At 47.5% G+C, this 119,768-nt stretch overlaps 5 protein-coding genes, 3 long non-coding RNA genes and 7 other non-coding genes across 25 annotated transcripts in view; 5 read left to right on the top strand and 10 right to left on the bottom strand.

The window, feature by feature from the left end:
* Positions 1–14,407: 14,407 nt before the first annotated feature.
* Positions 14,408–14,489, bottom strand: trnas-gcu (transfer RNA serine (anticodon GCU)). The gene has a single exon. It is a non-coding gene; the product is annotated as a tRNA-Ser (tRNA).
* Positions 14,490–15,389: 900 nt separating this feature from the next.
* Positions 15,390–19,208, top strand: b4gat1 (beta-1,4-glucuronyltransferase 1). The gene is made up of 2 exons (XM_068021495.1): positions 15,390–16,613; positions 18,205–19,208. Exons 1-2 carry the CDS (start codon positions 15,420–15,422, stop codon positions 18,394–18,396), a joined length of 1,386 nt encoding a protein of 461 aa, XP_067877596.1. The 5' UTR covers positions 15,390–15,419; the 3' UTR covers positions 18,397–19,208.
* Positions 19,209–19,472: 264 nt separating this feature from the next.
* On the bottom strand, positions 19,473–25,856 carry LOC137355880 (uncharacterized). Of its 2 annotated transcripts, none has more exons than XR_010970973.1 (11): positions 25,786–25,856; positions 24,936–24,970; positions 24,353–24,408; positions 23,647–23,693; positions 23,086–23,121; positions 22,354–22,390; positions 21,710–21,741; positions 20,917–20,950; positions 20,481–20,587; positions 20,057–20,086; positions 19,473–19,616 (listed from the first exon to the last, which is right to left on the bottom strand). It is a non-coding gene; the product is annotated as an uncharacterized lncRNA (long non-coding RNA). The 2 variants fall into 2 exon arrangements; XR_010970974.1 differs by having other exon boundaries at positions 19,473–19,606.
* LOC137356103 (small nucleolar RNA SNORD31) lies at positions 19,871–19,940 on the bottom strand. Its single transcript, XR_010971003.1, has one exon. It is a non-coding gene; the product is annotated as a small nucleolar RNA SNORD31 (small nucleolar RNA).
* LOC137356097 (small nucleolar RNA SNORD22) lies at positions 20,163–20,284 on the bottom strand. The gene has a single exon (XR_010970999.1). It is a non-coding gene; the product is annotated as a small nucleolar RNA SNORD22 (small nucleolar RNA).
* Positions 22,463–22,584, bottom strand: LOC137356095 (small nucleolar RNA SNORD22). The gene has a single exon (XR_010970997.1). It is a non-coding gene; the product is annotated as a small nucleolar RNA SNORD22 (small nucleolar RNA).
* LOC137356102 (small nucleolar RNA SNORD26) lies at positions 25,197–25,270 on the bottom strand. The gene has a single exon (XR_010971002.1). It is a non-coding gene; the product is annotated as a small nucleolar RNA SNORD26 (small nucleolar RNA).
* An 836-nt stretch (positions 25,857–26,692) lies between the features above and the next one.
* On the top strand, positions 26,693–73,343 carry LOC137355881 (uncharacterized). Of its 2 annotated transcripts, none has more exons than XR_010970975.1 (5): positions 26,693–26,712; positions 27,688–27,817; positions 28,316–28,430; positions 71,998–72,164; positions 72,304–73,343. It is a non-coding gene; the product is annotated as an uncharacterized lncRNA (long non-coding RNA). The 2 variants fall into 2 exon arrangements; XR_010970976.1 differs by lacking the exon at positions 26,693–26,712 and adding an exon at positions 26,720–26,848.
* LOC137355879 (mRNA decay activator protein ZFP36L3-like) lies at positions 42,148–71,517 on the bottom strand. 4 transcript variants are annotated; one of them, XM_068021494.1, is made up of 6 exons: positions 70,313–71,517; positions 58,403–58,569; positions 57,724–57,816; positions 53,884–53,989; positions 52,830–53,098; positions 42,148–43,312 (listed from the first exon to the last, which is right to left on the bottom strand). In XM_068021494.1, the coding sequence occupies exons 3-6, from the start codon at positions 57,730–57,732 to the stop codon at positions 42,269–42,271; spliced, it is 1,428 nt and encodes a 475-aa protein (XP_067877595.1). In that variant the 5' UTR covers positions 57,733–57,816; positions 58,403–58,569; positions 70,313–71,517; the 3' UTR covers positions 42,148–42,268. The 4 variants fall into 4 exon arrangements, with proteins under 4 accessions (XP_067877595.1, XP_067877594.1, XP_067877593.1 ...); XM_068021493.1 differs by lacking the exons at positions 58,403–58,569; positions 70,313–71,517 and adding an exon at positions 58,023–58,233; XM_068021492.1 differs by lacking the exons at positions 58,403–58,569; positions 70,313–71,517 and adding an exon at positions 58,027–58,233.
* On the bottom strand, positions 71,667–78,826 carry LOC137355882 (uncharacterized). The gene is made up of 4 exons (XR_010970977.1): positions 78,667–78,826; positions 77,930–77,976; positions 76,823–76,859; positions 71,667–72,906 (listed from the first exon to the last, which is right to left on the bottom strand). It is a non-coding gene; the product is annotated as an uncharacterized lncRNA (long non-coding RNA).
* LOC137356096 (small nucleolar RNA SNORD22) lies at positions 76,932–77,049 on the bottom strand. The gene has a single exon (XR_010970998.1). It is a non-coding gene; the product is annotated as a small nucleolar RNA SNORD22 (small nucleolar RNA).
* Positions 78,827–80,148: 1,322 nt separating the features above from the next.
* On the top strand, positions 80,149–86,950 carry LOC137355876 (cofilin-2-like). Its single transcript, XM_068021486.1, has 4 exons — positions 80,149–80,379; positions 83,204–83,514; positions 85,136–85,212; positions 85,530–86,950. Exons 1-4 carry the CDS (start codon positions 80,164–80,166, stop codon positions 85,637–85,639), a joined length of 714 nt encoding a protein of 237 aa, XP_067877587.1. The 5' UTR covers positions 80,149–80,163; the 3' UTR covers positions 85,640–86,950.
* Positions 86,951–87,039: 89 nt separating this feature from the next.
* Positions 87,040–93,907, top strand: LOC137355875 (uncharacterized). The gene is made up of 2 exons (XM_068021485.1): positions 87,040–92,991; positions 93,481–93,907. Exon 1 carries the CDS (start codon positions 90,223–90,225, stop codon positions 92,713–92,715), a length of 2,493 nt encoding a protein of 830 aa, XP_067877586.1. The 5' UTR covers positions 87,040–90,222; the 3' UTR covers positions 92,716–92,991; positions 93,481–93,907.
* A 2,406-nt stretch (positions 93,908–96,313) lies between these two features.
* On the bottom strand, positions 96,314–96,435 carry LOC137356104 (small nucleolar RNA SNORD22). Its single transcript, XR_010971004.1, has one exon. It is a non-coding gene; the product is annotated as a small nucleolar RNA SNORD22 (small nucleolar RNA).
* Positions 96,436–116,432: 19,997 nt separating this feature from the next.
* Positions 116,433–119,768, top strand: part of LOC137355873 (cofilin-2-like) — an 8,051-nt gene continuing 4,715 nt past the window's right edge. For 2 of the 6 annotated variants that reach the window (XM_068021480.1, XM_068021479.1), the window contains exons 1-2: positions 116,433–116,615; positions 117,907–118,021. In XM_068021480.1, the coding sequence (XP_067877581.1) occupies positions 117,917–118,021 (105 nt within the window). In that variant the 5' untranslated portion in view covers positions 116,433–116,615; positions 117,907–117,916. Of the gene's footprint in view, positions 116,616–117,906; positions 118,022–118,450; positions 118,580–119,768 lie in introns of all 6 variants that reach the window. The other 4 variants (XM_068021482.1, XM_068021484.1, XM_068021481.1 and 1 more) reach the window with 4 other exon arrangements.

Raw genomic sequence — 119,768 nt, 5'->3', positions numbered from 1 at the left:
TTTATATACAGAATAACAGATACCCGGGAGTGAGTTGCAGACTGGAATCGAATCGAGGTGTTCGGTGGGTTTTATATATAGAATAACAGATACCCGGGAGTGAGTTACAGACTGGAATCTAATCGAGGGGTTCGGGTGGTTTATATATAGAATAACAGATACCCGGGAGTGAGTTACAGGCTGGAATCTAATCGAGGGGTTCGGGGTGGTTTATATATCGAATAACAGATACCCGGGAGTGAGTTACAGACTGGAATCTAATCGAGGGGTTCGGGTGGTTTATATATAGAATAACAGATACCCGGGAGTGAGTTACAGACTGGAATCTAATTGAGGTGTTCGGTGGGTTTTATATATAGAATAACAGATACCCGGGAGTGAGTTACAGACTGGAATCTAATCGAGGGGTTCGGGTGGTTTATATATAGAATAACAGATACCTGGGAGTGAGTTACAGACTGGAATCTAATTGAGGTGTTCGGGGGGTTTTATATATAGAATAACAGATACCCGGGAGTGAGTTACAGACTGGAATCTAATCGAGGGCTTCGGGTGGTTTATATATAGAATAACAGATACCCGGGAGTGAGTTACAGACTGGAATCTAATTGAGGTGTTCGGGGGGTTTTATATATAGAATAACAGATACCCGGGAGTGAGTTACAGACTGGAATCTAATCGAGGGGTTCGGGTGGTTTATATATAGAATAACAGATACCCGGGAGTGAGTTACAGACTGGAATCTAATTGAGGTGTTCGGGGGGTTTATATAGAGAATAACAGATACCCGGGAGTGAGTTACAGACTGGAATCTAATTGAGGGGTTCGGGGGGGTTTATATATAGAATAACAGATACCGGGGAGGGAGTTACAGACTGGAATCTAATTGAGGGGTTCGGGGTGGTTTATATATAGAATAACAGATACCCGGGAGTGAGTTACAGACTGGAATCTAATCGAGGGGTTCGGTGGGTTTTATATATAGAATAACAGATACCCGGGAGTGAGTTACAGACTGGAATCTAATCGAGGGGTTCGGTGGGTTTTATATATAGAATAACAGACACCCGGGAGTTACAGACTGGAATCTAATCGAGGTGTTCGGGTGGTTTATATATAGAATAACAGATACCCGGGAGTGAGTTACAGACTGGAATCTTAATTGAGGGGTTCGGAGTGGTTTATATATAGAATAACAGATACCGGGGAGGGAGTTACAGACTGGAATCTGTTTGAAGGGGTTATATATGGAATAACAGATACCCAGGAGTGAGTTACAGAATGGAATCTAATTGAGGGGTTCGGGGTGGTTTATATATAGAATAACAGATACCCAGGAGTGAGTTACAGACTGGAATCTAATCGAGGGGTTCGGGTGGTTTATATATAGAATAACAGATACCCGGGAGTGAGTTACAGGCTGGAATCTAATTGAGGGGTTCGGGTGGTTTATATATAGAATAACAGATACCCGGGAGTGAGTTACAGGCTGGAATCTAATTGAGGGGTTCGGGGTGGTTTATATATAGAATAACAGATACCCGGGAGTGAGTTACAGGCTGGAATCTAATTGAGGGGTTTGGGTGGTTTATATAGAGAATAACAGATACCCGGGAGTGAGTTACAGACTGGAATCTAATCGGGGTGTTTATATATAGAATAACAGATACCCGGGAGTGAATTACAGAGTGGAATCTAATCAAGGGGTTCTTGGCGGTTTATATATAGAATAACAGTTACCCAGGAGTGAGCTACAGACTGGAATCTAATCGAAGGGTTCTTGGGGGTTTATATATAGAATAACAGATACCCGGGAGTGAGTTACAGACTGGAATCTAATCGAGGGGTTCGGGAGGTTTATATACAGAACAACAGATACCCGGGAGTGAGTTACAGACTGGAATCTAATCGAGGGGTTCGGGTGGTTTATATGCAGAATAACATACCCGGGAGTGAGTTACAGATTGGAATCTAACCGAGGGGTTCGGGTGGTTTATATAGAGAATAACAGATACCCGGGAGTGAGTTACAGACTGGAATCTAATCGAGGGGTTCGGGTGGTTTATATAGAGAATAACAGATACCCGGGGGTGAGTTACAGACTGGAATCTAATCGAGGGGTTCGGGGGGGTTTATATATCGAATAACAGATACCCGGGAGTGAGATACAGACTGGAATCTAATCGAGGAGTTCAGTGTGCTTTATATATAGAATAAATGATACCCGGGAGTGAGTTACAGACTGGAATCTAATCGGGGGGGTTTATATATCGAATAACAGATACCCGGGAGTGAGTTACAGACTGGAATCTAATCGAGGGGTTTGGGGTGGTTTATATATAGAATAACAGATACCCGGGAGTGAGTTACAGACTGGAATCTAATCGAGGGGTTTGGGGTGGTTTATATATAGAATAACAGATACCCGGGAGTGAGCTACAGACTGGAATCTAATTGAGGGGTTCGGGGTGGTTTATATACAGAATAACAGATACCCGGGAGTGAGTTACAGACTGGAATCTAATTGAGCAGTTCGGGGTGGTTTATATATAGAATAACAGATACCCGGGTGTGAGTTACAGGCTGGAATCTAATTGAGGGGTTCGGGTGGTTTATATATAGAATAACATACCCGGGAGTGAGTTACAGACTGGAATCTAATCTGGGTGTTTATATATAGAATAACAGATACCCGGGAGTGAATTACAGAGTGGAATCTAATCAAGGGGTTCTTGGCAGTTTATATATAGAATAACAGATACCCAGGAGTGAGCTACAGACTGGAATCTAATCGAAGGGTTCTTGGGGGTTTATATATAGAATAACAGATACCCGGGAGTGAGTTACAGACTGGAATCTAATCGAGAAGTTGTTGGGGGTTTATATATAGAATAACAGATACCCGGGAGTGAGTTACAGACTGGAATCTAATCGAAGGGTTCTTGGGGGTTTATATATAGAATAACAGATACCCGGGAGTGAGTTACAGACTGGAATCTAATCGAGGGGTTCGGGTGGTTTAAATATAGAATAACAGATACCCGGGAGTGAGTTACAGACTGGAATCTAATCGAGAGGTTCGGGGGGTTTATATACAGAATAACAGATACCCGGGAGTGAGTTGCAGACTGGAATTGAATCGAGGGGTTCGGGTGGTTTATATATAGAATAACAGATACCCGGGAGTGAGTTACAGACTGGAATCTAATCGAGGTGTTCGGGGGGTTTATATAGAGAATAACAGATACCCGGGAGTGAGTTACAGACTGGAATCTAATTGAGGGGTTCGGGGGGGTTTATATATAGAATAACAGATACCGGGGAGGGAGTTACAGACTGGAATCTAATTGAGGGGTTCGGGGTGGTTTATATATAGAATAACAGATACCCGGGAGTGAGTTACAGACTGGAATCTAATCGAGGGGTTCGGTGGGTTTTATATATAGAATAACAGATACCCGGGAGTGAGTTACAGACTGGAATCTAATCGAGGGGTTCGGTGGGTTTTATATATCGAATAACAGATACCCGGGAGTGAGTTACAGACTGGAATCTAATCGAGGTGTTCGGGTGGTTTATATATAGAATAACAGATACCCGGGAGTGAGTTACAGACTGGAATCTAATTGAGGGGTTCGGGGTGGTTTATATATAGAATAGCAGATACCGGGGAGGGAGTTACAGACTGGAATCTGTTTGAAGGGGTTATATATAGAATAACAGATACCCAGGAGTGAGTTACAGAATGGAATCTAATTGAGGGGTTCGGGGTGGTTTATATATAGAATAACAGATACCCAGGAGTGAGTTACAGACTGGAATCTAATCGAGGGGTTCGGGTGGTTTATATATAGAATAACAGATACCCGGGAGTGAGTTACAGGCTGGAATCTAATTGAGGGGTTTGGGGTGGTTTATATACAGAATAACAGATACCCGGGAGTGAGTTACAGACTGGAATCTAATTGAGCAGTTCGGGGTGGTTTATATATAGAATAACAGATACCGGGGAGTGAGTTACAGACTGGAATCTAATCGGGGTGTTTATAGAAAGAATAACAGATACCCGGGAGTGAATTACAGAGTGGAATCTAATCAAGGGGTTCTTGGCGGTTTATATATAGAATAACAGATACACGGGGAGTGAGTTACAGACTGGAATCTATTCGAGGGGTTCAGGTGATTAAAATATAGAATAACAGATACCCGGGAGTGAGTTACTGACTGGAATCTAATCGAGAAGTTGTTGGGGGTTTATATATAGAATAACAGATACCTGGGAGTGAGTTACAGACTGGAATCTAATCGAAGGGTTCTTGGGGGTTTATATATAGAATAACAGATACCCGGGAGTGAGTTACAGACTGGAATCTAATCGAAGGGTTCTTGGGGGTTTATATATAGAATAACAGATACCCGGGAGTGAGTTACAGACTGGAATCTAATTGAGGGGTTCGGGAGGTTTAGAGACAGAACAACAGATACCCGGGAGTGAGTTACAGACTGGAATCTAATCGAGGGGTTCGGGTGGTTTATATGCAGAATAACAGATACCCGGGAGTGAGTTACAGATTGGAATCTAACCGAGGGGTTCGGGTGGTTTATATAGAGAATAACAGATACCCGGGAGTGAGTTACAGACTGGAATCTAATCGAGGGGTTCGGGTGGTTTATATAGAGAATAACAGATACCCGGGGGTGAGTTACAGACTGGAATCTAATCGAGGGGTTCGGGGGGTTTATATATCGAATAACAGATACCCGGGAGTGAGATACAGACTGGAATCTAATCGAGGGGTTCAGTGTGGTTTATATATAGAATAAATGATACCCGGGAGTGAGTTACAGACTGGAATCTAATCGGGGGGGTTTATATATCGAATAACAGATACCCGGGAGTGAGTTACAGACTGGAATCTAATCGAGGGGTTTGGGGTGGTTTATATATAGAATAACAGATACCCGGGAGTGAGTTGCAGACTGGAATCTAATCGAGGGGTTCGGGTGGTTTATATATAGAACAACAGATACCCGAGAGTGAGTTACAGACTGGAATCTAATCGAGGCGTTTGGGGTGGTTTATATATAGAATAACAGATACCCGGGAGTGAGTTACAGACTGGAATCTAATCGAGGGGTTCGGGTGGTTTATATATAGAATAACAGATACCCGGGAGTGAGTTACAGACTGGAATCTAATTGAGGGGTTCGGGTGGTTTATATATAGAATAACATACCCGGGAGTGAGTTACAGACTGGAATCTAATTGGGGTGTTTATATCTAGAATAACAGATACCCGGGAGTGAATTACAGAGTGGAATCTAATCAAGGGGTTCTTGGCGGTTTATATATAGAATAACAGATACCCAGGAGTGAGCTACAGACTGGAATCTAATCGAAGGGTTCTTGGGGGTTTATATATAGAATAACAGATACCCAGGAGTGAGTTACAGAGTGGAATCTAATCGAGAGGTTCTGGGGGTTTATATATAGAATAACAGATACCCGGGGAGTGAGTTACAGACTGGAATCTATTCGAGGGGTTCAGGTGATTAAAATATAGAATAACAGATACCCGGGAGTGAGTTACTGACTGGAATCTAATCGAGAAGTTGTTGGGGGTTTATATATAGAATAACAGATACCTGGGAGTGAGTTACAGACTGGAATCTAATCGAAGGGTTCTTGGGGGTTTATTTTTAGAATAACAGATACCCGGGAGTGAGTTACAGACTGGAATCTAATCGAGGGGTTCGGGAGGTTTATATACAGAACAACAGATACCCGGGAGTGAGTTACAGACTGGAATCTAATCGAGGGGTTCGGGTGGTTTATATGCAGAATAACAGATACCCGGGAGTGAGTTACAGATTGGAATCTAACCGAGGGGTTCGGGTGGTTTATATAGAGAATAACAGATACCCGGGAGTGAGTTGCAGACTGGAATCGAATCGAGGGGTTCGGGTGGTTTATATATAGAATAACAGATACCCGGGAGTGAGTTACAGACTGGAATCTAATCGAGGTGTTCGGGGGGTTTATATAGAGAATAACAGATACCCGGGAGTGAGTTACAGACTGGAATCTAATTGAGGGGTTCGGGGGGGTTTATATATAGAATAACAGATACCGGGGAGGGAGTTACAGACTGGAATCTAATTGAGGGGTTCGGGGTGGTTTATATATAGAATAACAGATACCCGGGAGTGAGTTACAGACTGGAATCTAATCGAGGGGTTCGGTGGGTTTTATTTATAGAATAACAGATACCCGGGAGTGAGTTACAGACTGGAATCTAATCGAGGGGTTCGGTGGGTTTTATATATCGAATAACAGATACCCGGGAGTGAGTTACAGACTGGAATCTAATTGAGCAGTTCGGGGTGGTTTATATATAGAATAACAGATACCGGGGAGTGAGTTACAGACTGGAATCTAATCGGGGTGTTTATATATAGAATAACAGATACCCGGGAGTGAATTACAGAGTGGAATCTAATCAAGGGGTTCTTGGCGGTTTATATATAGAATAACAGATACCCAGGAGTGAGCTACAGACTGGAATCTAATCGAAGGGTTCTTGGGGGTTTATATATAGAATAACAGATACCCGGGGAGTGAGTTACAGACTGGAATCTATTCGAGGTGTTCAGGTGATTAAAATATAGAATAACAGATACCCGGGAGTGAGTTACTGACTGGAATCTAATCGAGAAGTTGTTGGGGGTTTATATATAGAATAACAGATACCCGGGAGTGAGTTACAGACTGGAATCGAATCGAAGGGTTCTTGGGGGTTTATATATAGAATAACAGATACCCGGGAGTGAGTTACAGACTGGAATCTAATCGAGGGGTTCGGGAGGTTTATATACAGAACAACAGATACCCGGGAGTGAGTTACAGACTGGAATCTAATCGAGGGGTTCGGGTGGTTTATATGCAGAATAACAGATACCCGGGAGTGAGTTACAGATTGGAATCTAACCGAGGGGTTCGGGTGGTTTATATAGAGAATAACAGATACCCGGGAGTGAGTTACAGACTGGAATCTAATCGAGGGGTTCGGGTGGTTTATATAGAGAATAACAGATACCCGGGGGTGAGTTACAGACTGGAATCTAATCGAGGGGTTCGGGGGGTTTATATATCGAATAACAGATACCCGGGAGTGAGATACAGACTGGAATCTAATCGAGGGGTTCAGTGTGGTTTATATATAGAATAAATGATACCCGGGAGTGAGTTACAGACTGGAATCTAATCGGGGGGGTTTATATATCGAATAACAGATACCCGGGAGTGAGTTACAGACTGGAATCTAATCGAGGGGTTTGGGGTGGTTTATATATAGAATAACAGATACCCGGGAGTGAGTTGCAGACTGGAATCTAATCGAGGGGTTCGGGTGGTTTATATATAGAACAACAGATACCCGAGAGTGAGTTACAGACTGGAATCTAATCGAGGCGTTTGGGGTGGTTTATATATAGAATAACAGATACCCGGGAGTGAGTTACAGACTGGAATCTAATCGAGGGGTTCGGGTGGTTTATATATAGAATAACAGATACCCGGGAGTGAGTTACAGACTGGAATCTAATTGAGGGGTTCGGGTGGTTTATATATAGAATAACATACCCGGGAGTGAGTTACAGACTGGAATCTAATTGGGGTGTTTATATATAGAATAACAGATACCCGGGAGTGAATTACAGAGTGGAATCTAATCAAGGGGTTCTTGGCAGTTTCTATATAGAATAACAGATACCCAGGAGTGAGCTACAGACTGGAATCTAATCGAAGGGTTCCTGGGGGTTTATATATAGAATAACAGATACCCAGGAGTGAGTTACAGAGTGGAATCTAATCGAGAGGTTCTGGGGGTTTATATATAGAATAACAGATACCCGGGGAGTGAGTTACAGACTGGAATCTATTCGAGGGGTTTAGGTGATTAAAATATGGAATAACAGATACCCGGGAGTGAGTTACAGACTGGAATCTAATCGAGGGGTTCGGGGGGTTTATATACAGAACAACAGATACCCGGGAGTGAGTTACAGACTGGAATCTAATCGAGGGGTTCGGGTGGTTTATATGCAGAATAACAGATACCCGGGATTGAGTTACAGACTGGAATCTAATCGAGGGGTTCGGGTGGTTTATATAGAGAATAACAGATACCCGGGGGTGAGTTACAGACTGGAATCTAATCGAGGGGTTCGGTGTGGTTTATATATAGAATAAATGATACCCGGGAGTGAGTTACAGACTGGAATCTAATTGGGGGGGTTTATATATCGAATAACAGATACCCGGGAGTGAGTTACAGACTGGAATCTAATCGAGGGGTTTGGGGTGGTTTATATATAGAATAACAGATACCCGGGAGTGAGTTACAGACTGGAATCTAATCGAGGGGTTCGGTGGGTTTTATATATAGAATAACAGATACCCGGGAGTGAGTTACAGACTGGAATCTAATCGAGGGGTTCGGTGGGTTTTATATATAGAATAACAGATACCCGGGAGTGAGTTACAGACTGGAATCTAATCGAGGTGTTCGGGTGGTTTATATATAGAATAACAGATACCCGGGAGTGAGTTACAGACTGGAATCTAATTGAGGGGTTCGGGGTGGTTTATATATAGAATAACAGATACCGGGGAGGGAGTTACAGACTGGAATCTGTTTGAAGGGGTTATATATAGAATAACAGATACCCAGGAGTGAGTTACAGAATGGAATCTAATTGAGGGGTTCGGGGTGGTTTATATATAGAATAACAGATACCCGGGAGTGAGTTACAGACTGGAATCTAATCGAGGGGTTCGGGGCGTTTATATGTGGAATAACAGATACCTGGGAGTGAGTTACAGACTGGAATCTAATCGAGGGGTTCGGGGGGTTTATATGTGGAATAACAGATACCTGGGAGTGAGTTTCAGACTGGAATCTAATCGAGGGGTTCGGGGGGTTTATATATAGAATAACAGGTACCCGGGAGTGAGTTACAGACTGGAATCTAATCGAGGGGTTCGGGGGGTTTATATGTGGAATAACAGATACCCGGGAGTGAGTTACAGACTGGAATCTAATTGAGGGGTTCGGGGGGTTTATATATGGAATAACAGATACCCGGGAGTGAGTTACAGACTGGAATCTAATCGAGGGGTTCAGGTGGATTATATATAGAATAACAGATACCCGGGAGTGAGTTACAGGCTGGAATCTAATCGGGGGTTCGGGGGGTTTATATATAGAATAACAGATACCCGGGAGTGAGTTACAGGCTGGAATCTAATCGAGGGATTTGGGGGGTTTATATATAGAATAACAGATACCCGGGAGTGAGTTACAGACTGGAATCTAATCGAGGGGTTCGGGGGGGTTTATATATAGAATAACAGATACCCGGGAGTGAGTTACAGAATGGAATCTAATCGAGGGGTTTGGGTGGTTTATATACAGAATAACAGACACCCGGGAGTGAGTTACAGAATGGAATCTAATCGAGGGGTTCGGGGGGTTTATATACAGAATAACAGATACCCGGGAGTGAGTTACAGACTGGAATCTAATCGAGGGGTTCGGAGGGTTTATATATAGAATAACAGATACCCGGGAGTGAGTTACAGACTGGAATCTAATCGAGGGCTTCGGGGGGGTTTTCTATCGAATAACAGATACCCGGGAGTAAGTTACAGACTGGAATCTAATCGAGGGGTTCAGGGGGTTCATATATAGAATAACAGATACCCGGGAGTGAGTTACAGACTGGAATCTAATCGAGGGGTTCGGGGGGTTTATATATAGAATAACAGATACCCGGGAATGAGTTACAGACTGGAATCTAATCGAGGGGTTCGGGTGGTTTATATATAGAATAACAGATGCCCGGGAGTGAGTTACAGACTGGAATCTAATCGAGGGGTTTGGGTGGTTTATATATAGAATAACAGATACCCGGGAGTGAGTTACAGACTGGAATCTAATCGAGGGGTTCGGGGGGTTTATATATTGAATAACAGATACCCGGGAGTGAGTTACAGACTGGAATCTAATCGAGGGGTTCGGGGGGTTTATATATGGAATAACAGATACCCGGGAGTGAGTTACAGACTGGAATCTAATCGAGTGGTTCGGGGGGTTTATATATAGAATAACAGATACCCGGGAGTGAGCTACAGACTGGAATCTAATCGAGGGTTTCGCTGGGTTTATATATAGAATAACAGATACCCGGGAGTGAGTTACAGACTGGAATCTAATCGAGGGGTTCGGGGGGTTTATCTATGGAATAACAGATACCCGGGAGTGAGTTACAGACTGGAATCTAATCGGGGGGTTCGGGTGGTTTATATATAGAATGACAGATACCCGGGAGTGAGTTACAGACTGGAATCTAATCGAGGGGTTCGGGGGGTTTATATATAGAATAACAGATACCCGGGAGTGAGTTGCAGACTGGAATCTAATCGAGGGGTTCGGGAGGTTTATATATAGAATAACAGATACCTGGGAGTGAGTTACAGACTGGAATCTAATCGAGGGGTTCGGGGGGTTTATATGTGGAATAACAGATACCTGGGAGTGAGTTTCAGACTGGAATCTAATCGAGGGGTTCGGGGGGTTTATATATAGAATAACAGGTACCCGGGAGTGAGTTACAGACTGGAATCTAATCGAGGGGTTCGGGGGGTTTATATGTGGAATAACAGATACCCGGGAGTGAGTTACAGACTGGAATCTAATTGAGGGGTTCGGGGGGTTTATATATGGAATAACAGATACCCGGGAGTGAGTTACAGACTGGAATCTAATCGAGGGGTTCAGGTGGATTATATATAGAATAACAGATACCCGGGAGTGAGTTACAGGCTGGAATCTAATCGGGGGTTCGGGGGGGTTTATATATAGAATAACAGATACCCGGGAGTGAGTTACAGGCTGGAATCTAATCGAGGGATTTGGGGGGTTTATATATAGAATAACAGATACCCGGGAGTGAGTTACAGACTGGAATCTAATCGAGGGGTTCGGGGGGGTTTATATATAGAATAACAGATACCCGGGAGTGAGTTACAGACTGGAATCTAATCGAGGGGTTCGGTGGGTTTATATATAGAATAACAGATACCCGGGAGTGAGTTACAGACTGGAATCTAATCGAGGGGTTCGGGGGGTTTATATATAGAATAACAGATACCCGGGAGTGAGTTACAGACTGGAATCTAATCGAGGGGTTCGGTGGGTTTATATATAGAATAACAGATACCCGGGAGTGAGTTACAGACTGGAATCTAATCGAGGGGTTCGGGGGGTTTATATATGGAATAACAGATACCCGGGAGTGAGTTACAGACTGGAATCTAATCGAGGGGTTCGGGGGGTTTATATACAGAATAACAGATACCCGGGAGTGAGTTACAGACTGGAATCTAATCGAGGGGTTCGGGGGGTTTATATACAGAATAACAGATACCCGGGAGTGAGTTACAGACTGGAATCTAATTGAGGGGTTCGGGGGGTTTATATATAGAATAACAGATACCCGGCAGTGAGTTACAGACTGGAATCTAATCGGGGGGTTCGGGGGGTTTATATATAGAATAACAGATACCCGAGAGTGAGTTACAGACTGGAATCTAATCGGGGGGTTCGGGGGGTTTCTATATGGAATAACAGATACCCGGGAGTGAGTTACAGACTGGAATCTAATCGAGGGGTTCGGGGGGTTTATATATGGAATAACAGATACCCGGGAGTGAGTTACAGACTGGAATCTAATCGAGGGGTTCGGGGGTTTTATATCCAGAATAACAGATACCCGGGAGTGAGTTACAGACTGGAATCTAATCGAGGGGTTCGGGGGGTTTATATACGGAATAACAGATACCCGGGAGTGAGTTACAGACTGGAATCTAATCGAGGGGTTCGGGGGGTTTATATACAGAATAACAGATACCCGGGAGTGAGTTACAGACTGGAATCTAATTGAGGGGTTCGGGGGGGTTATATATAGAATAACAGATACCCGGGAGTGAGTTACAGACTGGAATCTAATCGGGGGGTTCGGGGGGTTTATATATAGAATAACAGATACCCGGGAGTGAGTTACAGACTGGAATCTAATCGGGGGGTTCGGGGGGTTTATATATGGAATAACAGATACCCGGGAGTGAGTTACAGACTGGAATCTAATCGAGGGGTTCGGGGGGTTTATATATGGAATAACAGATACCCGGGAGTGAGTTACAGACTGGAATCTAATCGGGGGGTTCGGGGGGTTTATATATGGAATAACAGATACCCGGGAGTGAGTTACAGACTGGAATCTAATCGAGGGGTTCGGGGGGTTTATATATGGAATAACAGATACCCGGGAGTGAGTTACAGACTGGAATCTAATCGAGGGGTTCGGGGGGTTTATATATGGAATAACAGATACCCGGGAGTGAGTTACAGACTGGAATCTAATCGGGGGGTTCGGGGGGTTTATATATGGAATAACAGATACCTGGGAGTGAGTTACAGTGCCCACCAGTGGTGAAATGAAGCAATTTGGACGTGCCCAGAATTGGAATCTAATCGAGGTATCAGAGGTTGTTGGATAGGGAGGGGGTAAGGAAGCTGTGGAGGGATTTTGAATTTGATGAGGATTTTAAAATCAGGGTGTTGCGGGACCGGGAGACAGTGTCGGTCAGTGAGCACAGGGGGTGATGACTGAACTGGACTTGTTGCAGGTTCGGACACAGGAGGCAGAGTTTTGGATTGGCTGCAGTATACGGAGCGTAGAGTTGGGATTCTGGCCAGGAGAGCATTGGAATAGTCAAGTCTGGAGGTACCTGAGGCATGGGTGAGGATTTCAGCAGCGAGTGGGCAGAGCTGGGAGATGTTAACGAGGGGGCAAGTAGACGGTTTTTGGTGGTGCAGTGTATGCGTTTTGTTCGATTATGTGGAATTAGGACGTCTTCCTTCATTAAAGGTGTAATATAAATCCCAGAATGATACAGCACAGGAGGAGGCTATTCAGCCCATTGTGACCCTGCCAGCCCTTTGAACTATCTATCCAATTAGTCCCACTCTCCCTTGCTCTTTCCCCATCAAATCTTTATCCAATTCTCTTTTGAGAGTTTAGTTGAATTTTTTGGGGGGGCAGTCTGTTCCAGTTCATCAAAACTGACTGTGAATATTAAAAAATTCTCATCCCTGGCTTTTTTTTTTAACCAATTATCTTAAAGCTGTGTCTCTCTGGTTACTGACCCTCGTCGATCAAACCCTGAAATTTGTTCAGTGCAGGTTGTGGCATGGTGTAGTTAGCCACACTGCTCACTAGGCGATGACGTCAGGCTCTACAGTCTGGTGATGGGATCTTGCTTACTCCAGCCAGGACTTTGCCACGTGGCTGAGAGGGACGCACAATTTACGCCCTTAACGCGGGGGAGATGGAACGTCATAGTTATTTACAGAGGAGGGCATTCGGCCCATTGAGTCAACGCTAGTAAAGAGGCTTCACACAAAGCAGGGGAAGAGATCAGGCAGAGAGCGCAAAACTGTTTCTGCTGCTTGGGGGAATCTGGCACTGAGGGGCAGAGTCTTTCAAACTAAAGCCAGACTTTTCAGGAGTGAAACTGGGAAACACTCCGACACACACTGGGTGGGAGAAATTTGGAACTCCCTTCCGCAAACAGCAACTGATGCTGGATCAATTGTTCATTTTATGTCTGGGATTGCTGGTTTTTTTGTTGACCGAAGATATTAAGGGATTATGGGGCAAAGGCTGGTAAATGGAGTTAGATCACAGATCAGCTATGATCTCATTTAAGTGTGGGGCAGGCTTCGAGAGGGGCTGAATGGCCCTGAAATGTTTTTACACAGCCTTTATGCTCCCAAGTCCTGACTGCAGTTCGAAAACTTCCTGTGTTTTCAATACGGATTTTAATACTGCCTAGCAGAGACAATGCAAACCTGAACAAAATTTAAAAATAAATTGAACTAAAGCAACATTCACTGAACCTTTTTCCCATGCCAGTTGGGCTGTTTCTATGCTGTAACTTCTATGACATTTAAGCATCCCCGCCCCCCAAACCAACCATTTAACATTAAATTTATTTCCCGAGCCCCTTTCATTTAAATTATCCCGTGTAAAATGTCCCAGACTGGGCACAAAAATTCACTGTGGAAAAACCCCCCTGTCCTTTTGCACATTTTTTTTTCCCCCCTCCAGCTTCATTGCAAAACATCCCCCATCTGTCTCCCAAAATGCCTCTGGGGTGCTTTAACCGGAGGACCGTGCCGCAGTTTTTAATTTTAAAATTGCGTCATTTTAAAATAAAAAAACTAACAACAACAAAGAAAAGGAGAGACTTTAATAATTAATAAAACGGAAGAACAAAATTCGACGAGGATGGGATTCGAACCCACGCGTGCAGAGCACAATGGATTAGCAGTCCATCGCCTTAACCACTCGGCCACCTCGTCCTACAAGAGCAACCGCGCCTCGGCATTCCATGAGCTCGGTGTCTGGCTACATTGTTGCCATCAGCTTGAGAACGGATACAATTGTTGCCACGTTCCATTCATTGTTGCAACGTTCGATTCTTTGTTGCAACGTTCCATCCCTTTGATACCTCCGACAGCGGGCGAGACAGACTTGCTCAGCCCTCCATGAAATAAGACAGCCGGAGTTTTGCTTTTCATCAGAACTTAGGTTTATTTGGAATAAAGTTACTGGAATGTCTCCTCTGCTGGGGGGGGGGGGAGGGGGGGATTATAAAAGAGAAACTATTCCGCTTTTGGAATCCAGGCTTCGAATTAAAATCGTGGCTGGCGAACGGGAGCTGGCCACTCAGCCCTTCGTGTCTGTTCTCTCATCCGCAATCTAAATCCCCCATTTGGTGAACAAAAATCTCTCAATCACCTTGATAAAGCATCAGTTGCCGTTTGCGGGAGGTCTGCCAACCCCCTTGTGTGTCGAAGTGTTTCCTAATTGCAGCCCTGAAATGGATGGTAACGGGAGGGTGGGGGGGATTGGCTTTGTAACGGGAGGTTGGGGGGGATTGAGTTTGTTGTGGGAGGGTGGGGTGGAATTGGGTTTGTAACGGGAGGGTGGGGGAGGATTGGGTTTGTAGTGGGAGGGTGGGGGAGGATTGGGTTTGTAACGGGAGGGTGGGGGGAGGATTGGGTTTGTAACGGGAGGGTGGGGGGAGGATTGGGTTTGTAACTGGAGGGTGGGGGGGGGGGATTGAGTTTGTAGTGGGAGGGTGGGGAGGATTGGGTTTGTAACTGGAGGGTGGGATTGAGTTTGTTGAGGGAGGGTGGGGGAGGATTGGGTTTGTAACGGGAGGGTGGGGGATTGGGTTTGTAACTGGAGGGTGGGGGAGGCTGTAACTGCAGCTCCATCTCCCGGGGATGGGGAGAAACATGCCGCTGTTGCCGGTCAAGTGCTCGCTCTTTAAGGCGGTCCTGAGCGCCCTGTTGCTGGTGGCCGCCCTACAGCTGGTCTACCTGGCACTGCTCTCGGGGCTCCACGGGCGGCAGCAGCGGCGCCGCTACTCGCAGCTGTTCGAGGGCCCGGAGCCCCGGGGTCGGGCTGGAGAAGCGGAGGGAGATGGGGAGGTGGAGGAGGAGGAGGAGGAGGCCGGCAGCAGGAGCAGGAGGCAGAGCCTGGTGCGGGCACTGCAGGCCGGGGGGAGCCTGGATGCCAGCGGCCAGTACCGGCTGTACCGGGATGTGACCCGGAGCCCGGTGGCGGCCCGGGGCAGCCCCGGCCTCGATTTCTCCCTGGCCACACACTCCTCGGTGCACAACCTGCACCACCTGCCGGGCCTGGTGCGGCGTTGGCAGGCCCCCGTGTCCGTGGCCCTGTTCGCCCCGGCCGGGGACGCGGCCGAGGCGCTGCTGACCCTGCACCGCCTGGGGCTGCACTGCCCCGGGGTCCAGGAGCTGGTCACCTTCACCCTGGTCACCTTCAGCCGGGACCCGGTCACTTTCCCGGAGGCGGGCCCGGCCCAGGCCCAGGCCGCCTGGGACCCCGGGCTCGATTTGGACGCCGAGCCGGAGCCGCACGCCCCTTGCCGGCGGGCCCTGGGGCCCTTGCACCGCCTGCGGCGCCGCCACCGCAACTACGCCCTGGCCAACGCCTCGTACCCCAACAACCTGCTGCGCAACGCGGCCCGCCGCGGCCTCCCGTCCCGCTACGTGGCCGTCATCGACATGGACATGCTGCCCAGCGGGGGGCTGCACCGCCTCTTCCTGGAGCTGGTGTCCGGCCCCGGCCCCAGGCCCGGGCCAGACCCCGGCCGCACCGTCTTCGTCCTGCCCGCCCTGGAGATGCGCCACAGCCGCCGCCTCCCGGCCGACAAGCCCGAGCTGCAGCGCCTGTACCAGGTGGGCGAGGTGCGGCCCTTCTACGACGAGCTGTGCCCCCGCTGCCAGGCCCCCACCAACTACACCCGCTGGATCAACCTGCCCACCGGGCCCGGCCTGGGGGTCGCCTACACCCTGGACTGGACCGACCCCTGGGAGCCCTTCTACGTGGGCCTGGCCTCGGTGCCCCCTTACGACGAGAGGTTCAAGCAGTACGGCTTCAACCGCATCAGCCAGGTGAGCTGTTGGGCCATGGGGGGCATCACAGCCCAGCTCCTCACGTTCAGGGGCCGGTGGGTGGGGGAGGGTGGATGGTGGGCTGTTCGGCCACGTAAGGGCATTACAGGATGATAACTGGGGCCAGCGGAGGTGGGTGGGGGGTAATGTGGGATTCTTAGTTCAGGTGAGCTGTTGGACCAGGATAGGCATCACAATCTAGCCCCCCCCCCCATTCCCGTGTGGGTGTGGGGCGGTGTGTGTTCTCTGTCATGGTGTGGGTGAGTTGTTCATCCATGTGCCTCCATGGATAACCATCGGGAGATTGCGGGTTCGAACCCCACTCCAGGAAAATGAGCACCAAATCCAGAGCGGCGCTCCTACCCCGAGGGGCTGGGACTGAGGGAGTGCTGCACTGCCGGAGGAGCTGTCTTTCCAAATGAGATGTCGAACAAAAGCCCCATCTGCCCTCACAGGGGTGGATAATAAACAGGAAGAAGAGCAGGGGGGTTCTCTTCAGACAGGCACAACCTCACATTGATTGACAGCTGGCAAAACATTTCACAGACCCCGTTCAGAAGAATAGGAACAAATGGGTCAAAATCCCGGAACTCCCTCCCTAACAGCACTGTGGGTCTACCTACCCCACATGGACTGCAGCGGTTCAGGAAGGCAGCTCACCACCACCTTCTCAAGGGTAATTAGGGATGGGCAATAAATGCTGGCCTGGCCAGCGATGCCCACATCCCCAGAATAAGACTTGCTTTCAAAAAATCCACCTTGTGTGGGACCCCACACTGTTGGTTTTCTCTGGAATGCTATCAATTTGTCATCTTTTGGGGTCTCGCACCTTGCGAGCTGAGGTTAGCCCTTTTGGTTCATGACCGCCCAGGCCAGTTTCCCACCACTTCCCCTCTAACCCGGGCCCATCACAAACAGGGTTGGTTGCTGCTGGTGCCCGAAGACGCCACTCCTGGTTTGGACGGGCCTCTGGTGCTCCTTCTCTTGTCTGCGCTTTTCGCCAGCAACCTCGCCTGTGTTTGTTTCGGAACGCGTAGGCTGCTTTCCTGGTTGCTGTGCGGCAGCCTCCTGCTCCCACACACCGGATGGCCAATGTCCGCCAAGAGGGAGCTGGTCTTTGCAGCGTTTGCAAGGTGTACCTCGGATCTCACTTAACCGGAGCCTAGCTCAGCATAAAGCAGTGCTTTGGGCGGTCTGGAATCCTCCGTGCCTGACACACGATTAGTGTTGTAGGTGAATGCTTTCAATGGACAAGTTGGCTGTGTTGAGGACTTCATTATTTGTGATGCTGTCCTGCCCCTCTGATGTTCTTATAGTGAGAACTTTGAATTTACAATCAATCATTGCATTTGTTATTAATTTGCAAAACCCAAAGTAGGAATTACCCTCTTACACAAGGTACTTAACGGGAGTGTTACTGAGAGTGTTCAGTGAGACACTGAAGCTTAACCAGAGGGGAGTGGGACTTGATGCAAGTTGGATTTGAACGAGAGTTTTAGTTTTCCCTGATAGTTCAGTGATGTTCTGACCAGGTGCTCCCTGACCCTGAGTCCTCCCCTGCTCTTACGTTTATTTTCATTTCTGCTGCCAGGCCTGTGAACTCCACGTCGCTGGCTACACTTTTGCAGTGCTGGACAATGCCTTCCTCATCCACAAGGGCTTCAAACTGGCCAGCGAGTTCCACCCGCAGAAAGACGAGGAGAACAGGCGGAACAGGATGCTCTTCCGGCAGTTCAAGCAGGAGCTGAAGGTGAAATACTCAGAGTCGCCACATCACTGTTAAACCACCTCGCACAAAAAAAAAAGTCAGCTTTCTTCACCCATCCTCATCATCCTCCAGACGATGCTGCCTTCCGCTGGTGGGTGGGAAGTTCCCAGAGGCACTGGCTACCCTCCCCATCCTCGCCCCCAAGACTTCCTGGCGGGGTGGGTTAGCAACCAGGGAGAGGGGGAAATGGAGGGCTTAATTCTGTCTTTGAACAATATCTTCCCCAGTGCTTTCAAATGGGAGGTGGTGGGCCTGGGAAGAGCCTTGGCTGATTTTTGCCCCACCTCAATCCTGCAGGGCTGAAGGCAGGTTATAGCCCATTCCCCACGGCTGACCCACTTTGATGGTGAAAAATGACAGATGTACCAGCCCCTTCCAAAACTGGGCTGAGAATTAGAGCTGTATAATAGGGAGTACTAGAGGAGATAGGTCACCAACACTGGGGTACAGTACTGTTGCTGTACAACATGAGTACAGTACTGGTGGGATACATCTGTCACTATCACTGGGGTACAGTACTGGTGGGGACCAGGTCTGTTGCTGTACAACACTGGGGTACAGGTCTTTACCACTTGTAGCTATCATCTCATCATGTGGAGAAATCTTCAGGAGCTGATGCTCCTCACTCAGACCCTGTGAATGTTGATTCAATTGACTCCTGCTCGGGTAGTGTTTTGCTGTAATTTCCATTGTATTTGCCAGTATTGTCTTATGTCCAAGGGCACTGTTTTTATGGGTTGAAGAATCACTAAAATGTATTATGTATGTGGTTGTGTATTTTGTAGCTTGAACTTTCTAATGGAATAAATTAATTTAATTTATGGAAATATCATGGCTTTAAACAGAAATGTTAATTCCTCACCATTCCTTTCCCTTTCTAGAGGTATTGCTTTACAGTTGAGGCCCATTGATATCAACTGGCTTATCTCCTCTGACTCAAAGCCATAACTGTCAATGGACAATTTAACAGCAGATGTTTGTAGTTATCTGACTGCTAAGGTATCAGCTACTCTACTGAAGAGTAGATGGTGAGTAATGCTTGAGTGGCACTAGTGTTTTGAACAGATTTCAATGATTCCAGTGTATCAGGGTTAAGAATAGAGAAATGATTTATTACACAATGTTTTACATATTCCAGTGGAATAGGTCACTAATAAACTTGTAACTTTGTACAGGTAGGTTCCACTCCAAAGACTTCATCCAGTGTTGTAAACTCACCCAATTCCTGTTAATACCTGGGAATAGAACCAGACGGATAAATACCAAGCCTGTTTTTGCACTGTCAAAAACTCAGTTTTATTAAGATGCACCTTTCAGGACTAGCTGTCTGCTCCACTATTGCAATTAAATCAACTATCTTAACTCCAGCACCCCCTTGTTCCTAGATTCTCCCTAGAGAATAATCAGGATGACAATTTAAATGTCATTGACTGTAGCTGGTTCTCTACTCCATTTCTTTCATTCACCAGCAGGTGAAAAACAATGATCGCAAATCAGAACAATTACCAGTCAGTCACCAGATAATCAGACTGGGGCGGTAAATGAATCATCATATTCAAACTCAAAACTGCTGCCACACTACTGGATATTGATACTGAACCCAAGAGATGGGTAGGTAGTGATCATTGGCAGCACTTATTAACCAAAGACATAGCACCATAGATAAACAGCTCACCTGTCAGTTTGATTTGACTCCAGCCAACACCTGTAAAGTATAAACAGACACATTAGTACTTTTTAGAGAAAATAGCCATTGGAACACGAGCTGCCTTATACAGTAGTCCCATCAGACAGTTCCAGATGAACCAACTCTCCTCTTCCTGTGCTGCAAGAACCAGTGGGTTCACCTTTGCAGGTTCTGGCTCTTTACAGCACATAGGATGCAACATGGTCATCCTCAGGACTGAAGAGCTCAGCTCATGAAATTGGGTAAAATTGATTAAGCCATGTCAGCTGTACATAGTGATTAGCCCACTGCAGACAGTAAACAGACAAGTCTGACTCCAGGAGGACTCACAGCCTGGTGTCATGTGCACTCCTCAGTGCAGACTGAGGAGAGGAATCAGAGCTCAGTCAAATGATAGTCTTTAAGGCCTCACCTGCCAGAGGATCCTGGCCACTTCCCCACAATGGCTCAGGAAGGTGTAGCGATGTCTTCCTGTGGTCTTAAGAGTAGCTGCTTTATATAGTGTTCATTCATCATAACCTGAGAAAGAATGTTCATATATTCAAGTTTGAGTGATAAAAACTGACTCCAAGATACATGCAGCCTATCTTGACTTGCAGGGGATACCTGCCATCTGAGCATTCAACACTAGAACCCTGGTTTCTAAAAACCCTCTCCTCTACAAGTCTCCCTTCAGATTGAAAATACACCACTCAGTCATTTCAAAATCAGACTGGGACGGTAACGCAGTCATCACAGGAGCCAACATAGCATTAGTGAATTCACTAGATTACAATGAACCTACCACACCTCCACCCTGCATCCCACCCATCTATGCACAATAGATGTTCCAAACTGTGGAGACCCACCTGATTTTAATGCAGGATCCAACATCCACTACACCTGTTGTGAAAGACAGGGAAGAATCAATATACAGTTTCCCCAGATGGTTCAGCACAGAACGGTCTGTGCTGCATCAGATCTTTGTTACATCACAAATGTCTCAGCCGAACAAGATTCCATTAAATAAAAATCATCATGTTGCTGCAGCAGCCTATTCCTTATATTCCTACAAACAGCCTCCACTTGAGCAACCAATTCCCAGTGTTGTTCACCACCTGCCAAAAGTCCCAAAGGGACTGTCAGTAAGTCATTTAGAAATGAGGAATTGTGCTAATCAAACAGCAATGTGATAACAAGCTGATAGAGCATTTTCTGATGAGGGATAAATGACACCAGGGAAACTCTTCAATAGCAGCTGTAGGATCTTCTCCATCCACCAAGGAGAGACAGGGTCTCCATCACATCTGGAAAGACAGCACCTGACTGGAGTGCTCCCTTGCACAGTGGCCACAGAACATGTTCCCTACACCTCCAAGATAAATTCAACTGGAACATTGCCTCTGGAGTTTGCAAGTTCTCCCTGTGACCATGTGGGTTTCCTCCAGGTGCTCCAGTTTCCTCCCACATGCCAAGGGCTTGTAGGTTGGTAAATTGGCCCTAGTGTAGGTAGGAGAATTGAGGGGTAAGGACATGAGGAAAATGGGATTAATGCAAGGTTAATATAAATGAGTGGCTGATGGTCAGACTTGGCAGGCTGAAGGGCCTGTTTCAGTGCTCTGACTATGTCTAATGAAATGTCACAGGTCAGCAAACACTTACCAAGTCAGCAGAAGCCATCCTCAGCATTCAGGCTGAAAGGGAACAAAAAAAAAAAAGGATCACCAACTGAAACCAGCAGAGTCTGACTTCCAAAGCAGAGTCTCCAGTCACTCAGGCTGTTCGATCTTTTCACACAGGGTCAAAGTGAGCTAAGATTGATCATCACTGGACTTGTTTAAAGAACAGCATCACCTGCAGTAACAAACACCACCCACCAGCTGGGGTAACAGATCATCCCCATTATTCAGGAACTGACTGCTCAATAGTAAACTAGAAAAGTCCTTCATCCCAATTCCTCAGCCAGAGAAACACAGTTAGGAAATTACAACTGGCCTGAAGAGTAGGGGGAAGCCACAACTGGCAACAGCAGCAGGAACACAAGGCTGCACTGTGACACCCATCAAGTTAAATAAGCTGCTGATGCTGTGCCAGTTAACAGGCCTGAGCAAGATGGGCAGAGTTTTGCAGGAGGAGTGGAATTGGAATAAAGTATTCACTGGCTGGAACTACACAAAATAACCATCAACTTTTGCCAGTGTCTGAAGTGCACTGGGGGCTGTAAGCCCCTAAACAGACTAAACGAGACCAAACTTAGCTCAACCAGTACAGATGATGCTGCAGATTCCATTAAAAATGTCACTCACCTCATTAGAGTTGATAACATTGGTCATCTTCAGTCACCTTAAAAAAAAAAGCAGTATTGAAATGAGCCCTCTCCTCCCCGGCCACCTCCACCCAGCAGTGACTGCTTCGTCCCATCAGACTGTTCAGAGAACAGGCTGTCCTCATTTCATGCTGCAAGAGCCAGTGGGTTCACCTTTGCAGGTTCTGGCTCTTTACAGCAAGTAAGACATGGACTAACTTCATCCCAAGGACAAATCCCATTAACCAGGGAGCCAGAAATAAATTCAGCCCTGTGGTGCTGAGTTATGATCTGCAATGCACTGTCAGAAAGGGTGTTGGAAACAGATTCAATAGTAACTTTCACAGGGGATACAGGTACTTAAATGTGCAGGCCTTTGAGGAAATGGCAGGGCTGTGGGACTGATTGATTTCAGACAGTCAGCACAGACTCAGACTGAACAGTTTCCTCCAAATCCATGATTAGCCAACCTTCAGGATCAGTTTTGAACTGCACTGATTGGAGTGTGATTAGCCAGCCCCAGTGAGGTAAGGCACAGACAAGGCTCAGATGAAATTCCCTCCACATAGAGCTTACTGCCATGTGGAAAAACTACCCCTTTGGGCAAGGGAGCAGGGTGCAAACAGCACCCCAGAAACTGCCAACTGGGGGCAAGGGTCTTCAACCAGACAGCTTGTCAAACCACAAACGATCACTGTCCTGATCAGATTTTTAAAAAGACAGCATTACTTACCCTGCATTGCTGTTTTCTTGCACTTCAAAGCCAGACCTGAAACACAAGAGTTGTTGAATAGGAGTAGGAAAGTGGTATTAAGAACAGAACACAAAGGCAATTAGGTTTGATCAGGGCTTTGGTGACTTCAGTGCATCATTCGACAGACTTGCCGTCCACTCACAGGCCAATGCCCATTATCATCCTTTCAAACCATTTACCAGCACAACACCTTTAAATTTAAACTAGCCCCAAAATTATAGGACCCAGGACATCTCAGGAGTTGTGACTAAATTACTGCAGCTGTGGTCAAGCCATCCCCCATGATGGAATTGCATTAATTTCTAAGCTATTCAACCACAACAGTCACCAAACTAGGTGGAATGGCCAGGTGATGCTGATCTTCCACTCCCTACCCCAGAGAGAAGGTTAATTGCAGCATCCCTACTGAAGATAACACTGGTAGCAAGAGCAATACTGGAAGATTCAGAGCTTGGCATCACTCCACCCCAAACAGAATTACAAAGCTGCAGGATTGAGAAGGACTGGTCCCATATTTCCAGGTGAGAAGTCTTCACTTACCCATCGCACGTTGCTTGCAACATCACCCCAGTTCATTTTCAGGAGGCCTATCAATGAGGGGAGAGAGACACAAACATTCAGTAACTAGGCACCAGCCCCCTACAGTTTGCTGTCTTATTGGCTGCACCATCAGAACTCCACCATGCTGTTGTTCAGCATCAGTTATCAGACGAACGAGACTACATTTTTCAAGTCATCATTTGGAGCAAGCAAACCTCTAAACTGCCTCCTTGGTCATCCAGTACTGTCACTAAGGCTACTTCAGCATGGCTGGCTGTTGGTGTCTTGAATTAATTAAATTACAATCAGGCCTAGTAGGTTTTGAAATCTCTACATTGAACTGATCCCAGCCATTAATGGAACACTACCAGTGTGGTTGAGGCAAATAGATTTATGCATTAAGGATCATTCTGGATAAGTACACAAGGAAGGAAGAGATGAGTGGACTTGGAGCATAAACCAGGGTTCTGGTGCTGTAATTTCACAGCTCAATAGTTCTCCAGGGCAGCTAAAATTTTGAAGCATAGAACCTGGGTGGTCTCTTCCCACCCACCCCCCACACAGACAATGAGTTGATACTTCTGTATTACTGAAATGCTGGTGACCATCAAGCTGACAGCAGCTCCAGGAAGGCAACCCCAGTTAGACTGCCCTCAATACAGACAGCAAAATTGCATTCCTATTTTTCCCAAAGCACAATTCCTACCTGCACAAGACAGAGATCCTCAACACTTGCTGACAATGTCACATGTCATCAAGAAACTGGCAGGGGAGAGAAATAAAAATAATTACCATCATTCTGTACCTGACAATCACCTGCAAGAGTTGAGTGTTGGCTGTTCTCAGAACAAGTTGGGCATCAACTTCTATTCAGATATATGCTTGTCTGTTATTGCTCATCATTGGAACAGCAGGTTCAATGTCACATCTCACTACACCGAACCCCATTAACTTTCACCAGACAGAGCATAACCCTATCTGTTGGGTTCACTGAGAATAATGAATTACAAGCAGCACTTCTGTACAAACCCACCTTCCCCTGTTATTGATACAAGATCTCTTGGCACTGTGGATTCAATTGATAATGGCTCACTTCATTCAAATCCAACTAGAATTGCTGCTGCTGGAGCGCTAGTGAAAGCCACTTTTCCACTTAACATTACTTGTTTTAAAGTTTGGCTCATGTTACTCAGCCCCTTCTTGCAGTAGCAAGCTCCATATTCTAAGCACTTTGTACTCATGGCCCCCCCAAGTTTGGATGGAGCTTGTCATGACAAAATGAGACTCACCTCAAGAATGCAAGCAGACCTGATCCACAAGGAACCTGCAAGAAATGAAACAAAAACCTGTAAGAAATGAACGCAGTTGAACTCCGACTTCCAGTTAGGATTCCCACACTAGCAGTGATTAATGATCGTAAAAACTGAAATCCAGCAACAGGTGAAGATCTCGGAGAAACTTTGCCTCAAACTTTACTAATGCCCCTTTCTAGAAAAAGGTGGTTGCTGTCCGGCCCCCTTTAATTGTTATTGATTAAGGGACAGCTCAGTGCCACTCAGTTCCAGAAAAATTTTCTACATGGTATATGCAGAAAGAGAGAGTTCATAATAAATCATCTTTGTAGCACATGACTGCACTGCCCCAGATCCAATTCTGGAGCAACTTTCATTACCAGGTGATACATAACCCTTACCATTCAGATTTCTAGTATTAGTGGGTCAAGAGATTTCATATTAAAAGATGGGCACCCACCCTGACTTGCACATTATTTAAAGTTCATAGCAGAATCATTCTAATCTAAGGCAGTATAATAAGTCAGCTACGATGAAGGGTCACTGACCCGAAACGTTAACTCTGCTTCTCTTTCCACAGATGCTGCCAGACCTGCTGAGTGGTTCCAGCATTTCTTGTTTTTATTTCAGATTTCCAGCATCCACAGTATTTTGCTTTTATAGTAATAAGTCAGCTGTCTTTCAGCCAAACCAGGCTATGCTGGTACTCGTTCCCCATGTGAGCCTCCTCCTGGCCCTTTTACATCTCACCCCATCAGCACCTCAACTCCTTCCCCCTGATGCATTATCCACATTTTCCTTAAATGCAAACATATTGTGTACTATAAAAGGCTCAAAAAAAGGTTACCTGTTCTGACAAGACACCATCACCCTGCCTGCATCTGAAATACAAAGTTTTTTTTAGAAAACTCAGCTCTTAATACAAAACCAGAGCTCTTAAACTTTAGATAATACAACAAATCATTGCACATTAAGGTTAGGAAATGGCATTAGGAAACAGATGCTGATTGCATTAAAGACTCAGGCATCGCCAGATGGAATTATGCAAACTCCAAAACGGGGACTTTAACTTCAAACCTCGCCATGAGTATTTGGAAAGTTTCTAATGCAAATATAAAGACTGAACCACTTTAGAGTTTTAGAACTTTATAGTGGGGCATTAGCAGGAGGAGAGAATTCGGAAGTTAATACGGGAAGACCTTTTTTTCAGTAATGAAAACTAATTCAATACGCAAACCCTCGACACCAAGGTTTATAAAAAGCTCCGGCTCTCATCTCAGAGCATCATAAAAAGATCATTGGGTCACCTCATTTCAGGTCTGTGAAAAGTGCTCATCATCGAGAGAGAACGCCATCAACAAGAAAATAAAGCCACGGGGCAAAAGCTCAGAAGCAGCATATGCTGCCAAGCTCGGAATTGATCGGGAAAAACAGGTCGGGGTGGTCGGATGGCAGTGGATTGTCCACCTCCTTCTCCTCGCAGCTCAGATACTCACCTTCAGACATCACGACAAAATGGCCGAGCAACAGCCGCTCATGTGTTTTATAGGCGCGCCCGGAGCATACTGGGTAAATGGCCTCTCAGCCAAGATAAACATTGCTTATAATTATTATTTTTTGAAATTAAAATCTATATTACCCCCATTATGTGGCCGGGAAAGCGGCAGTAATAATGAAGACTCTGTTTTTTTTCTATGTCGAAATCAAAGGGTTGAACTTTTGAAGCGACTTCCGGCTCAACCGTTTCTTTTTGGCGCGCGATCTCTGGAGTCCGGTGAGGATAAGGGCGCGAGCGGTCGTGGCTCCATTTACTTCACAACATTTAAAAAGAAATAATGGGTTTTTGTAAAGTTAGAAAATGATATAACACTGAAGGAGTGAAAACAAGAAGTGCTGGAAATACTCAGCAGGTACACTGGAGGCGGCCGTTCGGCCCATCCTGCCTGTGCTAGTTCTTCGAAAGAGGTCATGGAGAGATACAACACTGAAACAGGCCCTTCGGCCCACTGAGTCTGTGCCAGCCATCAACCACCCATTGAGACTAATCCTACATTAATCCCATATTCCCTACCACCTACCTACCTACACTAGGGGCAATTTACAATGGCCAATTTACCTATCAACCTGCCAGTCTTTGGGTGTGGGAGGAAACCGGAGTATCCGGTGAAAACCCACACGGTCACAGAAAGAACTTGCAAACTCCACACAGGCAGTACCCAGGTCGCTGGACCTGTGAGGCTGCTATGCTAGCCACTGCACCACTCTAAAGTGGACAATTTCATACTTTCAATTAGTATGGTGCTCAATTAGTCCCACTCCCTATTGCCCTGCAAATTTCACCCCCTGCCCCCTCTCCTCCCCTCCCCCACACCACCTTTTCAAGTCTTTAATCCAATTCTCTTTGAAAGTTGGAAGTAATGGTGTTTCCATGTGCCACACACTGCCCTCGTCCTAGGTTTTGGAGATTGCAATTTGGGTAGGTGGTGTGAAGAAATCAGACATGAGCCCAAGCCACAACGGCACAAGCATGATGGGCCAAATGGCCTCCTTAGGTACCATTTTCTGATTTAATGACACACACCCCATGATTTTTCAATTAATGGTTTATAAACAATGAGTTAACAATGGAAGTCAGTAATTATATAAGACTTCATCAATTTGTGAACGTGCCCACTACCTTGTGAATTCCAAGGGGATGAATGAAGTTCCATGACTAATATATGATTCATGTATCTCCATCCGTTTACAGTTGAAGTGAGAACCAGAGATGACTACACCATCAGGAGTGACAAAGTAAAGAAAATCCCAAAATATTTCGAAAACGTTACTGTGGCTTTTGGCAAGAGATGAAAATACTTTTTCCAGAGACCTAAACCTAGGTTTGTCACACGCATGAAAATGACCTCAGACCATCATTGCATAAATTGACACGTTAGTAAAACCATTTTATAAAAAGCAAACCAAGGAGAGGAATGGAATTGAAAAACAGAAGTGTTATGTTAAGTTTGTATTCTTTCTTTTGGGCCTCCTTATCTCGAGAGACAATGGATACGCGCCTGGAGGTGGTCAGTGGTTTGTGAAGCAGTTTGTATAGAACACTACAAATGTGTGTGTGTTCGTACGTCTGTTCATATGGGCATCCTTCAGCATTTTAAAGTCCTCTATCAGGTCACCACCTCAGCCTTCTCTTTTCTAGAGAAAAGAGCCCCAGCCTGTTCAGTCTTTCCTGATAGTGATAACCTCTCTGATCTGGTATCATTCTTGTAACTCTGTTTTGGACCTTGTCCAGTGCCTCTATAACTGTGTAGACAGGACTCTTACTGTATCGATTAGGGGCTCAGCTCAGCTCTAACTCCAGCTTTGTTTCCATTCTCTAGCTGGACAAGTCCAGGAGCAGCTTTCCGAAGCGAATCGAGAACCTTGTGTTACTGCCGCACTCTCTCATGATAGGACCAGCAGAACTGATAATGAAGAGTCTACCCTGACAAACAGGTATTGCACTCAACAGTCCTCCAGTTAGTAAAATACAGGATGGTGTGGGCAGACAGATGGACTGGAAAGGGAGGTGGAGACAGAAGGCAGGGAGGGTGGGGAAACAGACAGGGGGGTTAGAGGGAGAGACAAATGAGGGGCGGCATGTGCTGCTTCCGAGCCTTTACCCCCGGCTTTATTTTGTTTTTGATGGCGTTCTCTCTATCTCGATGATGAGCACTTTTTTCACAGCAAAGAATGACTAAAAGATTGATCAGGAAGGTAAAATTAGAGTACGAGAGAAAGCTAGCTAGAAATATAAATACAGATAGTAAGAGTTTCTATAGATAGTTAAAATAGAAAAGAGTTAACAAAGTGAGCATTGGTCCTATAGAAAATGAGTCTGGGGAATTTAGAATGGATAATAAAGAGATGGCAGATGAATTGAACAGATATTTTGCATCGGTCTTCACTATTGAGGATACAAGTAACATCCCAGTATTAGCTGCAAGTCAGGAAATGGAAGGGAGGAACTCAAGAAATTATAATCACCGGGGAAGTGGTACTGAACAAATTGTTGGAGCTGCGGGCTGACAAGTCCCCGGGTCCTGATGGACTTCATCCTAGGGTGTTAAAAGAAGTGGCTAGTGAGATAGTTGATGCGTTAGTTTTAATTTTCCAAAATTCCCTAGATTCGGGGAAGGTTCCATTAGATTGGAAAATAGCGAATGTAACTCCTTTGTTCAAAAAGGAAGGGAGACAGAAAGCAGGAAACTACAGGCCAGTTAGGTTAAGGAAAATGTTAGAAGCTATTATTAAAGATGTTATAGCAGGGCATTTAGAAAAATTCAAGATGATCAGGCAGAGTCAACATGGTTTTGTGAAAGTCATGTTTAACCAACTTATTGCAGTTCTTTGAGGGAGTTACACGTGCTGTGGATAAAGGGGAACCAGTGGATGTATTGTACTTAGATTTCCAGAAGGCATTTGATAAGGTGCCACATCAAAAGTTATTGCAGAAAAAGGAAAGCTCATGGTCCAGGGGGTAACATATTGGCATGGATAGAAGATTGGTTAGCTAACAGGAAACAGAGGAGGCATAAATGGGTCATTTGCTGTTTGGCGAGATGTAACGAGTGGTGTGCCACAGGGATCTGTGCTGGGGCCTCAACTTTTTACTATTTATATAAATGACTTAGATGAAGGGATCAAAGGTATGGTTGCTAAATTTGCTGAAGATACAAAGATAGATAGGAAAGTAACTTGTGTAGAGGACATAAGGGGGCTACAAAGGGATATAGAACATTAGAACATTACAGCGCAGTACAGGCCCTTCGGCCCTCGATGTTGCGCCGACCTGTGAAACCATCTGACCTACACTATTCCATTTTCATCCATATGTCTATCCAATGACCACTTAAATGCCCTTAAAGTTGGCGAGTCTACTACTGCTGCAGGCAGGGCGTTCCACGCCCCTACTACTCTCTGAGTAAAGAAACTACCTCTAACATCTGTCCGAAATCTATCACCCCTCAACTTAAAGCTATGTCCCCTCGTGTTTGCCATCACCATCCGAGGAAAAAAACTCTCACTATCCACCCTATCTAACCCTCTGATTATCTTATATGTCTCTATTAAGTCACCTCTCCTCCTCCTCCTCTCCAACGAAAACAACCTCAAGTCCCTCAGCCTTTCCTCGTAAGACCTTCCCTCCATACCAGGCAACATCCTAGTAAATCTCCTCTGCACCCTTTCCATAGCTTCCACATCCTTCCTATAATGCGGTGACCAGAACTGCACGCAATACTCCAGGTGCGGTCTCGCCAGAGTTTTGTACAGCTGCAGCATGACCTCGTGGCTCCGAAACTCGACCCCCCCTACTAATAAAAGCTAACACACCATATGCCTTCTTAACAGCCCTATTAACCTGGGTAGCAACTTTCAGGGATTTATATACCTGGACACCAAGATCTCTCTGTTCATCTACACTACCAAGAATCTTCCCATTAGCCCAGTACTCTGCATTCCTGTTACTCCTTCCAAAGTGAATCACCTCGCACTTTTCCGCATTAAACTCCATTTGCCATCTCTCAGCCCAGCTCTGCAGCCTATCTATGTCCCTCTGTACCCTACAACATCCTTCGGCACTATCCACAACTCCACCGACCTTAGTGTCATCCGCAAATTTACTAACCCACCCTTCTACACCCTCTTCCAGGTCATTTATAAAAATGACAAACAGCAGTGGCCCCAAAACAGATCCTTGCGGTACACCACTAGTAACTAAACTCCAGGATGAACATTTGCCGTCAACCACCACCCTCTGTCTTCTTTCAGCTAGCCAATTTCTGATCCAAAGCTCTAAATCACCTTCAACCCCATACTTCCGTATTTTCTGCAATAGCCTACCGTGGGGAACCTTATCAAACGCCTTACTGAAATCCATATACACCACATCCAATGCTTTACCCTCATCCACCTGTTTGGTCACCTTCTCGAAAAACTCAATAGGGTTTGTGAGGCACGACCTACCCTTCACAAAACCGTGCTGACTATCGCTAATGAACTTATTCTTTTCAAGATGATTATAAATCCTGTCTCTTATAACCTTTTCCAACATTTTACCCACAACTGAAGTAAGGCTCACAGGTCTATAATTACCAGGGCTGTCTCTACTCCCCTTCTTGAACAAGGGGACAACATTTGCTATACTCCAGTCTTCCGGCACTATTCCTGTCGACAATGACGACATAAAGATCAAGGACAAAGGCTCTGCAATCTCCTCCCTAGCTTCCCAGAGAATCCTAGGATAAATCCCATCTGGCCCAGGGGACTTATCTATTTTCACACTTTCCAAAATTGCTAACACCTCCTCCTTGTGAACCTCAATCCCATCTAGCCTAGTCGCCTGAATCTCAGTATTCTCCTCGACAACATTTTCTTTCTCTACTGTAAATACTGACGAAAAATATTCATTTAACGCTTCCCCTTTCTCCTCTGATTCCACACACAACTTCCCACTACTATCCTTGATTGGCCCTAATCTAACTCTAGTCATTCTTTTATTCCTGATATACCTATAGAAAGCCTTAGGGTTTTCCCTGATCCTATCCGCCAATGACTTCTCGTGTCCTCTCCTTGCTCTTCTTAGCTCTCCCTTTAGATCCGTCCTGGCTAGCTTGTAACTCTCAAGCGCCCTAACTGAGCCTTCATGTCTCATCCTAACATAAGCCGCCTTCTTCCTCTTGACAAGCGCTTCAACTTCTTTAGTAAACCACGGTTCCCTCGCTCGACAACTTCCTCCCTGCCTGACAGGTACATACTTATCAAGGACACGCAGTAGCTGTTCCTTGAATAAGCTCCACATTTCGATTGTTCCCATCCCCTGCAGTTTCCTTCCCCATCCTACGCATCCTAAATCTTGCCTAATCGCATCATAATTTCCTTTCCCCCAGCTATAATTCTTGCCCTGCGGTATATACCTGTCCCTGCCCATCGCTAAGGTAAACCTAACCGAATTGTGATCACTATCACCAAAGTGCTCACCTACATCTAAATCTAACACCTGGCCGGGTTCATTTCCCAGTACCAAATCCAATGTGGCATCACCCCTGGTTAGCCTGTCTACATACTGTGTCAGAAAACCCTCCTGCACACACTGGACAAAAACTGACCCATCTAAAGTACTCGAACTATAGTATTTCCAGTCAATATTTGGAAAGTTAAAGTCCCCCATAACCACTACCCTGTTACTCTTGCCCCTGTCGAGAATCATCTTCGCTATCCTTCCCTCTACATCTCTGGAACTATTCGGAGGTCTATAAAAGACTCCCAACAGGGTGACCTCTCCTCTCCTGTTTCTAACCTCGGCCCATACTATCTCAGTAGACGAGTCCTCAAACGTCCTTTCTGTCGCTGTAATACTCTCCTTGATTAACAATGCCACACCCCCCCCTCTTTTACCATCTTCTCTGTTCTTACTGAAACATCTAAATCCCGGAACCTGCAACATCTATTCCTGCCCCTGCTCTACCCACGTCTCCGAAATGGCCACTACATCGAGATCCCAGGTACCAACCCATGCTGCAAGCTCACCCACCTTATTCCGGATGCTCCTGGCGTTGAAGTAGGCACACTTTAAACCAGGTTCTTGCTTGCCAGTGCCCTCTTGCGTCCTTGTAACCTTATCCCTGACCTCACTACTCTCAACATCCTGTTCACTGGAACTACAATTTAGGTTCCCATAGATAGGTTAAGTGAGTGGGCAAAGACCTGGCAAATGGAGTATAATGTGGGAAAGTGGGAAATTGTCCACTTTGGCAGGAAGAATTAAAAAAAGAAGCATATTATCTAAATGGTGAGAAATTGCAGAGCTCTGAGATGCAGAGGGATCTGGGTGTCCTGGTGCATGAATCACAAAAGGGTAGTATGCAGGTACAGCACGTAATTAGGAAAGTTAATAGAATGTTATCGTTCATCAAAAGGGGAATTGAATACAAAAGTAGGGAGGTTATACTTCAGCTCTACAGGGCATTGGTGAGACCACATCTGGAGTACTGTGTACAGTATTGGTCTCCTTATTTAAGGAAGGATGTAAATGTGTTGGAGGCAGTTCAGAGAAGGTTTACTAGACTAATACCTGGAATGGGTGGGCTGTCTTATGAGGAAAAATTGGACAGGCCCGGCTTGTATCCGCTGGAATTTAGAAGAGTAAGAGGCGACTTGATTGAAACATATAAGATCCTGAGGGGTCTTGACAGGGTGGATGTGGAAAGGATGTTTCCCCTTGTGGGAGATTCTAGAACCAGGGGTCACTGTTTAAAAATAAGGGGTCTCCCATTTAAGACAGAGATGAGGAGAAATTTTTTCTCTCAGAGGGGCGTGGGTCTTTGGAATTCTCTTCCTCAAAAGGCAGTGGAAGCAGAATCTTTGAATATTTTTAAGGCAAAGGTAGAATGATTCTCGATAAGCAAGGGGGTGGCAGGTTATCGGGGGTCGGTGGAAATGTGGAGTGATCAGTTCAGCCATGAACTTATTGAATGGCGGAGCAGGCTCGAAGGGCCGAGTGGCCTACTCCTGCTGCTAATTCGTGTGCTCGTATGTATAATTGCTGCAAATATCACGTCACATGACTGAAGCACATTCAGACATCTTTTATAAATGATACAATTACACTATTCAGGAAGGGCAGATTGTTATAACCCACTGTCTTTACAGGCTAGTCTGTGTTGCTCGCCTGCAAAGACAAGGTCGATAACAGAACTTGAACTGGCCACACGCTCTCAGAGCAGCTTCATTTTCAGTGGAACCTTCGTGTTCTATTACATGTGTCCTACCCTCATTCGAAATGAAGAATACTGACTTGGCATATTGGACATAATATAGGTGTAAATATGGGAAGTCCTTTCGAAGCGAGTTGGTAAAGCAGTGATTACCCATTTTTTGCCAATGCCATTTTCAATAAATCCTGCATATGTTCTGCATCACACTCCAATCAGTGAGTGCCGTAGGTATGGAAGCTGCAATAGAGCTGTATTAGCTGTGTTATAACAGGAATGTTGTCAGTATTTCTGTCCAACACAATTATTATTTAGACATTGGCAGACACCTTTCTCCAAGGCCACTTACACTACTTACTCTGCGCTGTGCCTCACGTATGCATTAAACGTATCCCAACACGAGAAATTTAATGTCAGGGTATTCCAACACCAGTTTTATGAACTGAGGACTCTTTCAGGGACTTTGTTTGCCTGGGGACGCAGTTCCTTAACCGGGACTGACGACAGAAAACAGGTCACCCTAACAAAGAAGGAGGTTTTAAGGAGTGTCTTGAAGGAGGAGAGAGAGGCAGAGCGGTTTGGGGAGGGAATTCCAGAGCTTAGGGCCCAGCTGCCAACGAAGGAGCGATTAAACTTGGAGAGGCGCAAGAGGCTGGAATTGGAGGCTTGGGTTTGACATGTTTGCACAAGTAGATCCTTGGCATGATTTCTGAGTTGTATAACTCTGAGATGTCTGGCTGATACTTTTCAGAAAGTGCTTACCATTTGCATGAGGGCACGAGTATGGCATTAATATCAGAAGACGGGATGAGAGGGAACACAAGAATTATTTGGAAAAGGAAGTAAATGAGATGAGTTGGCTGCTGCACATTAGATGGCAATGTTGCACGACAGATCATAGAATTAAATGACGTGTTCAGCGCTTATTTGAACCAGGAAGTCGAAGCAAACAATTCTCCAACACCATTCTTTATAAATCACTGGGTTCTCCCCCAGCTGGAGAATTGTGTCCAATTCCAGACCCCGCACTTTAGGAAGGATGTCAAGGCCTTGGAGAGGGTGCAGAGGAGATTTACTGGAATAGTCCCAGGGATGAGGGACTTCATTTAATGTGGAGAGACTGGAAAAGCTGGGATTGTCCTCCTTAAAGCAGAGAAGGTTAAGGGGAGATTTAATCGCGACATTCAAAATCAGGAAGGGTTTTGATGGAGTAAATAAGGAGAAACTGTTCCCAGTAGCAGGAGGGTCGGTAACCAGAGAGACACAGATTGAAGAGAATTGGTAAAAGAACCAGAGGGGGAGATGAGGAGAATTTTTTTTACACAGTGAGTTGTTGTGATCTGGAACGCGCCTCCCTCAGTACTGACCCGCCGACAGTGCGGCGCTCCCTCGGTACTGACCCTCTGACAGTGTGGTGCTCCCTCAGTACTGACTCTGCGACAGTGCGGTGCTCCCTCAGTACTGACCCTCTGACAGTGTGGTGCTCCCTCAGTATTGACCCTCTGACAGTGTGGTGCTCCCTCAGCACTGACCCTCCGACAGTGCAGTGCTCCCTCAGTACTGACCCTCCGACAGTGCGGTGCTCCCTCAGTACTGACCCTCTGACAATGCGGTGCTCCCTCAGTACTGACCCTCTGACAGTGTGGTGCTCCCTCAGTACTGACCCTCTGACAGTGCGGTGCTCCCTCAGTACTGACCCTCCGACAGTGCGGTGCTCCCTCAGTACTGACCCTCCGACAGTGCGGTGCTCCCTCAGTACTGACCCTCCGACAGTGCGGCGCTCCCTCTGTACTGACCCTCCGACAGTGCGGTGCTCCCTCAGTACTGACCCTCCGACAGTGCGGTGCTCCCTCAGTACTGACCCTCTGACAGTGCGGTGCTCCCTCAGTACTGACCCTCTGACCGTGCGGTGCTCCCTCAGTACTGACCCTCCGACAGTGCGGTGCTCCCTCAGTACTGACCCTCTGACAGTGCGGCACTCTCTCAGTACTGACCCTCTGACAGTGTGGTGCTCCCCCAGTACTGACTCTCCGACAGTGCGTTGCTCCCTCAGTGCCGCCCTCCGACGGTGCGGTGCTCCTTCAGTACTGACCCTCCGACAGTGCGTTGCTCCCTCAGTGCTGCCCTCCGACAGTGCGGCTCTCCCTCAGTACTGACCCTCCGACAGGGCGGCACTCCATCAGTACTGACCCTCCAACAGTGCGGTGCTCCCTCAGTACTAACCCTCCGACAATGCGGAGCTCCCTCAGTACTGACCCTCCGACAGTGCGGTGCACCCTCAGTACTGACCCTCCGACAGTGCGGCGCTCCCACAGTACTGACCCTCCGACAGTGCGGCGCTCCCTCAGTACTGACCCTCCGACAATGCGGAGCTCCCTCAGTACTGACCCTCCGACAGTGTGGTGCTCCCTCAGTACTGACCCTCTGACAGTGCGGTGCTCCCTCAGTACTGACCCTCCGACAGTGCGGTGCTCTCTCAGTACTGACCCTCCGACAGTGCAGTGCTCCCTCAGTACTGACCCTCCGACAGTGCGGTGCTCCCTCAGTACTGACCCTCCGACAGTGCGGTGCTCCCTCAGTACTGACCCTCCGACAGTGCGGTGCTCCCTCAGTACTGACCCTCTGACAGTGCGGCACTCTCTCAGTACTGACCCTCTGACAGTGTGGTGCTCCCCCAGTACTGACTCTCCGACAGTGCGTTGCTCCCTCAGTGCTGCCCTCCGACGGTGCGGTGCTCCTTCAGTACTGACCCTCCGACAGTGCGTTGCTCCCTCAGTGCTGCCCTCCGACAGTGCGGCTCTCCCTCAGTACTGACCCTCCGACAGGGCGGCACTCCATCAGTACTGACCCTCCAACAGTGCGGTGCTCCCTCAGTGCTCACCCTCCGACAATGCGGAGCTCCCTCAGTACTGACCCTCCGACAGTGCGGTGCACCCTCAGTACTGACCCTCCGACAGTGCGGCGCTCCCACAGTACTGACCCTCCGACAGTGCGGCACTCCCTCAGTACTGACCCTCCGACAGTGCGGCGCTCCCTCAGTACTGACCCTCCGACAATGCGGAGCTCCCTCAGTACTGACCCTCCGACAGTGTGGCTCCCCCTCAGTACTGACCCTCCGACAGTGCGGCACTCCCTCAGTACTGACCCTCCGACAGTGCGGCAGTCCCTCAGTACTGACCCTCCGACAGTGCGACACTCCCTCAGTACTGACCCTTGGACAGTGCAGCACTCCCTCAGTACTGACCGTCCGTCAGTGCAGCACTCCCTCAGTACTGACCCTCCGACAGTGCAGCACTCCCTCAGTACTGACCGTCCGTCAGTGCAGCACTCCCTCAGTACTGACCCTCCGACATTGCGGCGCTCCCACAGTACTGACCCTCCGACAGTGCAGCGCTCCCTCAGTACTGACCCTCCGACAGGGCGGCACTCCATCAGTACTGACCCTCCAACAGTGCGGCGCTCCCTCAGTACAGACCCTCTGACAGTGCGGCGCTCCCTCAGTACTGACCCTCCGACAGTGCGGCTCTCCCTCAGTACTGACCCTCCGACAGGGCGGCACTCCATCAGTACTGACCCTCCAACAGTGCGGTGCTCCCTCAGTACTGACCCTCCGACAGTGCGGCGCTCCCTCAGTACTGACCCTCCGACAGTGCGGTGCTCCCTCAGTACTGACCCTCCGACAGTGCGGCGCTCCCTCAGTACTGACCCTCCGACAGTGCGGTGCTCCCACAGTACTGGCCCTCCGACAGTGCGGAGCTCCCTCAGTACTGACCCTCCGACAGTGCGGAGCTCCCTCAGTACTGACCCTCCGACAGATAACAAAGGAGAAGGGGTAGATCGGACAAGGTCACAGAATAGCTGACCAGTAGGTCGTGGAGCAAAGGCAAACAATATGTTAATGGTGTGTTGAAAGACAAAGCATTAGTACAGATAGTACATGAATTCTGCGTGTTTTTTTAGCCAGAGGGCAGGATCTGAGAGCTCAAGAAACAGATACCGATGCACATACTGATGATGAAGAACAAGAAAAACAATCTCATCCAGGGATCGTTTGCCTAAAGTAGGTTCCCAGGTGGTGTACCAGCCAGAGGGGTCAGATAACTGGAGGGAGGCTATGATAGTTGGACAGTCAGGGAAGTCTATAGGCAAATGTAAGAATTAGTTCAATGTCCAAGAAGTGAAGGCCATGGACTGGCAAAAGGGAGTTCAAGGATGGAGAACCGGAAAACTTAGCTCGAGTTGGAGTAATGATTCAGACAATACATCTAGGAGGAGGAAAAGATCAGCTACAGTGGAAAAGACCTCGAGTAGACATTCTGGTAGAGTAGTCCAGAGAGACCTCAACGAGAGAGAAGAGGCCGCAGCTTGACAATGCGACAGTGTAGCATGGATAGTGCAGAGCCTTCCCGGCGGGGGGGGGGGGGCGGGTGCGGGGGTAGAGGAAAGGACAGAAGCAGAGGTCCCCGTGATAGGTGTTTGTAACTGCTAATAGATTAGAGGATAGGGTGATGGGAGGCTAAGCTAAGAGTCAGAAAGTTGGACAGAATTTGGCGTATATTCAGAGGTTGCGGATTGAGGCCAACCTGCTCTATCAGACAGGTGGATCCTATCAGATGGGACCTATAAGGCCAAGGCTCTGTTGGTGGCCAGAGGTTTTGAAGAGTGAATGTGAGCTGTGAGGAGGATGCAAAGAAGCTCCTATGTGATTTGGACAAGTTGGGTGAGTGGGCAAATGCATGGCAGATGCAGTATAACGTGGATAAATGTGAGGTTATCCACTTTGGTTGTAAAAACAGGCAGATTATTATCTGAATGGTGATAGATTGGGGAAGGGGGAGGTGCAGCGAGACCTGGGTGTCCCTGTACACCATTCGCTGAAAGCAAGCATTCAGGTGCAGCAAGCAGTTAAGAAGACAAATGGTATGTTGGCCTTCATTGCAAGAGGATTTGAGTACAGGAGCAAGGATGTCTTACTGCAGTTATACGGGGCCTTGGTGAGACCACAACAGGAGTATTGTGTGCAGTTTTGGTCTCCTTATCTGAGGAAGGATGTTCTTGCCATGGAGGGAGTGCAAAGAAGATTTACTAGACTGATTCCTGCAATGGCAGGATTGATGTATGAGGAGAGATTGGGTCGACTAGGCCTATATTCACTAGAGTTCAGAAGAATGAGAGGGAATCTCATAGAAACCTATAAAATTCTAACAGGACTAGACAGGCTAGATGCAGGGAGGATGTTCCCGATGGCTGGGGAGTCCAGATCCAGGGGTCACAGTCTCAGGATATGGGGTATGCCATTTAGAACCGGGATGAGGAGAAATTTCTTCACTCAGGGGGTGGTAAACCTGTGGAATTCTCTACCGCAGAAGGCAGTGGAGGCCAAATCATTAAATATATTCAAGAAGGAGATAGATATATTTCTTCATGCCAAAGGGATCAAGGGATATGGGGAGAAAATGGGAACAGGGTACTGAATTAGACAATCAGCCATGATCTTTTTTGAATGGCGGAGCAGGGCCGAATGGCCTACTCCTGCTCCTATTTCCTATGTTTCTGTGTTTTTTCTATGAGTGCTTGGGAGATAAAGATATCAGGATAGACTCTCCCACAGCAGGAAAGGTGATTTTGAAAATCTTTTTGGCCATTTTAGCAACCTATTCTTGGAGGTGCAAGTCCATAGATATCAAAGTGGCTTCAGAGGGAAGTGTTTCTCCAGCCTCTGAAGGAAGCATCAGACATAGAAGGGAAGCTGTGGAAGTTGAATAAATGTGTTTATGGGGGGTTAAATGACACTTCCTGGGTGTGGTATTTTTCAGTGAGTGCCATTCTGTTACAGTTAGGGTGTTCACAACTGAAGGCAGACCCTGCAATGTTTTATTAGCACTATAATGGAAAACTTTCAGGCATCTTTATGATGCACGTGAAGAAATGTTATATAAAAAAGAGACTGAAAGGACAATACCAATAGAATGTTACATAGATAATCAATCCCTGTGGGATCACAGAATTGTTATCGTGCAGAAGGAGGCCATTCGGCCCATCGTGTCTGCACTGGCTCTCTGAAAGAACAATTCCCTCAGTTCCATTCCCCTGCCTTCTCCCCAAAACCCTGCACATTCTTCCTTTTCATATCACTGTCTAATTCACTTTTGAATACTTCAGTTGAACCTGCCTCCACCACGTTCTCAGGCAGTGCATTCCAGACCTTAACCACTCGCTGCGTGAAAAAGTTTTTCCTCATGTCACTTTTGCTTCTCTTATCAAATACTTTAAATCTGTGCCCTCTTGTTTTCAATCCTTTCACGAGTGGGAACAGTTTCTCTCTCTCTACTCTGTCCAGACCCCTCATGATTTTGAATATCTCTATCAAATCACCTCTCAACCTTCTCTTCTCCAAGGAAAACAGCCCTAACTTCTCCAATCTATCTTAATAACTGAAATTCCTCATCTCTGGAACAATTCTCGTGTATCTTTTCTGTACTCTCTCCAATGCCCTCTCGTCTTTCCTGAAGTGCGGTGCCCAGAACTGGACACAATACTCCAGCTGAGGCCGAACTAGTGTCTTATAGAAGTTCAACATAACTTCCTTGCTCTTGTACTCTATGCCCCTATTAATAAAGCCCAGGATATTGTATGCTTTCTTAACTGCTCTCTCAACTGGTCCTGCCACCATCAATGAATTATGCACATATACACTTTGTTCCCTCTGCTCCTGCACTCCCTTTAGAATTGTACCCTTTATTCTATATTGTCTCTCCATGTTCTTCCTACCAAAATGAATCACCTCACCTTTCTCTGAATTGAACTTCATCTGCAACCTATCCACCCATTCCACCAACTTGTCTATGTCCTTTTGAAGTTCTACACTATCCTCCTCACAGTTCACAACGCTTCCGAGTTTCATATCATCTGCAAACTTTGAAATTGTGCCCTGTACACCAAGGTCTAGGTTATTTATATATATCAGGAAAAGCAAGGGTCCCAACACTGATCCCTGGGGAACTCCACTATAAACCTTCCTCCAGCCCAAAAAGCATCCATTATCCACTACTCTCTGTATCCTGTCACTCAGCCAATTCCGTATCCATGTTGTTACTGTCCCTTTTATTCCATGAGCTACAAGTTTGCTCACAAGTCTGTTGTGTGGCACTGTATCAAATGCCTGTTGAAAGTCCATGTTTACCACATCAACAGCATTGCCCACATCAACTCTCTCTGTTACCTCCTCAAGTTAGTTAAACGTGATTTTCCCTTAAGGAAAGCCAGCATGGATTTCTTAATTAACTTGCATTTGTCCATGTGACTTTTGATTTTGTCCCGAATTATTTTTTCTAGAAGTTTTCCCACCACCGAAGTTAATCCTACTGGCCTGTAGCTGCTGGGATTATCTTGTTCCCCCCTTGTTCAAAAAAGGGTGTCATTTGCAATTCTCCAGTCCTCTGGCACTACCCCTGAGTCTAAGGAAGACTGAAACATTATGGCCAGTGCCTCCGTAATTTCCACCCTCACTTCCCTCAGTATCCTTGGATGCATCTCATCTGGTCCTGGTGTTTTATCCACTTTAAGTACAGACAGCCTATCTAATACTACTTTATCAATTTTAAACCCCTCTAGTGTCTGACTTACCTCCTCTTTCAACATTGCCTGGGTTGCATCTTCTTCCTTGGTAAAGACAGATGCAAAGTATTCATTTAATACTTCAGCTATGCTCTCTGCCTCCATGTGTAAATCCCCTTTCTGGTTCTAATCAGCCCCACTCCTCCATTTATCACCCTCTTACTATTTATATGCCTACAGAAAACTTTGGGATTTCCTTTAATGCTGTGATATACATTCTACAAAAAGTGTAATTGAAAAAAGGCCAAGGATAGGCATGACCAGTTTAAGGCAAATGATGAAGAGGAAAGAAATCTCTAAGGTAGGGTGGGTAAATACTAGTCATCAACTATCTGGCTGTTTCACTAAGAGGAATACCTTTACCGAAAAATTGTTGGAGGTTCTAGAAGGAGGACACCTTGTTATGTAATGTTTGGGACTCAGAATTTTTTTTATATGTATACATATACTTGTCTGTAAATATGTTTTTTTTAAAAAAGGGAATCTGACAATGTTGAAAATGCTGGTCCCTTTAATTAGCCAAGGCTTACTTCAGAGTTAATAGAGAGCGGGTGATGCTCATTGCAGCTTGTATTTAATGACTGGGGATCCCCCACCCCCCCGCAGTTAGGCGAGTTGCTTCTGAACAGGGAGTCAGTCCAGAAGGCAAGAGTGGAAACCGGTATTTGTCCCGAACTGTGGATTGAGATTAGAACAGCTGTGGATCACCGACTATCTCCTGTTTCTGGTGAAAGGATACCTGCCACATGATCACTGTGAACTGTTTTGGGACCCATAAACTGTATCATGGCCTGTGAACCACATCGGGGCCTGGGGAAGGGTATCACATGGCAACATCTCAGTTAATGGAAATAACTTTATTACATTGCTGAACTTCATGAACGATTGCAGGGATTGTAGATTTAGATTGTAGATCACAGTATCCCAGATTGTGCAGCATCTCGATACGCGCTGTGTTTCCATTCAAGGTGCAAAAAGACACTGAACTAATAAACCAGCAGCTCCAACAGCAGCACCAATAGCAGCACCAACAGCAGTACCAACAGCAGTGGGATCAGTAACAGCAACAGCAGCACTAACAGCAGTACCAACAGCAGTAGGATCAATAACAGCAACTCCAACAGCAGCACCAACAGCAGCAGCAACAAAAACAATAGGAGCGGCAGCCCCAGCGGCAGCACAAAATGCAGCAACGGCCGCACCAGCAACAGTAGGAACAGCAACAGCAGCAGCGGCGGCAGCAGGAGCAGCAACAGCAGCAGGAGCAGCAATAGCAACCCCAATAGCAGCAAGAGCAACAACACCGGCAGCAACGGCAAGAGCAACTACAACAGCAGCACCAACAACAACAGTAGGAGCAGCAGCACTAACAGCAGCAGCAACAGCAGCACCGACAAGAGTAGCAGCCTCAGTGTCAACAGCAGCACCAACAACCGTAGCAGCAACAGCCGCAACAGCAGTAGCAGCAACAGCAGCAGTCAGAGCAGCAACGCCGACAGCAGCAAGAGCAGCAACTATAGCAGCAGCACCGACAGCAGCAAGAGCAGCACCGACAGTAGCAGCACCGACAGCAGCAGCAGCAGCAAGAGCAGCAACTGCAGCAACTGCAGAAGTAGGTGAAACAACAGTGGCAGCAACTCCGACAGCGGCACCAACAGCGGCAGCAACAACAGAAGCAGGATCAGCAACAGCAACTGCAACAGCCGCAGCAACAGCAGCGAACCAAAAAGCCGTAGGAGCAGCAACAGTAACTCCGACAGCAGCAAGAGCAAGAACAACAAGAACACCAACAAGAGCAAGAACGACGACAGCACCAACAACAGCAAGAGCAACAATAGCAATACCACCAACAACAACAGTAGGAATTTTAGCACCAACAGCAGCACCAACAGCAGTTGGAGCAGCAGCAACAGCAAGAGGAGCAACAAAACCAACAATAGCACAAATAACAGCAGCACCAACAGCATCAATGACAGCAGCAATACCGACATTCAGCATGTTCACCACCTGTGGAAAGAGATTGTATCAGTTAGAGATAGAAACAGACACCACGGTGAAGATGGTTTAAATGACTCTGTATATACTCTGCTGCATCATTGATTCCATGACCCCTAGTGACCTTCCCAATCCATTTAACATCTGCCTTGGTCTCCATTCCCATTCCCTGGAATAACCCAGGAATTCTGGCCTCACCCACAATGGCTCCATCATTCCCCATCTTACCATCCATACGGGATGCCTCATCAGCAATTTCTTGGCTAAGATCATGTCATAAAAACCACCGCCAATAGCCTTTCCACAACATAGCTGGACCCGATGGGCTGAAGGGTCTCCTTCTGTGCTGTTCCGACTCTTTAATATTTAATATCTTTATCCAAAAACACATCCACTGATACAAACAAAAATAATCTATTCACCTTGTGCATTCCCTTAGCGCCTGTCTTGCAGGTGCCTTTGCCTGTTCTAGTGCTCCTACACAGTGTTACCCCAGTGGCTGCAGCCTGGCTGGTGGAAGGCCGCTGACATTCACTGGGGAGACTGCAGATGACCTTGCAGGACACCCCCGAGCAGCTCTAGACCTTGTGGGCCCGGTTTCAGACTGCAGCATCTCGGTATATGTGGCAGCGGTCTGGGCTGTCTGGCTGACAGTGGCAGTGGTGGGAGCACGAACGCCGTCATCCTGAGAGGGGACGGCAGAGGGAGAGGGAGGCAGTTGCATAGTGGTGATTTCACTGGACTAGTAACCCACAGCCCAGGCTAATGCTCTGTGGACATCGGTTCAAATCCCACCACAGCAGATGGTGAAATTTGAATTTAATTAATAAATCTGGAATGCAACAAAATAAACTAGTCTAATAATTACCATGAAACCACTGTTAATTGTTGTAAAAACCCATCTGGTTCACTAATGTCCTTTAGGGAAGGAAATCTGCTGTCCTTACCTAGTCTGGCCTACATGTGACTCCAGACCCACAGCAATGTGGTTGACTCTTAAAATGGCCCCTCTGACTCTTTGAAATGGCCTAGCAAGCCACTCAGTTTGTGGCTTAACCAGTGATGCCCACATCCCACAAATGAATTTTTAAAAAAGGTTTGTGCCGGGGTAAGCAACGTGTCCGTGGTACACGTTTTGAGGCCTGTGACTGGTAATTTCAGAAATGAGAAATTTCCCATTGACTTCTTCTTTCCAGACAAGTTGGACTTTAAAAACATTCACAGCTGCCAGGGGCTGGAACAATAACATGGCTTCGGAACTCAGGACTCAAGACGGGGAGAGAGGGATACAGAGAGTGGAGAGAGAGAGGAACAAGATGGACACAGAGAGGGGAGAATGAGAGAGAGCGAGAGGGGAGAGAAAGAGATTAAGATCACACCTGACAGATGGACATCTATCCAGATTCTATGCATCGCTACATCAAGTGTGTGGGCAGACATTGTCCACTTGTGAAAGCAAAAACAGTGCCAGGTATCTCACTAAATAGGGAGAAATACGTTTTAAATCGGACTGTGTTTTGATGGCATTAGGTTGGCTATACACTTAATATACAGATTAACTGCCCCCATGTCAATAATTTTGTCAGATGTCTGCGATACAACATGTTGGTGCCTATCCCTGGTTCATGCTCCATGGAGCCACTGCCTCTCCCACAGGGTGACACCTCAGCAATCTGAATAATCTGTTGGACAGATTGCCTGCCTGTCCCATCGAACACTGAGATCCAGACCCACAATGGCAGCTGTCTGTGCCTGCATGGCAGCAGGCATGGATCTCATAACCTCAGTCTGAGCTTCTTCTGCAACATTGAGATGTTGGTTGCTTCTGCCTGTGTTGTGTGGAAGCTGAGACAGCTGGGTCCACAAGTGCAGTCATTGAGTTGGCCAGCACTGTGCCGCGATGGAGCCAGACTCCTCCATGCCCCTTGCCATTGATAGGAGACTATCTGGCAGGCCTGTCAATGAGCAAAGTATCTTGGTGCATGTTCATCATCACTGTTCTGTAGGCTGCCCCACTGAGGTCTTCATCTGAGTCCCACATAGCAGAACTCACCTGCAGCCTCATCCTCCAGCGAGCTGACACCCCTGTGATCCTTTCTCCTTCTCCTGGGAACTCACCACGTGCAGATCTACACTTCCTTCTAAAGTTAGCACAATGTCAGAGTGAGACGGGGTCTCTTCACCAGTGGTGTAGTGTTGCTCTCAGCCTTCTTCTTGGGGCTGCTTTATCTGACCAGATGGCCATTCATGTGAGTCTGAAAGAAGAATACCACAATGGAGGGTTGGGAAGAGGGGCTGGGGGTGGAAAGAAAGAGGTCCATGGTCACACCATCAGCATGTTGCTCACCATGCCAAATAGCAGGATGAAGGTGTGCTGGGATTTGAGAAGGGGCTTAATTCTCAATGTTCTCAGTGATACTGGATGCTACAGGCTCTGTCACAGCCAGCCACACAATGCAGAGCACCATCTCCTCCACAGGGCTCAGGGGATGCTGGCCTGTCCCCACTCTCTCTGCCCTGCTCCCTTCTATTGTGTACGGACTTGTCCAGCAAGAGAAGGAGGAATATCCACGAACCACGGAGTCCTCTCTATGGCCTCTCTGCTTCATTTGTTTTGTTTCTTCTTGCAGTCAACTGCAGTACAGGCAGTCAGCAGCAACTTCCTTTCAGTCAGTGCAGTTTCCTTTTAAGAGGGGCAGACTGTTAGATTAGATGTTTCTGTAGCATTGTAGGGCATTCTAGAGAAAGTTGTAGACCCTGGTAAGTGTTAACTAACAATTCCTAATTATTTACAGTTACTATATAAACTGTCCACAAGCCACCTAAACTAGCAGCCTTCATGCTGCTATACCTTCTTCTCAAGCATATCTCATGTGACTGTTACATTATCGCTTGTACAGTGGGAGGGGTCTCTCACTGCCTTCGGTCTTAATCCTTTACATCCTTATACTATAATCTCTCCCCAAATCCTTATCCAACATTTTTCCAAACATATAGACATCTAAGACTCCTCGACTACTGTCTCCTCCTCGCCCAAGTCTCTGACTTTACAGAGTCAGTCTCATCGAAGGTTTGATAACTCTCCCTGATCTGGTTGTAATGTCTCTGATGATCAGTAGTCTTAGTGGGAAGTCTGGGTTGCTGACTTGGTTATTTGTTTCTACAGGTTGTCATATTTCATTTGGTTTGGGTTTGTTCATCTTCATCTGGATCTTGCAGGCTGGCTGTTGCTTTTGCCAAATAGGAATGATATTCCTTCATACATTCCTTCATTCGTTCATATAACATGTGATTACTGTTAGTTCCTATGTTTATGGATTACTGTACCTTCTCATTCCAGGTCATGTATTCAAACTGTTTGACTGTAGTTTAATTTGAGTTAACTTCTTGCTCGAAATCTCCTATTGTAATTCGAGTTTGTTTCCTTCTCTCGGAGTTTTCTCTTTCTCGAACTTTCTCGTCGCCTTGCATCTTCAATCCAGGCATTAACTGTTGAGGCAATACAGGGAGCTGTGTTCTGATCTTCCTTCCCAATAGCAGTGGTGTTAAATGATTAACTAGGAGTGGGATAGGAGGATCTCACTCTTCCTATAAAGTAAAGAGTAAAGATTTTGTGGTTCTCACACCTTGTTCTGCCTCGCCATTGGACTGTGGAGACTTCAGTGAGCTCGTAAGATGCTGAAAGCCCATCTTCACGTCAAACTGGGTAAAACATTCGATTGTGAACTGTGTTCCGTTGTCTAATAATATTTCATCTGGAATCCTATGTGTCACAAAGATGTCCATGAGGATTCTGATAACTACCTCAGCGGTTGTAGAATGTAATCATCTGACTTCCATCCACCTGAAAAATTAGTCGATAATGATGATATATGACTTCCCACCAAACATGAATAAATCCATGTCTAGCCTTTGCCAAGGTCTAGTTGGAAATTGGGTTGTCAACGGCGGTTTGCACTGTTCTGGCCTCTGTATCACGTATTTCACATCTTCCTGTGATGGAAGATTTACAGTTGCCCTTAATATCGCATCGTTTGACGATTTGAAGGAATTGTTTATCTTTGTTTGCTTGACTTCAGCTACATTTCAATCAACTGCAGTTCCAAGTGTGCATTCCTGCTCAGTAGAGAAAATTCTTTTTGTTTAAGACATATAAAGGTCTCTACCAGTTGTCTTCCTTTCGACTGAAGAGTTGCTTGGAGTTTGCCTTTTACTCGCAGTTGTGTCCCGCCTGGACTATGCAACTGTATATCTGTTGGTTACAGGTAATGTCTCTTCACCCAAGTCTCTCAGTCAGACAAAACCGTGATGCTAGCCCCTGTGTCAAGCTTAAAATTCATGAGTGTCCATTCACGTAGATGTCTGCTGTCCAGAAATCTTGGTCTGGATTACTGATTTCTCCCAGGAGATCTCCTGGTTCTATATCTTGTGGATATTGCTGAACTTGATTCACTGGTGTTTGTGTGAAAGTCTTCTGCTTTGTACCTTTTAAGCGCAGCAATTTTGCTGTAACACGTCTTCCCATTGTATCCAGTTTTTCCACAATTAAAACACTCAGCTTTACTTGTTGGGGACTGACCTCATTTGTGGGTCTTCTTGGCTCCACAACATTGACAAGGTTTTCCTATTTCATGCGCCTTCTCACCTGTGTGATTTTTCTGTTCCTCAAAGTGTTTCCCTGGCTTTGGCTTAACCAGTTGGATGGGCATCGGACTCCTTCCCATCCACAACTTGTCTTCAGCTCAGAGGATGTCCCTATTCTGTTTGCGAACTTCAGCCTGTCTTACCATTTGAATGGCCTTTTCCAGTGTAAGATATTCCTTGGATTGCAACAGGTGTGACAAGGATTCATCCGTTATGCCAACGACTATCCTGTCTCTGATTAGTTCTGCCTTTAATTCGCTGTATTCACAACCTTCTGCCAATCTATACAGGTCATTAATATAACAGTCTACAGATTCACCAATCATCTGCGCCTGTTTCCAAGATTTTATTGGTACTGAGATTAAAGTATTTACCACAGGCTTGGTGTACCTCTTCGAATTTATCGGAAGCCTCATTGAACCCTTGTCGGACAATTACATCGTCTGCAATTGCACCTACTGAACATAGGAGTGTTCTCACTTATTCCACGTCAGATTTTGTATGGAGTTGTGAAGTGATTCCAAACCTTAGGAACCTTTTTTCTCCATGATAGCCAATTTTGAATCTGATTGGGTCCCTCTTTATTTTGGAAACTCTCCGGCATTCCCAATTTTTAATCCATATTGCTTTATTAAATAGACGTTTTTTTTAAGTGTTCCCCTTTTTAAGAAATTTTTTTTTCAGGCTAGCTTGCTTTAATGGAGTGTCACAGGTGTTCTTGAGTGTTCCCTGCTGTTTTAGTGGGCATTTTTTTAGGCTTTTTCCCTTTGCTTGAGAACTTCAGTTTTGTTTTTATTTTTCAGGCTTGATGGCCCTAATGGAGTGTCCTTGCTGTGTTGGGGGGTTTCACATGCTTTTCGGCAGTCTATGCACTTTTTGGGAGTTTCCTGCTCTTTGCCTTCACATTCAGCCCGAGTAAAGGATTGGGTTTTTCCCCATTTCTTTTCCCTTCGAGTCGTGCCTTAAAGTTATTTGAAGCTTTTCAAAGGAATTTTAACTCGCTTGATCACTAAATTCTATTTGCAGGTGACCATGCTTCTGTTCTGTGGAGCAGCTGCAAACCTCCACACAACCTCTTCTGTTGGGAAGTAGTGTTGTTAATGTACCCAGTACAGTATTTATCTTTAACTTTCTGTGTTGTTCAGGAGATCTTCAAATTCTCCTGGTTGCTTTCATCCATTGTTTCACTGTTACCACCATGTTGGATTAGATGTTTCTGTAGCGTTCTGGAGAAAGTTGTAGACTCCGGTAATGAACAACTCTTCATTAACTCTCCAGTTCTGAAGAAGGGTCACCGACCTGAAACATTAACTCTGCTTCTCTCTCCACAGATGCTGCCAGACCTGCTGAATATTTCCAGCATTTCTTGTTTTTATTTCCGATTTCCAGCATCTGCAGTATTTTGCTTTTAACTCTTTATTATTTACAGTTACTGTATACACACTCCATGTGGTCAGCAATGACCACCTATGGCAAATGTGTGAAGCGGAATGCAGACTGGTTTCAACCTCATTTTGAAGAGCTGGAACCTGTCATAGCCGCTAAGCGCATTGCACTGCTGAACTACAAGAAAGCCCCCAGCGAGTTAACATCTGTAGCACTTAAAGCAGCCAGAAGCGCTGCACAAAGAACAGCCAGGCGCTGCGCAAATGACTACTGGCAACACCTATGCAGTCATATTCAGCTGGCCTCTGACACCGGAAACATCAAAGGAATGTATGATGGCATTAAGAGAGCTTTTGGGCCAACCATCAAGAAGATCGCCCCCCCTCAAATCTAAATCAGGGGACACAATCACTGACCAACGCAAGCAAATGGACTGCTGGGTGCAGCACTACCTAGAACTGTACTCCAGGGAGAATGTTGTCACTGAGACCGCCCTCAATGCAGCCCAGTCTCTGCCAGTCAGGGACGAGCTGGACGTACAGCCAACAAAATCGGAACTCAGTGATGCCATTGATTCTCTAGCCAGCGGAAAAGCCCCTGGGAAGGACGGCATTACCCCTGAAATAATCAAGAGTGCTAAGCCTGCTATACTTTCAGCACTGTACGAACTGCTTTGCCTGTGCTGGGACGAGGCAGCAGTACCACAGGACATGCGCGATGCCAATATCATCACCCTCTATAAGAACAAGGGTGACCGCGGTGACTGCAACAACTACCGTGGAATCTCCCTGCTCAGCATAGTGGGGAAAGTCTTGCTCGAGTCGCTTTAAACAGGCTCCAGAAGCTGGCTGAGCATGTCTACCCTGAGGCACAGTGCGGTTTTTGAGCAGAGAGATCCACCATTGATATGCTGTTCTCCCTTCGCCAGATACAGGAGAAATGCCGCGAACAACAGAGGCCCCTCTACGTTGCTTTCATTGATCTCACCAAAGCCTTTGACCTCGTCAGCAGACGTGGTCTCTTCAGACTACTAGAAAAGATCAGATGTCCACCAAAGCTACTAAGTATTATCACCTCATTCCATGACAATATGAAAGGCACAATTCAGCATAGCACCACCTCATCAGACCCCTTTCCTTTCCTGAGTGACGTGAAACAGGACTGTGTTCACGCACCTACACTGTTTGGGATCTTCTTCTCCCTGCTGCTGTCACATGCGTTCAAGTCTTCAGAAGAAGGAATTTTCCTCCACACAAGATCAGGTGGCAGGTTGTTCAACCTTGCCCGTCTAAGAGCAAAGACCAAAGTACGGAAAGTCCTCATCAGGGAACTCCTCTTTGCTGACGATGCTGCATTAACATCTCACACTGAAGAGTGTCTGCAGAGACTCATCGACAGGATTGCGGCTGCCTGCAACGAATTTGGCCTAACCATCAGCCTCAAGAAAACGAACATCATGGGACAGGACTTCAGAAATGCTCCATCCATCAATATTGGCGACCACGCTCTGGAAGTGGTTCAAGAGTTCATCTACCTAGGCTCAACTATCACCAGTAACCTGTCTCCCGATGCAGAAATCAACAAGCGCATGGGAAAGGCTTCCACTGCTATGTCCAGACTGGCCAAGAGAGTGTGGGAAAATGGCGCATTGACACGGAACACAAAAGTCCGAGTGTATCAAGCCTGTGTCCTCACTACCTTGCTCTATGGCAGCGAGGCCTGGAAACGTATGTCAGCCAAGAGCGACTTCTCAATTCATTCCATCTTCACTGCCTCTGGAGAATCCTTGGTATCAGGTGGCAGGATCGTATCTCCAACACAGTAGTCCTCGAGGCGGCCAACATCCCCAGCATATACACGCTACTGAGCCAGTGGCGCTTGAGATGGCTTGGCCATGTGAGCCACATGGAAGATGGCAGGATCCCCAAGGACACATTGTACAGCGAGCTCGTCACTGGTATCAGACCCACTGGCCGTCCATGTCTCTGCTTTAAAGATGTCTGCAAACGCGACATGAAGTCCTGTGACGTTGATCACAAGTCGTGGGAGTCAGTTGCCAACGATCGTCAGAGCTGGCAGGCAGCCATAAAGGCGGGGCTAAAGTGTGGCGAGTCGAAGAGATTTAGCAGTTGGCAGGAAAAAAGACAGAAGCGCAAGGGGAGAGCCAACTGTGTAACAGCCCCGACAAACAATTTTATCTGCAGCACCTGTGGAAGAGTCTGTCACTGTAGAATTGGCCTTTATAGCCACTCCAGGCGCTGCTTCACAAACCACTGACCACCTCCAGATGCTTGCCCATTGTCTCTTGAGACAAGGAGGCCAAAGAAGTTACACTCTCCACAAGCCACCTAAACTAGCATCCTCCGTGCTGCTCCTTCTTCTCAAGCCTATCTCATGTGACCGTACTGTCTCTCTCACTGCCTTCGGTATTAACACTTTACATCCTGATAGTATTTGAAGAGGGGCAGACTGTCTTTAATAGCTGGAGTCTAGTCTCACATACTGTTAGGATCCCTGTAATTGTGCAGCCAGCCAAGAGTGTGGGTTACACCCGGCTGGATACTGCTGTCTGGCAAATGAGGAGGCAGCATGATGTTTGTGTTGCTGACTGCAGTAATGGCACCAGGCACAGGAAGATCATGAATCCATGACCCCCATGCCCAAAAAGAGGTGCAGACAAAATTTCAGCCCCTTGTATCAAGGTGTCTCAGGTACATGGAGGGATAACTGCTGGCTGGGAGAGCTGAGGCACACCAGATCCCCCAATCTATAACTACCTGTGGAATCTACTCACTGTAAGATCTCACATTGTAGATCTGTGATTGTAAATCTCTGGAAGAAACACACGGCACTACCTTCTGGATTGCTGCTGTAAACTAAACTTTATTATCGGCTGCTACTAGTGGCGGCCTCGAGGCGGCCAACATCCCCAGCTTATACACGCTACTGAGTCAGTGGCGCTTGAGATGGCTTGGCCATGTGAGCCGCATGGAAGATGGCAGGATCCCCAAAGACACATTGTACAGCGAGCTCGCCACTGGTATCAGACCCACCGGCCGTCCATGTCTCCGCTTTAAAGACGTCTGCAAACGCGACATGAAATCCTGTGACATTGATCACAAGTCGTGGGAGTCAGTTGCCAGCGTCCGCCAGAGCTGGCGGGCAGCCATAAAGGCGGGGCTAAAGTGCGGCGAGTCGAAGAGACTTAGTAGTTGGCAGGAAAAAAGACAGAGGCGCAAGGGGAGAGCCAACTGTGTAACAGCCCCGACAAACAAATTTTTCTGCAGCACCTGTGGAAGAGTCTGTCACTCTAGAATTGGCCTTTATAGCCACTCCAGGTGCTGCTTCACAAACCACTGACCACCTCCAGGCGCGTATCCATTGTCTCTCGAGATAAGGAGGCCAAAGAAAGACTAGTGGCACACTTTGCTGGCTACACCAAGCATGGCCTTGAATGAACAGAACACTACATACTAAATGAACAATACACTACACTCACCTGATTTGATTCTTTTTTACCATATCGAAGCTCATGGACAAAGTGTTCAGAGTTTGCTGATCTTACTTTGTACTCCACTCTGTTTCCAACCTTTGCTTTAGCTTTTTGTATTATCTGGTCAACAGGTAATGGTTTCCATTTCCTGTCAGGACTGTTGTTGACACGGTAACGATCATTTCCAGCAACCTCAGAGAGACGCTGTTTTTTAACCACAGCGTTTATTGTAGAGCTGAACAATCCATAACTGCGTACACTATCAGATCCTCCATCTAGAAAATATATCAAAGGAATGGTTTATTGAGGCTGATAGAATACCCAGGGTGGATATACAGTTAAAGCAGATAAAATATCCCCGTTAGATACAACTTATAATTCTCTGGCACCTTTCAGAGTAAATGTCCCAAGGTGTTTCAGGGAGGAGTGAAATGAGCAGCAGGGGTTAGTGAGTTCAGGAAGCTGAGCTTAGCTTTGTTCACAGGGAGGTTGAGGCAGTTTTTGAAGTTGGGAGAGCAGTGTCAGGTAGTGGCAGAGCAGGGTAGAGCAATCTGGGGGGGAAGTCAAACTCCACATTTGGTCGACTGGTTCCCCCAGATTTGGCCAGTTTAGTCTCTAAGAAGTCCAAATTTAGCTGACCTCTAAATGATTGGGGGTGGGGTCATGACCACTCCCCCTCTCCGCCCTCCCCACCCCCCCCACCCCCCCCCCCCCCCCTCCACTGGCTCCATCTCTGGTGGCAGGTGCAAGGGTTTATGGAGGGAATTCCGGTGCTTGATGCCAAAATCTCTGTCACGAACATCGGAGGATGGGCGATCCCCAGGAATCTGAGCTCAGAACGGTGTCACGTTGTAAATACACCCTCCTTCCAGTGGTGACACTGCAGCACCTCCTCTGGTGAAAGGTTGTAATTACAGTGTGACGTTTACATAGACAGTCTCCATTGTAAATGTGGACACAGCAACATAGAATAGAATGTGACAGATTTCAGATTTATACTTTTATTCCGCCAATAGAACACGACGTTGAATCTAAGTACCAAAGGTCTGTTAGCTCTTACCTGCAGTTAAGTGGATAACATCTCCATCTCCAACATAGATGGCCCAGTGTTGGTAAGCACCTCGGAATATTTCAATCAAATCTCCAGGTTCAGGTTGAGGGGATGACTGGAAACAAGATGGGTTTTACATTAGAAGTCATCGTGGGCATTTGAAAGTGTATTTATTTATAGTTCCATGGCTTCTCGCGGTTAGGGAACAGAATAACAACAATAACTTGCATTTATGTAGCACTTTTAATGTTGTAAAACATCCCAAGGTGCTTTACAGGTTAATTACCAGATAAAATGACACCGAGCCAAAGGTGAAGATAGTAGAGCAGTTGACCAAGAGCTTGTTTTGGAGAAAGAGAGATAAGTCGAGAGATTTAGGGGAGGAATATTCCAGATCCACGCCACTCAGGATAGGAAAGGGGTCTGATGAGGTGCCGCTATGCTGAATTGTGCCTTTCATATTGTCATGGAATGAGGTGATAATACTTAGTAGCTTTGGTGGACATCTGATCTTTTCTAGTAGTCTGAAGAGACCACGTCTGCTGACGAGGTCAAAGGCTTTGGTGAGATCAATGAAAGCAATGTGGAGGGACATCTGTTGTTCGCGGCATTTCTCCTGTAGCTGGCGAAGGGAGAACAGCATGTCAATGGTGGATCTCTCTGCTCGAAAGCCGCACTGTGCCTCAGAGTAGACACGCTCAGCCAGCTTCTGGAGCCTGTTCAAAGCGACTCGAGCGAAGACTTTCCCCACTATGCTGAGCAGGGAGACTCCACGGTAGTTGTTGCAGTCACCCTTGTTCTTATAGAGGGTGATGATATTGGCATCGCACATATCCTGTGGTACTGCTCCTTCGTCCCAACACAGGCAAAGCAGTTTCGTAGCGTGCTGAAAGTATAGCAGGCTTGGCACTCTTGATTATTTCAGGGGTAATGCCGCCCTTCCCAGGGGCTTTTCCGCTGGCTAGAGAATCAATGACATCACTGAGTTCCGATTTTGTTGGCTGTACGTCCAGCTCATCCATGACTGGCAGAGACTGGGCTGCATTGAGGGCGGTCCCAGTGACAACATTCTCCCTGGAGTACAGTTCTAGGTAGTGCTGCACCCAGCGGCCCATTTGCTTGCGTTGGTCAGTGATTGTGTCCCCTGATTTACATTTGAGGGGGGGGGGCGATCTTCTTGATGGTTGGCCCAAAAGCTCTCTTAATGCCATCGTAGATTCCTCTGATGTTTCCGGTGTCGGAGGCCAGCTGAATATGACTGCATAGGTGTTGCCAGTAGTCATTTGCGCAGCGCCTGGCTGTTCTTTGTGCAGCGCTTCTGGCTGCTTTAAGTGCTACAGATGTTAACTCACTGGGGGCTTTCTTGTAGTTCAGCAGTGCAATGCGCTTAGCGGCTATGACAGGTTCCAGCTCTTCAAAATGAGGTTGAAGCCAGTCTGCATTCTGCTTCACACGTTTGACATAGGTGGTCATTGCTGAGTCATAGATGGTGTCTCTGATGTGGGCCCACTTGGTCTCTGCATCCTCTGTAGGAGTGTTTTGAAGGGCTTTTTCAAGTGAATTTAGAAACTTATGTAATAGCTGTGGATGAGAAATTCTGTTAGTGTTGATGCGCGGGCGGCCCTTTTGCTTGGAGTGATGCAGCTTCTTTGGTTTGAGTCTAACCTCGCTGCACACCAGGGAGTGGTTGGTGTCGCAGTCCGCACTGTGGAAGCTGCATGTGATTTGGACACTGTTTATAGAGGCTCGCCTTGTGACGATGAGGTCCAGCTGGTGCCAACGACGTGATCTTGGGTGCCTCCAAGAAACCTGGTGACAGGGTTTAGTATGATGCAGAGGTTGTGATAGGTACACAACTCAAGCAGTCTCTGTCCATTCTCATTCATCCATCCAATGCTATAGCATCCAAGGCAGGAGGGCCATGAGTCATGGTCGGCCCCAACCCTGGCATTGAAGTCCTCCAGCAGGAACAGGTGTTCGGTGTTGGGGATGCTACTAATGATATTATGGAGTTCCTTGTAGAACTAGTCTTTATCTTCAGAGTGTTGGAGCATAGATGCTGAGTAGGTGTACTGGACCAGAGGCGGTGAACAGTCGGATGGACATTATGTGTTCCGAGCCATTTGAAGGTGGCTCTATCATGCTGAGCAAAGAGTTTCTGATGGCGAAGCCCACCCCATGCTGTCTTGGTTCTTCAGGATCCCTACCCTGCCAGTAGAAGGTGTAGTCTTGCTCTCTTAGAGATCCGCTCGCAGGGAGGTGTGTCTCCTGAAGTGCTGCAATGTCCACATTGAATCAACTGAGCTCATTGTTAATGATGGCGGTCTTCTAAGAATCGTTGATTTGTGTAAGGTTTTCTGACAGGCCAGGACACATAGTTCTGACGTTCCAGCTTGCAAAACGAAGGGCTGGTACCTTCTTTCCTTTTTTGGTCGTGCTGTTTGGTGCGGTGTTGCAGTCCACTTGTCGGGCAATGACCCTGAGCTCCAAGCACCCATTGAAGCAGGTGGACCGTGACGGGACAGAACCTTACTGACCGGGGGCTGCCCGGTTTGAGGCGGGCGGTAGCTGTCCAGTGAGATGCGATGACCTCTCCCATTGACAAAGGCAACCCGTTCCGCCCAATCTCTACGCCAATTTAGCTGGACTTATAACCCGTAACTTGCCTTCTGTGTTGTTTCAGTCGCTGAGAGGCAACTATGGAGTGACCTCTCCATGGCGCATGCCTGGGTGGATGTATGGAGGTTGTGAGTTGCCCAAGCGTCAAAACCCCCCTCTCGGCCTTCCTGGTGGGGTCCAAAGGAGGGCAGAGCACGATGTTTGGCACCAGTATGGCTGCAGGAACTGCCGGAAACATGCCAAAGGTGACACATGACCGCCTTCGGGATTCCGCTCCGGATTTTCTGTTAGGGTTTACTCCCTTAGCCTTGGTCTCTCCCGAGACGCCCACAAGGCAGTGGGGTTGTTAGGGCCCCTGCTCAGGGATAGGTGGATGCCGGTGGGAGGAGGTGGAGGGAAGGGGGTGCGAGGGGGAGGGGTGGAGGGAAGGAGGTGCAAGGGGGAGCTGGAAAGGGGGCTGTAGGGGGGGTAGGGTATGGGGTGCAGGGGAAGGGGGTGCGAGGGGGAGCTGGGAGGGGGGAGGGGGTGGAAGAAGGGGGAGCAGGTAATAAAATATTTCATCAGCTCCCACCATTGGGAGTACTGCTCACAGTACTTGATGCTATTTGATCCACACGATTTTCGATTTCTCCCAGAGAGAGATGGTCAAATCCAATAACTTTCAAACTTGGCCCTGCAGCTTGTAAAACTTCACCGTCCATCTAATCCGTTAACATACAGTCCAGACCATGTGCTCCTGCGATTCCCTTCCTTTGGAACTGGCTCATCGGAGTCCCGTTGCTGAATATTGCAGACTAGACCTTCAGCCCCGTCCTCCGGAATCGGACGGGTCACAAACACTTTCATCAGCTGCTGGGGGGACGCTGATATCGAGGAGGACGTGCAGGCTGTGGGCTGGCCTGCTCTGCTCACCAGGGTCACCAGCGATTCTGTCAGCTTCTCCCAATGTAGCATCAAACTAATTCTTCAACTATGGGGGATTTCACATCCACTGCTCAGTCTGGTTGTTTCACAATATTGTCTGACTAAATACCATGAAAACCAATCTGTGACCGTAGAAAGTGAACACAGCTCGGTGAGTGGAATATTAACACTGCTATTAATAGAGTTAAACACCCGGGTCCTATACACAGCAGTTAACATCAACATGAAGCCCGTTAGACACAGAGCTGAGCTGTGGGTAAAGCTGTTAGAACTCGTAAAGATCAAAAATGTTGAGGACAAACTTACACCAGCCATTTCGTTCAGTAATTCAGAAGTGGGATGAAGAGTTAAACAGCAGTAAATAGTCTCTCTCCCTCAGAGTTTCACAATAATTTCAGTCTGAAATCGATAAACAATACAATTCTTTACTTATTTAGAGATACAGCACTGAAACAGGCCCTTTGGCCCACCGAGTCTGTGCCGACCATCAACCACCCATTTATACTAATCCTACACTAATTCCATATTCCTACCACATCCCCACCTGTCCCTATATTCCCCGACCACCTACCTATACTAGTGACAATTTATAATGGCCAATTTACCTACCAACCTGCAAGTCTTTTGGCTGTGGGAGGAAACCGGAGCACCCGGAGAAAACCCATGCAGACACAGGGAGAACTTGCAAACTCCACACAGGCAGTACCCAGAACTGAACCCGGGTCCCTGGAGCTGTGAGGCTGCGGTGCTAACCACTGCGCCGCCTTGTGAAGTCCTCAGCTACTGTATTCTGTGTTCACTGCTCCAATCCTGGACAGTATCTATCTCTGCTGTTTACATTGACAAATCAGCTATTAGTACACCGAGACTTGTTTCAGTTTCAATATCACTCAGCTACAAGCTGTTTCTTGTAAGTGAATATTCATTTAACAGTGATTCCTGACAACGCTGGCCATTGCGCATGTGCCAAAACAGCGCCACCTACCGATAGCGTTGTCAACAAATGCAGTCTTCATTTAAACAGGTTCTTGTAAGTGAATATTTGTTTAAACAGCTGATCAGTCATTCTCCCCTGTCCAGGTTAACACCTATTGATATTCCTGGCCTGCTGGTAGCTCCTCTTGTCTGACAACAGCAACACCCATCTTACAGCTGTGATGAGAAAGAAGTTGCATTAATATAACACCTTTAACACTGTAAGACTCAGCTGCTGTCACTCTGATCTTCAATACAGTAGCTTCAGTTTTGGGGTAACTTTATCTGGTTTACAGCCCATCTCCCACCTCTGCTGTTACCTGCTGAGTTTATACCCGTCCAACTGGTTTTTCAGCTTTATTGTTCAGTTCCTGTTCAGAAATACACCCTCCTGGCCTGAAGTCCATTTGTCCAGTACTTCTGGATCTTATAATGACCAACAACTTCGCCCCGTTTTTCTGACCCATGATTGGTTACAGCACAGAAGGAGGCCATTCGTCCCATCGTGTCCATACTGGCTCTTTGCTGGAACAACTCGGTTCTTTTCTCATTCCCCCACCTTTTCCCCGTAGCCCTGAAAATTTTCTTTCTTCAGATAATTATCCAGTTCTCTTTTGAAAGCCTCGATTAAATCTGCCTTCACCACACTCTCAGGCAATGTATTCCACAACCTAAGCATTCAGTGTGTAAGTTTTTCCTCATGTCACCTTTGGTTCTTTGGCAATCACCTTAAATCAGTATCCTCTGTTCCTCAATCCTTCCACCAATGGGAACAGTATGTTTCTACCTACATACCCCTGATCATTTTGAATACCTCAATCAAATCTCCTCTCAGCCTTCTCTTTAAAGACATAAGAAGATAAGAACTAGGAGCAGTAGGCAATTCAGCCCCTCGAGCCTGCCCCGCCGTTCAATACGATCATGGCTGATCTCATCTCAGCCTCAACTCCACTTTCCTGTCTGTTCTCCATAACCCTTAATTAAAAATCTGTCTATCTCCTCTTTAAATTTACTCAATGTCCCAGCATCCACTGCACTTTGGGGTAGTGAATTCCACAGACTCACGACCCTTTGAGAGAAGTAATTTCTCCTCATCTCTGTTTTAAATTTGCTACCCCTTATCCTAAAACTATGTTTGCTCCTTCTAGATTGCCCCACCAGAGGAAACATCCTCAGTACGTGGCGGCACAGTGGCGCAGTGGTTAGCACCGCAGCCTCACAGCTCCAGCGACCCGGGTTCAATTCCGGGTACTGCCTGTGTGGAGTTTGCAAGTTCTCCCTGTGTCTGCATGGGTTTTCTCCGGGTGCTCTGGTTTCCTCCCACAAGCCAAAAGACTTGCAGGTTGGTAGGTAAATTGGCCATTATAAATTGCCCCTAGTATAGATAGGTGGTAGGGAAATATAGGGACAGGTGGGGATGTGGTAGGAATATGGGATTAGTGTAGGATTAGTATAAATGGGTGGTTGATGGTCGGCACAGACTCGGTGGGCTGAAGGGCCTGTTTCAGTGCTGTATCTCTAAACTAAACTAAACGTCTACTTTGTCAATCCCTTTAATCATATATACCTCAATTAGATCTCCTCTCATTCTTATAAACTTCAGAAAGTAAAGGCCTAGACTGCTTGATCTCTCTTCATAAGACAAACCCCTCATCTCTGGAATCAATCCAGTGAACCTCCTCTGAACTGCCTCCAATGCAACTACATCCGTCCTCAAGTAAGGGGACCAAAACTGTATGCAATACTCCAGGTGCGGTCTCGCTAATGCCTTGTACAGTTGCAGCAACACTTCCCTACTTTTATACTCTATTCCTTTAGCAATAAATGCCAAAATTCCATTTGCCTTCCTTATTACCTGCTGTACCTGCATACTAGTTTTCTGTGATTCATGCACGAGGACACCCAGATCCCTCTGCACCAAAGCACTCTGAAGTTTCTCTCCATTTAGATAATAATTTGCCTTTCTATTCTTCTGACCAAAATAGATAACCTCACATTTATCCAAGTTAAACTCCATCTGCCACATTTTGGCCCATTTTCCTAACCTATCCATATCCATTTGTAAATTTCTTATTTCTTTATTGCAACTTACTATCCAACCTATTTTAGTGCCATCTGCAAATTTGGCTATAGTACCTTCTATCACTGCATCCAAGTCATTAATATAGATTGTAAATAGTTGGGGCCCGAGGACCGAACCCTGTGGTACCCCACTAGTTACATCTTGCCAACCAGAAAAAGACCCATTTATCCTGACTGTTTTCTGTTGGTTAGCCAATCCTCTATCCAAGCTAATAAATTGCCCCTAACCCAATGTGATGTTACCTTGTGTATTAGGCACCTTCTCAAATGCCTTCTGGAAGTCCAGATATACTACATCTACAGGATCCCCATTATCCACTTTAATTGTTACAGCTTTGAAGAACTCTAGCATATTAGTCAAACAGTATTTACCCTTCATAAAACCATGCTGACTCTGATGGATTGTGTTTTGACTTTCTAAACGTCCTGTTATTACTTCCTTAATATTGGATTCTAACAATTTCCCAACGACAGATGTTAAATTAACTGGTCAATAGTTTCTTACTTTCTGCCTCCCTCCCTTTTTGAATAAGGGTGTTATATAAGCATTTTTCCAATTCACTGGAACCTTTCCCACATCCAGGGAATTTTGGAATATTATAACCAATGGATCCACTATCTCCACTGCCACTTCCTTTAAGACCCTAGGATGTAGGCCACCAGGCCCTGGGGACTTGTCTGCCTTCAATCCCAATAGTTTGCTCAGTACTTTTTCCCTAGTGATGATGATTGTTCTAAGTTCCTCCCTTTCTATAACCTCTACATTTGTTGTTACTATTGGGATGGTACGAGTGTCCTCCACTGTGAAAACTGAGGCAAAATACTGATTTAGTGTCTCCGCCATTTCTGTGTTCCCCACAATTAATTCTCCAGTCTCATCCTCCAAGGGACCAACATTCACTTTAGCTACTCTCTTCCCTTTTATATACTTATAGAAGATTTTGCTATCTGTTTTTATATTTTGCACTAGTTTTCTTTCATAATTTACCTTTGCTCTTTTTATTATTTTTTTTAGTAACCCTTTGTTGATCTTACCCCAGCTTCCGCAATCTATGCAGTGTTCCAGTGAACCTCAATGCAACCTCGAGGAACAGCACCTCATCTTCCTATTAGGCACTCTACAGCCTTCTGGACTCAACATTGAATTCAACTATTTCAGAGCATTACTGCCTTTCTTATTTTATGCTTTAACCATGGGTCTGTCTTAAACATGTTTTTTCAGGTATTTGCTTTTGGACTCAGCTGTTCATTATTCTGTCATTAACACTCTCTCTGGACAAATGCTTTGTCTTTTACCACAACCATTAACACTCCCTTTGCCTTTTGTCCCATGACGGCTTTGTCATTTAATCTCTCCTGCCCTCTGCCCTATCACACACCTTCCCTTTAGTTCTTTGCTCCCCTTCCCCGCTGTTCTTCCACTTACTCAAAGCCTATAACATTTCTAACATTTGCCAGTTCTGATGAAAGTCACAGAGTTGAAATGTTAACTCTGTTTCTCTCTCCCCAGATGCTTCTAGACTGGGTGAATACTTCCAGCACTTTTTGTTTTTATTGCCCAATCTATTCTTGTAACTGCAGTTGATGCCACAGTTCATTTCCATGGAAATACCTCCAGCAGTGTATCCTCCGACATTCTACCCTTCAAATAGCTTCTGCACTCACTCGCCCTCCAAACCTGATACTCCAAGCTGACTCTGCCTTATCATCAACTTTATCCCAACCCGGGACCTGTGACTTTAACTCTGAACCTCCTCTTACTGTCTTCTCTCTCTCTTCCCCATTTTATACCAGGACTAATATATTCCACTGCTGCTATGGAACCACATTGATGTAACTTGAGTTTCCCTGTGTTCATTTCACTGCTGCCCCAGACCCGAGCCCATCACTTCCATTTCTCTTTTCTCCCACTGTGTTTTTTTTCCTTTCTCTTTACCTCTCTTAGGCTCCTCTCTCCTGTCATTATGAATCCTTACATTTCTCCTTCTCGGGTACTCTCGGAAGAAGCACTGTCACTTGACCTTACAGCCACCAGCTCAGATACTGGCACGGAGCAAATGTTGGAGGTTAACGTAGAGTCGGCATCTGCATGTGGTGAGTCACCGGGCACGAGTGGGCTGCAGCTATGCCAGAATATAGGACAGTTCGTGTGTCAACTGCCTGGAAGGTGAGGTCACAGATGAATTCTGCTGCAAGGAGTTCCTTGATCTTTATGTCGTCATTGTCGACAGGAATAGTGCCGGAAGACTGGAGGATAGCAAATGTTGTCCCCTTGTTCAAGAAGGGGAGTAGAGACAGCCCTGGTAATTATAGACCTGTGAGCCTTACTTCGGTTGTGGGTAAAATGTTGGAAAAGGTTATAAGAGACAGGATTTATAATCATCTTGAAAAGAATAAGTTCATTAACGATAGTCAGCACGGTTTTGAGAAAGGTAGGTCGTGCCTCACAAACCCTATTGAGTTTTTCGAGAAGATGACCAAACAGGTGGATGAGGGTAAAGCAGTGGATGTGGTGTATATGGATTTCAGTAAGGCGTTTGATAAGGTTCCCCATGGTAGGCTATTGCAGAAAATACGGAAGTATGGGGTTGAAGGTGATTTAGAGCTTTGGATCAGAAATTGACTAGCTGAAAGAAGACAGAGGGTGGTGGTTGATGGCAAATGTTCATCTTGGAGTTTAGTTACTAGTGGTGTACCGCAAGGATCTGTTTTGGGGCCACTGCTGTTTGTCATTTTTATAAATGACCTGGAAGAGGGTGTAGAAGGGTGGGTTAGTAAATTTGCGGATGACACTAAGGTCGGTGGAGTTGTGGATAGTGCCGAAGGATGTTGTAGGGTACAGAGGGACATAGATAGGCTGCAGAGCTGGGCTGAGAGATGGCAAATGGAGTTTAATGCGGAAAAGTGCGAGGTGATTCACTTTGGAAGGAGTAACAGGAATGCAGAGTACTGGGCTAATGGGAAGATTCTTGGTAGTGTAGATGAACAGAGAGATCTTGGTGTCCAGGTACATAAATCCCTGAAGGTTGCTACCCAGGTTAATAGGGCTGTTAAGAAGGCATATGGTGTGTTAGCTTTTATTAGTAGGGGGATCGAGTTTCGGAGCCACGAGGTCATGCTGCAGCTGTACAAAACTCTGGTGAGACTGCACCTGGAGTATTGCGTGCAGTTCTGGTCACCGCATTATAGGAAGGATGTGGAAGCTATGGAAAGAGTGCAGAGGAGATTTACTAGGATGTTGCCTGGTATGGAGGGAAGGTCTTACGAGGAAAGGCTGAGGGACTTGAGGTTGTTTTCGTTGGAGAGAAGGAGGAGGAGAGGTGACTTAATAGAGACATATAAGATAATCAGACGGTTAGATAGGGTGGATAGTGAGAGTCTTTTTCCTCGGATGGTGATGGCAAACACGAGGGGACATAGCTTTAAGTTGAGGGGTGATAGATATAGGACAGATGTCAGAGGTAGTTTCTTTACTCAGAGAGTAGTAGGGGCGTGGAACGCCCTGCCTGCAACAGTAGTAGATTCGCCAACTTTAAGGGCATTTAAGTGGTCATTGGATAGACATATGGATGAAACTGGAATAGTGTAGGTCAGATGGTTTCACAGGTCGGCGCAACATCGAGGGCCGAAGGGCCTGTACTGCGCTGTAATGTTCTATAAAAAAAAATTCTAATGTTGTATCCCAGGTAAGAATGACCCAGCAGCAGAGAGGATCCACCTGGCCAAGGAGCTTCTCTGTGGGCTTGTTCGTGATCAGCTGCTAGTGACTTTGGTGAACCCCTTGAAACCTTCTCATGAACCTCAATGGGAACACAGACCCTCGATTGTGAACCCCTTCCCTATTGTACGCCGCAGTCACCATGGTTTCTTCCTTGAATGAAAGGTGCCTGTTTAATGCAGGAACCTGTTTAAAGCAAGAGCCGTCAGCTTGTTCTTGAAGGCACAGAATATCCTGGGAATTTGTTCAGGAAATGCAAAGTGGTTTGGAACAACTGATTCTCCCTGAGATCACTGGTATTGGTGAAACTGAGAATTATAGGAATCAAACTGCTGTACTGTTACTGGCCACTCGAGGGCAGCTGTGAGCCTGGACCAGAGCAGCAGCTGAGAGCAATGTTCAGGTGAGTTCAGCAACACCTGACATTTACATAGAACCTTTAGCAGAGTAAAATATCCCAGGGCACTTCACAGGAGAATTAACACAGCAATATTTGACCCAGAACCACATAAGGAGATATTAGGGACAGGCGACCAAAAGCTCGGTCAAAGAGGTCGGTTTTAAGGAGCGTCTTAAAAGGAGGAGAGAGAGAGGCGGAGAGGTTTCGGGAGGGAATTCCAGAGCTTGGGGCCCAGGCAGCTGAAGTCACGGCCGCCAATGGTGGAGCGATGGGAATCAGGGATGCGCAACAGACCGGAATTGGTGGAGCGCAGAGATCTCGGAGGGTTGTAGGGGCTGGAGGAGGTTACAGAGATAGGGAGGGTTGTCAGGGCTGGAGGAGGTTACAGAGATAGGGAGGGTTGTAGGGGATGGAGGAGGTTACAGAGATAGTGTTGTAGGGGATGGAGGAGGTTAGAGAGATAGGGAGGGTTGTCGGGGCTGGAGGAGGTTACAGAGATAGGGAGGGTTGTAGGGGATGGAGGAGGTTACAGAGATAGGGAGGGTTGTAGGGGATGGAGGAGGTTACAGAGATAGGGAGGGTTGTAGGGGCTGGAGGAGGTTACAGAGATAGGGAGGGTTGTAGGGGCTGGAAGAGGTTACAGAGATAGGGAGGGTTGTAGGGGATGGAGGAGGTTACAGAGATCGGGAGGGGGTGAGGAGTTCATGGAGGGTTTTGAAAACAAGGATGAGAATTTTAAAATCGAGGTGTTGCCAGACCAGGAGCCAGTGTAGGTCAGCGAGCACAGGGGGTAATGGGTGAACGGGACTCGGTGTGAGTTAGGACACGGGGACAGTGGAGTTTAGGAGAATCATCCTTGTTGAAGACAAATTATAGTCAGATTAGAAAATTAATGGATCAAAATTAAGAAGTGAGACCTGTCACATCTCGGGCTGAAGAATTGTATTTGCAGTCACAGATTTAACTTCAACAAAGATTTAACAAGCTTTATTAAACACTGCTGTTCACTACAGCAGCGTTGCCTATCTGACCTTACGCCAACCCCCAGAGGTCAGGTGTTTTCCCCAAAACTCTCAGTTCCTTTCAGTTTCACTTACAGGTTCCATATAGTCTTTAATACTCAAGCTCACACATACAAGCATGACAAGACCAACTCATTGCAAATATGAGTGATTGTATTTAGTGAAACTACATTTACACCGAGAATATTAGGCTCCACCTGGAGAATTGTGTCCAATTCCGGACCCCGTACTTTCAGAAGGATGTCAAGGCCTTGGAGAGGGTGCGGAGGAGATTTACTGGAATGGTCCCAGGGATGAGGGACTTCAGTTAATGTGGAGAGACTGGAGAAGCTGGGATTGTTCTCCTTAGAGCAGAGAAGGTTAAGGGGGAGATTTAATCGAGGTGTTCAAAATCATAGGGGGTTTTGATGGAGTAAATAAGGAGAAACTGTTTCCAGTAGCAGGAGGGTCGGTAACCAGAGAGACACAGATTGAAGAGAATTGGTAAAAGAACCAGAGGGGGAGATGAGAATTTATTTATTTTTTTTAACACAGTGAGTTGTTGTGATCTGGAATGCGTTGCCTGAAAGGGCGGTGGAAGCAGATTCAATAGTAACTTTCAAAAGGAGAATTGGATAAATACTTGAAAAGGAGAAATTTGCAGGGCTGTGGGGGAAAGAGCAGGGGGGGAAGTGGGACTGATTGGAAATCTCTCCCAAAGAGCCAGCACAGGGACGATGGGCTGAATGGCCTCCACCCTTTGAGGCCTGATTCTGTGAGAAGGGAATTAATTTGACACCCAGTTGATACCTGTTTGAGAATTTCCTGTTGTGACTCAGAAGTGCAGCCCAGGAAGTCAGCATTCCTTCTTGTGAAATGCTTCCTCAGCTCTGTTCTAAACTCTCTGTGTTAGTTTCTGTCTCCTTTTATTTACTGGTTTCTCTCTGTGTCCTGCAGTTATATTGTGAGTTAATATTGCTCAGGATTCAGCTTTCCTATTTCCCACTCAATCCTTCTATCTCTCCCTGTGCTGCACTGACGATACAAGGATTTGCTCAGTGTGAAGGGGATTGGGGGCTTGGAAAACTCTCCAGTTGCAGATCAGGGACTCTAAACGCGAGCAGCAGCTGTAAACTACATTAGGACCTATAAACCATATCAGTACTGGGTCCCCTGTTTTTGTTGGTATTTATTAACAATTTGGATGTAAATGTAGGGGACATGATCAAGAAGTTTGCAGACGACACAAGATTGGACGTGTGGTATACAGTGAGGTGGATAGCTGTAGGGTGCAGGAAGATATTGATGGTCTGGTCAGATGGGCAGAAATGTGGCAAATGGAATTCAACCTGGAGAAGTGTGAGGTGATGCATTTGGGGAGGTCAAACAAGGCAAAGGAATACACGATTAATGGGAAAATACTGAGAAGTGTAGAGGAAGTGAGGGACCTTGGAGTGAATGTCCACAGATCCCTGAAGGTAGCAGGACAGGTCGATAAGGTGGTTAAGAAGGCAAATGGAATCCTTTCCTTTATTAGCAGAGGTATAGAATATAAGAGCAGGGAGGTTATGCTGGAACTGTATAACTCATTGGTTAGGCCACAACTTGAGTACTGTGTGCAGTTCTGGTCACCTCATTACAGAAAGGATGTAATTGCACTAGAGAGGGTACAGAGGAGATTTACGAGGATGTTGCCAGGACTGGAAAAATGCAACTATGAGGAAAGATTAGATAGGCTGGGGTTGTTCTCCTTGGAACAGAGAAGGCTGAGGGGCGATCTGATTGAAATGTACACAATTTTGAGGGGCCTGGATAGAGTGGAGGTGAAGGGTCTATTCACCTTAGCAGAGAGGTCAGTGACGAGGGGGCAGGGATTTAAAGTGATTGGTAGAAAAATTAGAGGGGAGATGAGGAAAAACCTTTTCACCCAGAGGGTGGTGACAGTCTGGAACTCACTGCCTGAAAGGGTAGTTGAGGCAGAGACACTCAACTCATTCAAAAGGAGTCTGGATATGCACCTCAAGTGCTGTAATCTGCAGGGCCATGGACCAAATGCTGGAAGGTGGGATTAGAATAGGTGGATTTTTTTTCAGCCGGCACAGACACGATGGGCCAAGTGACCTCTTTCTGTGCCTTAAACTTTCTATGATTCTATGACCAAGAACCTGTTTCAGGGTCTGTAAACTGTATCAGGAGTTGTAAACCTTATCGGGGGTAATGAGCAGTGTCAGGGGTAATGAGCAGTGTCGGGGCCCGTTATGTCTCCTGGTTTTCTCCTTGTTCCCATATGTTTTTTAAATAATCACACTTTAGTCTTGGAAAGGCTGGAGTTCCTGGTTTTATTCAATCAGCTTCCAGGCTGCCTGGTCAGGACTGCCCGAGGCTGATGTTCTGTTACACGTCACCTGATTCTCTCGTGCAGCCCTGAATGTGGACACCTGGAACACTTACACATAACAGTTAGTTCCTAGCACTTTACAGATAGTGTAACAATACATAACATCCAGCTTTCTTTAAAAAAAAATAATGCTATATCATTATAACTGTCTCAGTCGTTCACATTTTCTCAACTAAAGATGATTATCAACTGACTTTTAGAAATAATCTGAACCCCTTTTAGTGTCTTTTATCATGTGTATTTTTTTCTAAAATTATTCATGGTATAGCTTGGGTGACAAGATGTTGTGCCTCCATCTTGTAGATTTGGCATTCGTTGCTCTCAGTGGTGAGTTGTACAGTGTACAGGCGATACTGTGCTTGTTCCTCCTGGTGTTGTACACACAAACATACGAATTAGCAGCAGGAGTAGGCCACTCGGCCCTTCGAGCCTGATCTGCCATTCAATAAGTTCATGACTGAACTAATTACTCCACATTTCCACCTACCCCCGATAACCTACCACCCACTTGCTTATCGAGAATCTATCTCCCTCTGCCTTAAAAATATTCAAAGATTCTGCTTTGTTTTGTTTCCAATGCTACGTGCATTCAGATACAGAGCCTTTAGTTTTGTCTTTTTATTATTTTTGTAACCTCTAGCCTTATCTGTTGATTTACTCTTAGATTTGTACGCGCTGTCCCTTCCTGTCACAGTCTGCTTGTCATTTCCCAGATTAATACCTTTCTTGCCTTGCCTCTACACCTTGATTTACCATATCTTCCCAAATTTGTCCTCACTATTCAGTATAAAACCCTTTCTACTTCCCTAGTTATGCGGTTCGCTAGAACACTGGCCTCAGCACGGTTCAGGTGTAGACCGTCCCCATGGTACAGCCACCACTTACCCCAGTACTGGTGGCAGTGCCCCGTGAACCGGAACCCACTTCTACCACACCAGTCTTTGAGCCACGCATTAATTTCTCTAATCTTATTTGCCCTGTGCTAATTTGCATGTGGCTCAGGTAATAATCCAGAGATTATCTTTGAGGTTCTGCTTAATTTGGCACCTCAGTCCTCATCCTCATACTGACAATGCAGAAACTCTTTCCTGTCCTGCCTATGTCATTGGTACCTACATGGACCACGATGACTGGATCCTTCCCCCTCTCACTCCAAGTTCCTCTCCAGCCCTGAGCAGATGTCCCAAACCCTGGAACCGGGCAGGCAACACAGCCTTCTGGACACACGCTCATTGCTGCAGAGAACAGTGTCAATCCCCCAAACTATACTGTCCCCTACTACCACTACATTCCTTTTTTCTCCCTCCACTTGAATGACTTGCTGTATCATGGTCTCATGGTGAGGTTGCTCATCCACCCTGCAGCCCCCACTCTCATCCAAACAAGCTGAAAGAACCTCAAACCTATTGGACAATCACAAAGACTGAGGCTCTTGCACTCTGGGTCCCCTTCCCTGCCTCAGCTGCAGGCACACTCTCCTGTCCCTGACCACTGACCAAAACTGAAGACCCTATCCTAATGGGTGTGACCACCTCCTGGTACAAAATGTCCAGGTAACTTTCCCCCTCCCTGATGTGTCGCAATGGCTGCAGCTCGGACTCCAGTTTAATGACTCTGAGCCGAAGCTGCTCGAGCAGCAAACACTTACTGCAGACGTGTTTGCCCTGGATCACACTGGCAACCAGGAGCTCCCACATACTGCAGTCATGACACATCACCTGGCCTGCCTTCCGTAATGTGTTTTAATTAACTACTTAATTATTTTATTCAATTATTTATTTTATTTTTTTATATATTTAAGCTTACCACTAGTTCCTTTACTATTTTAAACTTTAGGATTAGAATGGACCTTAATCACTTATCAGATACTCACCAAACAGGTAGCTTCTTCCCAAACCAATCACCTACGTGCTTGCCTGTGATGTTTAGTTTAGAGATACAGCACTGAAACAGACCCTTCGGCCCACCGAGTCTGTGCCGACCATCAACCACCCATTTATACTAATCCTACACCAATTCCATATTCCTACCACATCCCCACCTGTCCTTATATTTACCTACCACCTACCTATACTAGGGGCAATTTATAATGGCCAATTTACCTACCAACCTGCAAGTCTTTTGGCTTGTGGGAGGAAACCCACGCAGACACAGGGAGAACTTGCAAACTCCACACAGGCAGTACCCAGATTTGAACCCGGGTCGCTGGAGCTGTGAGGCTGCGGTGCTAACCACTGCGCCGCCCCTTTTTATTTCAGTTTGATGCTTGTTTGATGCTATGTTTGATTTAAATTAAATAAAAAGTTTACCTGTATACTCACCCCGGCGGCTCTGTTTCCTTGCTCTCACTGTTGATTGTGACGTCACTGATGTCACTTTTCAATTTTTCCCTGCTCCGCTCACGCTGTGCTCCTCTCGCTCTCCGCTCACGCCGTGCTCCTCTCTCTCCGCTCACGCCGTGCTCCTCTCTCTCCGCTCACGCCGTGCTCCTCTCTCTCCGCTCACGCCGTGCTCCTCTCTCTCCGCTCACGCCGTGCTCCTCTCTCTCCGCTCACGCCGTGCTCCTCTCTCTCCGCTCACGCCGTGCTCCTCTCTCTCCGCTCACGCCGTGCTCCTCTCTCTCCGCTCACGCCGTGCTCCTCTCTCTCCGCTCACGCCGTGCTCCTCTCTCTCCGCTCACGCCGTGCTCCTCTCTCTCTCTCTCTCTCTGCTCACGCCGTGCTCCTCTCTCTCTCTCTCTCTCTCTCTCTCCGCTCACGCCGTGCTCCTCTCTCTCTCTCCGCTCACGCCGTGCTCCTCTCTCTCTCTCTCCGCTCACGCCGTGCTCCTCTCTCTCTCTCTCTCTCTCTCCGCTCACGCCGTGCTCCTCTCTCTCTCCGCTCACGCCGTGCTTCTCTCTCTCTCTCTCCGCTCACGCCGTGCTCCTCTCTCTCTCTCTCTCCGCTCACGCCGTGCTCCTCTCTCTCTCTCTCTCTCTCTCCGCTCACGCCGTGCTCCTCTCTCTCTCTCTCTCTCTCCGCTCACGCCGTGCTCCTCTCTCTCTCTCTCTCTCTCTCCGCTCACGCCGTGCTCCTCTCTCTCTCTCTCTCCGCTCACGCCGTGCTCCTCTCTCTCTCTCTCTCTGCTCACGCCGTGCTCCTCTCTCTCTCTCTCTCTCCGCTCACGCCGTGCTCCTCTCTCTCTCTCTCTCTCTGCTCACGCCGTGCTCCTCTCTCTCTCTCTCTCTGCTCACGCCGTGCTCCTCTCTCTCTCTCTCTCTCTCTCCGCTCACGCCGTGCTCCTCTCTCTCTCTCTCTCTCCGCTCACGCCGTGCTCCTCTCTCTCTCTCTCTCCGCTCACGCCGTGCTCCTCTCTCTCTCTCTCTCCGCTCACGCCGTGCTGCTCTCTCTCTCTCCGCTCACGCCGTGCTCCTCTCTCTCTCTCTCCGCTCACGCCGTGCTCCTCTCTCTCTCTCTCCGCTCACGCCGTGCTCCTCTCTCTCTCTCTCTCCGCTCACGCCGTGCTCCTCTCTCTCTCTCTCTCTCCGCTCACGCCGTGCTCCTCTCTCTCTCTCTCTCCGCTCACGCCGTGCTCCTCTCTCTCTCTCTCTCTCCGCTCACGCCGTGCTCCTCTCTCTCTCTCTCCGCTCACGCCGTGCTCCTCTCTCTCTCTCTCCGCTCACGCCGTGCTCCTCTCTCTCTCTCTCCGCTCACGCCGTGCTCCTCTCTCTCTCTCTCCGCTCACGCCGTGCTCCTCTCTCTCTCTCTCCGCTCACGCCGTGCTCCTCTCTCTCTCTCTCCGCTCACGCCGTGCTCCTCTCTCTCCGCTCACGCCGTGCTCCTCTCTCTCACTCGGACTCTGGGATTTTGGCACCCTTTTTAAACCTCTGCTCCTCTCTCTCTCACTCGGTCTCTGTAGGGGTCATGCTTGCTGTTACTAATGTTGTATCACTATCCGGCACTGTTGTTAATGTTGCCTCGCTGGATAATGTTTCCGGTGTTGTTGATGGTCTTTTCTGTTGTTTCAGCTCAGGTGTATTATGAATATGGATTCTGCTCCTTCTCATTTGGCTACCGGTTTCGATCTCAATGATATATGACCTTGGAGTCTCAGCTTCATCAACAACTTTTTCTGGGCTCCAGGTTTTCATGATTGGATCCTGTACATGTACAGTTTGTCCTTTCAACAGCTCAGGTAGGGATTTAGTATATTTGTTGAAGTGTTGCTCTCCTCTTACCTGTGCTTCAGTGAGTTGTTGTCTCACTTCCTCCTGGTCACTTGAAGGATGTATTTTGCTTGGCAGAGTTGTCTTATATTTTCTTCCATTTAACAGCTGTGCAGGTGATTTCATATCAGCCTTGAGAGGTGTGGATCAGAGTGACAATAAGGCCGGGTTTGGGTCTTCCTTCGTCTCTCGGCATTTCACAAGTGTTCTTTGACCGTCTGGACGTGTCTTTCTATAAATCCATGTCCCCGTGGGTAATGTGGTGATGAGGTGATGGTGTTGAACACATACTGGTTAGCGAATTCCTTAAATTCTCTGGATGTGAATTGGGTGCCATTGTCACATATTAACCTTTCAGGAATCCCTTGCTCAGTGAACAGAACTCGTACTGCTGAGATTATTATTGTGGCTCTCAAGTCTTTCACCTTCTGGACAAAAGGGAATTTTGAGTAGTAGTCTGCGACTGAGATACCATTCTTGATTATGTGTGAATAAATCGACTCCTACAGTATGCCATGGTCTGGGTGGTATTTCAGTAGCTATCATCTCCTCTTTCTGTTGCGAGTTTCTGTACTTCTGGCATACATTGCATTTAGACACCATATTTTCAATATCTTTGTATATGTCTATCCAGTACACAGCTGATTTGGCTCTAAGCTTACACTTCTCCATTCCCATGTGGCCTTCCTGTATCTTTTGGAGAAGTTCTTCCTGCATTGTTTTGGGAAAAATTATTAAGATGACTAACAATGTTAAAAAGACAAGTCTAAAGGCATTGTGTCTTAATGTGCGGAGCATTCACAATAAGGTAGATGAATTGACAGCGCAAATACATATAAATGGTTATGATATAGTTGCGATTACAGTGACATGGCTGCAGGGTGACCAAGGATGGGAACTGAACATCCAGGGGTATTCAGTATTTAGGAAGGAAAGGCAAAAAGGGAAAGGAGGTGGGGTAGAGTTGTTAGTAAAGGAGGAAATCAATGCAACAGTGAGGAAGGATATTGGCTCGGAAAATCATGATGTGGAATCTGTATGGGTGGAGCTAAGATACACCAAGGGGCAGAAAATGTTGGTGGCGGTTGTCTATAGGCCCCATCAGTAGTGGAGATGTAAGGGATGGCATTAAACAGGAAATTAGAAACGCATGCAATAAGGGTATAACTGTAATCATGGGCGACTTTAATCAACATATAGATTGGTCAAACCAAATTAGCAATAATACTGTGCAGGAGGATTTCCTGGAGTATGTACATGACGGTTTTTTTAGACCAATACACTGAAGAACCAACTAGAGAACAGGCTATCCTAGGCTGGGTATTGAGAAAGGATTAATTAACAATCTTGTTGTGCAGGGTCCCTTGGGGAGGAGCGACCATAACATGAAAGAATCCTTCATTAAGATGGAGAGTGAAGTAGTCGAATCCGAAACTGGGGTCCTGAATCTAAATAAAAGGAAACTACGAAGGTATGAGGCACGAGTTGGCTATGGTAGATTGGGGAACTTTACTAAAAGGGTAATATTTAAAGAACGTGTGCATGAATTACAAGAATTATTCATTCCTGTCTAGTGCAAAAATAAAACCGGAAAGGTGGCTCAACTGTGACTTACCAAAGAAATTAGGGATAGTATTAGATCCAAAGAGGAGGTATATAAAATTGCCACAAAAAGCAGCAAGTCTGAGGATTGGGAGGAGTTTCGAATTCAGCAAAAGAGGACATAGAGGTTGATCAAGCGGGGGGAAATAGAGTACGAGAATAAACTTGGCGGGGAACAGAAAAACTGACTGTAAAAGCTTCTATAAATATGTGAAGAGAAAAAGATTAGTGAAGACAAATGTAAGTCCCTTACAGTCAGAAACAGAGGAAATTATAATGGGGAACAAAGAAATGGCTGACCAATTAAACACATACTTTGGTTCTGTCTTCACAAAGGAGGACACAAATAACTTCCCAGAAATGTGAGGGAACCAAGGGTCTAATGAGAGGGAGGAACTGAAGGAAATCAGTATTAGTAAAAAATAGTGCTAGGGAAATTAATGGGGTTAAAGGCTGACAAATCCCCAGGGCCTGATAATCTACATCCCAGAATACTAAAGGAAGTGGCCCTGGAAATAGTGGATGCATTGGTGGTCAGCTTCCAAAATTTGATTGATTCTGGAACAGTTCCTACAGATTGGAGGGTGGCAAATATAACCCCATTATTTAAAAAAGGAGGGAGAGAAAAAAAACAGGGAATTGCAGACCAGTTAGCCTTACCCTTTGGAAAGGGTGCAGAGGAGATTTACTAGGATGTTGCCTGGTATGGAGGGAAGGTCTTACGAGGAAAGGCTGAGGGACTTGAGGTTGTTTTCGTTGGAGAGAAGGAGGAGGAGAGGTGACTTAATAGAGACATATAAGATAATCAGAGGGTTAGATAGGGTGGATAGTGAGAGTCTTTTTCCTCGGATGGTGATGGCAAACACGAGGGGACATAGCTTTAAGTTGAGGGGTGAAAGATATAGGACAGATGTTAGAGGTAGTTACTTTACTCAGAGAGTAGTAGGGGCGTGGAACGCCCTGCCTGCAACAGTAGTAGACTCGCCAACTTTAAGGGCATTTAAGTGGTCATTGGATAGACATATGGATGAAAACGGAATAGTGTAGGTCAGATGGTATCACAGGTCGGCGCAACATCGAGGGCCGGAGGGCCTGTACTGCGCTGTAATATTCTAATTCATTGGTGGTCATCTTCCAAAATTCGATAAGACTCTGGAACAGTTCCTACAGATTGGAGGGTGGCAAATATAACCCCATTATTTAAAAAAGGAGGGAGAGAAAAAACAGGGAATTACAGACCAGTTAGCCTTACATCAGGAGTGGGGAAAATGCTAGAGTCTGTTATAAAGGATTTGATAGCAGAACACCCGAAAAGCATAAACGGAATTGGACAAAATCAGCATGGGTTTACAAAAGGGATATCATGCTTAACAAATCTACTGGAGCTTTTGAGGATGTAACCAGCAGAATAGATAAGGGAGAACCAGTGGATGTGGTGTATTAGGATTTTCAGAAGGCTTTTGATAAGATCCCACATAAGAGGTTAGTGAGCAAAATTAAAGCACATGGGATTGGGGGTAATATAATGGCATGGATTGAGAATTGGTTGACAGACAGGAAACAGAGAGTAGGAATAAACGGATCTTTTTCCAGGTGGCAGGCAGTGACTAGTGGGGTACTGCAGGGATCAGTGCTTGGGCCTCAGCTATTCACAATATATATTAATGACTTGGGTGAGGGAACTAAATGTAACATTTCCAAGTTTGCAGACGACACAAAGCTGGGGACGGGACTGTGAGCTCGGAGAAGGATGCAAAGAGGCTCCAAAGTGATTTGGACAAGTTGGGTGAGTGGGCAAATGCATGGCAGATGCAGTACATCATGGATTAATGTGAGGTTATCCACTTTGGTTGTAAAAACAGAAAGGCAGATTATCTGAATGGTGATAGATTGGGAAAGGGGGAGGTGCAACGAGACCTGGGTGTCCTTGTACAGCAGTCACTGAAAGCAAGCATTCAGGTGCAGCAAGCAGTTAGGAAGACAAATGGTGTGTTGGCCTTCATTGCAAGAGGATTTGAGTACAGGAACAAGGATGTCTTACTGCAGTTATACGGGGCCTTGGTGAGACCACATCTGGAGTATTGTGTGCAGTTTTTGTCTCCTTATCAGAGGAGGGATGATCTTGCCATGGAGGGAGTGCAAAGAAGATTTACTAGGCTGATTCCTGGGATGGCAGGATTGATGTATGAGGAGAGATTGGGTCGACTAGGCCTATATTCACTAGAGTTCAGAATGAGAGGGAATCTTATAGAAACCTATAAAATTCTAACAGGACTAGAACAGGGAGGATGTTCCCGATGGCTGAGGAGTCCAGAACCAGGGGTCACAGTCTCAGGATATGCCATTTAGAACCGGGATGAGGAGAAATTTCTTCACTCAGAGGGTGGTGAACCTGTGGAATTCTCTACTGCAGAAGGCAGTGGAGGCCAAGTCATTAAATATATTCAAGAAGGAGATAGATATATTTCTTATTGCCAAAGGGATCAAGGGATATGGGGAGAAAGCGGGAACGGGGTACTGAATTAGACCAACAGCCATGATCTTTTTTGAATGGCAGAGCAGGCTCGAAGGGACGAATGGCCAACTCCTGCTCCGATTTCCTATGTTTCTGTGTTTCATCCCCATTATTCAGGAACTGACTGCTCAATAGTAAACTAGAAAAGTCCTTCATCCCAATTCCTCAGCCAGAGAAACACAGTTAGGAAATTACAACTGGCCTGAAGAGTAGGGGGAAGCCACAACTGGCAACAGCAGCAGGAACACAAGGCTGCACTGTGACACCCATCAAGTTAAATAAGCTGATGCTGTGCCAGTTAACAGGCCTGAGCAAGATGGGCAGAGTTTTGCAGGAGGAGTGGAAATGGAATAAAGTACTCACTGGCTGGAACTACACAAAATAATCATCAACTTTTGCCAGTGTCTGAAGTGCACTGGGGGCTGAAAGCCCCTAAACAGACTAAACGAGACCAAACTTAGCTCAACCAGTACAGATGATGCTGCAGATTCCATTAAAAATGTCACTCACCTCATTAGAGTTGATAACATTGGTCGTCTTCAGTCACCTTAAAAAAAAAAAGCAGTATTGAAATGAGCCCTCTCCTCCCCGGCCACCTCCACCCAGCAGTGACTGCTTCGTCCCATCAGACTGTTCAGAGAACAGGCTGTCCTCATTTCACGCTGCAAGAGCCAGTGGGTTCACCTTTGCAGGTTCTGGCTCTTTACAGCAAGTAAGACATGGACTGTATTGAAGGAAACTGATCTCCTTTACACGGTTTGTAAATTTTGACTTGGTGCTGTTTGAAACTGTTTGGTAATGTATTTTTTTTTTTAAAAACAGATTTTTATGAATAAAGTATATTTTGGAAATAAAAAAGTTTTTTCCTAATCCATGATTAACCAACCTTCAGGATCAGTTTTGAACTGCACTGATTGGAGTGTGATTAGCCAGCCCCAGTGAGGTAAGGCACAGACAAGGCTCAGATGAAATGCCCTCCACATAGAGCTTAATCCCATATTCCCTACCACATCCCCACCATTCTCCTACCTACACTAGGGGCAATTTACAATGGCCAATTTACCTATCAACCTGCAAGTCTTTGGCTGTGGGAGGAAACTGGAGCACCCGGAGGAATCCCACGCGGTCACAGGGAGAACCTGCAACCTCCGCACAGGCAGTACCCAGAACCGAACCCGGGTCGCTGGAGCTGTGAGGCTGTGGTGCTAACCACTGCGCCGCCCCCACATGTTGCTTGCCCTCCACTCAGGCCAAAGCCTGTTATCATCCTTTCAAACTATTTACCAGCACAGCACTTTTAAATTTAAACTAGCCCCAAAATTATAGAACAGGGGCGCAGTCCTCCCCTCCTTGCTGGGATTGCATTAGTTAATTTCCAAGCTATTCAACCACAACAGTCACCAAACTAAGTGGAATGGCCAGGTGATGCTGATCTTCCACTCCCTACCCCAGAGAGGGAAGGTTAATTGCAGCATCCCTACTGAAGATAACACACTGGTAGCAAGAGCAACACTGGAAGATTCAGAGCTTGGCATCACTCCACCCCAACCAGAATTACAAAGCTGCTGGATTGAGAAGGACTGGTCCCATATTTCCAGGTGAGAAGTCTTCACTTACCCATCGCATGTTGCTTGTAACATCACCCCAGTTCATTTTCAGGAGGCCTATCAATGAGGGGAGAGAGACACAAACATTCAGTAACTAGGCACCAGCCCCCTACAGTTTGCTGTCTTATTGGCTGCACCATCAGAACTCCACCATGCTGTTGTTCAGCATCAGTTATCAGACGAACGAGACTACATTTTTCAAGTCATCATTTGGAGCAAGCAAACCTCTAAACTGCCTCCTTGGTCATCCAGTACTGTCACTAGGGCTACTTCAGCATGGCTGGCTGTTGGTCTCCTAATTAATTCAATGTTGATCAGGCCTAGTGTACTCATTCCACTGACATGCATCAAAAAGGTATTGAAATCTCTACATTGAACTGGTCCCAGCCATTAATGGAACACTACCAGTGTGGTTGAGGCAAATAGATTTATGTATTTAAGGAGCAATCTGGATAAGTACATGAGGAAGGAAGAGATGAGTGGACTTGGAGCATAAACCAGGGTTCTGGTGCTGTAAATTCACAGCTCAATAGTTCGCCAGAGGCAGCTAAAATTTTGAAGCATAGAATCTGGGTGGTCTCTTCCCACCGAACCCCCACACAGACAATGAGTTGATACTTCTGTATTACTGAAATGCTAGTGACTGTCAAGTTAACACAGCAGCTCCAGGAAGGCAACCCCAGTTAGACTGCCCTCATTACAGGCAGCAAAATTGCATTCCTATTCTTCCCAAAGCACAATTCCTACCTGCACAAGAGGGAGATCCTCAACACTTGCTGACAATGTCACATGTGGTCAAGAAACTGGCAGGGGAGAGAAATAAAAACAATTACAGTCATCCTGTCCCTGAATCACCTGCAAGAGTTGGGTGTGTGCTGTTCTCAGAACAAGTTGGGCAACTCCTGTTCCGACACACGCCGGCGTGTTGTTGCACAAACCCCGGAACAGCAGCTTCAATGTCACATCCCGACGGGGGGGGGGGGGGGGGGGGGGTCCCGCGCGCCTTGACCTGCTGGGAGTTGTAGTCCGGAAGGCCCCGCGCAATGCCGCCCGGGAGTTGTCGTCCGGAAGGCCCCGCGCAATGCCGCCCGGGAGTTGTAGTCCGGAAGGCCCCGCGCAATGCCGCCCGGGAGTTGTAGTCCGGAAGGCCCCGCGCAATGCCGCCCGGGAGCTGTAGGCGAAGGGTGGGAAGATAACGGGGAGGGGAGAGAAAAGAATAAATGTCGGTTTGCCTGTGTTATAATAATCAGAAGAAAGTGAAAGAATAGAAAAAAAAAGAAGGCTAAGAGATGGGGGGAAATTTTAAAAAAAATACCGTTGAAGGGGGAGGGGGGTGGGGCCACTCCTCCTCCTCCCACCCGGTGGATGGAGGTGCGCGCGCACCCCCGCCCCTCCCTGCTGTGTTATAAAGGGGGGTGGAGGAGACGGTTGATTTTCTTTCTGTCAGTTAGTGAAGGGGGCGGGGCTCCTCCTCCTGCTCCTCCCCCCGGGGGGGGGGGGTGGATGGAGCTGCGCGCGCACCCCCCCCCTCCCTGCTGTGTTATAAAGGGGGGTGGAGGAGACGGTTGATTTTCTTTCTGTCAGTTAGTGAAGGGGGCGGGGCGCGGGGCGGGGCGCGGGGCGGGGCCACTCCTCCTGCTCCTCCTCCCCCCGGGGGTGGATGGAGGTGCGCGCGCACCCCCGCCCCTCCCTGCTCTGTTATAAATGGGGGTGGAGGAGACGGTTGATTTTCTTTCTGTCAGTTAGTGAAGGGGGCGGGGCGAGGGGCGGGGCTCCTCCTCCTGCTCCTCCCCCCGGGGGGGGTGGATGGAGCTGCGCGCGCACCCCCCGCCCCTCCCTGCTCTGTTATAAAGGGGGGTGGAGGAGAGGGTTGATTTTCTTTGTCAGTTAGTGAAGGGGGCGGGGCGAGGGGCGGGGCTCCTCCTCCTGCTCCTCCCCCCGGGGGGGGGTGGATGGAGGTGCGCGCGCACCCCCCGCCCCTCCCTGCTCTGTTATAAAGGGGGGTGGAGGAGAGGGTTGATTTTCTTTGTCAGTTAGTGAAGGGGGCGGGGCGAGGGGCGGGGCTCCTCCTCCTGCTCCTCCCCCCGGGGGGGGGTGGATGGAGGTGCGCGCGCACCCCCCGCCCCTCCCTGCTCGGTTATAAAGGGGGGTGGAGGAGAGGGTTGATTTTCTTTGTCAGTTAGTGAAGGGGGCGGGGCGAGGGGCGGGGCTCCTCCTCCTGCTCCTCCCCCCGGGGGGGGGTGGATGGAGCTGCGCGCGCACCCCCGCCCCTCCCTGCTCTGTTATAAAGGGGGGTGGAGGAGACGGTTGATTTTCTTTCTGTCAGTTAGTGAAGGGCGCGCGGCGGCAGCTTCTTCTCATCGAGCGGGAAAGGCTTTTCCGAAGAAGACCATTTGTATTTTCGGTCCGGGCGTCGAAGGGAGATTTCGCACCAACCGGGGGGAAAAAGTCGATAAAATGGTAAAAGTTGGCCCTTTTTTTTTAAAAAAAAATAATAATATCTAATCGCAACGTATTTTTGTAGAAGCGGAAGTGACTGATTGGATCTTTATTTTAGCAGTTCAGACGGTAATAAATGATGCTAATTAAAGGCTGAATCCTGCTGGTTGAGGTTGTTGTTCCCCCTCCCCGGGTGATCGTGTTAACTGGACAAGTTACACTTGAGGCAATTACCTCCTTATGAGGCAATGAGGCTGAAGAATTTACTCTTTCTCAATCTAGTGGGATTCAAACTTCCGTAATCGTATATTTTGCCCTAATAAGGTGATTCTGTAAAAAAACAGTGCCTCAACTGAGGTGTGGCCGCAGTCATGTCCCTCAATTCAACTCGTTTTAAACGATCTTACTAATAAAGCTGTCTCCATTGATTTCTGCTCCAATGGGTAATGTGCATGACTAAAGCAAAAAGAATTGGGTTTTCTCCAGGAGAATCTGGCCCAGTGGTGTTCTAGTAGTCCCCAGGATTTTCTACAGCTACCTAAGTAAGCAGGCAATACGTTTGTCCACAGGTAATATCAAATCACATTTGTTGCTTCCTAAATTTAGTGCTCATGTCCCAATATTGATCCTGAGCTTTAGGAAGCTTTGCTGAAGTGTTGAGGTTGTGACAGTTGCATTGTCTTCTGTTGGATTAGATAGAATGGTTTAAACAACATGTATTTTATTTTTTTTTATTTAGAGATACAGCACTGCAACAGGCCCTTCGGCCCACCGAGTCGGTGCCAACCATCGACCACCCATTTTATATTAATCCTACGCTGATCCCATATTCCTACCACATCCCCCACCTGTCCCTATATTTTCCCTGCCACCTACCTACACTAGGGGCAATTTGTAATGGCCAATTTACCTATCAACCTGCAAGGTCTTTGGCATGTGGGAGGAAACCGGAGCACCCGGTGGAAACCCACGCAGACACAGGCAGTACCCGGAATTGAACCCGGGTCGCTGGAGCTGTGAGGCTGCGGTGTTAGCCACCTGTGCTGCCCCATAGTGCCTTTAACCCAGTATACACAAAGATTAATGGCACAGAAGGAGGCCATTTGGCTCATTGTGTTTGTGATGGCTTGGGTGTATATTTATGCAGGTGCTGAGTTCCAGACCCCCACCACCCTCTGCATGAAAAGATTACTTTTTTTTTTTCCCCCACACCTCCAATATTTGTACCAATTTCTTTTAAATCTATGCCCCCGGTTATTGATTTCTCTAACAGAAATAGGGCCTTCCTATCCACTACCTAGGCACCTCAATTATATTTCTATTCGACCTCCACTGTTTAAAAGAAAACGGCCCCAACCTATCCAATCTTGTATCTCAAGTTCTTATTTCCTGGCAACATCCTGGTAAATCTCTGCTGTACCCTCTCGTGCAGTCTCATCCTTCCTGTAATGTAGTGACCAGAACTGCATGCAGTACACAAGTTATGGCCTAATTAGTGTTTTATCCAGTTCTAGTATAACCTCCCTGCTCTTATACTCTGCTTTGGTCAATAAAGGCAAGCATCTTGTATGCCTTTTTGACCACCTTGTCTACCGATCCTACCTTCAGGGATCTGTGGTCATAAATGGCCATTAAAGTATGAAATCTGCTTCTGTGCTGGTAAATATACTACATCTCCTCTGCTTATTTTCCCTTCAATTTCCAATGGCTGAGATAAGCAGTGTAGATCTGACTAGTTCAACCTTGCTCCCACTTGCTGATTTTAGGAGTCAGTGTCACTGGATAGCATCCAAAGGAATAACATTCCTCAACGATCCAATACTTGCTCCAGGAATGTGCACATGCTTGGCTCTGATGCTTGAATAAGGTGCTGAGGCTGGCTGAACAGGCTGGTGCATGACTTGTGTAGAAGCTTCTATAGTGGAGAATAATAGCAGTTGCAGAAGACTATACAGTCCTGGAAGCAGCTCTTTCCTTGCCTTCCCTTGTCTGCACATTGAATCTACAGTGCAAAAGGAAGTTCTGCTAAAGTCTTATAAACTGGTTAGTCCTGAGCTGGAATGTTGTGGTCAGTTCTGGGTGCCACACTTTAGGAAGAATGTTGAGGCCATGGAGAGGGTGCAGAGGAGATTTACTAGAATGGTATTCGGTGAGGGGCTTGAAATGAATGGACTGTGTAAAATGGCTGTGCTGTCATTACAGCATCCTGACAGTGGTGACTGCTGCTGTGGGAGGTCGGGTGTAATTCCTGCCTGGCAGTTTACATTGTGAATGTGGAATTTGAGATTTCCAATTGTGTGCACACTCCTTGGTTCAGCCTCTTAACACAACCCACCTGAAAACTGTTAAATCTTTTACTAACTCTCTGCAGTGCTGTGGGCAAAACAACTTGTTACTGCACAGACAACCATTCTCTGATTCAACATCATTCAGCCCATCATGCCTGTGCTGGTTTTATGAAAGAGCTGTTCACTGTCCATTCCAGTATTTATCCAATTCCCTTTAGTGAACCTGGTTCTACTGCCCTTTCAGGCAGTGCATTCCAGATCACCACAACTCACGGCATTTATTTTTAAAAATGTCATCTCCTAATCTCAAATCTGTCCTAGTTAATGACCCTGCCATTTTTATTGCACTCAGTGTTCACTGGTAGCAGATTGTCATGCATCGTATCGATACTTCTACTCTGCATGCTGAGTCATCTCTCTAAATTGCCAGCCATCAACATCCTGTTCTGAGTTCTTGTTACATATTGATTTGCTCAGTGGAACTGCTTTCTCCTACATTTACATGAATGTTTCAGACTCTGGTACATTTTCAAGTAATGTAATTGTCTTATTTCCAGGCCTCTGGTGTAAAAGTGTCTGATGAAGTCGTCTGCTGTTTCAATGAAATGAAAGTCCGAAAATCATGTAGCCATGATGAGGTGAAGAAGAGGAAGAAAGCAATCCTGTTTAAAATTTCTGACGACCAAACAAATATAGTTGTGCATGAGGGGAAGGAAATTCTAGTTGGAGATGTTGAGGATGGAAAAGTTCAAGATCCACTCCAGGCCTTTATAGATATGCTTCCTACAGACAATTGCTGCTATGCTCTCTATGATGCATCTTTTGAGACCAAGGAGACCAAGAAGCAGGAGCTGATCTTCATACACTGGTAAGCAAATTGCACAATTATTGAACGATGCATCTCTCCTCCTTTGAAATAAGGCAGGACACTGGTACTGGCATGAAATGTTCTGTATTGTAATGGAGTCAGTCATGACAAATGCTCAAGGTAAAGTCATTGATTTTAACTGGACTTTAAGGCTCTAAACCACACTTTACAGCAAGAGCATGTCTAAATCTGGACAGAGGCTTGTGTTTGATTTCATTTACCTATAATGCTGCCTTTCAGAGTGTATGTATCTCACTGGATCATACACATTATCTTGTATGTTATCTTGTATAACGGTCCAGGAACCATTGACTGAGATTTCCTTGTCGATGTGTCAAATATTGGTGCCAGTCAGTGAGGTGCTACTTAGTCAGTGAAAGGAGCTGGCAGTTTTCTCATTGAGCATCATATCAGGGATGGGCAATAAATGCTGGCACAGCCACTGACTCCCATATCCCAGAACAAATATTAAACATTTCTTCCAGTATATGCCAATTAAGCTTCGACTGAGTGTCAAACTCTCCACTCTCGGTCTGCAGGAGGGAGTCCTTTTTGCTAAGTGTCCCCCCCCCCCCCCCACCCCCCCAAAATCAGGGTGTCCTTATATGTATGAAGGAGTTGGCCATTCAGCCCCTTCAAACCTCCTCTGCCATTTAACAAGATCATGGCTGATCTGATTGTGGCTTTAACTCTACGTTCCCACCTACCCCAAATACCCTGGACTCTCTGGTTAGTCAAGAATTACATCATAGTATTAAAAGTTAAGGCAGCTACCTCACTGACAGTGTGCCAAGAGCTGTTTATTCTTTTCATATATTTCCTCCCCCCCCCCCCCTTTGCTGTGACTGACCACCCCAGGGGCAATGGGAAAGAGTTGGCATCATCCCTGCTCCATTGGAACAGTGGTGCTGAGTGGAGAAGCTGGATTTTCTGGGTCTGGCTCCAGGTAGTAATGGGGCATCAAGCAGGTGACTCCAGAGAGGTGGTTGGGGGTGGGGCAGTGGTGTGTGTGCACCCTTGAGGGGAGTGGGGTGGAGATTCATAAGTCAGTGTTTGGTGTGCAAGTGGGGGAGACCAGAACTTGGGGCTGTCACTATAAAATAGTCACTAATAAATTCAGAAGAAACTTCTTTACCCAGAGAATGGGGGGAATGTGGAACTTGCTACCACAGGGAGTGGTTGAGGTGAATAGTATCGATACATTTAAGGGAACCCTGGATAAACATGAGGGAGAAAGGGATAGAAGGAAATGCTGATAGGGTGAGAGGAGGTTCATGTGCTGAATGGCCTGTTTCTGTGCTTTTCCAGAGATAAGCTGGCTTTGAATTACTGGATCCCTGAGCATTGGATGATCTCGGGAACCTTTTAAAAGGCCTGTTGCTGAACTATGAGAAGGGTTGTCACTTCAACTAGCAGAATATCTATTTACAGGCTGCTGCTCTGCTATGGTGTCCTCCCTTCCTCACTATCCCACCCCCAGCAATGACACTACCAGCATGAATTGTTGACTGTTGTGGTGAATAACTGCTTGGTGTACTATACACAGGCTACATGATGAGAAAGGTGAGGGAATGTGGGAGTCTTTTCAAAAGGTGCCTTACAGTTTTGTTTTGTTCAACAGGGCTCCTGATGATGCACCTATTCGTCAGAAGATGCTGTATGCCAGCTCTAAGGCGGCAATCAGGAAAAAGCTTGGTGGTATGGTGCACAGTTTTCTGCCTCTTATCTCCTTCCTTTCCCTCTTAATTTTTAAATATTCTGTGGGTTCCTAGACTTTAACTGTACACACAAAAGCTGATATTCTCAGATTATGGTTAGCCAAGGTAAATGACTTGCCCAAGTGGGAAAGCTCTCTGGCTCAGTGTTTGACATGAGCAGCAGTTTCCAGGTTTGACCTGGGAGCCAGTTTGTATCTGGGTCTCAGTTGGTGCCTTTTTGGGAGGGGGAAGAGAAAGGTGGAATAATGCTCATCTGTGGGTCAGACATGTTTCTTAAACTGATTTCCACCATTGCAGGGATCAAGCATGAGTGGCAGGTGACGGCTGTCGATGAATTGAAGGACCTTTCTGAACTGGGAGTGAAACTGGGATCTGGTGTCACTTCGTTGGAATCCCGGAAAATATAGTGCCAGCGTACAACCAGCTTCCATGTTTTTAAATGTGCTGTGGGTTTTTTGCTTAGAGTACTTTCAGTTTGTATATGTCTTTGACTTCCCATCTGATGCTTGCTTTAACCTTGTAATCTTCTTTGGCCTCCTTATCTCGAGAGACAATGGGTAATCGCCTGGAGGTGGTCAGTGGTTTGTGAAGCAGCGCCTGGAGTGGCTATAAAGGCCAATTCTAGAGTGACAGGCTCTTCCACAGGTGCTGCAGAAAAATTTGTTTGTCGGGGCTGTTACACAGTTGGCTCTCACCTTGCGCCTCTGTCTTTTTTCCTGCCAACTACTAAGTCTCTTCGACTCGCCACACTTTATCCCCACCTTTATGGCTGTCCGCCAGCTCTGGCGAACGCTGGCAACTGACTCCCATGACTTGTGATCAATGTCGTGTTTGCAGACTACTTTAAAGCGGAGACATGGACGGCCGATGGGTCTGATACCAGTGACAAGCTCGCTGTACAATGTGTCTTTGGGGATCCTGCCATCTTCCATGCTGCTCACCTGGCCATTGTGATCAGGACCAGGTATTTACAGGACCTAATAGAAAGTTCTAGAGCAAACAAAGCACTGTTCATTGGGGGGGGGGCGGGTAGGAGGATCTGTAGAGACTTGCTGCCAAATTTTTTGTTTCCCCACAGGGCCAAGCCTGGGATTTGTGGGTATAATCACTTTACAAACAAAACAGTTGAATTCACTAAACCATTCCTAGGAATGTGATGCAGTGTGATCCCCTGTTTGTGTTGTAGTTGGGAGATTTGACTTTAATCTGGGGAAGGAAGTGTGATGCTTCTGGATCAATAGTAGACACCCCACCCCCCCCCCCCCCCTCAGCCTGAGGAAGGGGCATTACTGGATGGTTTTACATTAATCATGCTGTCTTGACTGATTAACTTTTCTGCTGCATTGAACTATTTAAAAATTGCACCTCCCATTTGAAATTTTAAACACTTCCTTGATGGAACCAGTAAACAGGCAGATGCCTTTGTAATTAGAACTTTTATTACAGTTCATTCCATGTGTCATTCAAACATTTTGTAAGCATTCCTGATGTTTTAACCAGATTTCTCCTGTGGTGTGGGCCAACCTCAATCACTCACTGCATGTATCAAGTGACCAAACTTTCATTTAATGTGGGGGTGGGGGGGGGATAGGGTCTGCCAATTCAGAGGACTGTCAATCATTAGTGTGTCTTGCAGATGGTTAACTGGGTGGGATTGAGACCTGACAGTTAATGTGGAAGCAGTATCATTAACCATCGAAATAAACATATGATCAGTATCTTGTCTTGTTTTATTGCAACTTAGCAATTTTGAGCTTGAAGGGGTATTATGGGTAAACGGATTTTTTTTTATACTTTTGGCTCTTGCTGAGGGGAGACTGGTTTACAGAGTAAAGCTCCCTCTACACTGTCCCCCATCAAACACTCCCAGGACAGGTACAGTACGGGGGTTAGATACAGAGTAAAACTCCCTCTACACTGTCCCCCATCAAACACTCCCAGGACAGGTACAGTACGGGGGTTAGATACAGAGTAAAACTCCCTCTACACTGTCCCCCATCAAACACTCCCATGACAGGTACAGTACGGGGGTTAGATACAGAGTAAAGCTCCCTCTACACTGTCCCCATCAAACACTCCCAGGACAGGTACAGTACGGGGGGTTAGATACAGAGTAAAGCTCCCTCGACACTGTCCCCATCAAACACTCCCAGGACAGGTACAGCACTGGGATTGGCTGCTCTGATTTGGGAGCCGGAGTGCTTCAACGAGGTGCAGCTGACTGTGTGACTGCTGCAAGAGGGAGATTCAAACTGAAACAATTTTTTCCAAATTTCAACAAAGGAAGGAAGGCAGAGAACTGGAAGCTCTTCTGTGAGTGCTTGGTACTGAAAGTGTTTTTCATTGATAGTTGGGGGTGGGGAAAGAAGAGACCTTAAGACCTTGGGTGGGGCTGTATTCAATAGGGAGCTCCTGTGTTTAACATCTTTTGGATAGGGAGCTCCCTCCCCACCCCAACTACTAAGCTTGGGACAGCTGGAGCTGCCCAGGTGAAGAGACTTCTCTTATCTGAACATCGAAGGAGGTGTGTGCCTTGGCAGCTTACAGCTGACGCAGGTGAAGACATCACCCCACCCTCCTAACTGGAAGACCAGCTACAAGACTTGTGCAATACTAACAAAGACTGATTCCTCTTGGCCTTCCTCTCCCTCAGCCTCTTCCCCTGGGCTACATCCTTTAAGTTTTGCATTTTTGATTTAATGTATTTGCTGGGTTTTTTTTGCTCTGAACAAAGTGCCTGTATCTTTTACCCCATGACTTCTCAATCCTCTCCGGTGGCAGGGCCCTCCTATGCTGCAGCAGCTGCGACAGCTGCTCCTGTGGCCCCGTCACCATTTAAAATCTTAACATCAAAGCATGGGGTGAAGAGTTACACCCATCCTAATATGACTATTGAGGCTTGTGTTAAAGCTATGGCCGTGGTTGTTGGCCCCTCGGCCATTGTTGCAGCCTCAAAGATGTATGGGAAGGCTGTGTTCTTCCTGAAGACCGAGCGGGCTGTGTCCCTCGCCCTAAGTACGGGGCTCACAGTGGGTGGAATTTTCCTACCAGTGGACCCTCTGGGGGCCACTGCACATCGGGTAATCTTGTCGAACGTCCCACCCTTAATTCCTGATGAGCTCCTCCTCCCCCATCTACACCATCTGGGGGAGGTGAGGTCAGGGATCACCCCAGTCACGCTCGGTCTTCGGGAGCACAGCCTCCGACATGTCTACTCCTTCCGCTGCCAGCTATTCATGCAGCTGGCGCGGGAGGAAGTCTTGGAGGGCCACTTCGGTATAAGAGTACCAGGGGACGTCCTACCGCATCTTTTGGACCTCGGACGGGGCGCGGTGTCACGTCTGCAAGGGGGTGGGGCATGTTCGTAAGAACTGCCCCAACCTCCTGGCTGCCAGCTCCACCGCGGTGGCCCAAGGTGGTTCCACAGCACCACCTCCCACTCCCACCACACATCCAATAGAAACTGCTCAGTCGGTTCCGGGGGCTGTGGTTTTCACAGCCTCCGGCGGGGAGGGGAGCGTCCGTCCGAGTGGAAGGAAGACGCGGGGAAAAAAGAAACATCATGAGGCGCGTCCCCTGGACACTTAGACACAACCCAAGCCTGAGCTCAGCCCAAAGCCCATTCCCATGGAATCCACCTGTCACAGGGCTGGGCTCAGTCACAGGGCTGGGCTCAGGCCCAGGGTGACTAAAAAGGAAAAAAAGGGTGTGGAGGCAGAGGCCTCTGATGACATGGAGGTCTCTGAGCCTCCGTGCCCCAGTGGGAGAAAGAGGAGAAGGCACCCCTCCACAGAAATAACACACGGCCCTGAGGTGCAGGGCCCATCAGTTGGAGGGGAGCTGTCTCTTGTTTCGGGTCCCCAGGTTCCCCCTACCGCCACCACCAAGGCTACAAAGTCCAGGCAGGAGCTCCCTATTCCTCAGGATGGAGGGGAAGGCCCCAGTACATGAGGCCCCTCCTGAAGGAGTAAGTGGGGCCCTGCTTGTGGTGGGGGAGCCTGGGGACGCCACCCATTCTACTACTGGGTCGGGTGCCCTAAGTGAAAGGGAGGGCGACGCCCCAGAGGGTCAGCCCTCCCAGCCGGAGTCCAGCACCAACCAGGAGACACCCGACCCGGTGAAAACTGAGAATGCTGCCCCATCTGCTGGACCTGTGGGTGTTGGCGGAGCGGGAGATGGCCTCCTCTCTTGGCTCCGGCTGGATTTCTGGAGTCGGGAATTTCTGTCTCCCCTGCACCACTCATTGGCCTGGGGACGGAGGTGGAGGGGAGTCCTGGGCTGCTGGTGCCCACAGGCTCCAGTTTCACAGTAAAACCCAGAGAGGACTCCTCTGCCATCGATCCTGGGGGTGGGATCATGACAGAGGCAGGACCAGCTGGTGCGGTCGGGACGTCCGCCCCACAGTGTGTGGTGGATGTGTCGGCCGCTGGCGGTTACAACCCGGAGGAGAATGGGGATTCGGTGTGGGGCACGGAGGATGACCTTGATTCCATCGCCAGTGAGGTGGTGGAGTCCCTGTGCCTTCCACCGAGTCTCCTCTCATCCCCACGGCGGAACTCCGGGATTTCCTCGCGGTTTGCAGGGGCTGCCGCAATAAAGTTCAGTTGGCCCTCGACCGCTGGTCGAATCTGGCGCTGATCATCCAGTCTGTCCGTGCTGCCCTTAAGATAGCGGGCAAGCGCGCGGGCGTGAAACTGGTTGAGAGGTGCCGTTTTAACGTGTTCCTCAATGGGTTGCTGGGGGAGTGGAGGGCCAGCTGCACTTCCACTCCCTCCTCACAGTGAGGTGTTGGTGACTGGTTTTAAGTACCTTTGACATGAAGATAACCATTGCCAGCCTCAACATCAACGGCAGCAGGGGGGCTCACTGCAGATTTCACAATTTGTCAGTCCTCAGCGAAGGGCGATAAGCGGTGAGCTTTCTGCAGGAAACCCACACCGTTCCGGGAGACGAAGCCACCTGGCTCCTGGAGTGGCAGGGTGGGGTCTACATGAGTCACCTCAGCCCTATTTCTAGTGGGGTGGCTATCTTGTTGGCCCCGACTTTCCAGCCAGAGATCTTGGGGGTCAAGGAGCTAGTGCCGGGCCACTTGCTCCACCTCGCCGTTCTTCTGGGGAGCGTGCCGCTCCACTTTGTGAACGTGTACGCGCCCAGGCCCGGCGCGTTGCAAGCGCGCTTCTTTGAAGAAGTGTCCGCTCTCTTGAGCTCCATCGATAGCGGCGAGTGCATCATCCTCGGGGGGGATTTTAACTGCACCCTCGAGCTGGGGGATCGCTCCGGTCCCCAGCGCGGCCAAGCGTCGGTGGAGAAGTTGAGGGGACTGATCAGTTCCCTTAACTTGGTGGACGTCTGGCGGAATCTCCATCCCGACTCCAGCGCCTTCACGTGGAGGTCTGGAGGGGGAGGGTCGCGAATCGACCGCCTCTACTTTTCGCAGGCGTACGTCTCCCGCGTCTCGGCGGCCTCCATGCGGCTGGTGCCGTGCTCGGACCAGCGCCTGGTGTGGGCGGAGTTCACTCCGCTCCGCACGCGGGCGGGGTCCGCGTACTGGCACTTTAACAAGCGGCTGCTGGAGGACGTGCGATTTTGGGACTCGTTCTGTCGATTCTGGGCCGACTGGAGAAGGAAGCGGGGGGCCTTCCCCTCCTTGAGGCTATGGTGGGATGTGGGCAAGACTCACATCCGCATCTTCTGTCAGGAGTACGCGAAGGGGTCGACCAAGAGGCGGAAAGCCGAGATCGCGTGCCTTGAGAGGGAGGTGCTCGACTTGGAGTCCCGCCTCGGTGATACCGTCGTGGACCCGGCCCTGTGGCAGGCGTACAAAGAGAAGGGCGCGCTGAGGGACCTGCAGCTCATAGGGTCCCGAGGCGTGTATGTGAGGTTGCGGATCCAGATCCTGGAAGATTTGGACTGTGCCTCACCCTTCTTCTACTCGCTGGAAAAATGGCGGGGGGTCCGTAAGCAGCTCATCGAGCTGCTGGCCGACGACGGATCCTCCATCACGGATCCGACGGGAATGGGCCTCCTGGTCCGTACATTATTGCAGTGCGTTGTTCTCTCCGGATCCGTCCAGCACGGATGCGTGCAGAGTTTCTCTGCTCCCGCCGTGCTCCCCTCTCTCTCTGCTCCCGCCGTGCTCCCCTCTCTCTCTCTCTCTCCGCTCCCGCCGTGCTCCCCTCTCTCTCTCTCTCCGCTCCCGCCGTGCTCCCCTCTCTCTCTGCTCCCGCCGTGCTCCCCTCTCTCTCTCTCTCTCCGCTCCCGCCGTGCTCCCCTCTCTCTCTCTCTCCGCTCCCGCCGTGCTCCTCTCTCTCTCTCTCTCTCCGCTCCCGCCGTGCTCTTCTCTCTCTCTCTCTCTCTACGCTCCCGCCGTGCTCCTCTCTCTCTCTCTCTCTCTCTGCTCCCGCCGTGCTCCTCTCTCTCTCTCTCTCCGCTCCCGCCGTGCTCCTCTCTCTCTCCGCTCCCGCCGTGCTCCCCTCTCTCTCTCTCTCTCTCTCTCCGCTCCCGCCGTGCTCCCCTCTCTCTCTCCGCTCCCGCCGTGCTCCCCTCTCTCTCTCTCTCCGCTCCCGCCGTGCTCCCCTCTCTCTCTCTCTCCGCTCCCGCCGTGCTCCCCTCTCTCTCTCTCTCCGCTCCCGCCGTGCTCCCCTCTCTCTCTCTCTCCGCTCCCGCCGTGCTCCCCTCTCTCTCTCTCTCCGCTCCCGCCGTGCTCCCCTCTCTCTCTCTCTCCGCTCCCGCCGTGCTCCCCTCTCTCTCTCTCTCCGCTCCCGCCGTGCTCCCCTCTCTCTCTCTCTCTCCGCTCCCGCCGTGCTCCCCTCTCTCTCTCTCCGCTCCCGCCGTGCTCCCCTCTCTTTCTCTCTCTCTCTCCGCTCCCGCCGTGCTCCCCTCTCTCTCTCTCCGCTCCCGCCGTGCTCCCCTCTCTCTCTCTCTCTCTCCGCTCCCGCCGTGCTCCCCTCTCTCTCTCTCTCTGCTCCCGCCGTGCTCCCCTCTCTCTCTCCGCTCCCGCCGTGCTCCCCTCTCTCTCGTTCTCCGCTCCCGCCGTGCTCCCCTCTCTCTCTCTCTCTCTCCGCTCCCGCCGTGCTCCCCCCCCTCTCTCTCTCTCTCTCTCTCTCTCTCTCCGCTCCCGCCGTGCTCCCCTCTCTCTCTCTCTCTCTCTCTCTCTCTCTCTGCTCCCGCCGTGCTCCCCTCTCTCTCTCTCTCTCTCTCTCTCTCTCTCTCTCCGCTCCCGCCGTGCTCCCCTCTCTCTCTCTCTCTCTCTCCGCTCCCGCCGTCCTCCCCTCTCTCTCTCTCTCTCTCTCCGCTCCCGCCGTGCTCCCCTATCTCTCTCTCTCTCTGCTCCCGCTGTGCTCCCCTCTCTCTCTCTCTCTCTCTCTCTCTCTCTCTTCGCTCCCGCCGTGCTCCCCTCGCTCTCACTCTGTCTCTGGTCTCTGACTCTAGGATTTTGGCACCCTTTTTAAACCTCTGCTCCTCTCTCACTCGGTCTCTGTAGGGGTCATGCTTGCTGTTACTAATGTTGTATCACTATCCGGCACTGTTGTTAATGTTGCCTCGCTGGATAATGTTTCCGGTGTTGTTGATGGTCTTTTCTGTTGTTTCAGCTCAGGTGTATTATGAATATGGATTCTGCTCCTTCTCATTTGGCTACCGGTTTCGATCTCAATGATATATGACCTTGGAGTCTCAGCTTCATCAACAACTTTTTCTGGGCTCCAGGTTTTCATGATTGGATCCTGTACATGTACAGTTTGTCCTTTCAACAGCTCGGGTAGGGATTTAGTATATTTGTTGAAGTGTTGCTCTCCTCTTACCTGTGCTTCAGTGAGTTGTTGTCTCACTTCCTCCTGGTCACTTGAAGGATGTTTAGAATTTTTTTTTTTTAGAATTAGAACATTACAGCGCTGTACAGGCCCTTCGGCCCTCGATGTTGCACCGAGCTGTGAAACCATCTGACCTACACTACTCCATTTTCATCCATGTGTCTATCCAATGTCCACTTAAATGCCCTTAAAGTTGGCGAATCTACTACTGCTGCAGGCAGGGCGTTCCACGCCCTTACTACTCTCTGAGTAAAGAAACTACCTCTCACATCTGTCCGATATCTATCACCCCTCAACTTGAAGCTATGTCCCCTCGTGTTTGCCATCACCATCCGAGGAAAAAGACGCTCACTATCCACCCTATCTAACCCTCTGATTATCTTATATGTCTCTATTTTGCTTGGCAGAGTTGTCTTATATTTTCTTCCATTTAACAGCTCTGCAGGTGATTTCATATCAGCCTTGAGAGGTGTGGATCAGAGTGACAATAAGGCCGGGTTTGGGTCTTCCTTCGTCTCTCGGCATTTCACAAGTGTTCTTTGACCGTCTGGACGTGTCTTTCTATAAATCCATGTCCCCGTGGGTAATGTGGTGATGAGGTGATGGTGTTGAACACATACTGGTTAGCGAATTCCTTAAATTCTCTGGATGTGAATTGGGTGCCATTGTCACATATTAACCTTTCAGGAATCCCTTGCTCAGTGAACAGAACTCGTACTGCTGAGATTATTATTGTGGCTCTCAAGTCTTTCACCTTCTGGACAAAAGGGAATTTTGAGTAGTAGTCTGCGACTGAGATACCATTCTTGATTATGTGTGAATAAATCGACTCCTACAGTATGCCATGGTCTGGGTGGTATTTCAGTAGCTATCATCTCCTCTTTCTGTTGTGAGTTTCTGTACTTCTGGCATACATTGCATTTAGACACCATATTTTCAATATCTTTGTATATGTCTATCCAGTACACAGCTGATTTGGCTCTAAGCTTACACTTCTCCATTCTTTGGTTCTGTCTTCACAAAGGAGGACACAAATAACCTCCCAGAAATGTTAGGGAACCAAGGGTCTAATGAGAGGGAGGAACTGAAGGAAATCAGTATTAGTAAAAAAAAGTGCTAGGGAAATTAATGGGGTTAAAGGCTGACAAATCCCCAGGGCCTGATAATCTACATCCCAGAGGACTAAAGGAAATGGCCCTGGAAATAGTGGATACATTGGTGGTCAGCTTCCAAAATTTGATTGATTCTGGAACAGTTCCTCCAGATTGGAGGGTGGCAAATATAACCCCATTATTTAAAAAAGGAGGGAGAGAAAAAACAGGGAATTACAGACCAGTTAGCCTTACATCCGGAGTGGGGAAAATGCTAGAGTCTGTTATAAAGGATGTGATGGCAGAACACCCGAAAAGCATAAACGGAATTGGACAAAATCAGCATGGGTTTACAAAAGGGATATCATGCTTAACAAATCTACTGGAGCTTTTGAGGATGTAACCAGCAGAATAGATAAGGGAGAACCAGTGGATGTGGTGTATTAGGATTTTCAGAAGGCTTTTGATAAGATCCCACATAAGAGGTTAGTGAGCAAAATTAAAGCACATGGGATTGGGGGTAATATAATGGCATGGATTGAGAATTGGTTGACAGACAGGAAACAGAGAGTAGGAATAAACGGATCTTTTTCCAGGTGGCAGGCAGTGACTAGTGGGGTACTGCAGGGATCAGTGCTTGGGCCTCAGCTATTCACAATATATATTAATGACTTGGGTGAGGGAACTAAATGTAACATTTCCAAGTTTGCAGACGACACAAAGCTGGGGGTGGGTGGGGGGGGGGGGGGGGGGGGGGGGGGGGCGGTGGAGAATGTGAGCTTTGAGAAGGATGCAAAGAGGCTCCAATGTGATTTGGACAAGTTGGGTGAGTGGGCAAATGCATGGCAGATGCAATATAACGTGGATAAATGTGAGGTTATCCACTTTGGTTGTAAAAACAGAAAGGCAGATTATTATCTGAATGGTGATAGATTGGGGAAGGGGGAGGTGCAGCAAGACCTGGGTGCCCTTGTACACCAGTCACTGAAAGTAAGCAGTCAGGAAGACAAATGGTATGTTGGCCTTCATTGCAAGAGGATTTGAGTACAGGAACAAGGATGTCTTACTGCAGTTATACAGGGCCTTGGTGAGACCACATCTGGAGTACTGTGTGCAGTTTTTGTCTCCTTATCAGAGGAGGGATGTTCTTGCCATGGAGGGAGTGCAAAGAAGATTTACTAGGCTGATTCCTGGGATGGCAGGATTGATGTATGAGGAGAGATTGGGTCGACTAGGCCTATATTCACTAGAGTTCAGAATGAGAGGGAATCTTATAAAAACCTATAAAATTCTAACAGGACTAGACAGGCTAGATGCAGGGAGGATGTTCCCGATGGCTGGGGAGTCCAGAACCAGGGTTCACAGTCTCAGGATATGGGGTATGCCATTTAGAACCGGGATGAGGAGAAATTTCTTCACTCAGAGGGTGGTGAACCTGTGGAATTCTCTACAGCAGAAGGCAGTGGAGGCCAAGTCATTAAATATATTCAAGAAGGAGATAGATATATTTCTTATTGCCAAAGGGATCAAGGGATATGGGGAGAAAGCGGGAACGGGGTACTGAATTAGACCAACAGCCATGATCTTTTTTGAATGGCAGAGCAGGCTCGAAGGGACGAATGGCCAACTCCTGCTCCGATTTCCTATGTTTCTGTGTTTCATCCCCATTATTCAGGAACTGACTGCTCAATAGTAAACTAGAAAAGTCCTTCATCCCAATTCCTCAGCCAGAGAAACACAGTTAGGAAATTACAACTGGCCTGAAGAGTAGGGGAAGCCACAACTGGCAACAGCAGCAGGAACACAAGGCTGCACTGTGACACCCATCAAGTTAAATAAGCTGCTGATGCTGTGCCAGTTAACAGGCCTGAGCAAGATGGGCAGAGTTTTGCAGGAGGAGTGGAAATGGAATAAAGTACTCACTGGCTGGAACTACACAAAATAACCATCAACTTTTTCCAGTGTCTGAAGTGCACTGGGGGCTGTAAGCCCCTAAACAGACTAAACGAGACCAAACTTAGCTCAACCAGTACAGATGATGCTGCAGATTCCATTAAAAATGTCACTCACCTCATTAGAGTTGATAACATTGGTCGTCTTCAGTCACCTTAAAAAAAAAAGCAGTATTGAAATGAGCCCTCTCCTCCCCGGCCACCTCCACCCAGCAGTGACTGCTTCGTCCCATCAGACTGTTCAGAGAACAGGCTGTCCTCATTTCATGCTGCAAGAGCCAGTGGGTTCACCTTTGCAGGTTCTGGCTCTTTACAGCAAGTAAGACATGGACTAACTTCATCCCAAGGACAAATCCCATTAACCAGGGAGCCAGAAATAAATTCAGCCCTGTGGTGCTGAGTTATGATCTGCAATGCACTGTCAGAAAGGGTGTTGGAAACAGATTCAATAGTAACTTTCACAGGGGATACAGGTACTTAAATGTGCAGGCCTTTGAGGAAATGGCAGGGCTGTGGGACTGATTGATTTCAGACAGTCAGCACAAACTCAGACTGAACAGTTTCCTCCTAATCCATGATTAGCCAACCTTCAGGATCAGTTTTGAACTGCACTGATTGGAGTGTGATTAGCCAGCCCCAGTGAGGTAAGGCACAGACAAGGCTCAGATGAAATTCCCTCCACATAGAGCTTACTGCCATGTGGAAAAACTACCCCTTTGGGCAAGGGAGCAGGGTGCAAACAGCACCCCAGAAACTGCCAACTGGGGGCAAGGGTCTTCAACCAGACAGCTTGTAAAACCACAAACGATCACTGTCCTGATCAGATTTTTAAAAAGACAGTATTACTTACCCTGCATTGCTGTTTTCCCACACTTCAAAGCCAGACCTGAAACACAAGAGTTGTTGAATAGGAGTAGGAAAGTGGTATTAAGAACAGAACACAAAGGCAATTAGGTTTGATCAAGGCTTTGGTGACTTCAGTGCATCATTCGACAGACTTAAGAGTCATAGAGAGATACAGCACTGAAACGGGCCCTTCAGCCCACCAAGACTGTGCTGACCAACAACCACCCATTTATACTAATCCTACATTAATCCCATATTCCCTACCACATCCCCACCATTCTCCTACCGACATTCGGGGCAATTTACAATGGCCAATTTACCCATCAACCTGCAAGTCTTTGGCTGTGGGAGGAAACCCACGCGGTCACAGGGAGAACTTGCAAACTCGCATGTTGCTTGCAACATCACCCCAGTTCATTTTCAGGAGGCCTATCAATGAGGGGAGAGAGACACAAACATTCAGTAACTAGGCACCAGCCCCCTACAGTTTGCTGTCTTATTGGCTGCACCATCAGAACTCCACCATGCTGTTGTTCAGCATCAGTTATCAGACGAACGAGACTACATTTTTCAAGTCATCATTTGGAGCAAGCAAACCTCTAAACTGCCTCCTTGGTCATCCAGTACTGTCACTAAGGCTACTTCAGCATGGCTGGCTGTTGGTCTCCTAATTAATTCAATGTTGATCAGGCCTAGTGTACTCATTCCACTGACATGCATCAAAAAGGTATTGAAATCTCTACATTGAACTGGTCCCAGCCATTAATGGAACACTACCAGTGTGGTTGAGGCAAATAGATGTATGTATTTAAGGAGCAATCTGGATAAGTACATGAGGAAGGAAGAGATGAGTGGACTTGGAGCATAAACCAGGGTTCTGGTGCTGTAAATTCACAGCTCAATAGTTCGTCAGAGGCAGCTAAAATTTTGAAGCATAGAATCTGGGTGGTCTCTTCCCACCGAACCCCCACACAGACAATGAGTTGATACTTCTGTATTACTGAAATGCTAGTGACTGTCAAGTTAACACAGCAGCTCCAGGAAGGCAACCCCAGTTAGACTGCCCTCATTACAGGCAGCAAAATTGCATTCCTATTCTTCCCAAAGCACAATTCCTACCTGCACAAGAGGGAGATCCTCAACACTTGCTGACAATGTCACATGTGGTCAAGAAACTGGCAGGGGAGAGAAATAAAAACAATTACAGTCATCCTGTCCCTGAATCACCTGCAAGAGTTGGGTGTGTGCTGTTCTCAGAACAAGTTGGTCATCAACTTCTATTCAGATATATGCTTGTCTGTTATTGCTCATCATTGGAACAGCAGCTTCAATGTCACATCTCACTACACCGAACCCCATTAACTTTCACCAGATGGAAGCATGACCCTATCTGCTGGGGCGTGGGTCCTCAACTGTTAACCTGATCCTTTGGTCCTACACCTCAAACAGAACAATGAATACTGAGTTACAAGCAGCAAGACACCCCCAAGCTTCACCTCTACAAATCCACCTTCCCCTGCTATTGATACAAGATCTCTTGGTACTTTGGATTCAATCAAGAATGGCTCACAGCCCCACTACATTCAAATCAAACTGTGCAGCACAAACTAGAACTGCTGCTCCTGGAAAGTGATTGTGAGACACACAGGCCTGATAGTTGTGGAAGCTCATTCATCAAGCACATCATTGAATGCTGGTCGGATGGCAGTGGATTATCCACACACTCCCTCCACTCCCCTCCCTCTCCCTTTTTCCTCTTCCTCCCCTACCCTCCCCTCCTCATCCTCCCCCTTCCTTCCCTCCCTCCTCCTCTTTCCTCCCTTCTCTGCCTGCTCACTCTTTCAGGGACATTGTTTTCCCGGGGACACAGTTCCTTATCCGGGACTGACGACAGAAAACAGGTCACCCTAACAAAGAAGGAGGTTTTAAGGAGTGTCTTGAAGGAGGAGAGAGAGGCAGAGCGGTTTGGGGAGGGAATTCCAGAGCTTAGGGCCCAGCTGCCAACGAAGGAGCGATTAAACTTGGAGAGGCGCAAGAGGCTGGAATTGGAGGCTTGGGTTTGACATGTTTGCACAAGTAGATCCTTGGCATGATTTCTGAGTTGTATAACTCTGAGATGTCTGGCTGATACTTTTCAGAAAGTGCTTACCATTTGCATGAGGGCACGAGTATGGCATTAATATCAGAAGACGGGATGAGAGGGAACACAAGAATTATTTGGAAAAGGAAGTAAATGAGATGAGTTGGCTGCTGCACAGTAGATGGTAATGTTGCACGACAGATCATAGAATTAAATGACGTGTTCAGCACTTATTTGAACCAGGAAGTCGAAGCAAACAATTCTCCAACACCATTCTTTATAAATCACTGGGTTCTCCCCCAGCTGGAGAATTGTGTCCAATTCCAGACCCCGCACTTTAGGAAGGATGTCAAGGCCTTGGAGAGGGTGCAGAGGAGATTTACTGGAATAGTCCCAGGGATGAGGGACTTCATTTAATGTGGAGAGACTGGAAAAGCTGGGATTGTCCTCCTTAAAGCAGAGAAGGTTAAGGGGAGATTTAATCGCGACATTCAAAATCAGGAAGGGTTTTGATGGAGTAAATAAGGAGAAACTGTTCCCAGTAGCAGGAGAGTCGGTAACCAGAGAGACACAGATTGAAGAGAATTGGTAAAAGAACCAGAGGGGGAGATGAGGAGAATTTTTTTTACACAGTGAGTTGTCGTGATCTGGAACGAGCTGCCTGAAAGGGCGGTGGAAGCAGATTCAATAGTAACTTTCAAAAGGGGAATTGGATAAATAGTTGAAAAGGAGAAATTTGCAGGGTTATGGAGAAAGAGCAGGGGGGAGTGGGACTGATTGGAGAGATCTTGCAAAGGGATGGGCCGAATGGCCTCCTGTGCTGAGAGATTCGACCTGAGTTTGAGTATAAAGCTGCAATTTTATGAGGTGTGACTGAAGAGTACAGAAGTCAGATTGGGAGCCAGGGCTGCCTTGGATGATACACATTGGACTGTACTTTGATAGTATCTCAGTATAACCCTGAATCAGCCATCAAGGGTTCAGTTGAATTTACTCAGCATGCTTTTAGAATCATGGTTGACAAGCTTGTGTAAATTTCTAACACATTCTATTCAATAACATTAATCCATTTCTATCACAAATATCAACCATATCAGCTAATGAGGAAATGAGATACAAGGTCATCAGAAACATTAATGTATAACCTAACTATTGGACTCAACAGCAGTTTAGTCTGGTGACAGGAGCGCTCAGTGGATAACATCCTTTTACCTCTGGCTCATAAGGTTGTGGGGTTGAGCCCCACTCCAGAGATTTCAGTACAAAATCCCGGCTGACACGCCTGCTGCCAGTACTGAGGGAGTGCCGCACTGTTGGAGGGTCAGTACTGAGGGAGTGCCGCACTGTTGGAGGGTCAGTACTGAGGGAGTGCCGCACTGTTGGAGGGTCAGTACTGAGGGAGTGCCGCACTGTCGGAGGGTCAGTACTGAGGGAGCGCCGCACTGTCGGAGGGTCAGTACTGAGGGAGTGCCGCGCTGTTGGAGGGTCAGTACTGAGGGAGCGCCGCACTGTTGGAGGGTCAGTACTGAGGGAGTGCCGCACTGGCGGAGGGTCAGTACTGAGGGAGTGCCGCACTGTTGGAGGGTCAGTACTGAGGGAGTGCCGCACTGTTGGAGGGTCAGTACTGAGGGAGCGCTGCACTGTCGGAGGGTCAGTACTGAGGGAGCTCCGCACTGTCGGAGGGTCAGTACTGAGGGAGTGCCGCACTGTCGGAGGGTCAGTACTGAGGGAGCGCCGCACTGTCGGAGGGTCAGTACTGAGGGAGTGCCGCACTGTCGGAGGGTCAGTACTGAGGGAGCGCCGCACTGTCGGAGGGTCAGTACTGAGGGAGTGCCGCGCTGTTGGAGGGTCAGTACTGAGGGAGTGCCGCACTGTTGGAGGGTCAGTACTGAGGGAGTGCCGCACTGTCGGAGGGTCAGTACTGAGGGAGCGCCGCACTGTCGGAGGGTCAGTACTGAGGGAGTGCCGCGCTGTTGGAGGGTCAGTACTGAGGGAGCGCCGCACTGTCGGAGGGTCAGTACTGAGGGAGTGCCGCGCTGTTGGAGGGTCAGTACTGAGGGAGCGCCGCACTGTTGGAGGGTCAGTACTGAGGGAGTGCCGCACTGGCGGAGGGTCAGTACTGAGGGAGTGCCGCACTGTTGGAGGGTCAGTACTGAGGGAGTGCCGCACTGTTGGAGGGTCAGTACTGAGGGAGCGCTGCACTGTCGGAGGGTCAGTACTGAGGGAGCTCCGCACTGTCGGAGGGTCAGTACTGAGGGAGTGCCGCACTGTCGGAGGGTCAGTACTGAGGGAGCGCCGCACTGTCGGAGGGTCAGTACTGAGGGAGTGCCGCACTGTCGGAGGGTCAGTACTGAGGGAGCGCCGCACTGTCGGAGGGTCAGTACTGAGGGAGTGCCGCGCTGTTGGAGGGTCAGTACTGAGGGAGTGCCGCACTGTTGGAGGGTCAGTACTGAGGGAGTGCCGCACTGTCGGAGGGTCAGTACTGAGGGAGCGCCGCACTGTCGGAGGGTCAGTACTGAGGGAGTGCCGCGCTGTTGGAGGGTCAGTACTGAGGGAGCGCCGCACTGTCGGAGGGTCAGTACTGAGGGAGTGCCGCACTGTCGGAGGGTCGGTACTGAGGGAGCGCCGCACTGTTGGAGGGTCGGTGCTGAGGGAGCACCGCACTGTCGGAGAGGCAATACTGAGGGAGCGCCGCACTGTCGGAGGGTCAGTACTGAGGGAGCGCCGCACTGTTGGAGGGTCGGTGCTGAGGGAGCACTGCACTGTCGGAGAGGCAATACTGAGGGAGCGCTGCACTGTCGGAGGGTCAGTACTGAGGGAGTGCCGCACTGTTGGAGGGTCAGTACTGAGGGAGCGCTGCAGTGTTGGAGGGTCAGTACTGAGGGAGTGCTGCCCTATTGGAGGGTCAGTACCGAGGGAAAGCTGCACTATCGGAGGGGGAATACTTCAGAGATTGCTGCACTGCTGGATGGGGAGTGCTGTGGAAATGCTGCACTGTTGGAGGTGCTGTCTTTTGGATGAGATGTTAAACCAAACTTTCTCCTGACCCTCTGACAGTGTGGCACTCCCTCAGTACTGCTGACACTACACTGACAGCATTGTGCTCCCTTCATACTGCACTGGGAGTATTGGCCTGGTTCACAGGATCAATGTTCTGGAGTGGGGCTCGAACCCACAGCCTTCTGACTGAGAGGAAAAGAGGGAGAATGCTACCCACTGTGCCACAGCTAACACAGACCAGCTCGATGACACAGAGGCTGATACATTTCAAAGACTCCATTTTCCAGTGGGCTTTTACTGCTTAGACCGGGAGCCATGTGACTGAGCATTAGTTCACAGGTTTTCAAGTTGGAAAACGTACTTTAACAGGAGGACCACGTGACGGTCACTGTCTCCACCTCCCCCTAACGCTCCGGCCCCCCCACATCACGAAATGACCTTTGGCCCAACATTGTAATACAGCCTGCAGCACACTCAACCATCTACACTGGTGATTTCAATAGCCAGCACATGTGGGGTTACTCCAACAACAACACTGCGGGAAAACAACAGCCGTACTGGGCCTTCGTGTGTGATCTAAAACTTGTGCACGATACAAAGCAGCCTGGAACATTCCATTCCACCAGGTGGAAGAAGGACTACTCACCTGATCTTTGCTTCAGGACCCACGAAGGCCGATCGTTGATGTGCCCCCGAGAAGAGCTGTCTATCTTCCCGCACTTCCACCATTGCTCAAGCCTCACCCACATTGGCCTCGAACTACCATCCATAAATTCAAAGCCAAAACCACGTCGGAATCTGCAGAAGGGTAAATGGGGTGCCGACAGCAGACACATAGAAACCACCATTAACGGGATCCCACCCCTGTCCGAAAACTACAACTGCTTCACTCGACTTCTCAAACTGGCAGCCAAGAAATTTGTTCCCCGGGGCTTCCGAGAAAACTTCATCCTTTCTGGGACCCTGGAAAATCAATGGCTCCTGGAAGAATACAGGGGAAATGAGGTCTCTGACGTGGCAACAGGACTCCACAAATCCCTTGATGAAGGGCGCCTCATAGGATGGCAGGAAACAGTGGCGAACATTGACATCCCACGCTCAAGCTGAAAGGCGTGGGAAACTCCTGTGATGCCTGAGAGCAGCCGAGCAACCACCACACCAGCGGCCCAGAGTCAACACGGATGCTGTCGTTTCACAACTCCGAATAAACTCAAAGACACTGGTCAGCCGGAAAGATAAATGGATGGTAAAAGCAGCCCTAATACAGTCTCTCAAGACAGTTCCAGGACAGACAGACTTCTCAAGCCCTTACAAACAAGAGGAAGTGGACAGCAGCCTGTCGACTACCAATCCAGGAAAAGCAGCAGGAGTCAATGGGATCTCGCCAGAATTCCTGAAGAACATCGGATCCCGGGGAAGGAAGTGGCGAGCAAAGCTGTTTACCAATATCCATAGCACAGGCACCATTCCAAACATCTGGTGCCAATCTAAGATAGAGGCCATTGCCAAGCCAGGGAAACCACTTGATGACCCAAGCAGCTACTGCCCCATCACCCCACTCTCAATAACATACAAGGTCCTGGAAAAACCTCCTGCTAAACAGACTGAGTTCCATCCCGGAAGGAACGATGCCCCCACAACTGGCAGGTTTCAGACAGGCCGCAACTGCTCCGAGCAGGTCCTGACACCGACTTCGCATATTGAGGCCGGTTTTCAGAAAGGCTTGAAGACAGGAATTGCCTTTGTTGATTTATCCTGTGCCTATGTCACAGTGCTGTGTACAGGAGTGCTGCTGAAACTCTCCAAAATCATCTACTATGTGAAAACCCTACAACTAATCAACCCCATGAACCGCAACGGACATGCTGTGTACATCTTGGAGATCAAATCAGCCACCCACGTGTAACCAACAACGGGCTCCCACTGGGATCAGTTCTCGCACCGTTCCTCTTCAATAAATATACCAGTGACCTCCCTCCCACAAAGTCACGGCTCCTCATATATGCTGACAACTTGGCCCTGCCTTTCCAGGCTAAAGAACTTCAGGACTTTGAGAAAACACTCACTGAAGAAGATTGGTTAGCTAACAGGAAACAGAGAGTAGGCATAAATGGGTCATTTTCTGGTTGGCGAGATGTAACAAGTGGTGTGTCACAGGGATCTGTGCTGGACCTCAACTTTTTACAATTTATATAAATGACTTGGATGAAGGGACTGAAGGTATGGTTGTTAAATTTGCTGAAGATACAAAGATAGGTAGGAAAGTAACTTGTGAAGAGGATATAAGGAGGGTACAAAGGGATATAGATAGGTTAAGTTAGTGGGCAAAGACCTGGCAGATGGAGTATAATGTGGGAAAATGCAAAGTTGTCCATTTTGGCAGGAGGAATAACAAAGAAGCATATTATCTAGATGGTCAGTGCAAAAGGCTTAAAGGGGGCGGAATTCTTAAAATGCATACAGGAGAGGGTGGCACAGTGGTTAGCACCGCAGCCTCACAGCTCCAGCGACCCGGGTTCAGTTCTGGGTACTGCCTGTGCAGAGTTTGCAAGTTCTCCCTGTGACCGCGTGGGTTTCTGCCAGATGCTCTGGTTTCCCACAGCCAAAGACTTGCAGGTTGATAGGTAAATTGGCCATTGTAAATTGCCCCTAGTGTAGGTTGGTGGTAGGAGAATTGAGGGAAGGTGGGGATGTGGTAGGGAATATGGGATTAATGTAGGATTAGTATAAATGGGTGCTTGATGGTCGGCACAGACTCGGTGGGCCGAAGGGCCTGTTTCAGTGCTGTATCTCTCTATGAGAGCTTTTTGAGCCAGTACGTAGAAAGTCCTACAAGAGAAGGGGCAGTACTGGACCTAATCCTAGGGAATGAAGCTGGACAAGTAGTAGAAGTGTCAGTGGGGGAACATTTCAGGGATAGTGACCATAACTCTGTAAGATTTAAGGTAGTTATGGAAAAGGACAAAGATGGACCAGAAATAAAGGTACTGAATTGGGAGAAGGCCGATTTCAATATGATAAAACAGGATCAGGCCAAAGTGGACTGGGAGCAGCTACTTGTAGGAAAGTCTACATCAGACCAGTGGGAGTCATTCAAAGAGAAAATAGTGATTTTAAATGATTACTTTTCATCTGTGTTCACTATGGAGAAGGACGACGTAGGTGTAGAGATCAGGGAGGGGGACTGTGATATACTTGAACATATTAGTATTGAAAGGGAGGAAGCATTAGCTGTTTTAGCAGGCTTAAAAGTGGATAAATCCCCAGGCCCAGGCTGTTATGTGAGGCAAGGGAGGAGATAGCAGGAGCTCTGACACAAATTTTCAAATCCTTTCTGGCCACAGGAGAGGTACCAGAGGACTGGAGGACAATGAACGTTTGATGATGTAGTCTACATGGACTTCAATAAGACTTTTGATAAGTGTCGCATTGGAGATTGGTTAAGAAGGTGAGAGCCCATGGGATCCAGGGCAATTTGGCAAATTGGATCCAAAATTGGTTTAGTGGCAGGAGGCAGAGGGTGATCGTCGAGGGTTGTTTCTGAGAGTGGAAGCTTGTGACCAGTGGTGTACCGCAGGGTTCAGTGCTGAGACCCTTGCTGTTTGTAGTGTACATTAATGATTTAGATGTGAATATAGGGGGTATGATCAGTAAGTTCGCAGATGACACGAAAATTGGTGGTGTTGTAAATAGTGAGGAGGAAAGCCTTAGATTACAGGACGATATAGATGGGCTGGTAAGATGGGCAGAGCAGTGGCAAATGGAATTTAATCCTGAGAAGTGTGAGGTGATGCATTTTGGGAGGACTAACAAGGTAAGGGAATATACAATGGATGGTAGGACCCTAGGATGTACACAGAGTCAGAGGGACCTTGGTGTACTTGTCCATAGATCACTGAAGGCAGCAGCACAGGTAGATAAGGTAGTTAGGAAGGCATATGGGATACTTGCCTTTATTACTGAGGTATAGAATATAAGAGCAGGAAGGTTATGATGGAGCTGTACAAAACACTAGTTAGGCCACAGCTGGAGTACTGTGTACAGTTCTGGGCGCCACACTAGAGGAAGGATGTGATTGCACTGGAGAGGGTGCAGAGGAGATTCACCAGGATGTTGCCTGGGCTGGAGCATTTCAGCTCTGAAGAGAGACTGAAAAGGCTAGGGTTGTTTTCCTTAGAGCAGAGAAGGCTGAGGGGGGGGACCTGATTAAGGTATAAAAGAAATTATGAGGGGCATTGATAGATTAAATAGGAAGAAACTTTTTCCCTTAGAGGAGGGGTCAGTAACCAGGGGGCATAGATTTAAGGTAAGGGGCAGGAGGTTTAGAGGGGATTTGAGGAAAAATTATTTCAGCCAGAGGGTGGTTGGAATCTGGAACACACTGCCTGAAGGGGTGGTAGAGGCAGGAACCCTCACAACATTTAAGAAATATTTTGATGAGCACTTGAAAGGCCACAGCATACAAGACTACGGGCCAAGTGCTGGAAAATGGGATTAGAATAGATAGGTGCTTGATGGCCAGCACAGACACGATGGGCCGAAGGGCCTGTTTCTGTGCTGTATGACTCTATGGTGAGAAATTGCAGAGCTCTGAGATGCAGAGGGATCGGGGTGTCCGAGTGCATGAATTGCAAAAGGTTAGTATGCAGGTACACCACGTAATTAGGAAAGCTAATAGAATGTTATTGTTTATTGCGAGGGGAATTGAATATAAAAGTAGGGAGGTTATGCTTCAGCTCTACAGGGCATTGGTGAGACCATATCTGGAGTATTGTGTCAGTATTGGTCTCCTTATTTAAGGAAGGATGTAAATACGTTGGAAGCAGTTCAGAGAAGGGTTACCAGACTAATACCTGGAATGGACGGGCTGTCTTATGAGGAAAGATTGGACAGGCCCGGCTTGTATCCGCTGGAATTTAGAAGAGTAAGAGGCGACTTGATTGAAACATATAAGATCCTGAGGGGTCTTGACAGGGTGGATGTGGAAAGGATGTTTCCCCTTGTGGGAGATTCTAGAACTAGGGGTCACTGTTTAAAAATAAGGGGTCGCCCATTTAAGACAGAGATTAGGACAAATGTTTTCTCTCAGAGGGGCGTGAGTCTTTGGAATTCTCTTCCTCAAAAGGCAGTGGAAGCAGAGTCTTTGAATATTTTTAAGGCAGAGGTAGTTAGATTCTTGATAAGCAAGGGGGTGAAAGGTTATCGGGGGTCGGTGATAATGTGGAGTAATCAGTTCAGCCATGAATTTATTGAATGGTGGAGCAGGCTCGAGGGGCTGAGTGACCTACTCCTGCTCCTAATTCGCATGTTCGTGTGTTTGTAAGATCTACGTGTTCTGGAAGACTACTTCAGAAAATGGATATTTCGACCAAATGCCATCAAGACTGTTGTTTCAGCCTTCCACCTGAACAACTTAAAGGCCAAGGAAGAACTTCATGTCCAGTTCTGCGGCCGACCACTCACCCATGACCCAACGCCAAAGTACCTTGGCATCATTCTTGACCATACATTGACATACTGGTAACACCTCCAGAACATATAGTTAAGTGTGAAGTGCTGCATTTTGGTAGGAGGAATAAGGAGGCCACATATTCCTTGGATAATAAGAGTATAAATGGGTAAAGGAGCAAAGGGGGAGATCAAAAATGAACTGCGTACTTTCGTCTGTGGCTGCAACAAGCTCTGCATGGACCCCTGGTACACAAACACCAAGTGTCACTACATGCTGAGGTTCTATCTGTTACGAAGGACGGATCTGGCCACATTGCCGCGGAATACTCCATTCAGTTGGACCGTGCTGTACCACCTATCCCTGGTAGAAACATTTGCACAGAGAAACACCTTTGACCACAAGTCCATCAGGCAGTGGTCTGCACATCATGTCCTCGAGGCCCTGTGGGAAAAGGAGATGGTGGATCCTTTTGGATGGTTCTCGGGGCAGATGGTCAAACTCATTTAACAGAATGCCTCATCACCAGAACTTTCAAACAAGCACCAAGATATGGTTGGGCTGGTGGTGAGAAGATCTTTCCTGCACAGCTCCGCACACTGCCCTCGAGGTGGCAGCGGTGGGGAAGAGACCATTGTCCACCTCCTTCTGGAATGCGCCTTTGCAAAGCAGGTCTGGAAAGAGATGCAGTGGTGCTCGACGGGTTTCATCCCGAGCAGCTCTGTAACGCGGGAGTCTGTGCTCTACGGGCTGCTCCCTGGGCCGCACACTGAGATGAACATCAACTGCTGCTGGAGGACCATCAACCCGGTGAAAGACACTCTTCGGGCTGCTCGAAACTTGCTGGTCTTCCAGTGCAGACTGGCACTTTTCCATGGTCCAGGACTATGTGCTGAGGGACGCATTAAAGCTTGGGCAGCCACTGCAAAGGCTCAAAGGGGAAAAGCCACTGTGTAAGGCCCTCCCGCCATAGTATACCGAGGGGCTGGAACTGGTGTAAAACCACTTGGGCTGTACACAGCAGAGAATGTTTGACATGAAATGTAAATGTAACCTGTCATGGCAAGTGTAGTGAGGCACCTCATATAGTGTATCGAAAGAAGCTGATTGATATTGCACTTCATGTAATGTAAATTTGAACTGTTATGGAATTTTAGAAATTTTATGAATAAAGTATATTTTTTGGAGAAAAAAATCTAGGGGCATGCCATAAAAAATAGAAACTTGGACAAATAGGGGTTAATAAATGACAGTCAGCATGGACTTGTCAAATTGTGTTCGACTAATTTGATTGACGTAACGGAAAGGGTTGATGAGGGTAGTGCACGTGATGTTGTGTACATGAATTTTCAAAAGGTGTTTGATAAAGTATCACCTAATAGACTTGTTAGCAAAATTCAAGCCTGTGAGATTAAAGGGACAGTGACAGCATGGATGTAACATTGTTTAAGGCAGAGAAAGCAGAGAGTCGTGGTGAGCGGTTGTTTTTCAGACTGGAGGGAGGTGTACTGTGGGGTTCCCCAGGGGTCAATTTTGGGATCTCTGCTCTTTTTGATATATATTAATGACCTGGATTTGGGTATAGGCATAATCTCATAGTTTGCAGATGACTAATAAATGTAGTAAATAGCGAGGATAGTAACAAGTTTCAGGAGGACAGAGACATACTGGTGAAATGGGCAGACTCACGGCAGATACAGTTTAACACAGAGAATTGTGAAGTGGTACATTTTGGTAGAAAGACTGAGGAGAGGCAACATAAACTAAATGGGATGAGGCCACGGAGGGATTTGAAAACAAGGATGAGAATTTTTAAATCAAGACCTTCCTTGACCAGGAACCAATATAGGTCAGGGGGTAATGAAAGCAAAATACTGCAGATGCTGGAAATCTGAAACAAAAACAAGAAGTGCTGGAAATACTCAGCAGGTCTGGCAGCATCTGTGGAGAGAGAAGCAGAGTTAACGTTTCAGGTTCTGATGAAAGGTCACTGACCTGAAACGTTAACTTTGCTTCTCTCTCCACAGATGCTGCCAGACCTGCTGAGTGCAGGTCAGGGGATGATTAGTGAACGGGACTTGGTGTGAGTTAAGACAAGGGCAGCTGAGTTTTGGATGACCTCAAGTTTACGGAGAGTAGAATGTGGGAGACCAGCCAGGAGTGTGTTGGAATAGTCAAGTCTAGAAGTAACGAAGGCATGAATGAGGATTTCAGCAGCAGATGAGCTGAGACAGGGGCAGAGTCAGGCAATGTTACGGAGGTGGAAATAGGTGGTCTTAGTGATGGCACGAATATGAGGTCGAAAGCTCATCTCGGGGTCAAATGTGTCACTAATGTTGCAAACAAACTGGTTTATCCTCAAACCATTGGCAGAGAGAGGGATAGAGTTAGTTGTTATGGAATGGCAGTTGGAGCAGGGACTGAAAACAATGGCTCCAGTCTTCCCAATATTTAGTTGGAGTAAATTTCTGCTCATCCAGTACTGGAAGTTGGATTATCAGTCTGATAATTTAGTAACAGTGGAGGAATCGAGGGAAGTGGTGGTGAGGTAGAGCTGGGTGTCGTCAGTGTACATGTGAAAACTAACGGTGTGCTTTCGGATGATGTCACCGAGGGGCAGCACAGAGACAATAAACAGGAGAGGGCCAAGGATAGATCCTTGGGGGACAACAGAGGTAACGGTGTGGGAGCAGGAAGAGAAACAGGAGAGGGCCAAGGATAGATCCTTGGGAGACAACAGAGGTAACGGTGTGGGAGCAGGAAGAGAAACAGGAGAGGGCCAAGGATAGATCCTTGGGGGACAACAGAGGTAACGGTGTGGGAGCAGGAAGAGAAACAGGAAAGGGCCAAGGATAGATCCTTGGGGGACAACAGAGGTAACGGTGAGGGAGCAGGAAGAGAAACAGGAGAGGGCCAAGGATAGATCCTTGGGGGACAACAGAGGTAACGGTGAGGGAGCAGGAAGAGAAACAGGAGAGGGTGAAGGATAGATCCTTGGGGGACAACAGAGGTAATGGTGTGGGAGCAGGAAGAGAAACAGGAGAGGGCCAAGGATAGATCCTTGGGGGACAACAGAGGTAACGATGAGGGAGCAGGAAGAGAAACAGGAGAGGGCCAAGGATAGATCCTTGGGGGACAACAGAGGTAACAGTGTGGGAGCAGGAAGAGAAACAGGAGAGGGCCAAGGATAGATCCTTGGGGGACAACAGAGGTACCGGTGTGGGAGCAGGAAGAGAAACAGGAGAGGGCCAAGGATAGATCCTTGGGGGACAACAGAGGTAATGGTGAGGGAGCAGGAACAGAAACAGGAGAGGGCCAAGGATAGATCCTTGGGGGACAACAGAGGTAACGGTGTGGGAGCAGGAAGAGAAACAGGAGAGGGCCAAGGATAGATCCTTGGGGGACAACAGAGGTAATGGTGTGGGAGCAGGAAGAGAAACAGGAGAGGGCCAAGGATAGATCCTTGGGGGACAACAGAGGTAACGGTGTGGGAGCAGGAAGAGAAACAGGAGAGGGCCAAGGATAGATCCTTGGGGGACAACAGAGGTAACGGTGTGGGAGCAGGAAGAGAAACAGGAGAGGGCCAAGGATAGATCCTTGGGAGACAACAGAGGTAACAGTGTGGGAGCAGGAAGAGAAACAGGAGAGGGCCAAGGATAGATCCTTGGGGGACAACAGAGGTAATGGTGTGGGAGCAGGAAGAGAAACAGGAGAGGGCCAAGGATAGATCCTTGGGGGACAACAGAGGTAACGGTGAGGGAGCAGGAAGAGAAACAGGAGAGGGTCAAGGATAGATCCTTGGGGGACAACAGAGGTAACGGTGTGGGAGCAGGAAGAGAAACAGGAGAGGGCCAAGGATAGATCCTTGGGGGACAACAGAGGTAACGGTGTGGGAGCAGGAAGAGAAACAGGAGAGGGCCAAGGATAGATCCTTGGGAGACAACAGAGGCAACAGAGTGGGAGCAGGAAGAGAAACAGGAGAGGGCCAAGGATAGATCCTTGGGGGACAACAGAGGTAACAGTGTGGGAGCAGGAAGAGAAGCCAATGCAAGTGATTTTCTGGCTACATTTAGATAGATAAGAATGGAACCAGGTGAGATCAGTCCCACCCAGCTGGATGACAGTGGAGAGGTGATGGAGGAGGATGGTCTGGTCAACTGTGTCAAAGACTGCAGACAGGTTGAGAAGGATGAGGAGGGAAAGTTTGTTCCAGTCACATGGGATGTCATTGGTGACTTGGAGGAGAGCAGTTTCGGTTCTGTGACACTATTGGTAGACGATTTCTCCCTGGGTGCCCTGGGGCCAATGTTTATCCCTCAAACAACATTACCGAAAAACAGATGATCTGGTCATTCATTTCATTGTACTTTGTGGGAGCTTGCTGTGTGCAAATTAGCTGCCAGATTCTCTGGTAATTGAGAGGAAGCTACTAGAGAGGATAATTCCAGCTTTTTTCACTTCTGGTTCCCACGTATTACAAGAGCTATTTAATACAACTCCATAATTTGACAGTAATAAGATTATGAACCTGCCTTCTCTGGGTTACTATCCATGTCCTATTTCTAAAATCTGCTAAAAACTTAGAACTCATCAGACCCAAATTTGGAAACCAATGACTCACTACACCTGCTCTGATACATTCATGCCTTGAAACTAAATTAAGGTGTGGTGAGATAACAATTCACCAATTAAGGCAGTGTAACGGATTTAAGCAGAGCTGTTTTAAATGAACTTTAGAATATTTACTCATGGTGTTGACTCAAGCGATCATTTCCTGTAAACACCATAGGAAGTTTAATCCAGAAGATTGTAAATTCATAGTTACATTGGGCCTAGAGAACAGAAACAGGCCACTCAGCCCAACTGGTTTCTGCCAGCCTTTATGTTCCATGTGAGCCTTCTTCCACCCTACTTCATCTCATTCTACAACAACTTGTATTTATATAGCTCCAGCATGGACTCAATGGGCCGAATGGTCTTCTAATGCACTGTAATGACGCTGAATTTAATGTCATAAAACGTCCCAACAGGAGTGTTATAAAGAAAAGTTTGACATCGAGCCACATAAGGAGATTTTTTTTAAATTTGTTTCATGAGATGTGGGTGTCACTGGCCAGGCCAGCATTTGTTACCATCCCTAATTTCCCTTGAGAAGGTGGTGGTGAGCTGCCTTCTTGAACCATTGCACTCCTTGGGGTGTAGGTAGACCCACAGTGCTGTTAGGAAGGGAGTTCCAGGATTTTGACCCAGCGACAATGAAGGAACGGCGATATAGTTCCAAGTCAGGATGGTGTGTGACCTGGAGGGGAACTTGCAGGTGGCGGTGTTCCCATGCATCTGCTGCCCTTGCCCTTCTCGGGTTTGGAAGGTGTCGTTGAAGGATGTTTGGTGCATTGCTGCAGTGCATCTTGTAGATGGTACACACTACAGGGGAGTGAATCTTTAGAATGGTGGATGGGCTGCTTTGTCCTGGATGGTGTCGAGCTTCCTGAGTTTTGTTGGAGCTGCACCCATCCAGGCAAGTGGAGAGTATTCCATCACACTCCTGACTTGTGCCTTGTAGAGGGTGGACAGACTTTGGGGAGTCAGGAGGTGAGTTACTCACCGCAGAATTCCCAGCCTCTGACTTGCTCTTGTAACCACAGTATATGCGACTGGTCCAGTTAAGTTTCTGGTCAATGGTGACCCCTCCCAGGATGTTGATGATGTGAGATACAGCAATGGTCATGTCAAGAGGAGGTGGTTAGGCTCTATCTTGTTGGAGATGGCCATTGCCTGGTACTTGTGTGGCATGAGTGTTACTTGCCACTTATCAGCCCAAGCCTGAATGTTGTCCAGGTCTTAATGCATATGGACACAAACTGCTGATCAAAAGATTAGTCAGAGAGGTAGGTTTTAAGGAGTGTTTTAAAGGAGGAAAGAGAGGTTTAGGGAGAGGGTTCCAGAGCTTAGGGCCCTGGCAGCTGAAGGCACAGCCAACAATGGTGGAATGATTAAAATCCAGAATGCTCAAGAGGCCAGAATTCAGAGAGCAGATATCTCAGAGGGTTGTGGGGCTGGAGGATATTATAGAGGTCGGGAGGTGCAAGGCCCTGGAGGGATTTGAAAACAAGGATGGAAATTTTAAAATCGAGGAGTTGCTTACATGGCAGCAAATATAGGTCGGCAAGTACAGGGGTGATGGGTAAACAGGACTTCGTGTGAGTGAGGATACAAACAGGAATATTTTGGATGACCTCAAGTTTATGGAGAGTAAAATGTGGGAGACCAGCCAGGAGTACATTGGAATCGTCAAGTCTAGAGGTAAAAAAGGCATGAATGAGGGTTTCGGCAGCAGATGAGCTAAGACAGGAGTTGAGTCGGGCAACGTTACGGAGCTGGGAATAGGCGGTCTTAGTGATGGCAAGGTTATGTAGTCGGGAAGCTTATCTTGAGATCAAATATGCCACCAAGTTTGAAAACAAGTTGGTTCAACTTCAGACAGTTGCCAGGGAGACAGAGATGGAGTTGGTAGCTAGGGAACCAAGTTTACAGCAGGGACCTATCCAATCAGCATCTCCTATACCTTTCTGCTTCATGTGTGGTATATTGATGACTGGGAGGAACTTGCTACCAATCATTCAAAATGGCGACAACGTGTCCATCAAGCTGCATCAACTTCGAGTCCAAATAGAGTGGCAGCAGAGAAGGAAAGAAAAGGAAGCAAATCCTGCACTCCAGATCCCACTACCTTGTGGGATGTCCTGCCCCACGTGCACAAAGTTCTGCGGGTAGAGAATCGGCCTGTTCAGTCATCCGAATACCCATGGCAGACCTTCAGTAGGTGTCATCCTCGAACTGAGGGACAGCTGACAGCTTCATGTGTTTATAGGAACATAGGAGCAGGAATTAGGCCATTCAGCCCATCGAGCTTGCCCACCATTCAACATGATCATGGCTGATCATCTACTTCAATGCCTTTTCCCCACACTCTCCTCATATCCCCTTAGGTCATTTGTATTTAGAAATCTGTCAATCTCTAAACATACTCAATGTCTGAGCTTCCACAGCCCGCTGGGATAGAGAATTCCAAAGATTCACAACCCTCTGAGTAAAGAAATTTCTCCTCACCTCTGTCCTAAGTGGCTTCCCCCTTATTTTGAAATTGTGTTCCCTGGTTCTGGACTCCCCAACGAGGGAAAACATCTCACCTGCATCTACCCTGTCCATCCCTTTCAGTATTTTACGTTAACTCTGCTTCTCTCTCCACAGCTGCTGTCAGACCTCCTGAGTATTTCCAGTATTTCTTGTTTTTATTTCAGATTTCCAGCATCCGCAGTATTTTGATTTTATTCCTTTAAGTATTTTGTAGGTTTCAATGAGATCATCTCTCAATCTTCGAAACTCTATCCAGCTTCCCCTTAAATCTATCTGTATTATTCACCTCAGCCACTTTCTCACCACTCTCTGGGTGAAGTTTCTTGGAATTCCCAATTAGATCATCATACTGCTGGCTCTAGTTCTGGTCTCTCCCACAAGTGGAAATATCTTCTCTACATCTACCCTATCAAACCCCCTTCATCATTTTCAAGACCTCGACCTCTATCAGGGTCTTCTCTTCGCTAAAGAGCTCCAGCCTGATAAATTATAACCTCTCGGTTCTCAAAACAAAGTTGTGAATTTTTTTGATTTGCGGCCTGTCTAGTTGATTCGATAACCTTAATTATTTTGGGTGGGGAAATGAGGTGTGCAGCAGAGGGACCAGAACCTTGCCCGGTGGGTGGACACAGCCTGGACGAGGTTGGGTGCAGGTTTGCACAGAAAAATCCCTCTGCTGTGGGAGAAGGTGAGGCAAGTTGATGTGGTGAAGATGAAGGATGGAGGTGGCTAGCAGGTGCCTACTGCAAGGTTGGTGTTTGGAATATGAATCAGGGAGATGCACTGGGTGCCTTCTAGCATTAGATCAGATGATAATGTTATCACCCAGAAAAAGATCTGTTATTGCTCTCCATGACAGTAGGTTTGAAAAAAAAGCCTGCGCATGATTGCCTAATAAGGCAGTAACAGGTTGATTTTGGGCTCACGCCATCCCTGATGCAAGCTCTTGGCCATATATGGCCAGAAGCTCCTCTCCCAGGGCAGCTATTGGCCGCCTTCATCTCAACCCAGTCTCCAATCCGGAGGTAAAATTCAAAAGGCACTTTTTCGCCCCAAACTCGACGGTTTCAGTTCTCTTGACGGCCAGCATTGCCTTTGCAATCTGTTTTTTGGGGCGAAAATTGCGATTTAAAGGAGAAAAAGAGGAAGGGTAAAAAAAAAAGCTACCCCGCCCCTCCCCCGGGGCATGCCGGGAGCTGTAGTCCGCTGACTTGTTTTCTTCATGGCGGCCTGACGCCTTCCCCCCACCACCACCACAGTTGGCCATTCCCCACGCCCAGATTTAACAAACGTCCGGTTATTTCTCACCCTCCTCCTGCTCAACTCCAACGAAGGCCGGATTCCGGAGCTTGGAGGACTCGCTTGCCCAGAGTCCTCCAGGCGCGGCGCCTCCTGGGAGTTGTAGGCTGGCGCCTGCGCCCCGCCTCCTCTTGAGGGAGGTACTGGCCAACGAGGGCCCGCGCCTTGCCTGCTGGGAGTTGCAGGCTGGCGCCTGCGCCCCGCCTCCTCTTGAGGGGGGGTACTGGCCAACGAGGGCCCGCGCCTTGCCTGCTGGGAGTTGTAGTCCGGAGGCCCGCGCAATGCCGCCTGGGAGATGTAGGCAAAGGATGGAAAGATAACGGAAGGGAGAGGAAAGATGAATGCCATTTGCCTCCGTTACAATAATCGGAGGTGAAGATACTGAAAGAATATAAAAAAGGCTAAGAGATGGGGAAAATTAAAAAAATATACCGTTGAGGGGGGCGGAGCAACTCCTCCTCCCCTCCCCCCCTCGCTCCCACCGGAGGATGGAGCTGCGCGCGCACCCTGCTCCCCCCCCCCCCCCTGCTATTTTTTTTTATAAAGGGGAGTGGAAGAGACCATTAATTTTCTCTCTCTCTCTTTCCCTCAGTTTGTGAGGGGCGCGGGGCAGCTTCCTGTCATCGAGCGAGAAAAGCTTTCCGAAGAGGAGATTTTTTTTTTTTGGTCTGGGCTGTGAGGGAGATTTCACACCAACCAAACAAGTCGGGATAAAATGGTAAAAGTTGGCCGTTTTTCTTTCGTTTTTTAAAAAATAAATAATCGCAACCTATTTTTTTTTTAAAGTCGGTAACGGGGGCGTTTTCCTCCCCCCATATAACGTTGAACAGACGGGGTGCGGCTCGAACTGGCTGAGTGCCGTCTTCCCCACCCCGGGCCCGAGCCGCACCGTTACAAATGGCCGCCGGCGGCTGGAGCGGGAGGAAGACGGTCCGTGGGAGCGAGGGGTGGGAAACCCCGCGGGTGTCTCTCCTTCCCCCCCCCCCCCCCCCCCCCTCCCGGGCGGACCCGGCCGGCCAATCAAAACAACGGGTGCGTTTGGGGGTGGTCCTCGCGCTCCCATTGTGGGTGGGTGGAGGGGAGGTGGGGTTGTGGAGGCGCCTGCGCACCCCGCTGCTGCGGGCCGGGGTGGGTGGCTACTGGTGCCTTTGTTCCGCTGTTAAATTTATCGGTTAACGCGCCCCCGCTCTCTCTGTCCGATAGCCGGTCGGTTTCCTTTTCCTTTTCCCCTTCCCCCTGTAACTTTTAATTATTTCCCTTATCCCCTTCGCTCCAGCTCCTCGGCTTTATTTTTTTTTAAAACTTGTTTACCGGCCCCACCCTGAAAATCCGCTTGCTTGCTTCCCCTTTGTAGATTTCAGGCACTGGCGCCCCCCTTTTCCCCCCCCCCCCCCCCCGGTTATTTGCAACACTCAATTAATTCGGTTTTATCTAATGAAATGGTGTTCGGGCCATTCAGTTATTCTGGGATGATTTCAGTTAAATTGACCAACTTGAGTCTGCATGAAATTTTGAGATTTCAAGGTTTTGAACATTCTACCAAATAGCTATTTTGCAAATTAATTTATTTCTAAATCTTGGTCTTTATCTTGTGAAATCTAGGATAACCATTGAGTGTTTGTCAATTTTGTATGTAAACATTCAATACCATTATGTTTTTTTTTAAAAAAACATCAGCGTTGCATTTTTGGTTGATTCCTGGCTAATTAATTTTTCTAATTAGTTAATTGGTGGTTCTATATTAAATGGTTAACTTTTTGCAGAAGCCTGTTTTTGGTTTGCACTGAAATGAGGGCTGTTAAATGTGAGGACTCTTGTTGTTTTAAACTGGCTATTTGGTCTCTTTATGGGGAGGTAAAAAGAAATGAGAAATTCTAGCTGCACTTAACAGGTCCACCAGAGTGTGAAGGGATGAATATTTTTGGGGTTGGCCATTCATTCATAGAGGTTTTTGAATTAGGCATTGGGATGTTATAATGGTTTAAAATCAGGCGATTCTTTTGTTTAAGATGGAGACTGATGCTGATCTGTCTGGGATGTTGGATTTTTGCTCCGTTTCTAAGTCTGTTGGCATTTTCTACTTACCACAAGTACCACAGTGACTCAGGATTCAACGCCCTTCCTGTGAGCTTCCCTTTGACATCCCATAGTACTGCTGTTTATGTAGTGTCTTCAGATTTTCTAACCTATTTAGGAATAGGTAAGGAGGTGGCTGTGGATGGATTAAGATGGATGTATGGAAGTGTCGTGTTTTGTTAATGGGAAGCTTTTTAAAAAGGCTGAGACACCAAACTGGGTGGAGTTGCGGTTGTTGGATAGAAGGTATGAGGGGATAACAGGCTGGAAAGTGATGCAAGGCTGGTGGTTGAGGCCAGAGGGACTTGAAGGTCAAATTGATCGGAATTTGAGCTGCTGGGGCAACCAGCAGCTATTTTGGTTATTCCAGTGCGGGGGTGATAAGCAAGCAAGATGTGCAGAACTGGATGCTTTATTCTGCAAGCCTTCCTTCTGAGGTCTGCTTGGCTAACCTTCACCTTTTGCCATTTCTCTTAGCAGAGCTGTTTATTCTTTGAGGGCCCAGTATGAAGCAAGAATGCAAACTGACAATCTTCGATAAATGAACTCTGCTCTTGACTTGGCTGTTGTGAAACTACCTGTTTCCTATTCAGTTCTGCAATGTCAGTAGGTCACTGCTTGGCTAACTTGTAAAAACAGAAGTTACTGATTGGATATTTTATTTTAGCAGTTAGACTGTAATAAATGATGCAAATTAAAGGCCAATCCTCCTAATTGAGGTTTGTAACCATTGTGATTATGTTACTGGAATGCTGGACAAGTTGAGCTTGATCAATTATGCTAAAGAATTGCTATTTCTAAATCTAGTGAAATTGAAACTTCCCTAACTGAAGCGTCACATATTTTGCCCTAATAAGGTGATTCTGAAAAAAACAGTGCCTCAACTGAGGTGTGGCCGCAGTCATGTCCCTCAATTCAACTCGTTTTAAACGATCTTACTAATAAAGCTGTCTCCATTATTTCTGCTCCAATGGGTAATGTGCATGACTAAAGCAAAAAGAATTGGGTTTTTTCCTAATGCCTGTGTCCTCAGGATGTCTATATGGAAGTGCAGTTGAATTCAACAATCAGTTTATCAGTCTGTGCTGTGTAAGCTCTTGGAAACAGTGAATGAGTTGAGTGGCCCCTTAAATTAGTTACTGGCAGTAGTGGATAAGAGGAGAATCTGGCCCAGTGGTGTTCTAGTAGTCCCCAGGATTTTCTACAGCTACCTAAGTAAGCAGGCAATATATTTGTCCACAGGTAATATCAAATCACATTTGTTGCTTCTCTCAATGCTGAATGCCAGCTTAAATTTAGTGCTCATGTCCTAATATTGATCCTGAGCTTTAGGAAGCTTTGCTGAAGTGTTGAGGTTGTGACAGTTGCATTGTCTTCTGTTGGATTAGATAGAATGGTTTAAACAACATATATAGTGCCTTTAACCCAGTATACACAAAGATTAATGGCACAGAAGGAGGCCATTTGGCTCATTGTGTTTGTGATGGCTTAGGTGTATATTTATGCAGGTGGTGAGTTCCAGACCCCCACCACCCTCCATGAAAAGATTACTCTTTTTCCCCCCCAATATTTGTACCAATTTCTTTTAAATCTATGCCCCCGGTTATTGATTTCTCTAACAGAAATAGGGCCTTCCTATCCACTACCTAGGCACCTCAATTATATTTCTATTCGACCTCCACTGTTTAAAAGAAAATGGCCCCAACCTATCCAATCTTGTATCTCAAGTTCTTATTTCCTGGCAACATCCTGGTAAATCTCTGCTGTACCCTCTCGTGCAGTCTCATCCTTCCTG

The sequence above is a fragment of the Heterodontus francisci genome, chromosome 44 (genome assembly GCF_036365525.1).
Source record: "Heterodontus francisci isolate sHetFra1 chromosome 44, sHetFra1.hap1, whole genome shotgun sequence".
NCBI classification, from domain to species: domain Eukaryota; kingdom Metazoa; phylum Chordata; class Chondrichthyes; order Heterodontiformes; family Heterodontidae; genus Heterodontus; species Heterodontus francisci.
The sequence above is the reverse complement of the archived record's forward strand: the minus strand, read 5'-3'. Positions and strand labels throughout refer to the sequence as shown.

Bases quoted from the DNA above. Each gene is read 5' to 3' on its own strand.
- b4gat1 (XM_068021495.1), top strand. From the start codon at position 15,420: ATGGGGAGAAACATGCCGCTGTTGCCGGTCAAGTGCTCGCTCTTTAAG. The intron at 16,614-18,204 runs GTGAGCTGTTGG...TTCTGCTGCCAG, and splicing joins GCTTCAACCGCATCAGCCAG to GCCTGTGAACTCCACGTCGC.
- LOC137355879 (XM_068021494.1), bottom strand. The intron at 53,099-53,883 runs GTAAGAGCTAAC...TATATTTTCTAG, and splicing joins TGTTATCCACTTAACTGCAG to ATGGAGGATCTGATAGTGTA. The intron at 43,313-52,829 runs GTGAGTGTAGTG...CTCTTTCCACAG, and splicing joins GTAAAAAAGAATCAAATCAG to GTGGTGAACATGCTGAATGT.
- LOC137355876 (XM_068021486.1), top strand. From the start codon at position 80,164: ATGGAGCTGCGCGCGCACCCCCGCCCCTCCCTGCTCTGTTATAAAGGG. The intron at 80,380-83,203 runs GTAAAAGTTGGC...TCTTATTTCCAG, and splicing joins GGGAAAAAGTCGATAAAATG to GCCTCTGGTGTAAAAGTGTC. The intron at 85,213-85,529 runs GTATGGTGCACA...CCACCATTGCAG, and splicing joins AATCAGGAAAAAGCTTGGTG to GGATCAAGCATGAGTGGCAG.
- LOC137355875 (XM_068021485.1), top strand. From the start codon at position 90,223: ATGAGTCACCTCAGCCCTATTTCTAGTGGGGTGGCTATCTTGTTGGCC.